The following is a 144,179-nucleotide window of genomic DNA, read 5'->3' as shown; positions in this document are numbered from 1 at the left end:
TCATGCCCGGCCTCGTAAGATCAACGCGCCGCAGCCCCACCCAAGCACAACAGAGAGGTCAGCACGCCGGTCTAACTCTATGCGCGCAGGGGTCTGGGCCCATCGCCCTATGCACACCTGCATGTTGCGTACGCGGCCGGAAGCAGACCTAGCCTAGTGGCGTTCCAGTCCAATCCGGCGCGCGCCACTCAGTCGCTGACGTCACGAAGGCTTCGGCTGATACCACGACGCCGGGATACCCATAACTACTCCCGCGTAGATGGTTAGTGCGTATAGACCAAATGGCCAGACTCATATCAAATACCAAGAACTCGTTAAGCGTGTTAAGTATCTGCGAACACCGACCAGGGCCAGGCCTACCTCTCACCTAGGCGGTCTCAACCTGCCCTGTCGCTCCGCCACCAAGATCCACTTGCGGGTACTCCTACGAGCCGACCCGACTTTAGTCACCACATGTGTCATGTATATAGTGTATAAGTATATACCCGTGATCACCGCCCAGGTGATCATGGCCCGATAGTATAGCATAGCATACGGACAAGAATGTAGGGCCACTGATGGAAAACTAGCATCCTATACTAAGCATGTAGGATTGCAGGTAAAGGTAACAACAGTAGTAGCAAGGATAGGCTATGCATCAGGATAGGATATCGGAAAGCAGTAACATGCTACACTACTCTAATGCAAGCAGTATAGAGAAGAATAGGCAATATCTGGTGATCAAGGGGGGGGCTTGCCTTGTTGCTCTGGCAAGTAGGAGGGGTCGTCAACTCCGTAGTCGAACTGGGCAGCAGCAGTGTCGGTCTCGTAGTCTACCGGAGAGAAGAGGGGGGAAGAAACAGTGAATACAATGCAAACATAAGCATGACGATGCGTGACATGACAATGAGCGGTGCTAGGTGTGTCCTAACGCGACAGTAGGTGGTACCGGCGAAGGGGGGGAACATCCGGGAAGTATTCCCGATGTTTCGCGTTTTCGGACAGACGGACCGAAGGGGGAAAGTTGCTAGTTCGATAGGTTAGGGAGGTGTGGTGGACGAGCAGACTGCGTATTCGGATTCGTCTCGTCGTTCTGAGCAACTTTCATGTAGAAAACATTTTCATCCGAGTTACGGTTTAAAAGATATGAATTTTCAAAGATTATTTGAATTTCTAGAATTATTTGAATTTCGCAAAAATGAATTATGACGTCAGCATGAGGTAATGCTGATGTCAGCAGGTCAACAGGTCGGCTGACCAGTCAAACCAGACAGGTGGGTCCAGTGGGCCCCACATGTCATTGACAGGGCACTAACAGAGTTTTATAATTAACTTAAACAAGGTTATTAGCAGGTAGGCCCCACCTGTCAGTGCCTATTTAGATTAATTAATTAGTTTTATTTATAAAAACATTTTTTTTGTAAATTATGCGGCGGGGCCCGCATGATAGTGACACTGGGCTGCCCAGTCAGCAGTTGACTGGGGTCAACCCAGTCAACTGGGCCACCAGGACCCACTGGCAGCGACCCAGGGGGTGGCCCTAGGTGTGCCAGCTCAGCGCGGCCGGCGGCTCAACGCCGGCGACGCCAAACGCGGCGGCGCGGCTCGGATCTCGCCGGATTTCGCCTACGGGGCTCGGGGAGGAGCGGGGCTAGTCTCATTCGAACGAGCTCGCAGCGCCGCATCCAGTGGTGGTCGTAGCATCGCCGGACTTGGCCGGAATCGGCGCCGGCAAGCGGCGGAGGTGGCGGCGTGCACGGGTGCTCGACGAAAACGGAGCTACGGCGTGCTATCGAGCAAACGGAGAGGCTGGGGAGTATCTACGCGTTGTGGGGAGTGCAACGGGCTTGAGCCCGTGACCAAAAGGTCACCGGAGCCTTGCCGGCGGCGAGCTCCGCGGCGATGCGTTCAGACGCAAGCAGAGCGGCGGCTACGAGAGCTCAAGAGGCCAGGAGAGCGAGGGGAGAGGATGAGGGGCTCACCGCGCGGCGCAAGAAAGCCCCGTGGGAGGCTTAGTAGCAGCAGCAGTCGCCGGAGACGAAGAAGACGGCGGCGACCCGAGGAAGAAGGCGACGGCGTTGGGGGTGATGTAGGGGGTCCCGGCTCGAGCAGGTGGTCGGGGAGGACGGGCTCGACGCGGCGCAGCTCGTGGACACGTCGGGGAGGAGAACGGGGCTCGGTGGCCGCGGCTATGGCGCAGCCATAGCGACGGCGGCGTTCGGGCGAGGTGGGGAAAGGGATCAGAGATGGAGGAGAAGTGGATCTGGGAGGGGGGCGTCGAGGGGGGAGTGGGGGCATGGGGCCAGGGGGTGCAGGGCGTCGCCCTTATCCCTTCGCCGACGGGGACGGCGAGAGGGTTCGGCGGCGACCGGCGAGCGCGGTCGCTGGGTCGGGTGAAAAGGGAGGAGGGAGGCGACCGGGGGAGGTTGGGTGGCCGGCTGGCGTGGGGGTCGGCCCAGTTGGGCCAGGGTCCAGTGGGGGAAAGGGGGGGGTTCCTTTTCTTGTTTGTTTTCTTTTTCTTTTTGTTCTGTTTTCTCTTTTGTATTTTCTTTTCTTTTTATTTATTTTCTTTTCTGTTTTACATCATTTTAGAATAGTTAGGCATTTTCTAAAAATATATTTTCTCCACAATAATTATCAGTGCAATATCTGGCACCCACCGAACATTTTTGTTTAAATTTTTGAAAACTTTTATTATTGACATTAACTAGGATTTAAATTTGAAACGGTTTTGATTTAACCCGAGATCAATTACAGTGACAGAGGTGACATGCCATCATTAGCGAGAGATTACTGTAGCATGATTATCCGGGCGTTACAAGCATGGCATGCATAATAGACCCTATGGCCGGGGCATAGGGGGTGACACTACACTTTTCTCTATCTTATGCCGTGGTCGGGCATTGAGCTGTGCTCAATCTCACACCTTGCAATACAGGCAAGAACCCCTTCTTGGACTGATCCATATTGAACTTCTTCAATATCTTATCAAGGTATGTGCTTTGTGAAAGACCTATGAGGCATCTCGATCTATCTCTATAGATCTTGATGCCTAATATGTAAGCAGCTTCTCCAAGGTCCTTCATTGAAAAACACTTATTCAAGTAGGCCTTTATGCTTTCCAAGAATTCTATATCATTTCCCATCAATACTATGTCATCCACATGTAATATGAGAAATGCTACAGAGCTCCCACTCACTTTCTTGTAAACACAGGCTTCTCCATAAGTCTGTGTAAACCCAAACGCTTTGGTCATCTCATCAAAGTGAATGTTCCAACTCCGAGATGCCTGCACCAGCCCATAGATTGAGCGCTGGAGTTTGCATACCTTGCCAGCATTCTTAGGATCAACAAAACCTTCCGGTTGCATCATATACAATTCTTCCTTAAGGAAGCCGTGAAGGAATGCCGTTTTGACGTCCATTTGCCATAGTTCATAATCGTAGAATGCGGCAATTGCTAATATGATTCGGACGGACTTCAGCTTCGCTACGGGTGGGAAGGTCTCATCGTAGTCAACTCCTTGAACTTGTCGATAACCCTTAGCGACAAGTCGAGCTTTATAGATGGTAACATTTCCATCCGCGTCCGTCTTCTTCTTAAAGATCCATTTATTTTCTATCGCTCGCCGATCATCGGGCAAGTCTGTCAAAGTCCATACTTTGTTTTCATACATGGATCCTATCTCGGATTGCATGGCTTCAAGCCATTTGTTGGAATCTGGGCCCGTCATTGCTTCTTCATAGTTCGAAGGTTCACCGTTGTCCAACAACATGATTTCCATGATAGGGTTGCCGTACCACTCTGGTGCGGAACGTGTCCTTGTGGACCTACGAAGTTCAGTGGTAACTTGATCATGATCGTCATCATTAACTTCCTCTCTAGTCAGTGCAGGCACCACAGAAACATTTTCTTGTGCCGCGCTACTTTGTAGTTCGAGAGGGGTCATCTCATCAAGTTCCACTTTCCTCCCACTTACTTCTTTCGAGAGAAACTCTTTCTCCAGAAAGGACCCGTTCTTGGCAACGAAGATCTTGCCTTTGGATCTGAGGTAGAAGGTATAACCAATGGTTTCCTTAGGATATCCTATGAAGACGCATTTTTCCGACTTGGGTTCGAGCTTTTTAGGTTGAAATTTCTTGACATAAGCATCGCTTCCCCAAACTTTCAGAAACGACAGCTTAGGTTTCTTTCCAAACCATAATTCATACGGTGTCGTCTCAACGGATTTCGACGGAGCCCTATTTAAAGTGAATGTGGCAGTCTCTAAAGCATAACCCCAGAATGATAGCGGTAGATCGGTAAGAGACATCATAGATCGCACCATATCCAATAGAGTGCGATTACGACGTTCGGAAACACCATTACGCTGAGGTATTCCAGGCGGCGTGAGTTGTGAAACAATTCCACATTTCCTTAAGTGTGTGCCAAATTCGTGACTCAAATATTCCCCTCCACGATCTAATCGTAAGAACTTTATTTTCCTGTCACGTTGATTCTCAACCTCACTCTGAAATTCCTTGAACTTTTCAAAGGTCTCAGACTTGTGTTTCATTAGTAGACATACCCATATCTACTTAAGTCATCAGTGAGGTGAGAACATAACGATAGCCACCGCGAGCCTCAACGCTCATTGGACCGCACACATCAGTATGTATGATTTCCAATAAGTTGGTTGCTCGCTCCATTGTTCCGGAGAACGGAGTCTTGGTCATTTTGCCCATGAGGCATGGTTCGCACGTGTCAAATGATTCATAATCAAGAGACTTCAAAAGTCCATCTGCATGGAGTTTCTTCATGCGTTTGACACCAATGTGACCAAGGCGGCAGTGCCACAAGTATGTGGGACTATCATTATCAACCTTACATTTCTTGGCGTTCACACTATGAATATGCGTAACATCACGTTCAAGATTCATTAAGAATAAACCATTGACCAGCGGGGCATGACCATAAAACATATCTCTCATATAAATAGAACAACCATTATTCTCGGATTTGAATGAGTAGCCATCTCGCATCAAAGGAGATCCAGATACAATGTTCATGCTCAAAGCTGGCACTAAATAACAATTATTGAGGTTTAAAACTAATCCCGTAGGTAAATGTAGAGGTAGCGTGTCGACGGCGATCACATCGACCTTGGAACCATTCCCGACGTGCATCGTCACCTCGTCATTCGCCAGTCTTTGCTTATTCCGCAGCTCCTGCTTTGAGTTACAAATATGAGCAACCGCACCGGTATCAAATACCCAGGAGCTACTACGAGCGCTGGTTAGGTACACATCAATAACAGGTATATCACATATACCTTTGGTATTGCCGGCCTTCTTATCCGCTAAGTACTTGGGGCAGTTCCGCTTCCAGTGACCGTTTCCCTTGCAATAAAAGCACTCAGTCTCAGGCTTGGGTCCATTCTTTGTCTTCTTCCCGGCAGCTTGCTTACCGGGCGCGACAACTCCCTTGCCGTCTTTCTTGAAGTTCTTCTTACCCTTACCTTTCTTGAACTTAGTGGTTTTATTCACCATCAACACTTGATGTTCCTTTTTGATCTCCACCTCCGCTGATTTCAGCATTGAATATACCTCAGGAATGGTCTTTTCCATCCCCTGCATATTGAAGTTCATCAGAAAGCTCTTGTAGCTAGGTGGAAGCGACTGAAGGATTCTGTCAACGACCGCGTCATCCGGGAGATTAACTCCTAGCTGAGACAAGCGGTTGTGCAACCCAGACATTTTGAGTATGTGTTCGCTGACGGAACTGTTCTCCTCCATCTTACAACTGTAGAACTTGTCGGAGACTTCATATCTCTCGACCCGGGCATGAGCTTGGAAAACCATTTTCAGCTCTTGGAACATCTCATATGCTCCGTGCTGCTCAAAACGCTTTTGGAGCCCCGGTTCTAAGCTGTAAAGCATGCCGCACTGATCCAGGGAGTAATCATCAACACATGTTTGCTAGGCATTCATAACGTCTTGGTTTGCTAGGACGGGTGCTTCACCTAGCAGTGCTTCAAGGACATATGCTTTCTTGGCAGCTATGAGGATAATCCTCAAGTTCCGGACCCAGTCCGTATAGTTGCTACCATCGTCTTTCAGCTTGGTTTTCTCTAGGAACGCGTTGAAGTTGAGGTTGACATTAGCGTGGGCCATTTGATCTACAAGACATATTGTAAAGATTTTAGACTAAGTTCATGATAATTAAGTTCATCTAATCAAATTATTAATGAACTCCCACTCAGACAGACGTCCCTCTAGTCATCTAAGTGATACATGATCCGAGTCAACTAGGCCGTGTCCGATCATCAGATGAGACGGACTAGTCATCATCGGTGAACATCTTCATATTGATCGTATCTGCTATACGACTCATGTTCGACCTTTCGGTCTCTTGTGTTCCGAGGCCATGTCTGTACATGCTAGGCTTGTCAAGTCAACCTAAGTGTATTGCGTGTGTAAATCTGGCTTTCACCCGTTGTATGCGAACGTTAGAACCTATCACACCCGATCATCACGTGGTGCTTCGGAACAACGAACCTTCGCAATGGTGCACAGTTAGGGGGAACACTTTCTTGAAATTTTAGCGAGGGATCATCTTATTTATGCTACCGTCGTTCTAAGCAAATAAGATGTAAAACATGATAAACATCACATGCAATCAAATAGTGACATGATATGGCCAATATCATTTTGCTCCTTTTGATCTCCATCTTCGGGGCGCCATGTTCATCATTGTCACCGGCATGACACCATGATCTCCATCATCGTGTCTTCATGAAGTTGTCTCGCCAACTATTAATTCTACTACTATGGCTAACGGTTAGCAATAAAGTAAAGTAATTACATGACGTTTCAGTTGACACGCAGGTCATAAATAAATTAAGACAACTCCTATGGCTCCTGCCGGTTGTCATACTCATCGACATGCAAGTCGTGATTCCTATTACAAGAACATGATCAATCTCATACATCACATATATCATTCATCACATTCTTCTGGCCATATCACATCACATGACACATGCTGCAAAAACAAGTTAGATGTCCTCTAATTGTTGTTGCAAACTTTTACGTGGCTGCTATAGGTTTCTAGCAAGAACGTTTCTTACCTACGCCAAAACCACAACGTGATATGCCAATTTCTATTTACCCTTCATAAGGACCCTTTTCATCGAATTTGATCCGACTAAAGTGGGAGAGACAGACACCCGCTAGCCACCTTATGCAACTAGTGCATGTCAGTCGGTGGAACCTGTCTCACGTAAGCGTACGTGTAAGGTCGGTCCGGGCCGCATCATCCCACGATGCCGCCGAATCTAGATAAGACTAGTAACGGCAAGTAAATTGACAAAATCGATGCCCACAACAACTTGTGTTCTACTCGTGCATAGAAACTACGCATAGACCTAGCTCATGATGCCACTGTTGGGGATTGTAACAGAAATTTAAAATTTTCTACGCATCACCAAGATCAATCTATGGAGTCATCTAGCAACGAGAGAGAGAGGAGTGCATCTACATATCCTTGTAGATCGCGAGCGGAAGCGTTCAAGAGAACGGGGTTGATGGAGTCGTACTTGTCGTGATCCAAATCACCGATGATCCTAGCGCCGATCGGACGGCACCTCCGCGTTCAACACATGTACGGAGCGGAGACGTCTCCTCCTTCTTGATCCAGCAAGGGGAAAGGAGAAGTTGATGGAGATCCAGCAGCACGACGGCGTGGTGGTGGAAGCAGCGGGATTCCAGCAGGGCTTCGCCAAGCGCTACTGGAGGAGGAAGAGGTGTCACAGGTGGGAGAGGGAGGCGCCAGGGCTTAGGGTGCGGCTGCCCTCCCTCCCCTGCACTATATATAGGGGCTAGGGGGGCGCATGCCCCCCTTGGAGATCCCATCTAGAGGGGGCGGCGGCGGCCCCTCGGGGGGCAACGACCCCCTTAGGGTTTCCAACCAAGGGGGCGCATGCCCCCTCGGGGGGCAACGGCCCCCTAGGGTTTCCAACCCTAGGCGCCTTGGGCCCTTGGGTGGAGCGCACCAGCCCACCAGGGGCTGGTTCCCACGCCACTTCAGCCCATGGGGCCCTCCGGGATAGGTTGCCTCACCCGGTGGACCCCCGGGACCCTTCCGGTGGTCCCGGTACAATATCGGTGACCCCCGAAACTCTCCCGGTGGCCGAAACTGGACTTCCTATATATAAATCTTTACCTCAGGGCCATTCCAGAACACCTCGTGACATCCGGGATCTCATCCGAGACTCCGAACAACTTTCGGTTAACCGCATACTAATATCTCTACAACTCTAGCGTCACCGAACCTTAAGTGTGTAGACCCTACGGGTTCGGGAATCATGCAGACATGACCGAGACACCTCTCTAGCCAATAACCAACATCGGGATCTGGATACCCATGTTGGCTCCCACATGTTCCACGATGATCTCATCGGATGAACCACGATGTCGAGGATTCAAGCAATCCCGTACACAATTCCCTTTGTCAATCGGTACATCACTTGCCCGAGATTCGATTGTCGTGATGGGGAACGTAGCAGAAATTCGAAATTTTCTACGCATCACCAAGATCAATCTATGGAGTAATCTAGCAACGAAGGGAAGGGGAGTGCATCTACATACCATTGTAGATCGCGATGCGGAAGCGTTGCAAGAACGCGGATGAAGGAGTCGTACTCGTAGCGATTCAGATCGCGGTTGATTCCGATCTAAGCACCGAAGAACGGTGCCTCCGCGTTCAACACACGTGCAGCTTGGTGACATCTCCCACGCCTTGATCCAGCAAGGAGAGAGGGAGAGGTTGGGGAAGACTCCGTCCAGCAGCAGCACAATGGCATGGTGGTGATGGAGGAGCGTGGCAATCCAGCAGGGCTTCGCCAAGCACCGCGGGAGAGGAGGAGGAGGGAGAGGGGTAGGGCTGCACCGAAAGAGAGACGTTCTCATGTCTTGGGCAGCCCCAAAACCCCAATATATATAGGGGAGGGGGAGGCCTGCGCCCCCATCTAGGGTTCCCCCCCAAAGGGGTGCGGCCAGCCCTAGATGGGGCTTGGGGGGGCGGCCAAGGGGGGGAGAGAGGGGGGCGCCCCACTAGATGGGCCTTAGGCCCATCTGAGCCTAGGGTTTCCCCCTTCCCCCTTTTCCTGCGCCCTGGGCCTCTTGTGGGGGGGGCGCACCAGCCCACCTGGGGCTGGTCCCCCCCCCCCCACACTTGGCCCATGCAGCCCTCTGGGGCCGGTGGCCCCACCTGGTGGACCCCCGGGACCCTCCCGGTGGTCCCGGTACATTACCGATAGCACCCGGAACTTTTCCGGTGACCAAAACAGGACTTCCCATATATAAATCTTTACCTCCGGACCATTCCGGAACTCCTCGTGACGTCCGGGATCTCATCCGGGACTCCGAACAACATTCGGTAACCACGTACATCTATTCCCTATAACCCTAGCGTCATTGAACCTTAAGCGTGTAGACCCTACGGGTTCGGGAACCATGCAGACATGACCGAGACGTTCTCCGGTCAATAACCAACAACGGGATCTGGATACCCATGTTGGCTCCGACATGTTCCACGATGATCTCATCAGATGAACCACGATGTCGGGGATTCAATCAATCCCGTATACAATTCCCTTTGTCTATCGGTATGCTACTTGCCCGAGATTCGATCGTCGGTATCCCTATACCTTGTTCAATCTCGTTACCGGCAAGTCTCTTTACTCGTTCCGTAACTCACATCATCCCGTGATCAACTCCTTGGTCACATTGTGCACATTATGATGATGTCCTACCGAGTGGGCCTAGAGATACCTCTCCGTTTACACGGAGTGACAAATCCCAGTCTCGATTCGTGCCAACCCAACAGACACTTCCGGAGATACTTGTAGTGCACCTTTATAGCCACCCAGTTACGTTGTGATGTTTGGTACACCCAAAGCATTCCTACGGTATCCGGGAGTTGCACAATCTCATGGTCTAAGGAAATGATACTTGACATTAGAAAAGCTCTGAGCAAACGAACTACACGATCTTGTGCTAGGCTTAGGATTGGGTCTCGTCCATCACATCATTCTCCTAATGATGTGATCCCGTTATCAACGACATCCAATGTCCATGGTCAGGAAACCAGAACCATCCATTGATCAACGAGCTAGTCAACTAGAGGCTTACTGGGGACATGGTGTTGTCTATGTATCCACACATGTATCTGAGTTTCCTATCAATACAATTCTAGCATGGATAATAAACGATTATCGTGAACAAGGAAATATAATAATAACCAATTTATTATTGCCTCTAGGGCATATTTCCAACAGTCTCCCACTTGCACTAGAGTCAATAATCTAGCCCACATCACCATGTGATTAACACTCACAGGTCACATCACCATGTGACCAACATCCAAAGAGTTTACTAGAGTCAACAATCTAGTTCACATCTCTATGTGATTAACACTCAATGAGTTCTGGTTTGATCATGTTATGCTTGTGAGAGAGGTTATTTAGTCAACGGGTCTGAACCTTTCAGATTCGTGTGTGCTTTACGAATATCTATGTCATCTTGTGGATGCTACCACGCGCTACTTGGAGCCATTTCAAATAACTACTCTACTATATGAATCCGGTTTACTATTCAGAGCCATCCGGATTAGTGTCAAAGTTCGCATCGACGTAACCCTTTACGACGAACTCCTTTTCACCTCCATAATCGAGAAAATTCCTTAGTCCACTAGATACTAAGGATAAGTTCGACCGCTGTCATGTGATCCATTCCCGGATCACTATTGTACCCCTTGACCAACTCATGGCAAGGCACACTACATGTGCGGTACACAGCATAGCATACTATAGAGCCTACGTCTAAAGCATAGGGGATGACCTTCGTCCTTTCTCTCTCTTCTGCTGTGGTCAGGTCTTGAGTCTTAATCAATACTCACACCTTGTAACACAGCCAAGAACTCCTTTGCTGATCTATTTTGAACTCTTTCAGAATCATGTCAAGGTGTGCGTTCTTTGAAAGTATCATCAGGCGTCTTGATCTATCTCTATAGATCTTGATGCCCAATATGTAAGTAGCTTTATCCAGGTCTTCCTTTGAAAAAACTCCTTTCAAACAACCCTTTATGCTTTCCAGAACTTTTACATCATTTCGGATCAACAATATGTCATTCACATATACTTATCAGAAATGTTGTAGCGCTCCCACTCACTTTATTGTAAATACAAGTTTCTTACAAACTTTGTATAAACCCAAAAACTTTGATCACTCCATCAAAGCGTATATTTTGACTCCGAGATGCTTGCTCTAATCCATGGAAGGATCGCTGGAGCTAGCATACCTTTTAGCATCCTTAGGTTCGACAAAGCCTTTCTGATTGTATCACATACAACCTTTCCTTACGAAAACTGGTAAGGAAACTTGTTTTGACATCCATCTACCAGATTTCATAAATGCAGCTAATGCTAACATGATTCCGACGGACTTAAGCATCGCTACGGATGAGAAAATCTCATCGTAGTCAACTCCTTGAACTTGTGGAAATACTCTTTGCCACAAGTCGAGCTTCATAGACGGTAACATTACCATCCACGTCCGTCTTCTTCTCAAAGATCCATTTATCTCGGATTTCATGGCTTCTAACCATTTGTCGGAATATGGGCCCACCATCGCTTCTCCATAGCTCGTAGGTTCAGTATTGTCCAACAACATGATATCTCAGACAGGATCACGTACCACTCTGAAGTAGCACGCATCCTCGTCGTCCTACGAGGTTTGGTGGTGACTTGATCCGAAGTTTCATGATCACTATCGTAAGCTTCCACTTCAATTGGTATAGGTGCCACAGGAACAACTTCCTGTGCCCTGCTACACACTAGTTGAAATGACGGTTCAATAACCTTATCAAGTCTCCACCATCCTCCCACTCAATTCTTTCGAGAGAAACTTTTCCTCGAGAAAGGACTCGTTTCTAGAAGCAATTACTTTTGCTTCCAGATCTGAAATAGGAGGTATACCCAACTATTTTGGGTATTCTTATGAAGATGTATTTATCCGCTTTGGGTTCGAGCTTATCAGCCTGAAACTTTTTTACATAAGCTTCTCAGCACCAAACTTTTAAGAAACGACAACTTAGGTTTCTCTAAACGGTGTCGTCTCAACGGAATTGCGTGGTGCCCCTTTTAAAGTGAATGCGGTTATCTCTAATGCCTAACCCATAAACGATAGTGGTAATTCGATAAGAGACATCATGGTATGCACCATATCCAATAGGGTGCAGCTATGATGTTCGGACACACCATCACACTATGGTGTTCCAGGCGGTATCAATTGTGAAACACTTTCCACAATGTCTTAATTGTGTGCCAAACTCGTAACTCAGATACTCATCTCTATGATCATATCACAGACATTTTATCCTCTTGTCACGACGATCTTCAACTTCACTCTGAAATTACTTGAACCTTTCAATAATTTAGACTTGTGTTTCATCAAGTAAATACACTCAGTATCTACTCAAATCATCTGTGAAGTAAGAACATAACGATATCCACTGCATGCCTCAGCACTCATTGGACTGCATACATCAAAATATATTACTTCCAACAAGTTGCTCTCTTGTTCCATCTTACTGAAAACGAGGCTTTTCAGTCATCTTGCCCATGTGGTATAATTTGCATGTCTCAAGTGATTCAAAATCAAGTGAGTCCAAATGATCCATCTGCATGGAGTTTCTTCATGCACATATACCAATAGACATGGTTCGCATGTCTCAATCTTTTCAAAAATGAGTGAGTCCAAAGATCCATCTACATGGAGCTTCTTTATGCGTTTTATCCCAATATGACTCAAATAGCAGTGCCACAAGTATGTGGTACTATCATTACTTTTGGCATGAACATGTGTATCACTACGATCGAGATTCATTTTAGGTGTAAGACCATTGAAGGTGTTATTCAAATAAACAGAGTAACCATTATTCTCCTTAAATGAAGAACCGTATTGCGATAAACATAATCCAATCATGCTCAACGCAAACACCAAATCTCGATGGTAGAGGGAGCATGCGATGCTTGATCACATCAACCTTGGAAACTCTTCCAACACATATCGTCATCTCACCTTTAGCTAGTCTCCGTTTATTCCGCAGCTTTTATTTCGAGTTACTAACACTTAGCAACCGAACCGGTATCTCATACCCTAGTGCTGCTAGGAGTACCAGTAAAGTACACATTCATATAATGTATATCCAATATACTTCTGTCGACCTTGCCCGCCTTCTCATCTACCAAGTGTCTAGGGTAGTTCCGCTTCAGTGACCGTTCCCCTCATTACAGAAGCACTTAGTCTCGGGTTTGGGTTCAACCTTGGGATTCTTCACTAGAGCAGCAACTGATTTGCCATTTCATGAAGTATCCCTTCTTGCCCTTGCCCTTCTAGAAACTAGTGGTTTTACTAACCATCAACAATTGATGCTCCTTCTTGATTTCTACCTTCGCGGTGTCAAACATCGCGAGTTGCTCAAGGATCATCATCTATCCTTGATATTTATAGTTCATCACGAAGCTCTAATAGCTTGGTGGCAGTGACTATTGAGAACCATCACTATCTCATCTGGAAGATTAACTCCCACTCGATTCAAGCGATTGTGGCACTCAGACAATCTGAGTACATGCTCAACGATTGAGCTTTTCTCCCTTAGTTTGCAGGCTTAAGAAACTTGTCAGAGGTCTCATACCTCTTGACGTGGGCACTAGTCTGAAATCCCAATTTCAGTCTTCGGAACATCTCATATGTTCTGCGACGTTTCAAAACCGTCTTTGGTGCCACAATTCTAAACCGTTAGCAATACGCACTGAACTATCACGTAGTCATCAAAACGTGTATGCCAGATGTTTCGTAACATCTACAGACGACGTTGAGGTTCAGCACACCGAGCGGTGCATTAAGGACATAAGCCTTCTGTGCAGCAATGAGGACAATCCTCAGTTTACGGACCCAGTCCGCATAATTGCTACTACCAACTTTCAACTAAATTTTCTCTAGGAACGTATCTTAAATAGTAGAACTAAAGCGCAAGCTATGACATAATTTGCAAAGACCTTTTGACTATGTTCATGATAATGAAGTTCATCTGATTATTTAATGAACTCCCACTCAGATAGACATCCCTCTAGTCATCTAAGTGATACATGATCCGAGTCAAACTAGGCCGTGTCCGATCATCACGTGAGACGGACTAGTCATCATCGGTGAACATCTCCATGTTGATCGTATCTGCTATACGACTCATGTTCGACCTTTCGGTCTCTTGTGTTCCGAGGCCATGTCTGTACATGCTAGGCTCGTCAAGTCAACCTAAGTGTTTCGCATGTGTTCCGAGGCCATGTATGTACATGCTAGGCTCGTCAACACCCGTTGTATTCGAACGTTAGAATCTATCACACCCGATCATCACGTGGTGCTTCGAAACAACGAACCTTCGCAACGGTGCACAGTTAGGGGGAACACGTCTCTTGAAATTTTAGCGAGGGATCATCTTATTTATGCTACCGTCGTTCTAAGCAAATAAGATGCATAACATGATAAACATCACATGCAATCAAAATAGTGACATGATATGGCCAATATCATTTTGCTCCATTGGTCTCCATCTTCGGGGCACCATGATCATCTTTGTCACCGGCATGACACCATGATCTCCATCATCATGATCTCCATCATCATGATCTCCATCATTGTGTCTTCACGAAGTTGTCACGCCAACGATTACTTCTACTTCTATGGCTAACGCGCTTAGCAATAAAGTAAAGTAATTTACATGGCGTTATTCAATGACACGCAGGTCATACAAAAAATAAAGACAACTCCTATGGCTCCTGCCGGTTGTCATACTCATCGACATGCAAGTCGTGATTCCTATTACAAGAATATGATCAATCTCATACATCACATATATCATTCATCACATCTTCTGGCCATATCACATCACATAGCACATGCTGCAAAAACAAGTTAGACGTCCTCTAATTGTTGTTGCAAGTTTTACGTGGCTTGTATAGGTTTCTAGCAAGAACGTTTCTTACCTACGTAAAACCACAACGTGATATGCCAATTTCTATTTACCCTTCATAAGGACCCTTTTCATCGAATCCGTTCCGACTAAAGTGGGAGAGACAGACACCCGCTAGCCACCTTATGCAACTAGTGCATGTCAGTCGGTGGAACCTGTCTCACGTAAGCGTACGTGTAAGGTCGGTCCGGGCCGCTTCATCCCACAATGCCGCCGAAACAAGATAAGACTAGTTGCGGCAAGAAGAATTGACAAAATCGACGCCCACAACTACTTTGTGTTCTACTCGTGCATAGAAACTACGCATAGACCTAGCTCATGATGCCACTGATGGGGAACGTAGCAGAAATTCGAAATTTTCTACGCATCACCAAGATCAATCTATGGAGTAATCTAGCAACGAAGGGAAGGGGAGTGCATCTACATACCATTGTAGATCGCGATGTGGAAGTGTTGCAAGAACGCGGATGAAGGAGTCGTACTCATAGCGATTCAGATCGCGGTTGATTCCGATCTAAGCACCGAAGAACGGTGCCTCCGCGTTCAACACACGTGCAGCCCGGTGACGTCTCCCACGCCTTGATCCAGCAAGGAGAGAGGGAGAGGTTGGGGAAGACTCCGTCCAGCAGCAGCACAACGGCATGGTGGTGATGGAGGAGCGTGGCAATCCTGCAGGGCTTCGCCAAGCACCGCGGGAGAGGAGGAGGAGGGAGAGGGGTAGGGCTGCACCGAAAGAGAGACGTTCTCATGTCTTGGGCAGCCCCAAAACCCCAATATATATAGGGGAGGGGGAGGGCTGCGCCCCCATCTAGGGTTCCCCCCCAAAGGGGTGCGGCCAGCCCTAGATGGGGCTTGGGGGGCGGCCAAGGGGGGGAGAGAGGGGGGCGCCCCACTAGATGGGCCTTAGGCCCATCTGAGCCTAGGGTTTCCCCCTTCCCCCCTTTCCTGCGCCCTAGGCCTCTTGTGGGGGGGGCGCACCAGCCCACCTGGGGCTGGTCCCCCCCACCCACACTTGGCCCATGCAGCCCTCTGGGGCCGGTGGCCCCACTTGGTGGACCCCCGGGACCCTCCCGGTGGTCCCGGTACATTACCGATAGCACCCGGAACTTTTCCGGTGACCAAAACAGGACTTCCCATATATAAATCTTTACCTCCGGACCATTCCGGAACTCCTCGTGACGTCCGGGATCTCATCCGGGACTCCGAACAACATTTGGTAACCACGTACATCTATTCCCTATAACCTAGCGTCATCGAACCTTAAGCGTGTAGACCCTACGGGTTCGGGAACCATGCAGACATGACCGAGACGTTCTCCGGTCAATAACCAACAGCGGGATCTGGATACCCATGTTGGCTCCCACATGTTCCACGATGATATCATCGGATGAACCACGATGTCGGGGATTCAGTCAATCCCGTATACAATTCCCTTTGTCTATCGGTATGCTACTTGCCCGAGATTCGATCGTCGGTATCCCTATACCTTGTTCAATCTCGTTATCGGCAAGTCTCTTGACTCGTTCCGTAACTCACATCATCCCGTGATCAACTCCTTGGTGACATTGTGCACATTATGATGATGTCCTACCGAGTGGGCCCAGAGATACCTCTCCGTTTACACGGAGTGACAAATCCCAGTCTCGATTCGTGCCAACCCAACAGACACTTTCGGAGATACCTGTAGTGCACCTTTATAGCCACCCAGTTACGTTGTGACGTTTGGTACACCCAAAGCATTCCTACGGTATCCGGGAGTTGCACAATCTCATGGTCGAAGGAAATGATACTTGACATTAGAAAAGCTCTGAGCAAACGAACTACACGATCTTGTGCTAGGCTTAGGATTGGCTCTCGTCCATCACATCATTCTCCTAATGATGTGATCCCGTTATCAACGACATCCAATGTCCATGGTCAGGAAACCGTAACCATCCATTGATCAACGACCTAGTCAACTAGAGGCTTACTAGGGACATGGTGTTGTCTATGTATCCACACATGTATCTGAGTTTCTTATCAATACAATTCTAGCATGGATAATAAATGATTATCGTGAACAAGGAAATATAATAATAACCAATTTATTACTGCCTCTAGGGCATATTTCCAACACGTCGGTATCCCAACACCTCGTTCAATCTCGTTACCGGCAAGTCACTTTACTCGTTCCGTAATGCATGATCCCGTGACTAACTACTTAGTCACACTGAGCTCATTATGATGATGCATTACCGAGTGGGCCCAGAGATACCTCTCCGTCATACGGAGTGACAAATCCCAGTCTCGATCCGTGCCAACCCAACAGACATTTTCGGAGATACCTGTAGTGCACCTTTATAGCCACGCAGTTACGTTGTGACGTTTGGTACACCCAAAGCATTCCTACGGTATCCGGGAGTTGCACGATCTCATGGTCTAAGGAAATGATACTTGACATTAGAAAAGCTTTAGCAAACGAACTACACGATCTAGTGCTATGCTTAGGATTGGGTCTTGTCCATCACATCATTCTCCTAATGATGTGATCCCGTTATCAATGACATCCAATGTCCATGGTCAGGAAACCGTAACCATCTATTGATCAACAAGCTAGTCAACTAGAGGCTCACTAGGGACATGTTATGGTCTATGTGTTCACACATGTATTACGATTTCTGGATAACACAATTATAGCATGAACGATAGACAATTATCATGAACAAGGAAATATAATAATAACCATTTTATTATTGCCTCTAGGGCATATTTCCAACATACAAGGCAAGCAGCTCCAACACCCAAGAACAAGAGGCAATCATCAAGTGCTGCCAGGACAAGCACATCTACACCCACTACAAGAGCTGCTGGTAGGGCACCTTATGCTGCTCCAAGAGCTGCTGCAAGTCATGCTGCTGCTGGTCCTTCACATGGACAGAAGAGGAAGAGGAAGCCTACCAGGTGGGATGATTATTTCACAGCAAGTGGAAATCACTGGAATGGGTTTGCTGTGTTGCTGTTAGATCATTAGTGTTGGATCATGAGTGATGTGTTGCACTTTGAACCAGTTGATTGTTTTGCTGTTAGATCATGTGTGATGTGTGGCACATTGAACTACTTGAACTGTTAGATCATGAGCACTTGGAACTATTTGAACTGGTTCATTATGAATTAGTGCTTTGTTGCTTACTCTTTATTGTTTTCTGTTGAACTTGCTGGATATTGCTGGATCATCCTGACAAAGTTTCAAATTGTTGGTATTTTATGCTGCATCAACATCTTGATGGATATGCCAGCAACCATGATTTGTGTTAATTGTTGGTAATTGAAGATTGGCATCAACCTATATTTGGGTGCCGACGACAACATGACACGACAAAATAGGCTCAACCCTATATTTGGGTGCCGTCGACAACACGCCACGACAAGGTAGGCATCAACCCTGTATTTGGGTGCCATCGACAACATGACACGACAAGATAGGCTCAACCCTATATTTGGGGGCCATCGACAACACGACACGACAAGGTAGGCATCAACCCTCTATTTGGGTGCCGTCGACAACATGACACGACAAGATAGGCTCAACCCTATATTTGGGGGCCATCGACAACACGACACGACAAGGTAGGCTCAACCCTCTATTTGGGTGCCGTCGACAACATGACACGACAAGATAGGCTCAACCCTATATTTGGGGGCCATCGACAACACGACACGACAAGGTAGGCTCAACCCTCTATTTGGGTGCCGTCGACAACACGACACGACAAGGTAGGCATCAACCCTGTAATTGGGGGCCATCGACAACATGACACGACAAGATAGGCTCAACCCTATATCATACTTCAACATCTAGCATCACAAACAACAAGCCATCATAGTTCAACATCTAGCATCACAAACAACAAGCCAAACTAGTTCAGCATAGCCTCAAACAACATGACACCATAGTCTGAAACATACATAATAAATTAAGCACTACATCATCATCTTCACTCCTCCAAGATTGCCTTCATCATCTTCAACTTCCTCTTGTTCTCCTCTCCAACCTTCCAAAGGTCATGTAAGCTATATTCAAGTTTTTTCTTCTCCTTTTTGAGCTCAGCAGCAACCTCTTCAGCCATTTCAACCTCCTTCTTTAGATCAAAGTTCTCTTTCTCTAACTTGATCATCTTGTCAGCTGCATCTAGAGGTGTCTTCTCCTCATCCACATCCATCATTATTTTCCTATAATTCTCCTTGTGCACAGACTTCTGAACAGATTCACAAAAGTCCTTGGTAAGCTGAATGTGATGGTTGTACTTTTCCTCTACTATCTTCACTTCTGCTTCTAACTTAGAGATCTTCTCCTCATTAGCTAAATTATCTCTAATTCTGCCTGCCTTGGCCTCCTTATACAAAGCCCAGAGTTTTGTCAATGAATTCTTTAGTGCATAAGGCCATTCATTGTCCACCCATTCCACAACACCACAATTGTTACCCTCCTGCAACCATTTTTTCCCTTTTAGTTAACAATACAATAAACAGAGAAGTGAATTATAAAGAAGTGCAGATTTTTTTTGGTTAATTCAGTACAAAAAACAGATCATTGAATTGCATTACCTATATGTAAATCATTTATACATATTTCAATACAATAAAAAGAGCATCTCTCAGTTCTATAAAGTTAATATCTACATCATTCCTAAAACAGAGCCATTACATTACCTATATCTAAATCAATTAATTCTAATCTAAAAACAATAGCTATGTCTAAGAATTCCAACAAAATAACAGAGCTATATTTATCTCTAAATCTTATTTGCTACTAACCTTCTCGGCGCAACCATAAAATCTACGGCCAGTGTTCAGCCCATCGAACACAACAAGCCTCTCAGGAGCATTCCCATGCTTGCAAAGGTGCTTTCCAGTGGCATCAATGCCTGACCAATCCCTGTCCTCTATTGTTGCTGGGCGCTAAGCAGAGCAAAGGGGAGAAAATCAAAACAAATGCAATCTCTCATTTGAAAATCGAAAATAGCAAACCCTAACCCTAGGCAGAGAGGTAATGATACTCACATATGGTTCCATATCGACCTCGTGTGGCAGCAGCGACACCGAATCCGAGCTCGTCTCGCCGTCATTCCACGACACCATGGCTGCGGTGGCTGCCGGCAACTGATTTCAGCTGGCAACGGCGGTGGCATCGTCAGGGAAGATGAACTAGGTCACGAGGGAGAGGAAGAGGGGGGGGGGGAAGAGAGGAAGAGGCGGGCACGAGCTGGTCCGGTCGAACCAGGTCAAGAGAGCGCCGCTAACGGTCGTCGGGCGCGCGCCGTCTGCCCCATGCCACGTGGCCTGACGGCTGGGCCCGACCCGTCAGGTTTTCTGTCAAAACGCGGTCAATCGACCAGTTAGTGCTTTGTGCAACAAAATTACTGAAAAACGGTGGTTTCTGCAAACTTTTATGAAAACGGTGGTTTTTCGCAACAAGCGACGCAATTGTGGTGGTTTTTTGCAATTTACTCGGGTTGACATGACAGACAAGAATAACGCCCCATGACCATGATCATGTCCAGCTTCTCACTACGTACATGCATTGTTATATGGTTTGGGAACAGTACTAGTAGTACTGGACTATCCCGAGGGTTGTTAGGCTCTCTTGCTGGTCTTGGAGACTTTGATTGTGTAGATGCAAGTATTCTCTAGTTGATTAACAGTCAAAGTCTCCCCTGGCCATGGGTCAACAATGCGCACATTGGGAAGTCCAGCTTGACGGCAACGAATAGTGGCAAAGTAGTCATGTAAATTAGTGGCATCTTGGCCACGACGAGAACAACTTGCCGACCTCCATCCAAACCTTCAGTTCGCCATCATTACCACTCTGTTATTTTTCTGCCTCGGCCAAGTCGGACAGCCGGCGCGTCATCTTAGGGTTCTTCCTCAGTCCATGGCCGACGACAACAGGTATCTGAGACATGAGGAAAGACAGTTTAATTTTTTTAGATCAACAGGGAGTAGCTCCCCGGCTCCATTACTCAGAAAGAAGCCCGATAAAGACAATTTAATGGAAGGAGGATAGTTGCAAAATGGTTTTCACAACAACCTAGAAGCATGAGTTGCTCACAGGGATAGAGTGTGTGTGCGTGTGTTCATATATGTATGACCCTTACTTTTTACGTCTGTATTGTGTTAGAAAAATATAGCCTCACGCTCACATGTTGTCTTAATGATTGACCAGTATATGCGCCCAGTTAACAGCAACCATGATAGAATGGTGGCGGGCGCACAATTTGGCAATTTGCAGGGTTTAATAGGTACGTGACCAATCTACACATTCAGCATAGCTTTATAGACGACGACTAATTTGTGTTCTTCCTGGACTAATTTACACTCAATAGAATCGTCGATTGAGACATAGCAAAACCGAACAAACAAACATATCCATGCGATACAACTAGTACCAGTGTCGCCTCAAAAAGAAAAAGAACTAGTACCACTGGGATAAGTCAAACGGACTGAAGTAAACCTTGAAATGTCTACAGCGGCCTGCTGTGCAACGCGGAAGCACGGCAAGCATACATTACATATGGCTGGCAGCAGGAGGTACGTCCGCTGTGGCTGCCGGAGGAGTAGGAGGAAGCGGGGGCGACGGTGGTGGGTTGTCGCTGCAGTCAGGGCAGTGCTCCTTGGGAGCCACATGCCCTACCGGAGCCGGAGGTCTCGGCACTGGCCTTCCACCTGCACACAAATAGGAATATCGGTCGGCACATCGATCGATCACAACAGAGTTCAGTGAAGATATGGAGATCATCTGGTGGTTAATTTTTTTGCGGGGTTAATTACCTCCATGGACAAGCTCAACGTTGGCCGCACACATGATCAGTGCAGCGGCGATGACAGCCCAGCACAGGACCGACGAGGAAGATGATGCCGCCGGCTTCAACATCTTTGGTGTTAACTTGGATCGTTCTGGGAACGACTGCATGTGGATGCATGCTTGTATATGTGTGTATATATAGACGTATAGTTTAATTTCCAGCAACTAGTGTGTATAACCACTGATGTATGTATGAACGCATGCTCCGGCATGGAGCTCGCCAACGGCGACTGCACGCCGTCAACGAGATGGACTTTTCCACATCTGTAAGACTTATTAAGAAACCGCGTGACAGCTAACACATAATATAACTTAAAAAATGATTTTATATTGTGAGACGGAGGAAGTAGGTACATGTTACCAGCTGCAGCATAGCTTTGGAATGATCACTCTCTCGTGGTACAATTGCGCATATTACAATCCAGCAACAACAAGTAGTAATCCCGGCAATAAGAGAGTGGGAATCCAAATTCGTTGTATCACCGCTGGCTTTTGAAAAAACAACAGGCTGCCGTTAACAAAGAGCGAGTGGTTCACCAGCTGAGCCGGCAAGGCTAGCATGCACGAAAATCCCTCTCCTACCAACGAAAACAAGCATGCAGAGATTTGATCTCCGTGGCTGATAACGGAACGGAAGCTTTGAACACCCCAAGCTTGCCACCATTGAAAACAGCCAGGAAAGATGAAGAGACTATTAAACCCACTAAGGGTCACGTGAAAGGCAGTCAACCAGATATGCCATGTGGCGCGAACTGATTGGCCATGGTGAAAAAGCTTTTGGGATATTATTTTTAGATGGAGTTGAGGAATTTTTTTAAAATATTTTTTTCTTTTTAGATGAAGGTGATGAACCTACATATTTTTTTACATGAAGGGCTACGCAAAGTGACGCTCGCTGGTAGGTTGCATTGATAATTTTTTTTCTTTTCTTTTTCACTTCTTTTTCTATATGAAGGTGAGGATTTTTTTAATATTTTTCTAGATGGAGGCGAGGGCTTCATCTATCTTTTTTTAATAAAAACGTGTGCACATCTTCCTCGCAAGCGGCGCCAGAAGATGACGCCCCAACCAGTGGTACTCATAATAGTTGGACCCTAGTGAGCATAGAATCTCAATTTGATCATCATTACCTCCAAATACCGTGGCAGATGCCGCAGCCGTCATCCTTGCCGCCTAGAGAACGGCAGCGGTTGTAGCAAGGTGACACCCATGGCCATATTCAAGTGCTCTCCTTTCTAGTCGGGGGTCCGGGTGCACCATGGATCGAGCCGGCACGCCGTTTGGCAGTGTCCTACGCGGGTGGCTAGCTAGCTGGCACCACCCTCATCGACACGACATCGGCTGGACGGCGGTAGTCAGGCGGCTATGGTCGATGCACGGTGGTGGTCGTGTCCCTCTTGGGGATCGTAGCAGAAATTTAAAATTTTCTACGCATCACCAAGATCAATCTATGGAGTCATCTAGCAACGAGAGAGAGGAGTGCATCTACATACCCTTGTAGATCGCGAGCGGAAGCGTTCAAGAGAACGGGGTTGATGGAGTCGTACTCGTCGTGATCCAAATCACCGATGATCCTAGCGCCGAACGGACGGCACCTCCGCGTTCAACAAACGTACGGTTGGGGAAGACGTCTCCTCCTTCTTGATCCAGCAAGGGGGAAGGAGAGGTTGATGGAGATCCAGCAGCACGACGGCGTGGTGGTGGAAGTAGCGGGGATCTCGGCAGGGCTTCGCCAAGCTCAGCGAGAGGGAGAGGGAGGCGCCAGGGACTTGGGGTGCCGCTGCCCTCCCTCCCCCCCCCTCTTTATATAGGGGTCCAGGGGGGCGCCGGCCCCCTGAGATCCCATCACCAGGGGGGCGGCGGCCAAGGGGGGGACTTGCCCCCCAAGTCAAGTGGGGCGCCCCCCACCCCTAGGGTTTCCAACCCTCGGCGCAGGGGAGGCCCAAGGGGGGCGCCACAGCCCACCAGGGGCTGGTTCCCTTCCCCACTTCAGCCCATGGGGCCCTCCGGGATAGGTGGCTCCACCCGGTGGACCCCCGGGACCCTTCCGGTGGTCCCGGTACAATACCGGTGACCCCGGAAACTTTCCCGGTGGCCGAAAGTGGACTTCCCATATATAATTCTTCACCTCCGGACCATTCCGGAACTCCTCGTGACGTCCGGGATCTCATCCGGGACTCCGAACAACTTTCGGGTTACCGCATACTAGTATTTCTACAACCCTAGCGTCACCGAACCTTAAGTGTGTATACCCTACGGGTGCGGGAGACATGCAGACATGACCGAGACGACTCTCCGGTCAATAACCAACAGCAGGATCTGGATACCCATGTTGGCTCCCACATGTTCCACGATGATCTCATCGGATGAACCACGATGTCGAGGATTCAATCAATCCCGTATACAATTCCCTTTGTCAATCGGTACGTTACTTGCCTGAGATTCGATCGTCGGTATCCCAATACCTTGTTCAATCTCGTTACCGGCATGTCACTTTACTCGTACCGTAATGCATGATCCCGTGACCAAACACTTGGTCACATTGAGCTCATTACGATGATGCATTACCGAGTGGGCCCCAGAGATACCTCTCCGTCATACGGAGTGACAAATCCCAGTCTCGATTCATGCCAACCCAACAGACACTTTCGGAGATGCCCGTAGTGCACCTTTATAGCCACCCAGTTACGTTGTGACGTTTGGCACACCCAAAGCACTCCTATGGTATCCGGGAGTTGCACAATCTCATGGTCTAAGGAAATGATACTTGACATTTGGAAAAGCTCTAGCAAACGAACTACACGATCTTGTGCTATGCTTAGGATTGGGTCTTGTCCATCACATCATTCTCCTAATGATGTGATCCCGTTATCAATGACATCCAATGTCCATAGTCAGGAAACCATGACTATCTGTTGATCAACGAGCTAGTCAACTAGAGGCTCACTAGGGACATGTTGTGGTCTATGTATTCACACATGTATTATGATTTCCGGATAACACAATTATAGCATGAACAATAGACAATTATCATGAACAAGGAAATATAATAATAACCATTTTATTATTGCCTCTAGGGCATATTTCCAACAGTCTCCCACTTGCACTAGAGTCAATAATCTAGTTACATTGTGATGAATCGAACACCCATAGAGTTCTGGTGTTGATCATGTTTTGCTCTAGGGAGAGGTTTAGTCAACGGATCTACTACATTCAGGTCCGTATGTACTTTACAAATATCTATGTCTCCATTTTGAACACTTTCATGAATGGAGTTGAAGCGACGCTTGATATGCCTGGTCTTCCTGTGAAACCTGGGCTCCTTGGCAAGGGCAATAGCTCCAGTGTTGTCACAGAAGAGAGTCGTCGGGCCCGATGTATTGGGAATAACTCCTAGGTCGGTAATGAACTCCTTCACCAAGATTGCTTCTTGTGCTGCCTCTGAGGCCGCCATGTATTCCGCTTCACATGTAGATCCCGCCACAACGCTTTGCTTGCAAATGCACCAGCTTACTGCCCCACCATTCAAAATATACACGTATCCGGTTTGTGACTTAGAGTCATCCAGATCTGTGTCGAAGCTAGCATCGACGTAACCCTTTACGACGAGCTCTTCGTCACCTCAATAAACGAGAAACATATCCTTAGTCCTCTTCAGGTACTTCAGGATATTCTTGACCGATGTCCAGTGTTCCATGCCAGGATTACTTTGGTACCTTCCTACCAAACTTACGGCAAGGTTTACATCAGGTCTGGTACACAGCATGGCATACATAATAGACCCTATGGCCGAGGCATAGGGGATGACACTCATCTTTTTTCTATCTTCTGCCGTGGTCGGGCATTGAGCCGTACTCAATTGCACACCTTGCAATACAGGCAAGAACCCCTTCTTGGACTGATCCATATTGAACTTCTTCAATATCTTGTCAAGGTACGTACTTTGTGAAAGACCAATGAGGCGTCTGGATCTATCTCTATAGATCTTGATGCCTAATATATAAGCAGCTTCTCCAAGGTCCTTCATTGAAAAACACTTATTCAAGTAGGCCTTTATACTTTCCAAGAATTCTATATCATTTCCCATCAATAGTATGTCATCCACATATAATATGAGAAATGCTACAGAGCTCCCACTCACTTTCTTATAAACACAGGCTTCTCCATAAGTCCGTGTAAACCCAAACGCTTTGATCATCTCATCAAATCGAATGTTCCAACTCCGAGATGCTTGCACCAGCCCATAGATGGAGCGCTGGAGCTTGCATACCTTGTTAGCATTCTTAGGATCGACAAAACCTTCCGGCTGCATCATATACAATTCTTCCTTAAGAAAGCCGTTAAGGAATGCCGTTTTGACGTCCATTTGCCATATCTCATAATCATAGAATGCGGCAATTACTAACATGGTTCGGACGGACTTTAGTTTCGCTACGGGTGAGAAAGTCTCATCGTAGTCAACCCCTTGAACTTGTCGATAACCCTTAGCGACAAGTCGAGCCTTATAGATGGTCACATTACCATCCGCGTCCGTCTTCTTTTTAAAGATCCATTTATTTTCTATGGCTCGCCGATCATCGGGCAAGTCAGTCAAAGTCCATACTTCGTTTTCATGCATGGATCCTATCTCGGATTTCATGGCTTCTAGCCATTTGTCGGAATCTGGGCCCGCCATTGCTTCTTCATAGTTCGAAGGTTCACCGTTGTCTAACAACATGATTTCCAAGACAGGGTTGCCGTACCACTCTGGCGCGGAACGTGTCCTTGTGGACCTACGAAGTTCAGTAGGAGCTTGATACGAAGTACCTTGATCATCATCATCATTAACTTCCTCTCTAGTCGGTGCAGGCACCATAGGAACATCTTCCTGAGCTGCGCTACTTTCCGGTTCAAGAGGTAGTACTTCATCAAGTTCCACTTTCCTCCCACTTACTTCTTTCGAGAGAAACTCTTTCTCCAGAAAGGACCCGTTCTTGGCAACAAAGATCTTGCCTTCGGATCTGAGGTAGAAGGTATACCCAATGGTTTCCTTAGGGTATCTTATGAAGACGCATTTTTCCGACTTGGATTCGAGCTTTTCAGGTTGAAGTTTATTGACATAAGCATCGCATCCCCAAACTTTTAGAAACGACAGCTTAGGTTTCTTCCCAAACCATAATTCATACGGTGTCGTCTCAACGAATTTCGACAGAGCCCTATTTAAAGTGAATGCGGTAGTCTCTAAAGCATAGCCCCAAAATGAGAGCGGTAGATCAGTAAGAGACATCATAGATCGCACCATATCCAATAGAGTGCGATTACGACGTTCGGACACACCATTTCGCTGAGGTGTTCCAGGCGGCGTGAGTTGTGAAACTATTTCACATTTCCTAAAGTGTGTGCCAAATTCGTGACTCAAATATTCCCCTCCACGATCTGATCGTAAGAACTTTATTTTCCTGTCACGTTGATTCTCAACCTCACTCTGAAATTCCTTGAACTTTTCAAAGGTCTCAGACTTTTGTTTCATTAGGTAGACATAGCCATATCTACTCAAGTCATCAGTGAGAGTGAGAACATAACGATAGCCACCGCGAGCCTCAACACTCATTGGACCGCCCACATCAGTAAGTATGATTTCCAATAAGTTGGTTGCTCGCTCCATTGTTCCGGAGAACGGAGTCTTGGTCATCTTACCCAAGAGGCATGGTTCGCACGTGTCAAATGATTCGTAATCAAGAGACTCCAAAAGTCCATCTGCATGGAGCTTCTTCATGCGTTTGACACAAATGTGACCAAGACGGCAGTGCCACAAGTATGTGGGACTATCATTATCAACCTTACATCTTTTGGTATTCACACTATGAATATGTGTAACACTACGTTCGAGATTCATTAAGAATAAACCATTAACCAGCGGGGCATGACCATAAAACATATCTCTCATATAAATAGAACAACCATTATTCTCGGATTTAAATGAGTAGCCATCTCGAATTAAACGAGATCCTGATACAATGTTCATGCTCAAAGCTGGCACTAAATAACAATTATTGAGGTATAAAACTAATCCCGTAGGTAAATGTAGAGGAAGCGTGCCGACGGCGATCACATCGACCTTGGAACCATTCCCGACGCGCATCGTCACCTCGTCCTTTGCCAGTCTCCGTTTATTCCGCAGCTCCTGCTTTCAGTTACAAATATGAGCAACCGCACTTGTATCAAATACCCAGGAGCTACTACGAGTGCTGGTAAGGTACACATCAACAACATGTATATCACATATACCTTTGGTGTTGCCGGCCTTCTTGTCCGCTAAGTACTTGGGGCAGTTCCGCTTCCAGTGACCACTTCCCTTGTAATAAAAGCACTCAGTCTCAGGCTTGGGTCCATTCTTTGGCTTCTTCCCGGCAACTGGCTTACCGGGCGCGGCAACTCCCTTGACGTCCTTCTTGAAGTTCTTCTTACCCTTGCCTTTCTTGAACTTAGTGGTTTTATTCACCATCAACACTTGATGTTCCTTTTTGATCTCCACCTCCGCTGATTTCAGCATTGAATATACCTCGAGAATGGTCTTTTCCATCCCCTGCATATTGAAGTTCATCACAAAGCTCTTGTAGCTCGGTGGAAGCGACTGAAGGATTCTGTCAATGACCGCGTCATCCGGGAGATTAACTCCCAGCTGAGTCAAACGGTTGTGTAACCCAGACATTTTGAGTATGTGTTCACTGACAAAACTATTTTCCTCCATCTTACAACTGAAGAACTTGTCGGAGACTTCATATCCCTCGACCCGGGCATGAGCTTGGAAAACCATTTTCAGCTCTTCGAACATCTCATATGCTCCGTGTTGCTCAAAACGCTTTTGGAGCCCCGGTTCTAAGCTGTAAAGCATGCCGCACTGAACGAGGGAGTAATCATCAGCACGCTGCTGCCAAGCGTTCATAACGTCTTGGTTCTCTGGAATGGGTGCATCACCTAGCGGTGCTTCTAAGACATAATCTTTCTTGGCAGCTATGAGGATGATCCTCAGGTTCCGGACCCAGTCCTTATAGTTGCTGCCATCATCTTTCAGCTTGGTTTTCTCTAGGAACGCGTTGAAGTTGAGGGCAACATTAGCATGGGCCATTTGATCTACAAGACATGTTGTAAAGATTTTAGACTAAGTTCATGATAATTAAGTTCATTTAATCAAATTATTCAATGAACTCCCACTCAGATAGACATCCCTCTAGTCATCTAAGTGAAGCATGATCCGAGTCAACTAGGCCGTGTCCGATCATCACGTGAGACGGACTAGTCAACATCGGTGAACATCTTCATGTTGATCGTATTGTCTATACGACTCATGCTCGACCTTTCGGTCTTCCGTGTTCCGAGGCCATGTCTGTACATGCTGGGCTCGTCAAGTCAACCTAAGTGTATTGCGTGTGTAAATCTGGCTTACACCCGTTGTATTCGAACGTTAGAATCTATCACACCCGATCATCACGTGGTGCTTCAAAACAACGAACCTTCGCAACAGTGCACAGTTAGGGGGAACACTTTCTTGAAATTATTGCGAGGGATCATCTTATTTAAGCTACCGTCGTACTAAGCAAATAAGATGTAAAACATGATAAACATCACATGCAATCAAATAGTGACAAGATATGGCCAATATCATTTTGCTCCTTTTGTTCTCCATCTTCGGGGCGCCATGATCATCTTCGTCACCGGCATGACACCATGATCTCCATCATCATGATCTCCATCATCGTGTCTTCATGAAGTTGTCACAACAATGATTACTTCTACTTCTATGGCTAACGTGTTTAGCAATAAAGTAAAGTAATTTACATGGTGTTGTTCAATGACACGCAGGTCATACAAAAATAAAGACAACTCCTATGGCTCCTGCCGGTTGTCATACTCATCGACATGCAAGTCGTGATTCCTATTCCAAGAACATGATCAATCTCATACATCACATATATTTCATTCATCACATCCTTTTGGCCATATCACATCACAAGGCATATGCTGCAAAAACAAGTTAGACGTCCTCTAATTGTTGTTGCAAGTTTTTACGTGGCTGCTATAGGTTTCTTAGCAAGAACGTTTCTTACCTACGCCAAAACCACAACATGATATGCCAATTTCTATTTACCCTTCATACGGACCCTTTTCATCGAATCCGTCCCGACTAAAGTGGGAGAGACAGACACCCGCTAGCCACCTTATGCAACTAGTGCATGTCAGTCGGTGGAACCTGTCTCACGTAAGCGTACGTGTAAGGTCGGTCCGGGCTGCTTCATCCCACGATGCCGCCGAAACAAGATAAGACTAGTAGTGGCAAGAAAATTGACAACATCTACGCTCACAACAAGTTTGTGTTCTACTCGTGCATAGAAACTATGCATAGACCTAGCTCATGATGCCACTGTTGGGGATCGTAGCAGAAATTTAAAATTTTCTACGCATCACCAAGATCAATCTATGGAGTCATCTAGCAACGAGAGAGAGGAGTGCATCTACATACCCTTGTAGATCGCGAGCCGAAGCGTTCAAGAGAACGGTCTTGATGGAGTCGTACTCGTCGTGATCCAAATCACCGATGATCCTAGCGCCGAACGGACGGCACCTCCGCGTTCAACACACATACGGTTGGGGAAGACGTCTCCTCCTTCTTGATCCATCAAGGGGGAAGGAGAGGTTGATGGAGATCCAGTAGCACGACGGCGTGGTGGTGGAAGTAGCGGGGATCTCGGCAGGGCTTCGCCAAGCTCAGCGAGAGGGAGAGGTGTCACGGCAGGGAGAGGGAGGCGCCAGGGACTTCCGTGCTGCTGCCCTCCATCCCCCCTCTTTATATAGGGGTCCAGGGGGGCGCCGGCCCCCTGAGATCCCGTCTCAAGGGGGGCGGCGGCCAAGGGGGGGAACTTGCCCCCCAAGTCAAGTGGGGCGCCCCCCACCCCTAGCGTTTCCAACCCTAGGCGCAGGGGAGGCCCAAGGGGGGCGCACCAGCCCACCAGGGGCTGGTTCCCTTCCCCACTTCAGCCCATGGGGCCCTCCGGGATAGGTGCCCCCACCCGGTGGACCCCCGGGACCCTTCCAGTGGTCCCGGTACAATACCGGTGACCCCCGAAACTTTCCTGGTGGCCGAAACTGGACTTCCTATATATAATTCTTCACCTCTGGACCATTCCGGAACTCCTCGTGACGTCCGGGATCTCATCCGGGACTCCAAAAACTTTCGGGTTACCGCATACTAGTATCTCTACAACCCTAGCGTCACCGAACCTTAAGTGTGTAGACCCTACGGGTTCGGGAGACATGCAGACATGACCGAGACGACTCTCCGGTCAATAACCAACAACGGGATCTGGATACCCATGTTGGCTCCCACATGTTCCACGATGATCTCATCGGATGAACCACGATGTCGAGGATTCAATCAATCCCGTATACAATTCCCTTTGTCAATCGGTACACTACTTGCCCGAGATTCGATCGTCGGTATCCCAATACCTTGTTCAATCTCGTTACCGGCAAGTCACTTTACTCGTACCGTAATGCATGATCCCGTGGCCAAACACTTGGTCACATTGAGCTCATTATGATGATGCATTATCGAGTGGGCCCAGAGATACATCTCCGTCATACGGAGTGACAAATCCCAGTCTCGATTCGTGCCAACCCAACAGACACTTTCGGAGATACCCGTAGTGCACCTTTATAGCCACCCAGTTACGTTGTGACGTTTGGCACACCCAAAGCACTCCTATGGTATCCGGGAGTTGCACAATCTCATGGTCTAAGGAAATGATACTTGACATTTGGAAAAGCTCTAGCAAACGAACTACACGATCTTGTGCTATGCTTAGGATTGGGTCTTGTCCATCACATCATTCTCCTAATGATGTGATCCCGTTATCAATGACATCCAATGTCCGTAGTCAGGAAACCATGACTATCTGTTGATCAACGAGCTAGTCAACTAGAGGCTCACTAGGGACATGTTGTGGTCTATGTATTCACACATGTATTACGATTTCCGGATAACACAATTATAGCATGAACAATAGACAATTATCATGAACAAGGAAATATAATAATAACCATTTTATTATTGCCTCTAGGGCATATTTCCAACAGTCCCCCCTTGGGATGATCAACTGCCTGAGGCAAGGACGGCGGAGCTAGTGGTGATGCGTGGTGGTGCGGTCTGATGCAAATCAACCATCGGCTACCAGTTTTGGAGATGCTCAAGATCTCTCTCTCTCTCGTCAAAGATTTTGCCGTGTGTGCGACGATGAGCTTCCGTAGTTCAATGTCTTTTTTGTGCCATCTAGGACCGTCCGTCCAAGCTGCTATTGGGATCATGGCAAGTGGAGGAGAAAACATAGAATTACTTTGATTGGTTGGTGCATCTCGAGCACCTTGTCTTGAGCTCCGTGGTGAAACCCTTAGATCTGACCCTACTTGGTTATACCTAACAATGACGGTGTTTTTGCATCGTTGCCTTGTTGACGGCATTGCTCGGGGTTTTCTCAGACTTCATCTTCAGGGTGAAAACCCACGATCTAGCCTTCAATGGTTGGATCTGGCAATGTCGGCGTGTGTGCGTCGTTTTCTTCCTCAAGACATTGCTTTTGAAGAGGCTTTCACGTAGTCCTTGTGTTGTCAAGGGATAATTGGTCCTGATGGTCGTCATTGCATATTGTCAATCGTTGTTTCGATCACTTCGGTTTTTTTTTCTTTTTTTCTTTCACTGCCTAGGCATAGCTTTGGTCTTCTATGACCTTGCTCCTTGTCAAGGTGGTCTTTTGTGCGTGTGTGTTCACATTGGCAGTGCGCATCATTGTGTGTTTGTATTCCCTTTATGCTTCACTATGAGTTAATAAAATACACTCTTTATAAAAAAACGACCCCGTCAAAAGATTTCAGCTACCGCAGGTTGATGAACTGAGGATTGAGTACAATCCATATCACCTACCTTGGGTTACCAGCTTGCTGCTTATGCACAATAGGCACCTTAGATCACCAACTTTGTGTTTCTCATTGAAAGAGTGACCAAGCGAGTGGGTCCACGGCGTAGGGACGCATCAATTGCGGTAAACCAAATTTGATGAATGCTTGCTTATCTAGTATGTTGATGGATGCGATGGATCAAGTTTTCATCGTGTCTTAAGTGCACGATGGTTATGTTTTACCCCCTTTTTGTGCTTCATAAAATGTGAGTGTCGGTGTCCTGGCCAAGGGGGTCCTTGACATGTTGGTTTCCAACCTAGGATGTTTCTCTGGGCCACTTTGGGTGGCCCATGGCGGATTACATGAAGATTCCGAAAGACTTGGAGTACAATCCGAGCCGTGGAGGACTCTGCCTCCACCGACATAGCCGACCTAGTTACGTAAACCCTAGGACTCCCGGTATGTTATATAAGCCGGGTCAGTTTCGTCGTAGATCACATACAATATCTCGGTACTTTACCTATACTGTATACACACTCCAACGCAGTAAACACAAGCAAGGCGTAGGGTATATATTATCTCCTACGGAGAGCTCAAACCTAGGTAAACCCTTGCTCAAGTTGCCATCCTGCCAAGTCGCCTAGTTCGGATACCCTACCGACGGCTTTATTAGCTCTGACGGTGAGCACTCATATGCTGTAATAATATTGGTGGTGATTAACCGGCCAGGAATGAAGGTTGGTTGTTCCCCAGAAGTTATCACAAGCACGATTCACTTAAAAAGGTTATCTTTAACTTTGGAAGCAATGTTATAGAGCACATTGAAATGGCTAATGGGGAGAAACTAAGTGAGAAGAGTTGGACTGAGCACCTTCGCCCTTCGGGATCGGGACTAACGTTGTATGGTTGATTAACTTCCCACTTTTAGCTGACAGGCAGCAACCTTAGTGGGCTGGCTAGTTAGGCCTTTTCTTTTTTCCCTTCTAAATCTAGATCAATCCCTCTATCTCCTAATAGCTCATGATATAGGTGCCCCAAAATTTTTGAGGTTATGTGCCATCCTCATCGACAAGCCTGCATTCACACCAAGCATTGGCCATCCTTTTGTATCTGAACTTTTTGTGAGGTTAATATAGGCACCAATAAGCTACACTCATTTTTACTGAGGTTAGTATAGGCACCAATAAGCTATATTCCTTTTTACCGGGGGCACTGGAAGAATCACCCTTGTGGCCCATTGCATGTTGCTATGTTCTAGGATGCGCAAAACCAATTGTTTTTTCGATTGAAGCTCCCAATGTTCTTACAAACGGAAGAATGCGCCATGAGCTTGGCAATGTTTGAAATTCCGGCAACTGTGAGCATGACAACTACAAAACTTACCATACATACACACAAATATCGAGAAACCTAGATAATAGATTGGACAGCAAGACAATGCCTTCAATAACGATGCAACACTGATTCGACATTGTTGTCGGAACTCGCCAGTGAAAGCCAGAACACAAGTTACCTTGATAGTGCCCACCTATGGAACTCCACGACAACACCCCTCATAAAAATATGAAATGATGCGCAAGTACTGTCATTACAGATGAACTGTCGGCCGATCGACGCTAGCTAACTCTGGCCGCCAACACGTTGCTCATCTGCCACTGCTTCTGCCTGTGGAGTAGAAAGAAGCGGCCGCGAAGACGGTGGGTTGTTCTTGCAGTTAGGGCACCCCTCGTGGGGACGCTGGTTCTCTGTGGTGGGAGCCGGAGGTGACCGTGGTTGCCTTCCACCTGCACACAACGTAGTTCTACCCCTGATGTCCATTGATCACAGCAGAGCTTAGTGAGGATATGGACACGCTGATGCTTAATTACCTCCCTGGACAAGCTCAACGTTGGTTGCACACAGGATCAGCACTGCAACGACCATCGCCCAGCACCGGGCGGACGATGTGGAAGATGATGCTGCTGGCTTCAACATCTTTGATTAATAATTGACACTACTGTACCTTGTAGATCTATCTGTCTCGACTGTATGTGGATGTATGCTTGTCTATGAATATATAAGCATGTACTCTTAGTATGTAACCAACTTGTGCATGTATGAACGCATGCTCCGGCCAGACCCCAAAGGAGGCGATGCGTTTGGGGAGGAGAGGCAACAACGACTACTGCACCTCAACTGCACGTGCGTTTCCACGTCTGTAAGGCCTTGTACAATGCTGGGTGATTAGGAACGTGCTTAGAAAAATAAACAGGATTTTTCTGAAGCACGAGTGTCTATTTCTAAAGGAGAGACGTCTAATTAAGTGTCTATCCTATACAAATAAGCACTGGTGCTTGAAAAAAACCTGATTTATTTCTTTAAACACCTCCCCTAAGCACCTTGCATTGTACAAGGCCTAAGATTGTTTATTAAGAAAACCGCATGGCAACTCTCTCACGGCGCCAAGTCCAAACTGAAGCTGGCCATGGCCAGCTTGTACGCGTCCACAACAAGTATGCACCAACTTTAGAAGGATACGGCTGCCTAACCTTTGCAAATTATTCCAGCAACAAGTTGTAATCCCGGTCAGTACAGTTATTCTCCTGTGCAAACTGCAGTTAAAGGATAATTTCTTCTCAACACCATCATGCAGTGGTCACCAATCTACGCGGAAATGAACAAGTCCGTGCCACATGTAAGACTTATTTGAACTCATCATTAATTATCGCTCTCCTTGACTACATATTTGAACTTAAAAACGAATTTCACCACTGCCTTTAGTCATTTTGAGTCAAAATACGCAGCTATCTCACCGTTTTTCTAGATAGTCTTATACATTTTCCCTCTATTATTGCACTCGGCCTGCTTCTGCATATCCCATCCATATTTTGTCTTGTTTTTTTTCTTTTGAAAAGGAGGATGACCCCCGACCTCTTCATCTGGACGATGCATGCAGCCATTTTATTAATGGGAAACCCTTCCTATCAGACGAAAACACCAGACCAATTGTGCGTTGTCGATTTGTGTTCCATCCCACCGTCCTCATCTCCACAGAAACCCCATTCCAACCGCTCGTAATCGACGCATCCACCTGCCCCGTATCTGTCACCCTGTTCCTCCTCCCCCAAATCTCTCCTTGTTTCCAAACCCTCTTCGCCTCCGAGCTCACGAGCCACCACGCCACCATGTTCTCTCCGCCAGCGCCACCCAAAATTGACTAGACTTATTTGTTCACGAAAAATCAGGAGATATTAAATCAGCCAGTAGTTAATAGCAATCCCACTTGATTAGCGCCCAGTTCTGGTAACAGCTCACGAGAGATGCATGGGGCCTTCGTACTTATCAACGACTGCAACGCTTCTAATCTTGCGGACAGGAAATGGTCTTATAGGAACCTAGGACGAGTAGTATGATCCCTAGCGGTTCACCGGGAAATAAACTGATAGTATTTTATATCTATTTCAGGAAAAGGGGCACTCTGTTGGGAAAATAATGCGGCCCGCGCTGTCTAGCCACATCCTTATAGTATTAGTTTTCGTTGCACGAGCAGCGCGTGTGTTGCTACAGCCAACCATTTTAGCAACATTATATAAGTTGGAGCAGGTAAAAGATGCTCCCTTTATGCAAAAGTATATATAATTGTCAATAATGCTAGTTATCTACCATCTGCTGCAACCACTATCTGAATGATGTGCAATTATTCGTCACAGTGGAGGTGGGTGGAGCACTGCTCGTCCCGGCCTGCCGGACTCCAACATGGTTACTTAAAGGACGTGAATATGCCACACAAAATTCACACCTCCCCCGCCGTGACTTCTTGCCGATCAACATGGATACGGCCTGCGGCAGCAAGCCCCCGCAGTCGAAGAAGGTGTGCGTCATCGGAGCCGGCATGGCCGGGCTGGCCGCGGCGCTCGAGCTGCGCCGGGAGGGCCACGACGTGACGGTGCTGGAGCAGAGCGGCGACATCGGCGGGCAGTGGCTGTACGACCCGAGGACCGACGCCGACGACGCGCTCGGCGTGGCGGCGCCGGTGAAGGTGCACAGCAGCATATACGCCTCGCTCCGGCTCATCAGCCCCCGGCAGACCACGGGCTTCACCGACTTCCCATTCTGCCCCAAGAGCGGCCGCGATGACCGCCGCTTCCCGGGCCACCGCGAGGTGCACCTGTACCTCAAGGACTTCTGCGACGCGTTCGGGCTCATGGAGGCCGTGAGGCTCAACACCAGGGTCCTGCGCGCCGCCATGACGCCGGCGCGTAAGTGGGCGGTGAGATCCATGGACCTCGGGCTCGGGGAGCGCGATGGTGCCAACGGGAAGGGGTTGGACGCGTATGTCGACGAGGTGTTCGACGCCGTCGTCGTGGCCACCGGCCACTACTCGCAGCCAAGATTGCCAATCATCAAAGGTAAGTAAAGCAATGCAAGCTCCACCCATGCATGTTCCCATAATCGTTTACTGTAAAGAAGAAGATGTACGTACAGGCATGGAGGCGTGGAGGGGGAGGCAGATGCACAGCCACTCTTATAGAGTGCCCGAGCCGTTCTGCGGCGAGGTTGTGGTGGTCGTCGGGTGCGGGGATAGCGGCAGAGACATCGCCATGGAGATCCGCGGCGTGGCCAAGGAGGTGTACATGGTCGCCGGGTCCATGGAGGCGGTCACCCCAGGCTTGTCCAAGGTGCTGGCCAAGCATAGCGCCAACCTCCATCTCCGACTTGAGGTACGTACACTACACTACACAAGCGGTCCCTCTCCACACACACGTAGAAGAGAACCAATAGTACATATAATAGTTTTGCTAAGTCTTTGTTACGTCTCAGTCTATGCTATATATCTTTCTTTGATTTTGCACACGGTCTTTCTTTGATTTTGCATGAAGATTCATAAAAAGAAAATATTTTTAGTTTTTATTTTTCTTCTTACATACTGTATCATTTTTAAGTCTCGGTCGAATGAGATCTAGCTTATAATGCACCGTTCATCCTGGCCGGCCCGTAGGTGGAGCGTCTCTGTGAGGACGGGCGGGTGGCATTCAAGGACGGCGGTGGCTCCAGCTCCAGCATCGCCGCCGACACCGTCATCTACTGCACAGGGTATAACTACTCGTTCCCGTTCCTGGACACGGGCGGAGCGGTGGCCGTGGACGACAACCGCGTGGGACCGCTGTTCGAGCACGTGTTCCCGCCGTCCCTGGCTCCGTCACTCTCCTTCGTCGGCCTACTCAGGAAGGTATTCGCGCCTCGGTCCTTCGAGGCCCAGGCTCGCTGGGTGGCCCAGGTGCTGTCCGGCAGGAGGAAGCTGCCGACGGAGGAGGAGATGCTTCGGTCCGTGGAGGAGTTGTACCGCGCCAGGGAGATCGCCGGCGTGCCCAGCAAGTACACCCACGAGGTCCGCTCGCTCAAGTGCTCGGTATGTGTTACACTTTTATTAACAGTTTTGCTAAAGCACATCTAGATGTGCCATAAGTATTGCACTTCTAAGTCATAGGTTGCATGCATCGATTGACCCAAAGGCCAGGGGTTTTCCTCCTTTTCAAAAACTATGACCACGCCGCCAAACTGCTGGTGCTGGATGGATTCGCTAACCATCGCTTCTTTGATTGGCATGCAGTACGTGGATGATTTCGGGGAGAAGTACTGCGACTTCCCTCGTCAGGAGAGGTGGCAGTACGAGCTGCTGAGGTCGACCGTGCACGACATGATGGACAAGTTCGAGACCTTCAGGGACGATTACCAGGACAGCAACTCCATCGGCAAGGCTGTGCAGGAGTGGCATCTCTCTTGTCTGCACAGCTCGTCCATGGCCGGTTCTGAGGTTTCGGGGGCCGGGGCGAAACGAGAACCTGGTGCCTCTAAATACGAACATCAAAATGATATTTTTCAATGTGTAGACACATCAGTTTCAGCGGCAACAAATATGGATCAAAAAGAGTAGTGGGAATCACTAATGTTTTGTGTAAGAAAATTATTTAGACACTATCTTCAATGATCCGTAAATCCATCTGCACTCGTTTACAACAGTATCCTCTTCTTTTCTTGTCATTACTGTGCTAGTAGCGATGCACAAGAGGAAGAAGATGAAGCAGTGCAGTTCCGTGTTTGGCCATGAGTATATCCGGAGAGAACGGATTGAGGGGCATGATAGATTGGTGCGCAACTTTTCTAGTACTCCCACTGCTGGGGAAGCAACAGCGCGGGTTAAAGGCCTAGCAGTAGCGTGGCCCATCATGCTACTGCTACGGCACTACAACTAACTTTTACCAGTAGCGGGGGTTATGTGCCCGCGCTACTACAACTCAAACGTAGCAGTAGTGCGGGTCTCATCGGCGCTACTGTTACTGCTACACACTGCTCCCTACTGCTAATATTTTCTGTATTTTTTTCTGCTATGTAATTACTGCATGATTGCCTATGGTATTCCGGCTGACTACATTAATGATAATTTGGCGATGGCAGAAAGCACTTCTATCTTTTATGTCATACAATTTGCAAAGACTATGTCAGGAGTGTTTGGTCCAGAGTACTTGAGAGCACCCAATGCTCAGGACAATCAAAGGCTTTCGAAGATGAACAAAGCCCGTGGGTTTCCAGGTATGCTTGGGTCTATCGATGCATGTACTGAAAGTGGAATAATTGTCCGACAACATGGCATGGACAGTTTAGAGGACGCTCCAAGGATGCCACTATCACTCTTGATGTCGTTGCCGATAAGGAAACATGGATTTGGCATGCCTATTTTGAGATGTCGGGATCTTGTAATGACATCAATGTGCTCAACTAATCACCTCTTTTTGCCAAGTTAGCCAAGAAGAAGTGCCACCAGTGACCTTCGAAGCAAATGGCCTCACCTACAACTATGGGTTCTATCTCGTGGATGAGATCTATCCAAAGTGAAGTAGTTTTGTGAAGCCAATCCAAACCCCCAAGGTAAGAAAGAATCTTATTTTCACAATGCTCAAGCGAGGGCTAGGAAAGATGTTGAGAGGCCATTTGGGATTTTGGAATCCCAATTTGCTAATTTTTTTAGAGTGAATTCCGGTTTTTACCCCCTATTTTAGCATTTTTGACATTAGTTACCCCATTTAACAAATTTTCATCCAGATTACCCCATTTAATAACAATCTTGTCTGTATTTACCCCTTTTAATTTTTAAGAGCCTTCTAGATCGTGTTTTACTCGAGAGAGACTAAGGGCCCAAACATACATTTCTATTATAACAAAAAAAATTACATACTACTATGTTAATAACTGGTAGTACTAATTTTCAATGGACACACATCATTGGAGCCCATCTAAAAAACACATGTTCGACAATAGCACTGCAGACCTGTAAAATAGAACGTGATGTTTTAGTTTGATGATCTCCCAAAGCGTAAAATAAATGCGTCCTCCAATGTTTTGCATCAAGGAAGAGAACTAAAATATCATCACATTAAACCTATGAACCACAACACAATGCAAAATTGAACGTACTTGATCACTCAAGATAACTGTTCCTCTTTCCCGCGATGTGGTGCACACATACACCTGACAACAAGGAGAGAAAAAACGGGTGCGGCTAAACCAAGTGACCGGTTCGGGCATTGGAAAAAAATGCCAAGAGGAATCTGATGGCAGGGAGTTAGCTGGCAGATCGCTCTTAGAAAATTACTGGGGTAATAACTGGCAAGACCTTTGCTAAATGGGGTAATCTGGATGAAAATTTGTTAAATGGGGTAATTAGTGTCAAAAATGTTAAAGTAAGGGGTAAAAATCGGAATTCACTCATTTTTTTACCATGAATTTCAATTTGCTATTGTGCGAGGACCGGCCAGAATCCAAGATCAAAAAACCTTAGGCACATCATGACTGCTTGCGTGACCATGGATACCATAATCACTGAGAATGACCGTCTGCATGATTTGAATTACACCTTCGATTATCTAATGGGTGTGTGCGTTCGCCCGATTAGAAGAGAGGACCGAATCCAACGTTTCATGGAGCTGTACAATGACATTAAGGAGGCTGATACTCACAATGATCTAATGGGCAGGTGCTTTGTACTTCCGATGAATCTTTATAATAGATCTGATATTTTCATAAAAAAACAAAAAGAAGGAGAAATAAGAACCTACACGATCCTTCCTCCTTCCCGTCACTTTCTCACACCTTCTTATGTGTGTTCTCTTTGTCCATGCGTTGTTTTATACGGAACCGTAGTATTACGACCACAATGAGGATTCCTATCTAAGGGCATCTATAGCCGGGCCTTTCATACTCGTCTCAAACGTGTGGACAGGCCGTCCGGTCACTGACAGGTAAAAAAATTGACCCAACCGGATCTCTCAAACTGCAGACAAACGCTCGGGATGATCGGCACCCATCATATCCAGCCCTAATATAGGGAGGATATGGGGCAGCTCAGGCACGCCCGGGCACGTCCGCTTGACAGGCCCGGCCCACCATCGACCCCACAGCTTTCCGACAAAATACCCCAATCCGGACGCCTCGCTCCAAACCCTAGCTCACTCTCTCCCTCTCTCTCGCTCCATCCACTCCTCTCCCTCTCCGATTCCTATCGCATCCACTAGGATGAGAAGCTCCGGCTCTGAGCTCGACTACGAGGAGGAGATGGCCCTCCGTATTGCGCTGGAGCAGTCCAAGGTGGAGACCGGCGGTAGCTCCGGATTTGGAGTGTCGCCGAAGCTCCCGCGCCAGTGCAGCACGGACGCCAGAGCTAGAACCTACCGGCCCGCGCGCAACGGCACCAAGACAGCGCTGTCCGCACCGGCCCAACGCCGTCTCCTTCACGTGGCCAGCGGTGGGTGCTTGTGCCCGCGCCGCTGGCCGGCATGCACACTCCAGAGTCAGAGGCGTTCGCCACACGTTGCGAGATGCAGCGTGCATAGGAGAGGGACGCGTCGGAGCAGTCCGTGCCGCCGCCGCGAGACGGAGGCGGATCCCGACGAGGACGCGCGTCTCCTCGCATGGGTCTCCCGCCGCTCCCTCACGACGACGGAGACAGACGTTCACCGCCTCCGACGGAAGAACGCCAAGGCGCTCCGGCTTGGTATTGAGAAGTCGGAGCGCGAGGTGAACGAGGCAGTGGCGGAGAAGGCTCAGGTCGCCAATTTGAAGCGAGAGCAGCATCGGGCGGTCCGTCGAATGAACTGGCTCATCGTCCTCTCCGACTCCGACTCCGATGACAGTGACAGCTGCACCTCCTCGTCGGACGACCAAGACCCTGCACACCGGTGACCGGAAGGGCAAAGGCCCGACAAGGAAGTGGTGTTCCCGCTCCCCACCCCCCCCCCCCCCCACCCCCACTCGTCAATGTTTATATCGTTTCTAGTTGTACAAGTTTAAGAACTTGTCCGGTGATGAACGATGATCTTTTGGATGTGGCGAAGTTTGTTAATGTTTGTTTTGAGCCGATCTTGTGTTCCTTTGCAGCCGATTTTCGTTATCCGTCGTTTGTTCACGTAGAGTAGATGAACGTTGCATGTGTAGTTTGGATCTGAAGCGCCGGATATGAGATACACGGATGCAGAGTGGCAAATATGAGGCATGCCCAGTTAGTGCCCGCGGACGTGCCCACGCCTCTGGGCGCGTTTGAGGGGCCAGATTTGGTCATCGCGGCTGTAGATGTTCTAATTAAGTCCTATGATAATTCCTTATCTTGGAGACGCGTTCAAATTTAACGGTCAAAGTCTATCATTGGGTTAACAGCAAAAAGGACACCCTTTTTCGTCTTGTACATGTACGATCAACACGAGTCAACAATATCTCAATCATGCAGTTGGGCAGCGAATAAACACTATAATTCCCCGGGTTTGCTAGTTTACAAGACATATTTTTTTGAGTGAACTTCCTCAGCAAAAGTTTGTCATCGCCACGTATATTAGTGTGGTTGCAAAATATTTATTACACAGCTATTTTTCTTTGTGTAGCATGCATGCATCCGGCGTCAACTTCCACTGAATCGTGGCGTCAACCACATCAATCAGCTCGATGGTTGCCACATAAAATAATTCTAGAACTCGTAATCATATCGCAACGTCGCCATCGCTGCATATAACGGTGATTCATGTGTTCGCCACAACTTGCATGGTCTTGCGGCGTGGAGTCGGCGGGGATGTCGCCGGTGGAGGTGGTTCAGGAACCGTTCTGCAGCCATATAACTGCTTGCACGGCCGTCCCGTGTAGGGTTGCCCATGCGCATGCGGCGAATAATTGGGACGCGGCGCCGGAGGGGAATAACTATGGAGTCCGTCGGGAACAACTACACACACACACACACACACACACACACACACACATAGATGATGAATCAAACATCATTCGGGCCATCGAGTTGCCGAGATTAATTACTGGGGAGTTGTATATACCTCGGATTGCCGTCGCTGAGCGTGGCATGAAACAGCAGACGATTGCCAGCACCGCCACCGCGAGAGCGAGGGAGGAAGAACGCGCCATGATCGTCATGTAGCCAGCTTCCCACTGCATACGCTGTCCTCTTCTCTTTGTGCAGGCGTTATTATAGGGCTTCCTTTCGGTCCATGGTCAAAGTCTTCCGTTCGTCAATGAATAGACAAGGCATCTTTGAAAATTCTGCTTCTCCTTTATAGACCTGTCATGCAGCAGCCGTCGACACACATTTTGGCAGCACTGTGAATATTCCAAGATGTGCATGTCCTTCTCCGAGAATTTCCATTTAGTGCGGATTCAACCTCCTGCAGCAGTCTCTACTGATTCGAGTGTGATTGCCAACACAATACAGTCCAGTCATGTCATATGAAGAAGCTGCGTGGAATTTCCAGTAAGCTGCCACTGCATTGCACCTCCGAAGAAAATATCGACCATTACCAACTTGTCAAGGATAGAAGAATGATGTTTGATTCATCGCATCTATATTTGTGTGTGTGTGTGTGTGTGTGTGTGTGCGTGTGTCTTTAGCACCATACCTGGCCATCCCTCGGGCTGGGCCGGGCTTTGGGTCGGGCCTGACCAAACCCGATGCAGAAATCCCAGGCCCGGCCCGGCCCGGGCGTCGGGCCTAGAAATCAGCCCCTAGCCCGGCCTGGCAACGTAAAAACCCGTCGGGCCTCAGGCCGGGCCTATTCGTTAACTCGCAAATATTATGGGCCCGGGCCCGGCCCAAACCGGCCTTCGGGCTCAATATCTAGGCCCAGGCCTGGCCCGTGAGGAGCGTCGGGCCAGGTCGGGTCGGGCCGACGAGGCCGGGCTGCCCATGGCCACGTATAAGCCCAACCTAGTCCAAGAAGAAAATATCATTCATAAGGAGAGTGATGAAAGGCATGGTTAATATATTTTCAAGGGGTAGTTACGCTTGAATTTTAAAAAGTAAGCTCCGGTTATTTAATTTGGGTTGGATTAGTTAATTACATACTTTAGATGAGTAGAAATGAACCCTAGGTAACTCCCTCATGTGATCCAGATCCAACGGATCTCTGGGTCCGCATGCAAAGGGGCACTCGTTGGGCAGCTAGACGGGCTAGCCCAGCCCATGACTACCTCATTGACGTGTGAGTGCCTACTTCCACTATGGCATACGACCAGCTCGCCTTTAGCAAGAGGTTTGTGTGATCATATAAAGTCTATTATTCGGAAGTTTTGGTGGGGCTGTAAACCGGCCAAAGGAAGCCGGCTTGGGTATCGTGGGACATGATGATGCGGCCTAAACACTTGGGAGGATTGGGGTTCAGAGATTTAGAGCTGTTTAATCTAGCTCTTTTGGCCCGTCAAGCCTGGAGACTTTTTAATGAACCTTCTACTTTGAGTGCTAGAATACTCAAAGCTAGCTACTTCCCTGAGACTACTTTGTTAGAAGCTCAACTTGGAGCTCGCCCCTCTCAGATTTGGCGAGCAATAATTGAGGGAAGAGATGTGATGAAGCAAGGAACCATTAGCAGGATTAGTACGGTCAGACCACAGATATTTGGATGGTCAATTGGATACCAAAAGAACACACACCAAGGCCCATTACGTCCCTTGTGCAAAACCCGCCGACGAAAGTGGAGGAGCTGCTACAGCCATCCATCGGAGGGTGGAATGAGGACTTGCTAAGGTCTGTGTTCATTCGTTTTGATGCTGATGCTATTTTGAGAATCCCAGTTTGTACACGCAACGTCGAGGATTTTTGGGCATGGTATCCTGATAAAAAAGGAAGGTTCTCTGTCAGTTTGGCTTACAAATTTTTGGTAAGCACAAAACTACAGCGCGAGGAATGGCTAGAGGGCAGATCAGGATCTTCTTCAGGCCAGGAGGAGGGCAAAGCCTGGTCAGCATTATGGAAGATATCTATACCCTCGAAGATCAAATATTTATTTGGCGTTTGGCACGGCATTCGCTGCCTACCACGGATGTGTTACACCACAGAAATATGGCAACCCAGGACACATGCCCTTTGTGCGGATGCCAGGACTCATGGCACCATGCTTTGATCTCCTGTACGATGTCGAGGTGTGTGTGGGCACTATCAGATGCAGATGTGGTGCTAGCAATGTCAGAACTAGAAGAACCAAGTGTAAAGAGATGGCTTTTTGAATTATACAGCAGGATGGACCACTCAAAGTTTACAACAATTGCTGTCACACTTTGGGCTATTTGGTATGCACGTCGAAAAGTTGTGTATGAGGCAATCTTTCAAGTGCCGCACCAAACTATTTCTTTTGTGAACAACTTCCTCGCTGACTTGCAAGAAATCCCTAGGGCGAACAAGGTGGCTAGCATGACAGCACGGGTGGTCAGGAATCAACAATGGCTCTCTCCGGGTACCGGCCGGATCTGTCAAAGTTAATGTTGATGGAGCAGTAGCGCGAAGTAGAAGGGGCGGAGCTGTGGCTGCATTATGTCGAGATGAGAAGGGCAACTACCTGGGGTCCTCGGCAGTGGTCTATGGAGGTATCACTGATCCCACGGTCTTGGAAACCTTTGCTTGCAGAGAGGGACTAGCTTTGGCTGAAGATCTAAATGTTCATGAGGTGGTTCTGGCTTCAGATTGTGAAGGAGTTGTCAATGACATCAATGGTGGAACAAGTGGACCGAATGCAGCAATCATACATGAAATATCAGCTCGTAGTTCTGGTTTTGCTTTCTGCAAGTTTATTTTTAAGCGTAGAAACTTTAATTTTGAGGCTCATAATCTCGCAAAGTATGCATTTAATTTAGGCATAGGTACCTATGAACATCTCTCTGAATCAATAAAGCTTGCGAGATCTCTCAAAAAAAAGCTCGTCTTTAGCACCATGGCCGACGATGTTGTTGCGCCAGACTTTTCGGTGACCTAAGATGAACTCTCTCTCTCTCTCTCTCTGTAGCGCCAGATTTTTCAGTGACCTAAGATGAATTCTCTCTCTCTCTCTCTCTCTCTCTCTCTCTCTCTCTCTCTCTCTTCTTAACCAAAAATGAAAGATCCAAAAACCTTATTTGTTTAGCCAATTTTTGTTGACCAGCTTTGCTGCTGCTATGTAACCGAGCACATTTATGGCTGCTCACTTCAAGAGGTGGCAGACCAAAACCATCATGTGGCTCACCGCTTTGAACATGCACTGGGTTTCAGCTGCCACTTCGAGGAGCGGGGGGAGTGGGGGCTTCCACCTGAACATGACAAAATGTTCTCGGAGGGCACTATAATATTTGTGTCTGTCTTCATGTTCAAGGGAAAGAACAAAGTCTCCAAGACAACATCAAGAAGAAGAAGGACCGAAAGTGGCAAAACAAGAACAAGGAGGATCCTTGTTGGGTTTGTGTTGCGAATGTTCATTGGTCTTCCGATTGTCCGAGCCGCTATGGCCTAGAAAAGGGTCCTATACGGATTTAAAATTTGTCAACATGAACGTTGGCAATATTCAAAGGGAGCATCCAGATATGGTAATATACCTAATTACCTATTGCTCTTTTAGTATGTCAATCAATCGACTAATGGGTTGACACTCCTAATATTCATGTATGTGTTGACAAATCTTTCTTTACTTCTTATCACAAACATCAGGATTCCACAGTCCACTACAAAATATGCTCTATTCATTAACAAAGATCATAGTGACAGACCAAAAAACGTCAAGTAGGATTATATTTTGTGACGATGACCCTCACTAACACAGTTCCTCCCGGGCCATCCCACTCGCCAACTTTGTGGATGTTATGGCCTCATTTTAGGCGACGATATTATCCGTCGCTATGCGGGTATATTTTCTGGGACGGATATTATTGTCACAGAAATTATTGGAATGGCGTCGTCATGAGTTATTTCAGGAGATTAACAAGAGAAGACCACGTGTCATTGTCTGTGCAGGCTCCATGCATGCGGACTTGTGGCGTGTATGCAGGCGGCCTGGAGGCGTGTCTGTGTCCGGCATTGAGGCGTGCGAGCAGGCCGCGTCAGAGTTTGTGATTAGCAGACGTCGCCCCCTGTGGTACTCTGTGCTTATTGAAGGCGTGAGATCAGGTGCCGCAGCCTTTGACTGCCCCTCCGGCCGCCTATCCTTCTGCTTATGTGCTTTTTGGTGGGGTGCACGGTTCCGATGGTTCAGGTCATTTGGTGTGGTGAATGCGGTCGAGATTTCTATAGAACTGTCGTCGGGTTACTCTGGCCGGTCAACAAAGCGATAATTGTTCTCGCCGCCAGACAGTACGGTACCCGTCCAATCACACGCCCATTGGGCGAGTAAGCTACCCAGATGGTTGGAGTTACTGGGTACACCCACACGCAGTGTTAAACAGTGCAGAGTAGGCAACGGCTACCGAGGACGGTTAAGCCGTCAAAACATTTGAAAGCACGTTTTTTGGTTGGATCATACTGCAGCCAAAAACTGGGTAGGCATGTAGACGCGTTTTTCACACAGTGCGACTAACGACAAGAAGGGATCATAGGTCACTAATCCGAACAAATAGGTCGCCATTTAGTGAAGAGGCGAGCAGATAACAAGATCTGTTTCATGTGGCCGGTACGCTGTTTTTTGCCGCTTTCAAGGCTCAGCTACGTGACGTCTTCTTGTACAAAGAATCACATCACCGCAAGCCTCATAAGGTAACACAAAACAAGACAATTCGAGCAATACAACCCTCACTTGAGCAGACCGAGAGTAAGCCTCCCCAATGACCTCGTAACCAGGCCAAATGGCTCACCTATTTTTGGGCTCTTGTCGAAGCGACAAATCACAAAATTATTGGTTTTGGCGAAATATAACAACGTTGAGGAGAAATATAACTAAAATTGAAAAAAATTCTAGTTCGTGATGAGTCCTAATATGCACAGCCACAAAGTTCGTTGAATCAGGCAGCCCCTCCGCTCCAAGCCGTTTCTTTTTTGTTGCCGTGCAGAATCTTTAGTGTCGCCCCGGGTGCAGGTTCTTACGGTGTGGCGCCGCAAGGGCCATGCCCGATGGTGATGGCAGAGCGTACGCTTGGCCACAGCCCGGGCAGTCCAGTTGTTTCATGTGCCCCGGCTGCGGTGAGTTCAACCTATTCCTCCTTCTCGTAACCCTCTCGGAAAATTAAAGCTTGCACCTGCATGTGCACCAGCATCGCATGGAAATATAACACAACTAGCGCTAGATGTAGCATGAACAACAACTACAAAAAAACAACAAAACAAAAGGGCGGGTGGTTACCTTTGGCCGCGGCGGTAGTGCATGGTAGGAGCAAGCACCACACGATAATAGCTAGGAGGGCCACGGCGCGCGAGAGCGAGGATGAAGAAGAAGATCGCTCCATTATCGATGTAGAGCTTCTCATTAGCCTTGTGTCTCTGGACAGTTCCCAACGGCTTCTATTATAGTTGTAGTATACTACTACAAATAGCAGCGACATTAACCAATCAGCCGGTGACTCCAGGTCAAAGTCGTCTCCCGCTACGGACGTCCCCGATTTATCCATCCTATGTGCAGTCCTTTGCCAAACTGCCAGCCCATCGTCTCAGCGCGATCATTGCTAGTTGCACTCTTGGACATGTCAAGCAGGAGTGTAAAATACAGAGTAAATTCCACTTTCGACGGAAGTACATATTATCCTCACACACAAAAGAAGAAAAAAAAAACTCAAGTAGATATTTTGTGACAAAATGGCGGGTTGAACTACATATCCATTTATTTTTTTTAGCAATAGCGTCCGGTGCACTCCTTGCCACCAAGCGGTCGGCTCGGTAAGCTACCAATAAAAATTGCAATAGTGCAATAGTGCACTCCTAGTGAAACCAGCAATGGGAACATACGACGGCAAAATCCATGAAATCAAAACATCAATTTCTGTCACAGATTTTTTCCGTGGGAATTTCGATCGCAGTTGCATACAAATGAAAGAATTTATGCAACATACGTGTGGAAATAAGGGCCCCGGTCAGAAAGTAGGGTGAGGAAACACGCTCAAGATTTCTTTTTGGTGATTGACGGTGCAGGATCTGGCAGTGGTGATCCTGTGGGACGAATGAGGGTTATGACCATAGTGGGAGTAACTTCAGGAGTAACATGGAGTCTAACTTAGCAAATTTGGCTATGTGATAATGACTTAATGAGGAGAGATGTAGTTTGAATAACTTAGCTAGTTACTGTAACATCATATATCCCAATAGAATATGCTAATAAATCAAGCTTTGCATGACACCACACTTGATTGGCCATAGTGAGAGTAACTTCAAGAGTAACATCAGGTCCAACTCAGCAAATTTGCCTATATGACAGTTAATTAATGGGAAGAGATAAATTGAGCAACTTAACTAGTTACCGTAACATCACATATTCCAAGATAATATGAGTCTATAACCTAATAAATAAAACTTTGCATGACATCACATATATGTTCACTGTAAACATAGTAATATAGTCTACGAATATGTGTATATTACTAGTATATGGTACTCTACACTATGGCTAGTCTTCTAGTCAAGTATTGGAAGCAACCTCGACTTTTAGTACCTTCTAGAGCTGTGTGGCCTTCGGGGGAAGGGTGAGTCCAAATCATTGAGCGGATGGTGTGTATGGAAAAGAACCAGCAACCACATTACTGCTCGACGAAAATCAAGTCGTGGTAGACTACAGACTTATCGCTCAGCCACATTATTTCTGTCACAGTAATTCTTGTTTGCCTCGAATTTCTATCACAGTTACATACAAAATGGAAGAAACTACTTATCATGAAATACTGCAATAGCCTTGTGCATTTACAGGTCATCAGGCATACACTAGTAGAAAAAGGGGCTTTTGGCCCGGTTGGTAAGGCCCTTTAGTCCCGGTTTTTGAACCGGGATTAAAGGCCGCGGCCACGTGGAAATTTTATGATTTTTTTTAATTTTTTCTTGATTTTTTTATTTTTTTATTTTTGAATTATTTTAACCTCTAATCTTTAATCATCACCCCTCATCACTGCTCAATTTATCCTCTAATCTCTAATCACCCCTCATCATTCCAAATCATCTAACTTCCCGAACGGTCACCCATCCTCCCACTCCCCAGCCTGAGCACGCTTAATTTCCGGGTTCTATTCTCCCTCGTTTCCAAGTCTACACTTGTTGTTTTTCTGACAATAGTAAGATGTCAATCCTATTAACCCTCAGCAATTTTGCTTGAGTATGAAGTGACACATTTCACTGTTTGAGTTTGAAACTATTGTTTTAAAAAACAATAATTATTTAGTAACACTAATATTTCTTGAATAATTAGTTTGACCATTGCTTGACCACGGTTTGACCAGATTTGACCAAAATTCAAAATAACTGAAATAATTATTTAGTAACACTAATATTCTAGAATAATTAGTTTGACCATTGTTTGACCATATTTGACCACATTTTTTCCAAAAAAAAATTTGAAACTATATTTTTTTCTGGTGCGCCACTAGTAAGTTTGATTTTTTTTTGATTTTTTCCACTCTAGATCTTAAAAGCCCCGTAACTTTTTTTCTGTTAAGTTTTTGAGGATTTTGAAAATGTTTAACGGGGTTCCCCAAGTTAAATTCGGATGTAACTTTTTGAGTATATGATTTTTCATATAAAAAACTTTTTCATCCGAGTTCGTATGTAAAAGTTATGCCCATTTTACAAATTTCAGAGAGATTTTGCAAATAAAGTCGAAATTCATATTTGTAAATTTTCCCAACAACTAGACCACATATCACATGGGAAACTTATTTTTTTTGACATTTCCATCATTTTGTTTTGTTTTTTCTGAAACTGAAAAGGCGGTCCAGGGGGGGGGGGGGGGGGGGTAGAGTTTGAAAATGAGACCTTTAGTACCGGTTCGTGCCATGAACCGGTACTAATGCCTCAAAGCCCATTAGTACCGGTTGGTGGCACCAACCGGGACTAAAGGTCACCAAGCGGGACTAATGGGCATCGCACCCTTTAGTCCCGGTTCGTGGCACCAACCGGGACTAAAGGGCCCAGGTGAACCAGGACTAATGCCTTACCCACACGAACCGGGACGAATGCTCACATTAGTCCCGGTTCGTGACTGAACGTCACGAACCGGGACTAATGTGAATACTGCCCTGTGACCAAAGCCCTGTTTTCTACTAGTGATACACGCCGCCAGACGGGTCCGGCCACGGCGTTGCGCGCATGAAAGCGCACCATATCTCACTCGCGAGCGTGCTCGAAGCCGCCCGTCGTGGACGTTCCAGTCGGGTTTCTCGGGTGCGAGCTGTTCGGGCAGATCAGATGACTCACGTCACCCCCAAGAGGCTCCTGCCGCAAGCCACCTGACAATGGACGGCCAAGAGATCTGTTCGCCCTCGCGCGGCCCAAGAAGGAGGGTACTCCATCATCCTTCGAAGTATAATAATATTCTATGGACACTGTTACAATTATACATTATCAAATAGAATAAGCCATGTATTTTAATTTTGGGTCTTATGTTATCAATCCAAATTATTATTAATCAATTCTGGCAGCGACGTGCGTGCATCGTTTAATTTACATAGTGCACATGACCTTTTGGTAAATTATGTATGTGTGTATATAGTTACAGTAGTGCATGTTGTTCACGGGAGTCGAAGATTGAGCAAATCATGCGCACAGAGAGATCGAATATTTGAAAGAATAGTCACCGTGTAGAACGTATCAGTTTTGTCCTGCGGAAATGTGTGTCGACGGATGCTCCAAGTAGCATGACTGGCTGATTGCGGCACTCGACTTGTCTGGTCTATAAAAGATCGGAAAAGGAAGATTCTTCCATGATTAGAGGCCAATCACGTTGTTCTCTCGCTGAATTTTCCAAGGTGTGATGCTGACTGAGGGGAGAGTACTTTGACCATGAGAGCATGCATATCTACACGGTCGAGTCTCCAAGACCAACAAGAGAGCCCTATAATAACGTATGCACAAAGAGGAGAGAACAACGTACGTAGCGGGAAGCTACTGACTACTCCGACATGATAATGGCGCATTCTTCTTCCCTCGCACGGGCCTGCTGGCTATCATCTGCTGTTCCCTGCCACGCTCGACGGCAATCCTACGTACGTAGGAGTAGTACTTGCAGTTATCCCAGCTGGCCGGAATGACGTTTGACCACATGTATACATGCGCATAGGTGTTTCGGACTTTCGTTTGTGTGTTTGAATTTTCACATATACCCTACATATTTGAGAGGGAATTGTTTCAAATCAGCCGACCTGCCAAGGGTGGCGCTGGTCGCTAGCTCGCCGTGCGTACCTGTGGCCCCACATGCCATCCTTATCTCCTTGAACCATTCTCCTCAATGGATCCCCTCATTCAACCTCGTACCTTCCGGCCAGATGAACCACGGCCGTGAAGTCCAATCAGGTGGGTTGTGCAACGAGGGTCACTGCTTGTCGCCAATGCTGCTGCAAGGTCTGGCGGGGCGATACGTGGGGGGTGCCACAAGCACGTTTGCCACTGGCTGCTTGCAACTTCTGGGGATGCCATGGTGGGACATCCCGGCTGGAAAAGCTGCAACCTGTGTCCGCAGAAGCTACGATCAGTGCCCATAAAAGCTGCAACTGGCGAGGCAACGACTGCGACCGTTGACTGAGAAAGCTGCAACCGGCAATGGGAAAAGATTCGACCGATGCCTGCTAAAGCTACGACCAGCAGGAGGCAACACTGGAACCGGTGGCACGGCGTGCTGCAACCATGGTCTCATATGGGACGAGATAATAGACGGTGTGGTCGGTGGGTGCTCTTGCTGCGAGCGGTTTCACAAGAGGTGCCGCAACGGGATAGTCGCCGCTACACCGCTGTGGAAGCCGTCGGCCGATTTCTTCCTCCTTAGAGCCGGGAGATGGATTATTTTTTGTTGCAAGCCACAATGTGTGTGGTGATGAGACACAATGGGGAGGAGGAGGGATTAGCTTCGGCGAGCTGCTGAAAATTGGGCCGGTACGCCAGCGTCTTGCGTTGCTCGATTTCAAAGTAACACACTATGTTTTCATAAGACCTAAATATATACTCCACTAACTACCTAATTTAGGATCATTCTTCCAATCTTTGAATTTTTATAAATATACTTACAATTCTAATCTGCATAAATAAAAATCATAAAATAAAGTGTCTAAATATGACAAATAATGAAACTTGTAGTGTAAAACATTTTAATATAATACCATATCATAAAAAATAACACACTCAATTCTAACATAATCCGGAAGACCATAATACCTAAATATATAAGCAGTGGCGGGCAACCCTAAATGCCTGCCACTAGTATGGCTTGCCGCACAGCTGTCGTGGGACTGATAGGTCACCATATAACAAGTGTCATGCGTTTAGAATGGCCTGCCACTATTGTTGTAACTACCAGTGGTGGTGGACGCTTGTGAGGTACCTGCCATAGATATTTTGGCCCACATCTAAACTGGGCCAAGATTAGCAGTGGTGCTAAGTGCCATGTTTTGCAGGTATTAGGCCAGATTACCGGTAGCAGGTTTCTCAGCCTGCCCACCACTTACTCAAAAAAACCCTATAAATTTCCTAGTGTGAGGGGACAGGGAGTAGGTGTCCGAGGGACAAGCCTGAAGCGAAAGGACATGAACGAGCGGAATCAATGCGTTCCAATTTCTGGCCTTGCACCGATCATCCAATGAACCATGGACTAAACGGCCACTGTGGGAGTAGTTGCCGTCCACCAGTGAAGCACCGGATCTGAGCAGCCGCCACTGTCGATGAACAATAGGGAATGGGAGAGTGATATATGGGGACTTTGAAGGTGTACCCAAAGAAAATTAGCGGGAAGCAAAGGGACATTTTTGCACAAAATTTTGTAGTTATCAGTACAGAACCCTCCACTCTAATCTTTGTCACACACCCCTAATCCAACGGCCCAGGATCATATTTCTATTTTTGCACCTGAAGTCCAGATTCTATATACTGGTCTTCCCCAGGTCAATTTGATCCGCACTAATTAACTCTTGCCCCAGGAGGATGAACTACGCCTGATGATGCTGCAGCGGGAGGAGACAGTGGGGATGTTGACGATGGGGGTGGGTCGTTGGCAGGGTGGAGAAGGAGACGTCGGCGACAGCAGTGCGATCGACCAGCAGCCCCTCTGGGAGCAGGAGGTTCCTGCCCCCTTTCACCTGCACACACATACATAAATAAATATCCGCCGGTTGGCACATCGATGGATCGTAACATAGTTAGTGAAAATACTGGAGATTGTGTCGCATGCTCAATTACCTCCTTGGACAAGCTGCACGTGCGCCGCACACACGATCAGTGCAGCGGCAACGATCACCCACCACCGGGCGGACGAGGAGGACGATGCAGCAGCTGGCTTCAACATCTTTTGATATTAACTTGTCGATCTATCTGTCTCGACTGCATGTGGACGCATATGCTTGTATGTGTATATATAGGCATGTAGTCTCCGTCTCCTACATGCTCCGGCGAGACCAGAAGGGCAGGCTGCGTGGGAACGACGGCCCAGAGGTCAATGAAAATGAGGGCTAATACGTACCACGTACGTGTACCAGCTGTAGCATAGCTTTGGAATGATAAGGATGCCTAATCTCTCACGCCACAGAACAGTTACAACAGATGCAATTTCCACGAGATTAATCCAATCTGCCACAACAAGTACCTTATCGCGTCCATCAACGAGTACGAATCCAGCAGAGTTACTCTAAGGTCCAAACTTCATGCTCTAGTTAATGGTCAAATTCTCCCCTTGGTCACACGAAGCACCTTGGGAAATTCAGCTTGAGAACAACGTGAGTACGTCTTTTATGTAGAAACAACGGAAGTCAAAGTATCCCAGTCTTGCAGCGTGCAGCAGCCGTCATGATGCGGTTTTGGCTTTGGCAGCATGAAACTGACGGCAAATCAGATGTAGGAAATACACACGGCATTACTATGGACCACACGTGTGGTGAGAAGAAGTTTGGACCGAACGCTCATACTATTATAGATCGCGTCACGTCACCGCACGCATGCACAACTAACAAAACAGATGATGTCAACGAAAATCATTATGATTTTTCAGTTTTTGAAATGTTTTATCTCTTAAATGAACAATCCTATTGACAAACCGTTTTCATCATTAAATCCGTCGCGATGAGATCTTTAAAACTAGATCTCATATCGATATGTATCGATTGCCATGTCTATTACACATAAATTGCCATGTGTTTACACTGAAGTTACCATGATAAGTTTCAACTACTTTTTCTTCCATGTTTATAGTAAATTTTGACATGTTATAAAAAGAGAATTCACAAACTAAAACTTGCCATGGTAGATTACTAAAATTTACCATAATTCATGAAATAATTTTTACACGGTTCATTACTAAAAAGAAATTCATCGTAAATTACTTTAAAAATGCATGGTCAATGACTTAAATTTGGCATGAACTATAAACTAAAATTGCCATGGTGAATTACATAAATTTGCCATGATCCATGCACTAAATTTGCCATGGTTCATAAAAATAATAATTACCATGGTCAAAAAACTAAAATTGCCATGGTCAAAATACTAAAATTGCCATTATCTATACACTAAAATTGCCATATCCTATAAACTAAATTTGCCATGATGAATTAATAAACATTGCCATGATCCACAAAGTAAATTTGCCGTGGTTAATTACTAAAAATTTCCATGGTCAATTAATAAAATTTGCCATGATGAATTAGTAAAAATTTCCGTGATCCATCAAGTAAATTTTCCATTGTTTAAGAAATAAACTCTAGAACTTGGCGTGGCAACACATGTTTATTTGCTATGGCAAAGAACATATCTTAAATTGCTATGAAAAAATATATTAGATTTGTCATGGTCACAAAAAGGAAAGAATTTTCCATGAGTAGATAGAATTTTTTTTGCCATTATATGCATAGTAGATCTGCCATGGACACAAAAAAAAAGTCGCCACTAGCGCAACACCACACTGCCAACAATCGCTCCACACGACCCATAACCCCTTCCCCGGCCGCCGCACATCAAGGTGCGCCGAATAATCGTCTCGATGCATCCGTGTCCTAGGAGCGCTCCATGCCATGTATCAATCCCCATGTCCTATATCTGCTTGGGGTCCATGGGCCGTCACCGCAGCTCTCCTAGGCCCTCACCGATGAGTGAAAATAGTTGGAATTTAATGGTAGCTTTGAATCTAGAAGAAAAAAATAGATGAAACATATCATGACAACTTTAGTGTAAACACTATTGCAACTTGAGTGTAACATCATGGTAACTTTTGGCTCAAAAACAAAAAGGTCGTCGAAACATATCAATATGGGATCTTATCTTGAAGATCTCGTCGAGACAGATTTAATGGTGAAAACGAATTTTTAATCGGTTTTTATTTAAGAGACAAAGAAAATAAAGTTTGAAAAAACCAAAAAATCCATTGATGTCATCTGTTTCTTGTGTATGCTTGCATACGATGATGTGACAAGATGAGTAATGATGATGGAGGCGTTTGGCCCAAGTTGCTTCGTGCCACACATGTGACACTTATCATTTGGGTTAATAAGCTACAGGGCCATAATTTTTTTTTAATTTTCATCACGAGGGAGGACCCTAGCCCGACTTTTTTTTCTGAGCTGGAATAATTCATTTCATTACTAAATCCGCACAGACTCATGGGCGATCACATCTGAAACAAAGTTCGGAGCCTGCTCCGTCCATGACAAGGAACCTTTCAGTGGGAGGAAATAGCTCCCCACCTAAGTACTGGTACAAATATGTAGTGCAAGAACCAGGGACGCGCCTATAGAAACAATAATCCCGATGCACAACTACAACTCACGTACAAAATGTACACACAAATGTTACAAATGGTTCGACACAAGAAAACAACATTCAATATTTCACATAAACCTTCTGAGCTCCTTTCTTATGTCAGAAAGGTACAATTGTTGTTCTGACATGTACCTTAGAGAAAATATTTTTATTCGTTATGTTCAATTGCAATTTTTTTACAAAAGTCTTAGAAATATTTTCTGGTGTAAATTTTGATTACACAAAGAAGATGTCTCAAAAAGATTTCAATATAATTCTTAGTTGTTCCAGTTCCTTTGTTTTTGTTTAGATCATGGATCCAAAACAATGTACGTGTAATCTGTAATAGTTGTGTGTATGAATAAAACTAGATAATACCCCACGATTTGCTACGAGAATCGGCTGCAATACATTTCAATGAGATTTGATTGTGTGGAATATAAATATTTAGATCAATAACACGTGAATCGAAGTTTAAAATACATATGACTTCTTATATTTGATTATGTATAGTTATAAAATATTTATTAAAAATAGAATGGAAAATATTTGTAATGCATTGATGCATGTGGTGATAGGTTTTTTTATGCATGGTTGCAAGCTGACGCACACCATCTCTCCATAATTATATGATGATGTGGGATATGCTTAAATCTTGAAATAAATAAGTTAGTTGCGATCACTCTGCTAGTTTGGTTGATTTTTTCAAAAAGAAAATCTAGTTATCGTTATCGCCTTCTTATATAAATTATGAATTATTTTAAACATATGTACTTGTAGATAATTTAATTTTATGAAAATGTTAGCCATGTATTAAAGATATCCAATCACGTAATTAAATGTAGATCTTATATTAAAAATATTTAACATGTATTATATTTTTTATTATTTATTATAAAATTCGTCACATATTTAAATTATTCAGCATATTTAAAAAATTATTCATCACCTATATCAAATATGTTAATTTTGTGCTAAAATTATCCACTGTGTATTTTAAAAATGTTCATCATTTTTTTAAAACTGTTTCAAACATGCTAATTGTGTGTTAAAAAGTATTCATCATGTATTTAAGAAATGATCATCATTTATTAAAAACTTTTTCTTGCATAATTTGCAAAATCTTCTTCTTATTTTTAGAAAAATGGTCTTATGCATTTTTTCATATATTAACTATAATTTTGGTTATCACTTGAATAATTTTTATCTTGTATTCCGAGAATTTTTTTCAATTGAATATATTCATGTAATTATCTAAAAGTGTCCGTGTATTTTGAAAGAGTGTTCACACATTAAAAAAATTCCTCGTATTATTCAAAATACAAAAAGAAGAAAACAAAAAAGATAAATAGGATAAAAATCTAAATAACAGAAAATAAAAAGAAAGTAACGAGAAAAAGGGGAAATTAGACAACAAACATGAGAAAAACCTGACAGAAAGAAAACCCACAAAGTGGTTTTCAGACTGAAAATCCATTAAGCAAACCGGCCCATGGGGTAAACGACCTCCTGATATGTCTCCAACATATCTATAATTCTTTATTGTTCCATGCTGTTTTATTATCAATCTTGGATGTTTTATAATCAGTTTATAGTCATTTTATATCATTTTTTGGTACTAACTATTGATATAGTGCCTAGTGCCAGTTGCTGTTTTCTGCATGTTTTTTTACATCGCAAGAAATCAATATCAGACGGAGTCCAAATGCCACGAAACTTTACGATGATTTTTTATGGACCAAAAGGAAGAAGTTGGGCCCTGGTTGCACCTGGGGGGAGTCCCGAGGAGGGGACAACCCACTAGGGCGCGCCAGGAGGCCCAGTCATGCCCTAGTGGGTTGTGCCCACCTCGGGTACCCCGCGGACCGCCTCTTTGCTCTATAAATACCCCAATATTCCAGAAACCCTAGGAGAGTCGATGAAATATTCATCCAGCCACCGCAGAGTCCAGAACCACCAGATCCAATCTAGACACCATCTCGGATGGGGTTCACCACCTCCATTGGTGCCTCTCCGATGATGCGTGAGTAGTTCTTTGTAGACCTTCGGGACCGTAGTTAGTAGCTAGATGGCTTTCTCTCTCTCGCTGAATTCTCAATACAATGGTCTCTTGGAGATCCATATGATGTAACTCTTTTTGTTGTGTGTTTGTTGGGATCTGATGAGCTTTCAGTTTATGATCAGTTATATCTTTTTATATCCATGAAAGTTATTTGAGTTTCTTTGATCACTTATATGCATGATCTCTTATAGCCTCGTATTTCTTCTCGGATATTTGAGTTTTGTTTAGTCAACTTGATCTATTTATCTTGCAATGGGAAGAGGTGCCCGGTAGTGGGTTCGATCTTACGGTGCTTGATCCCAGTGTCAGAAAGGCAACCGACACATATGTATCGTTGCTACTAAGGATAAAAAGATGGGATCTATATCTACGCAATAGATAAACGGATCTTGTCTACATCATGTCATCGTTCTTATTGCATTACTCCGTTTTTCCATGAAGTTAATACACTAGATGCATGCTAGGTAGCGGTCGATGTGTGGAGTAATATTAGTAGATGCAGGCAGGAGTCGGTCTACTAATCTTGGACGTGATGCCTATGTAATGATCATTGCCTGGATATCGTCATAATTATTTGAGGTTCTATCAATTGCCCAACAGTAATTTGTTTACCCACCGTTTGCTATCTTTCTCGAGAGAAGCCACTAGTGAAACCTCCGGCCCCCGGGTCTTCTTCCTCATATATTTGCCTTTGCGATCTATTTTTCCTTTGCATTTTTATTCAGATGTATTAAACCAAAAATACAAAAATACCTTGCTGCAATTTATTTATATTTATTTTGTTTGGCGTTCGATCTATCAATCTACTATAATTTCCTCACGTTCGTTTTGCCTATCTTGAGGCGCCGTACCCGAAAGGGATTGACAACCCCTTTAACACGTCGGGTTGCGAGGTGTTGTTATTTGTGTGCAGGTGTTGTTTATGTTGTGTTGCTTGGTTCTCCTACTGGTTCGATAACCTTGGTATCTTCACTGAGGGAAATACCTACCGTCGCTGTGCTGCATCATCCCTTCCTCTTTGGGGAAATACTGACGTAGTCCTAGCAGACAGGAGCTTTTTCTGCACTATGTCAGAGAGCGATCACCTCCTAAGGCTTTAAACCATCCAGGGCTCACACACGGAGCAGCTTGTGGAGCATCAACTCTTGCCAAAACCAGCATCATCGATCAATTCAGGCTGGTTCACCACAGGCACCTAGGCTGGCTCTTGGAGTAGCGGTCCGTTAATGATGGGAGAACGCTATAGTGGCATGGTAAAAAGAACCTAGCGATTCTCGGAGGGAATGATGAGATCATCGGAACGTTTAGCAAGCACTTCAGACGATCCAGGTGTCAAATTATTTGGGGACTCCAAGCTAGTTTAGTTTAACTGCTTTTTTTAATAACCATAACATCCCTTATTTTATCCATAATAAGGAATAACTAGGATTTCTAAAAAATATAAAGGAAAAAAGAAAGGGTCCACTCATAGGAAACCCATCCATTCCCCGCATTCGGCACTAATCTATTTTTGACGTTGAATTACAGCGGGGAATCATTCCAGTTAGGAAGTTAAGCTCGTTTCTTTTTATTTTACCAGAATTGGAGCCAGTCTATCCATTTATTCACTAGACCCCGAAAATCATAATTTTGGATTCCATTTAGAAAATATTGATTTTATTATGGCATGCTATTTTTTCCGTTCATTACCTTTGATGATCATTCATGCTCTTCTAGACTCTTGGTCATTGATGACATAGCTAACTAATATATGAATCGGCTATTGGATTGATTATACATGATGTTACAACTATATATAGCCGGTTGTTGGGACGTACCGTTAACCTTGCACTAGAGAGGATTTCTTCGCAAAGCAAAAAACAAAGCTAATAAGTTGTGTGATTATACGTGTTCTCTACAAAATGAAACTTTAAAATATAAAATCTAGCCAAAATAATGTGCTTAACCCCTACTTCTTTTCGTCTATAGATCTCTTCATGTCTCTCCTATCTTCGCATAACCTACTAGACCACACTGGAGAACTCCCTAAATCCCACCGTTTTGTTCTCACTTACACACGAGCAAACTGAATGACTAGTGCCTACTTGTGGAGTCTCAAGTTAACTAATATTTGCGTGGTGAGTGATCTAATACTAGCAACTTAAGTTTCGTTCATTGTCATTGAGAAGCAAGAGTGGTTGCACTAAATGTGATTGATACCTCAATCATAACAAAAATGTTGATCCTGAATTTGTCAACACACGGTGGATGATGATGGATGTCAAGACCTGATTCTTTTTGAAAAAAGCTAACAAGGACCCGATTGCTATTTTTTAAGTTATAGGGACCTAATTGCTTTTAAAAAGTTACAGGGACCTAATTGCTTTATATTTTTGTAAGGAACCCGATTGGCTTTAAAAAGGAATGTGGGCCCCATTTGTCATAACGCAATGATCGACCTATCGGTCAAAGCTAGCGGTCAACCTGACGAGTGGACCCGAGCTGTCATAATCACGAATAAAACTTCACGGTTCAGCCACTTAGGTTTTTTGGAACAGCAAACTAATTTTGTGGTAGCTTTTTGGAAAATTAAGAAAATAAGTAGTTTTTGTAACCCTATCCCGTAATATGGTAGTTTTTGTTATTTCCTCGCAAGAATAGCAATTGGTAATACAGATTCAATAGTCGTCAGGTATATATAACGAAAATCCTACGCACCTCTTTTTTGAAGAAAAAAACATAGCTCATTTTTCCATCCTGTTGCGCAATGGTCGTTGCAGTACAATTCCTTGTTTTCCTCGTTCAGTAACGTACCCGTGCCTATTGTCGGAAAAAAAAATACATGTGACAGAGCCACATGTTGCCGGTTGCAGTTTCAGGTATTTGATCACTTGTTTCAATCCTCATTGGCACAGGCACACAACAACAAATAGCTACACACACAATATATATATAAGTCGAACAAAATATGTAAGTACAGTGCTGATCCTTTATTCAAATCTCTGGCGACTATGGATCGTGTGTGCGTGCGTGTATATATATACACATGGATATACACGGAGCGAGGCGGTTCATGCGTAAGGGTCGACGTTCGCAGTGGCCTCCAGCGTCCTGCGGTGTGGCGCAAGGGCAAACGTCCCCGGCGGCGGCAGCAGAGACGAAGCGGTGACCTTGCCGTAGCTGCAGCCGGGGCAGGTTGTCGACTTGTTGACTGAGGCCGTGGGCGACGGAGGGCATCGTCCGTGATGACTTCCGTCCAGAGCAACTGCATGGGAATGTTACTGCATGATTTCGTGTTTCTGGGTATGATATGAAGAGAGTAGGAAGCAACAAGAGATGAATAGTCGTTTACCACGGCCCGCCGCCGCCAAGCATGCCAAGGAGAAAAACATGATAGCCAGCACGGCTATGGGGCGCGCGAGGGAAGAAGAAGGCCGCTCCATGAATGATCCTGACCCAAGCTTTCTCACTCGTTCTCCTTGTGCGTCGTTTTATATATAAGCAAAATGGTAGATAGCTAGTTGTACTAGTGGAGCACCAGTGTACTACCCCACTAACTTCTAATCTGAGGACTTTGGTATACCTAGGATCTGTTCTTAATTGGCCACTCGCGTAGAAGAAGCATACTGTAATCACATGGTCAAAGTCTCTCGTCTATCGACAGAGGACGTCTGTAAATGAGTGAAAAATCGAGTAGGTATTTGTCGCTGTTATCTAATACACAATTCATGCTTTCCTCGGTAGGATTTGACCATATTGTAATTTTCAATGGAAAGTCTTCACGCCTTCACAATTTTCGGATATACAATGCCCGTATGCCATTCTACCAAACGGGCATATACTGAGTAAATGTACTTGTCTTACACCGACAATCCATTTAAGTGCGGGTTCAACGTAGTATGGTCTTCTAGCGTGATCCGAGCATGATTTGAGTATGACTGTGGACCTTCTTGTTGCAGTCCAATTCCACCACGTGGAGAAGTTGCATGGAATTTCTGGTAAGTTGCCATTATCAATTGACATGTCGAGAGAAATATAGTCAATAGGAAACTAGCAGGGGGAAAGTTAAAGCTCCAACTTTTTGCGGAATTTTCAGTAGGAGTTTGATCATGCTGACCATACTTAGAGTGGTTATTTGGAATATTTGGCTGACCAGAAAAATGATTAGTTTTTTACAGATAAATTATGCTCTAATATATTCTAGGTGATACCCAAGTTTGTCTTAGATGCAACAGTGATGAACCATGGTACAAGGATAGTGGTGCCAAAAAATAATGAGACCAGTGGGTTGAACAGGGAAGGTCTGCAGCCTCGGTGGAAAGCTCTCGTCCTTCTCGATCGCCTATCTCAACATCCAGGTAAGCGACACCTATGAAGGATTTAACTCGCTAGTAGAGCAGCTTAAATCCAAGAGACCAAGACGGAGCCCTAGTGGGGCCAGTTCGTCTCTAATGGGAGCAAAATGGTCCTAGTAAACAAATGCCTTTCCAGCCTCACTGTGTTCATGATGAGGCTTTATCTTCTCCCCAAAGGTATCCAAGCGACGTTGGATAAATAAAATTTTGGCTTCTTTTGACAGGAGCCCGGTGAGAAGCAGAAATATGAGATGGTGAAACGGGCTAACATTTGCAAACCGAGGGATCAAGATGGCAAGGGTATCTTGGCGTCTCGTGGGATGAATGTTTTCCTTCTCCCTCAAGTGGGTTTGGAAGGTTCTCTGGGAGATGAAGGCAGTCTTTGGTCTAGTTGAATAAATTAAAGTATACTTTCAACATCAACATCTATTCTCTTGCTCTCTCATTGGGAGGGGTCCCGATTCCGGTGCACTATCCAGCTTCTTAAACCATGGGTCCATGGGGAGCCGGTTCTCTATGGGGGATGGTGCCACCACCCTGTACTGGTTTGACATTGCCATGGTCCTAGATCACACAAAGATGAATTCCCCTCTCTGTTTACCATTTTCTTGGACCCATAACACTATGTTGCCTCCGTTATCCGTAATCATGGTCTTAAGTAGCGGTCTATGTCGAATAGCGACAATTATCCAAATCAGCTATAGTGACGTTATAGCGGGGCTATAGCTCGCTATTCGGCAACTTTATTGGATAATTATACATGAATTTTATTTAGCAACACCATGCTCAAAGCGCTATAGAGGGGCTATAGTGAGGTTATAGTCGGCTATTGACAACCACTATTGTTTGAAACACTCTCCATAATAGACTCTCGACATTTCGTTTTGAAGGATGTTCGCAACAGAGGAAATGAGAGGGCATCTTTGAGGGCCTTGGCTATGCCGAACTTATCACTTCATCCAGGTAAGATCTATTGGACCTTTGAGCCAATGGGTGTCTACTCGTCGCGCTCAACCTATTGGAAGATTACAACCTGGTGAAAATAAAAATCTTCCCCTGGCAGTTGATTAGGTGTCATCTTTCATCGAAAAATGGAGGTCTCTAAATGGAAACGCCCTAGGATTGGTTTGTCCCCATGATGTCATGGATGAGGAAAACAACCACATCTTCCTCCTCTGTGTATCTGATCAGTTCATTTGGAATTGTGCCATGGAAGTTGCGGGTTGCTCCTAATTCCAGGCTTATTTTGGTGATCTATTCACTATCCATGCGAATTTCGCCAGTATGCGGAGGCGCCTCTTCTAGCTTGGCTTTGCTGCAATTGCTTGGACCTTTTGGACCACTCACAACAAATAAACTTCTTAGTGGACAAGCTAATTTGTGCCAGGCTAGGGACTTTGTGTTAAAAATGATTGCCTTTATGCAACAGCGGAAGGCACATAATAAGGAGGTTGCAGGAGAGGGATATGGTAGACCTGATTGTTGTCGGCCTACAGGAGGTGCCCTGACATTTTGCCTTGCCTGCCCGATGCATATGGTGCATTTACATATCTCTTTGAACATTTGGCTTTCTTGTGTTGTGGCCCAAACAGATGTGAATAAAGCGAGGCAAACAACTAGTTTCTGAAGTCTGGTGCTTCTGTGTGCAGAAGAGGGAAACATCTAAGGATTGTTTGGATTTTTTGCTAGCTTTTATTTTGTTTGGAGCTTGTACCATATAAATGAAATTTATTCACTCAGCTTGCTATCTATGTTCCCGAGTACATGTGTGTGTATATAGTGTCGTTGGCATTTCTTTCTTCTTTGTTCTTTCTTTTCCTTTTGGGCTTGTTGTGCTTCTCGCCCGAGCATTGCTATGTGATCGATGTTGGTGCTTTGTAATACAAAGCGGGGGGAAACCCTTTTTCGGTATATATAGTGTCGTAAGTGCTATGAATGGATTTTTTTGGGGGTCCATATTGTACTATCTCTATGTCCACTTTGCATTGCCTCATTGCTTTTATTATTACGACATTTTTGTCACAAGCATAGTATGTTCTGAACACCTGGGGGAGGTCATTTTACAATAGTTAGCTAGATCTCCCACCGTGTTCTTAATCCTATGTTTGTTGCTCAAATATGATAGTGAAAGGTCAATTTTATTTTGATTGGGAATGTGACCTCTTGCTAACATTTAGTTACACAGAAAACATAACACATACGACAAAAAAAAGATAGAATCATAATTAATAGAACTAGCATAAATATACGGATGCATCACAAACCAATTGCCAGTCCATATACATAAACACAATATTCAAAGTATCAAGGGCTTCTTTACTTTAATGGGAAAACATGGGGTCCATTTGTCCTTGTCCCCTAAAATAAAACATGTAAAAGCAAGTTGCTTAGGCCGTTTGCGCCTGTTTGTCATTCTAACTATCAAGAAAAGGAAAAAAGGCCCGGGCGTAGCCAGGCCGCAAAACTTTGCCTCCTAGGCACATTGGTACAATACATATTCGTAACTCCCTTGATGTGTCGACGACCAAGATCGCATTTCGTCGACTGATTAGAGGGCTGCCAACCAACTTCTTCCTTCAGATAAGATAATAGGGTTTCTTTTGACTATTTTCGACCATATAGCACAATCTTAAGAAAGTTGGGACCCACAAAGTTGCCTCATAGCCTGTCAAGTCCCTTCCTCGCTCGATTTTGACCTCAAGCAAGATATTGGGGATGTCACCTCGGCTTAGAAAAGAGTGACCTTCACTAAGGAGACTCACATCTCGGTCCCTAGCCACGATGGCAAGAGGGGTTGTGGTTGTGGTGCCGCATGTCCAGCGATTGCACTGATGCACACCAGCAGCTTGTGTTATCCTAAACAACATGTTCATCGACAGTGAGCGAGAAACAAGTTCAAGACTTTGACGATGACCAAGAGGATGGCGATGTGGTAAGGATAGAGGCCATGATTCTCTTCTACTGCAGGAGTTTCTAGTGATATATTAGTAGACTGAAAATAGAAAGTCACTTGAGCAATTCCGAGATGAACTTATTGAGCACTTCTGGACGCTTCATGGGGCTACCTAGTGCTGGTATTGAATTTGTATTTTCGGTGTTTCAAGTTATGGATTTGAATATCATTGAATTTTATGCATTAGACATATTTATATTTGAATTATTGTGATGTCAAACATAGAGTAAAGCATAAAGTATACGTGCAAATAAAAAAAGTATAGGGCAAGATTGGGGGTTTCTGCTAGGAAGCATTATTGTGGGGCTCGCTAAGTGGGGGAGTTCCCGTTTGAACTGTAGGGCTCTTATTTAGGGGCTACTCATGGACATGATGTGAGAGTCACATGTCCAAAAGGAAAATATGTTCCGTCAACCTACTACTATGCATGCTAGGTTAGGATGTCAGCTTGGAGGTGGACTGTAACAATGGCTTCTATAGGAAGCTGCTCAGCAGAAGAATGCTTTATCATTCAATCAAAAGTTGAGAGATAAAGAGGGATGCCTAAATTCGATGGAGTTGTTTGAGCACAGATAGAGATACTCTTTCTCGCAAGGCGGTGAGGGGTGACGATTTCCATTGAGCTTGCTTTAAGAGGGTTCCGGGTGTTTGAAGTGCTATTATCGGAACTTTGGAATCAACCGCCCCCATGAGTGACCACAAATTATCGCCCACTTCGTAATATTGTGCCCTCGGTTAAGAGGGGCATCCTGGAAACATCCTAGTGTTTGAACAATATAGTGGCAAGTGCTCTTGAAGAACTAGTCGGTATACTTGTAAAAGCATTGATAAGTAGCACGACAAAAAGATCATTCATGTGACATAATAACTTATAGCATATACTTGTATTATTTAAAGCTCATAATTATGAAAACATTCATAAGTACAAGCTCAAACAGATAATTCATGCAACATAATATAACATTAAAGTCTGTAATTATGTTTCATGAAAACATTCATAAGTATGTTCAATATGCAAGAGCCTATTTCTGCAGGGTCTTGCGGTGCGGAGCAAGTTCCGCTTTTGGCATAGTTGAGGAGATGGGCGCTGAAGGGAACATGGCGCCGGAGGACTATGCCCATCTCGGTCTCCATCCAGATGGACTGAATATATATGCACATCTTTAATTGATAGAGTACCCAATATTTTCAAAGCTAGTGGTACGTTATTAATCTAATAATTACTTACCTCGTGTGGCCTGCATGCATGGCAGGGAGCGGCATATGAATATGATTGCCAGAATAAACACAACTGGTATGGTGGAATATGTAAAAGATGATCGCGCCATGATCCTTTTCGGACTTATCTCTCTTTGCATGGTGATTACACGTACCGTACGAGAAACAACTGGTGTAACTATGTAGCTACTTTGCCTTGACTTATTGGAATAACCTCAGTGGTTTCTATTTATGCACAGAGCACATTTGCGTTAATCGCCGTAGAAGAAATAACTTCATACACCGCCTCAAGCACAACAATGGATGGGTCACTGACCATGACAACAAGAAAGATATATTTTCCAGGACCATTTCACTAAAGCTACAGGAAGGGGAGTGCCTAGAAGCAAGGACTTCAATTGGAATAATATTTCCATTTCGGATGGCGATCTCACCAACCTCGGGGACATTTTCACAGAGGAGGAGGTTAAGCGTGCGGTCTCGGACTTACCCTCTGACAAAGTTCCCGGCCTAGATGGCTTCACGGGTGCCTTTTTCAAGGCATGCTGGGAAGTTATTAAACCAGATAGCATGCTTGTTGTGAACAACTTCTCCAACCTCCATGTGGCAAACTTTCACTGGCAAAACTCGGCAAACATCGTGCTCATTTCAAAAAAAGATGGGCCGGAAGACATCTCAGATTTTCGGCCCATAAGTCTTATCCATGCCATTGCAAAAATGATGGCCACCCGCCTTGCCCCGCACATGCCAAATCTTGTCTCCAACGCCCAAAGCGCCTTCATCATGAAACAAAGCATCCAGGAGAAATTCATGTATGTGCGCAGCTTGGCGAGGCGCTTCTAGCGGAATAAGTCTCCAATGCTGCTTCTCAAGCTTGACATCAAGAAGGCGTTCAACTCAGTGAGATGGGATTTTCTGATGGATCTTTTGAGGCACCTTGGCTTTTCGAGCCGATTTCGAGGTTGGGTGTCGGCCCTTCTAGCATCAACATCATCGAGAGTTTTGATCAACGATGTCATCGAACACCCTATCAAGCATGGTAAGGGTTTGACACATGGAGACCCCTATCCTCACTTCTCTTCGTCCTTGCTATCGACCCACTTCGTCACCACATCCTTGCTAAGGTGACGAGCCAAGGCCAGCTGCACCCTATTCTATCTAGAACTGAGACCCTCTGTGCGTCTCTCTATGCAGATGCTGCTGCCATCTTTGTCAAGCCAATAAAAGAAGACATTGAATTCTTGGCATCCACCCTTGCTAATTTCAGAGAGGCGGCAGATCTGGTGACTAACTGCGCCAAGAGTCATGTGGCAGCTATTTGCTGCGATGGCATTGATCTCGATGATATCCTCATGTCCTTCCCAGCCATCCAAACTTCCTTCCCTATGAGATATCTCGGGCTGCCCCTTTTGGTCCGGAGACTTCATAGGGTTCACTACCATCACTCGGAAGACAAGGTGGCCGGAAAGCTCACCCCTTGGCTTGGCAGACACGTTAAGTCACTAGGAGGCATTGTTCTTGTCAAGGCGGTCCTCACTGCTATCACGATCTACCACCTCACTTCTCTGGATCTGCCAGTTGAGGTCATCAAGGCAATTGACAATATTAGACGTGCGTATCTTTGGGTGGGATGTGATAAGGTCACTGGTGGGAAATGCAAAATTAATTGGGAGATGGTTTGCAAGCCCAAGTTATATGGTGGATTGGGCGTCCTCAACCTGCAAAAGTTTGCGACCACTCTCCGTCTACTATGGCTTTGGTTTGAGTGGGCTGATCCCACTAAACCTTGGATTGGCATGGGCACTCCATGCAATGATGATGATAGAAATGTCTTTGCGCCTGCAACTCGGGTTACCATTGGCGATGGTCATCGTGCCACTTTCTGGGAATCACCTTGGCTTGACGGTTTTCGTCCCAAGGATTTTGCTCCGAAGATCTTTGACCTATCCAGGAAGAAAAGAAGGTCTGTCTGCTTGGCTCTCATCATCAATGCTCGGGTCTGCAACATTATTACCTCTCAGGGCCTCATTTTTGAGCATATTGAGCAATTCACCACCCTTTGGGAGAAGCTCTCTAATGTCATACTCACCCCTAGAGTCGACGATACAATTATTTGGAAGTTTACTGAAGAACCGAAGATGGTGTTTACTCTGTGTCTTCTGCGTACAATGCTCAGTTTGAGGGTCTCGTCGCCTCGACCACGATCTCAAACATTTGGAATGCTTGTCCCCCCCACACAAGTGCAACTTTTTGTTTGGTTGATAATCCAGAATAGGGTCAGACTGCCGATAGGTTGCGACGTCGGGGATGGCCGAATTGCAACCTTTACCCTCTTTGCAAGCAGGTTCAAGAGATGGCGCCCGACCTCCTCTTCTAGTGCCGGTTCACAGTGAGAGTGTGGACGGAGATTAAGACTTGGCTTACACTAGTGAACTCAACTTCAATGTGTAAGATCTCTTACAATACCCTAACATATGAACTCAACTTCCACATGCATGGTGGTATTCTCCGGCTTTATTGATGACGAGGTCAAGAAAGAATCCAGCCAATTCCTCTTGAATTGCTCGCATGTGATCTTGTGGTAGGAGTTCATTCCGCATCTCCCACTTCTAATTTGAATAAGGGGGTCAATACATATATATGAATGAAACTCAACATAAATGATGGTAATAAAATAAAATTGTGAATATTTTTTCTTACGCACTTCATATTGTCTTTTAGAGTAGCCCCGCCTATTCTTGGCCGCCGCGTTGTAGATGAACTCGCAGACATAGTATCCACAGTAATTATTCCCAGGTTCCTGCCACAAGCACTTTATGAGAAATAAAGGTCAATCAAACTGATAATGAAGCATTATAAATGGCATTGATGAAAGTAGCTAGAATCAACGGGAGATGCGAGGAACTAGCTAGCTAGTAGTACTTACTTTTGGGTATTTCCATCGCAGATCCCGCGGCAGTCCCGAAACTTGTGCGGTGAATACTTTCCAAACCCTGCGAGACAAAGAAAACAATTACTTGATATCATGAAATGAACAAAGTTGCCGATATGGTGCGATAATGATCGATTCAACTTACTTCTCGAGCATTTTAGACATGTCCGCATAGTCCTCGGGATCTTTTCGTCTTGAGTCTAAGACGTTTACTAGTCCCTGCTCAAGCTTAATCTCTAGGAGAATATTGTGGAAACTGCGCACGCATGCATAACTCATCAATTACATTAATTACTATGCACAAGACAGTAACACTCACTTGAAGTTGTAAGGAAAGAGTATTGTATCTTTGTTTTGATTTATTACCAACGATAGTAGCAAGTTGTCCTCGGTTTCTTTGGCATGAAATTTAACTGTAAATTCATCTATGAGATTTGTGTTAATGAACCCAATATCATACATTTCAGCTTTTCGGCATTCGACGATCTTCAATCTGCATAATATAGTGAGGATAATTATATATACATGCAATGAAAGAGCTGAGCTATATATAGAGACTTAATAACAGAAGTAGTACTTACAGACAGTAGCAAGTGACCGTTAATTTATCGAGGGCCTTTAGATTGAAAAACTGGAAGAACTCCTCAAATGGAACAGACAACTCCTCAATTCCAACGAGGTCATGTTCATTGCTACCTCTTGAGCACTGCGTTAGATTTCCCTTGAAGAGAAAAGGGTGATGCAGTAAAGTAGCGTAAGTATTTCCCTCAGTTTTTGAGAACCAAGGTATCAATCCAGTAGGAGGCTCCTCAAAAATCCAACGCACCTACACAAACAAACAAGAACCTCGCAACCAACGCAATAAAGGGGTTGTCAATCCCTTCACGACCACTTGCGAAAGTGAGATCTGATAGAGATAATATGTTAAGATAAATATTTTTGGTATTTTTATGATATAGATTGGAAAATAAAAGATGCAAATAAAAGTAGATGGAAAACTTATATGATAAAAGATAGACCCGGGGGCCATAGGTTTCACTAGTGGCTTCTCTCAAGATAGCATAAGTATTACGGTGGGTGAACAAATTACTGTCGAGCAATTGATAGAAAAGCGCATAGTTATGAGATTATCTAGGCATGATCATGTATATAGGCATCACGTCCGTGACAAGTAGACCGAAACGATTCTGCATCTACTACTATTACTCCACACATCGACCGCCTCCTGCCTGCCTAGAGTATTAAGTTCATGAAGAACAGAGTAACGCATTAAGAAAGATGACATGATATAGAGGGATAAACTCATGCAATATGATATAAACCCCATCTTTTTATCCTCGATGGCAACAATACAATACGTGCCTTGCTGCCCCTGCTGTCACTGGGAAAGGACACCGCAAGATTGAACCCAAAGCTAAGCACTTCTCCCATTGCAAGAAAGATCAATCTAGTAGGCCAAACCAAACTGATAATTCGAAGAGACTTGCAAAGATAACTTAATCACACATAAAAGAATTCAGAGGAGATTCAAATATGTCTCATAGATAAACTTGATCATAAACCCACAATTCATCGGATCTCGACAAACACACCGCAAAAAGAGTTACATCGAATAGATCTTCAAGAAGATCGAGGAGAACTTTGTATTGAGATTCAAAGAGAGAGAAGAAGCCATCTAGCTAATAACTATGGACCCGAAGGTCTGAGGTAAACTACTCACACTTCATCGGAGAGGCTATGGTGTTGATGTAGAAGCCCTCCGTGATGGATGCCCCCTTCGGCGGAGCTCCGGAACAGGCCCCAAGATGGGATCTCATGGGTACAGAAGGTTGCGGCAGTGGGATTAGGTTTTTGGCTCCGTATCTGATCGTTTGGGCGTAGGTATATAGGAGGAAGGAGTACGTCGGTGGAGCAACGTGGGGCCCACGAGGGTGGAGGGCGCGCCTAGGGGGGTAGGCGCGCCCCCCTACCTCGTGGCTTCCTACTTTGTTTCTTGATGTAGGGTCCAAGTCCTCTGGATCATGTTCGTTCCGAAAATCACGTTCCCGAAGGTTTCATTCCGTTTGGACTCCGTTTGATATTCTTTTTCTGCGAAACTCTGAAATAGGCAAAAAACAACAATTCTGGGCTGGGCCTCCGGTTAATAGGTTAGTCCCAAAAATAATATAAAAGTGAATAGTAAAGCCCAAGAATGTCCAAAACAGAAGATAATATAGCATGGAGCAATCAAAAATTATAGGTACGTTGGAGACGTATCAAGCATCCCGAAGCTTAATTCATGCTCGTCCTCGAGTAGGTAAATGATAAAAACAGAATTTTTGATATGGAATGCAACTTGGCATAATTTCAATGTAATTCTTCTTAATTGTGGTATGAATATTCAGATCCGAAAGATTCAAGATAAAAGTTCATATTGACATAAAAATAATAATACTTCAAGCATACTAACTAAGCAATTATGTCCTCTCAAAATAACATGGCCAAAGAAAGTTCATCCCTACAAAATCATATAGTTTAGTCATGCTCCATTTTCGTCACACAAGAATGCTCTCATCATGCACAACCCCGATGAAAAGCCAAGCAATTCACTAGTGGCTTCTCTCAAGAGCATAAGTACTTTACGGTGGGTGAACAAATTACTGTTGAGCAATTGACAGAATTGAGCATAGTTATGATAATATCTAGGTATGATCATGTATATAGGCATCACGTCCGTGACAAGTAGATCGAAACGATTCTACATCTACTACTATTACTCCACACATCGACCGACTCCTGCCTGCATCTAGAGTATTAAGTTCATAAGAACAGAGTACCGCATTAAGAAAGATGACATGATGTAGAGGGATAAACTCAAGCAATATGATATAAACCCCATCTTTTTATCCTCGATGGCAACAATACAATAAGTGCCTTGCTGACCCTGCTGTCACTGGGAAAAGACACCGCAAGATTGAACCCAAAGCTAAGCACTTCTCCTATTGCAAGAAAGATCAATCTAGTAGGCCAAACCAAATTGATAATTCGAAGAGACTTGCAAAGAGTAACCAATCACACATAAAAGAATTCAGAGGAGATTCAAATATTTCTCATAGATAAACTTGATCATAAACCCACAATTCATGGGATCTCGACAAACACACCGCAAAAAGAGTTACATCGAATAGATCTCCAAGAAGATCGAGGAGAACTTTGTATTGAGATTCAAAGAGAGAGAAGAAGCCATCTAGCTAATAACTATGGACCCAAAGGTCTGTGGTAAACTACTCACAACTCATCGGACAGGCCTTGGAGATGATGTAGAGGCCCTCCATGGTCGATTCCCCTTCCGGCGGAGCGCCGGTGAAGGCTCCAAGATGGGATCTCGCGGATACAGAAGGTTGCGGCGGTGGAAATAGTTTTTCGTGTTGCTCCTGGATGTTTTCAGGGTACGTGGATATATATAGGAGGAAGAATTAGGTCGGTTGACGCTCGAGGGGCCCACGAGGGTGGGGGCGCGCCGGGCACCCTCGTGGCCGCCTCATTTGTTGCTTGACGTCCACTACAAGTCCCCTGGATTTCGTTTGTTCCAAAAAGATCGCTCCCGAAGGTTTCATTCCGTTTGGACTCTGTTTGATATTCCTTTTCTTCGAAACACTGAAATAGGCAAAAAAACAGCAATTCGGGCTGGGCCTCCGGTTAGTAGTTTAGTCCCAAAAATGATATAAAAGTGTAAAGTAAAGCCCATAAACATCCAAAATGGGTAATATAATATCATGGAACAGTAAAAAATTATAGATACATTGGAGACGTATCAAGCATCCCCAAGCTTAATTCCTGCTCGTCCTCGAGTAGGTAATGATAAAAATAGAATTTTTGATGTGGAATGCTACCTAGCATATTTCTCAATGTAATTTTCTTTATTGTGGCATGAATGTTCAGATCCAAATGATTCAAAATGAAAGTTCATATTGAAATAAGAAATAGTAATACTTCAAGCATACTAACTAAGCAATCATGTCTTCTCAAAATAATATGGCATTAGAAGGTTCATCCCTACAAAATCATATAGTTAGGCTATGTTTCATTGTCATCACACAAAATACTCCCATCAAGAACAACCCCGGTTTCAGCCAAGCAATTGGTTCATACTTTTTAACGCGCTTCAGTTTTTTCAACTCTCATGCAATACATGAGCGTGAGCCATGGATATAGCACTATGGCTGGAATAGAATATGATGATGGAGGTTGTGTGGAGAAGACAAAAAAGGAGAAAGTCTCACATTGACGAGGCTAATCAACGGGCTATGGAGATGCCCATCAATTGATGTCAACATGAGGAGTAGGGATTGCCATGCAACGGATGCACTAGAGCTATAAATGTATGAAAGCTCAACAAAAGAAACTAAGTGGGTGTGCATCCAACTTGCTTGCTCATGAAGACCTAGAGCATTTTGAGGAAGCCTATCGTAGGAATATACAAGCCAAGTTCTATAATGAAAAATTCCCACTAGTATATGAAAGTGACAACATAAGAGACTTTCTATATGAAGAACATGGTGCTACTTTGAAGCACAAGTGTGGAAAAGGATAGTAACATTGCCCCCTTTTTATTTTCTTTTTTTGGCCTTTCTTTTTTTCTTTGGCCTTTTTTTGGCCTTTTTTTGGGGACAATGCTCTAATAATGATGATCGTCACACTTCTATTTATTTACAACTCATGAATTACAACTCAAAACTAGGACAAGATATGAGTCTATATGAATGCCTCCGGCGGTGTACAGGGATGGGCAATGAATCAAGAGTGAAATGTATGAAAAATTATGCATGGTGGCTTTGCCACAAATACGATGTCAACTACATGATCATGCAAGGCAATATGACAATGATGATGCGTGTCATGATAAACGGAACGGTGGAAAGTTGCATGGCAATATATCTCGGAATGGCTATGGAAATGCCATAATAGGTAGGTATGGTGGCTGTTTTGAGGAAAATATAAGGAGGTTTATGTGTGATAGAGCGTATCGTATCACGGGGTTTGGATGCACCGGCGAAGTTTGCACCGACTCTCAAGGTGAGAAAGGGCAATGCACGGTACCGAAGAGGCTAGCAATGATGGAAAGGTAAAAGTGTGTATAATCCATGGACTCACATTAGTCATAAAGAACTCATATACTTATTGCAAAAGTTCTATTAGCCCTCGAAGCAAAGTACTATTACGCATGCTCCTAGGGGGGGAAGTTGGTAGGAGTTAACCATCGCGCGCCCCCGACCTCCACACAAGGGAAGGCAATCAAAAGAGCACCCCATGCAATAAATATGTTACACAACTTTTTGTTGGAAATATGCCCTAGAGGCAATAATAAAATGGTTATTATTGTATTTCCTTGTTCATGATAATTGTCTGTTGTTCATGCTATAATTGTATTAACTGGAAACCGTAATACATGTGTGAATACATAGACCGCAACATGTCCCTAGTAAGCCTCTAGTTGACTAGCTCGTTGATCAATAGATGGTTATAGTTTCCTGACCATGGACATTGGATGTCATTGATAACGGGATCACATCATTAGGACTATGACGTGATGGACAAGACCCAATCCTAAGCATAGCACAAGATCGTGTAGTTCGTTTGCTAGAGCTTTTCTAATGTCAAGTATCATTTCCTTAGACCATGAGATTGTGCAACTCCCGGATACCGTAGGAATGCTTTGGGTGTACCAAACGTCACAACGTAACTGGGTGGCTATAAAGGTGCACTACAAGTATCTCCAAAAGTGTCTGTTGGGTTGGCACGAATCGAGACTGGGATTTGTCACTCCGTATGACGGAGAGGTATCTCTGGGCCCACTCGGTAATGCATCATAATAATGAGCTCAATGTGACCAAGTGTTTGGTCACGGGATCATGAATTATGGTACGAGTAAAGTGACTTGCCGGTAACGAGATTGAACAAGGTATTGGGATACCGACGATCGAATCTCGGGCAAGTAACGTACCGATTGACAAAGGGAATTGTATACATGATTGATTGAATCCTCGACATCGTGGTTCATCCAATGAGATCATCGTGGAACAAGTGGGAGCCAACATGGGTATCCAGATCCCGCTGTTGGTTATTGACCGGAGAGTCGTCTCGGTCATGTCTGCATGTCTCCCGAACCCGTAGGGTCTACACATTTAAGGTTCGGTGACGCTAGGGTTGTAGAGATATTAGTATGCGGAAATCCGAAAGTCTTTCGGAGTCCCGGATGAGATCCCAGACGTCACGAGGAGTTCCGGAATGGTCCGGAGGTAAAGATTTATATATGGGAAGTCCTATTTTGGCCACCGGAAAATGTTCGGGATTTTTCGGTATTGTACCGGGAAGGTTCTAGATGGTTCCGAAGTGGGGGCCACCTGCATCGGGGGACCCACATGAACGTGGGTAGTGGGGGCAAGGCCCCACACCCCTGGTCAAGGCGCACCAAGATCCCACCTTAGAAGGAATAAGATCATATCCCGAAGGGATAAGATCAAGATCCCTCAAAAAGGGGGATAACAATCGGTGAGGAAGGGAAATGATGGGATTTCTTTCCCCCACCTTTGCCAACGCCCCAATGGACTTGGAGGGCAAGAAACCAGCCCCATCGACCCCTATATATAGTGGGGAGGCGCATGGGAGCAGCACCCAAGCCCTGGCGCCTCCCTCCCTCCCGTGACACCTCTTCCTCCCCGCTTGCGCTTGGCGAAGCCCTGCCGGGATCCCTCTACTTCCACCACCACGCCGTCGTGCTGCTGGATCTCCATCAACTTCTCCTGCCCCCTTGCTGGATTAAGAAGGAGGAGACGTCCCCGCTCCGTACGTGTGTTGAACACGGAGGTGCCGTCCGTTCGGTGCTAGGATCATCGGTGATTTGGATCACGACGAGTACGACTCCATCAACCCCGTTCTCTTGAACGCTTCCGCTCGCGATCTACAAGGGTATGTAGATGCACTCCTCCCCTCTCGTTGCTAGCATCTCCTAGATTGATCTTGGTGACACGTAGGAAAATTTTGAATTTCTGCTACGTTCCCCAACACTTTTACCATACGTGCATGCTACGGGACTTGCCAACTTCAACACAAGTATTCTTTAAATTCACAATTACCCAACTAGCATGACTCTAATATCACCACCTCTATATCTCAAAATAATTATCAAGCATCAAATTGATCATAGCATCCAATTCACTTCCTATGATAGTTTTTATTATACCCAACTTGGATGCCCATCATTCTAGGACCAATTTTATAACCATAGCAAATACCATGTTGTTCTAAAAGACTCTCAAAATAATATAAGTGAAGCATGATAGATCAACAATTTCTACAAAATCAAGCCACCGCCGTGCTCTAAAAAGTATAAGTGAAGCACTAGAGCAAAAACTGTCTAGCTCAAAAGATATAAGTGAAGCACATAGAGTATTCTAATAAATTCCAAATCATGTGGGTTTCTCCCAAAAGGTGTGTACAGCAAGGATGATTGTGGTAAACTAAAAAGCAAAGACTAATATCATACAAGACGCTCCAAGCAAAACACATATCATGTGGTGAATAAAAATATAGCTCCAAGTAAAGTTACCGATAAACGAAGACGAAAGAGGGGATGCCTTCCGGGGCATCCCCAAGCTTAGGATTTTGGTTGTCCTTGGGTATCTTGGGGTGCCATGGGCATCCCCAACCTTAGGCTCTTGCCACTCCTTATTCCATAGTCCATCAAATCTTTACCCAAAACTTGAAAACTTCACAACACAAAACTCAACAGGAAATCTCATAAGCTCCGTTAGTGCAAGAAAGGAAAACCACCACATAAGGTATTGTAATGAACTCATTATTTATTTATATTGGTGTTAAACCTACTGTATTCCAACTTCTCTATGGTTCATACCCCCCCCCCCCCCCGATACTAGCCATATATGCATCAAAATAAGCAAACAACACACGAAAAATAGAATCTGTCAAAAACAGAACAGTCTGTAGCAATCTGTAACGTTTGAATACTTCTGGAACTCTAAAACTCCTACCAAAATAGGAAGGCCTGGGAAATTTGTCTATTGATCTACAGCCAAACGAATCAACACAAAAGCACACGTTTGTGTGATTTACTAAAATTATTCTCGTGCGTGCAAAAGTTTCTGTTTTTCAGCAGAATCAAATTAACTATCACCGTAGGTTATCCTATAGGTTCTACTTGGCACAAACACTAATTAAAACATAAAACCACATCTAAACAGAAGCTAGATGAAATATTTATTACTAAACAGAAGCAAAAAGTAAGAAACAAAAATAAAATTGGGTTGCCTCCCAACAAGCGCTATCGTTTAACGCCCCTAGCTAGGCATAAAAGCGAGAATAGATCTAAGTAGTGCCATCTTTAATTTTCAGTTTTTTAGCGGGGTCATGCTCGAATCCTGGAGGTTCTTTACGTTTCCCTTCATACTCGGAAATTTTTAGATCTAAAGAATCCAACCACTTATTGCAAAAAGTAATCAACATATTCATGCGGTGAAGATTTCCGCTAACAATCTTAAGAGGTTCAAGAGACTTTTGTAAGATTTTCGTTACTTCGCAAATCTTTTCAAACACTTGTGTTTCTTCTTGGGTAGGATGTGGCCCCCCTTTTTGAGGTAGTGTTCCCACTATTGCCTCTATAATTTCATGCGCAATACTGGGATCAATTTCAATAAAAATTTCCTTTGGCAATGCAATCCAAGAGTTGTCTATGGGACATATTTAGCCCAACATAAAAATTGCGAAGTAAAATTCTAAAATTCACCTCTAGGGTGCAATTACGATAAGATTCCATCATCATATACCAAGCATCTTTTTAAGTTTTCTCCTTGCCTTTGCTTGAAGTGAAGAACTTCAAACTCGGGAGACATAGGAGCGGATAAGGGACTAGCCATGACGACAAGATAAACGATCTAACACACGAGCACACAAAAGGCAAGCGAGAGAGAGAAGATTGGGAAAGAGAGGGCGAATAAAACGGCAAAGGTGAAGTGGGGGAGAGGAAAAACGACAGGCAAATGGCAAATAATGTAATGCGAGGGAGATGAGTTTGTGATGGGTACTTGATATGTCTTGACTTGAGCGAAGACCTCCCCGGCAACGGCGCTCGAAATCCTTCTTGCTACCTCTTGAGCACTGCGTTGGTTTTCCCTTGAAGAGGAAAGGGTGATGCAGTAAAGTAGCGTAAGTATTTCCCTCAGTTTTTGAGAACCAAGGTATCAATCCAGTAGGAGGCTCCTCAAAAGTCCCATGCACCTACACAACAAACAAGAACCTCGCAACCAACGCAATAAAGGGCTTGTCAATCCCTTCACGGTAACTTGCGAAACTGAGATCTGATAGAGATAATAAGATAAGATAAATATTTTTGGTATTTTTATGATATAGATTGGAAAATAAAAGATGCAAATAAAAGTAGATGGAAAACTTATATGATAAAATATAGACCCGGGGGCCATAGGTTTCACTAGTGGCTTCTCTGAAGATAGCATAAGTATTACGGTGGGTGAACAAATTACTGTCGAGCAATTGATAGAAAAGCGCATAGTTATGAGATTATCTAGGCATGATCATGTATATAGGCATCACGTCCGTGACAAGTAGATCGAAACGATTCTGCATCTACTACTATTACTGCACACATCGACCGACTCCTACCTGCATCTAGAGTATTAAGTTCATAAGAACAGAGTACCGCATTAAGAAAGATGACATGATGTAGAGGGATAAACTCAAGCAATATGATATAAACCCCATCTTTTTATCCTCGATGGCAACAATACAATAAGTGCCTTGCTGACCCTACTGTCACTGGGAAAGGACACCGCAAGATTGAACCCAAAGCTAAGCACTTCTCCTATTGCAAGAAAGATCAATCTAGTAGGCCAAACCAAACTGATAATTCGAAAAGACTTGCAAAGATAACCAATCACACATAAAAGAATTCAGAGGAGATTCAAATATTTCTCATAGATAAATTTGATCATAAACCCACAATTCATCGGATCTCAACAAACACACTGCAAAAAGAGCTACATCGAATAGATCTCCAAGAAGATCGAGGAGAACTTTGTATTGAGATTCAAAGAGAGAGAAGAAGCCATCTAGCTAATAACTATGGACCCGAAGGTCTGTGGTAAACTACTCACAAATCATCGAAGAGGCCTTGGAGATGATGTAGAGGCCCTCCGTGGTCGATTCCCCCTCCGGCGGAGCGCCAGCGAAGGCTCCAAGATGGGATCTCGCGGATACAGAAGGTTGCGGCAGTGGAAATAGTTTTTCGTGGTGCTACTGGATGTTTTTGGGGTACGTGGATATATATAGGAGGAAGAAGTAGGTCGGTTGACGCTCGAGGGGCCCACGAGGGTGGGGGTGCGCCCACCCCCAGGGGGCGCGCCGCGCACCCTTGTGGCCACCTTGTTTGTTGCTTGACGTCTACTCCAAGTCCCCTGGATTGCGTTTGTTCCAAAAAGATCGCTCCCGAAGGTTTCATTCCGTTTGTACTCCGTTTGATATTCCTTTTCTTCGAAACACTGAAATAGGCAAAAAAACAGCAATTCGGGCTGGGCCTGCGGTTAGTAGGTTAGTCCCAAAAATGATATAAAAGTGTAAAGTAAAGCCCATAAACATCCAAAACGGGTAATATAATAGCATGGAACAATCAAAAATTATAGATACGTTGGAGACGTATCATTGATCCTCTTTAACTTTTAGCGTCAAAGTATAGATTTTCTTCCCAGCTGACAACTTTCTGCAGGTTTCCATGTACCAATCATGGAATCTTCGCATCATTGTTGTTAGAGTTGTTCCATCTTTGATGAGAGGCTTCTCGTACTCGTATTTGAATTCGTCCACCTCCATTATATCAAAATGTGCATCGTCGTAATCTCCAGGATTGGTACCGGGCAAGATCCCCGGAAGATTAGCGACGATATCGCTAGACACCTTGAGCAGGGGGCACAATTGGTTTGCTTGTTCACCGAGCTGGGGAATTTTTTCCCAGTTCTTCGTTCTAGTAACCTTTTGTCATTGCAAGTACTTCCCGACTGCTTCGCTTCCTTATATGTCTTTTCAGTAATGCGCTCATAGTTGGTTTGCGGCGGATACGGTGGTGGTCGCTGCAGGGCATCCAAAGTGCGCTTCGCTTTCACCGGATCTATCTTCTCCTCCGGAGGTGGATGTCTCTTAGCTCTTTGCGTTGCGAAGTAGTCCTTCACTTGGGCTTGACAGATCTCCTCGTTTTCCTGTTCGGTCATCTCGTATGGTAACTTCTCTGGAGTCTTGAGAGATGGACCAAATCTGTATTGCCTCCCGCCTGTACTGCTAGACGCCGGAGCAGGCCGAGCGGTTGCGGCTTTCTTCTTTAGTTGCTTATCAGGCGGAGGAGAAGGACTGCGACGCGCCGGATCAGCCGGAGCGGCGGCGGGTCTCTTCCGCCCTTGCTGACGAGGCGAAGAAGGAGAAGGCTGGCTTGTCGGGCACGCCGACGCAGGCAGAGAAGGAGGCGTAGTGCTGCCACGCGCCGGAGAAGGAGGCGGAGTGCCCTGATCACTCGCCGGAGGAGCAAGCGGAGGAGGAGGCGGAGTGCCTTGACTCGCCGGAGGAGGAGGAGGCGGAGGTGTCCAGTTCGGAAGGTTGATGAGCTCCTTCCGCCATAGGCATGGAGTCTTCAAAGCAGAACCTAGCCGAGTCTCCCCTTCACCGGTAGGGTGGTCAAGCACGAGCTCCTCAAATCCCTCTGTTATTTCTTCCACCGTCACCCTAGCATATCATTTTGGAATTGGACGGCAGTGAAAAGTTGCACCAGGTTCAGGAGGTTGAACAGAGCCGACAGCCGCCTTGACTTGTGGTTCTGCCATTGCGTCATAAGGTGGCAATGTTGAGACTCCGTGATAGCATCCACGGGGTAGCTAGCAGCAGCCGTGAAGATAGGCTCCAGCTGAAGCAGCTCGGTGGAAGCCACGCTGCTTCTCCGCTGATATGGCGGGGTAGCTTCGGGGGTAGCTTCGGTAGGTCGCTTGCTTCGAACTGCATCTTGTTCCTCTAGCTTCTGTACCCTTGCATGCAGCTCCTACAGTTTGCTCTGCTCCACTTTCCACCTCCTCTCTTGGCATTTGTAACCGCCTGCATCCGGAAACCCAGCCTTCCACGGAACGGAGCCTGGCGTGCCTCGTGTCCGTCCAGGGTGCTCAGGATTCCCGAGGGCCATTGTGAGCTCGTCCTTCTCTATGTCTGGAACGAACGTCCCTTCTTGCGCTGTGTTAATATAGTGCTGAAGCTTTGTGAGGGGTATTCACAGTTGCTCCCTCGTCCAAACGCACTTCCCTGTTATAGGGTCCAAGGTTCCGCCAACCCTGAAGAACCAAGTCCGGCAATGGTCTGGCCAGTTCAGTGTCTCTGGTTCAACCCCTTTATCAAGCAGGTCGTTCTCAGCCTTGGCCCACAACGGTCGGGCTTTGAGGTAGCCACCTGACCCCGTGCGATGGTGATGCTCCTTCTTCGTAGCATTTATCTTGTTTATCGCTGACATCTTCTTACTCCTCTCCAATGTCTTGTTGGCCACAAATGCGTCCCATTGATCTCTGAGCTTCTCAAATCGGCCGACGAATTCTGGTGTCTTTTTTTGTCGACAAACTTTGCTTTCAGCTCATTCTTCCACCTCCTGAATAGTTCTGGCATCTTCTTGAACGCAAAGGACTTGATCATTGGCTCCATAACTGGATTCTCCGGATCCTCCTCTTCTGGTAGGGTGAAATTTACCTTCAGCACTTTCCAAAGATCCTCTTTCTGTCTATCTTCGACAAAAGAAACTTGAAGCTCTTCATCCTTAGGCTGATTCCATAGCTCGATGCTGATCGGGATCATGTCCCTAACAAGAACCCCACACTGAGCAGTAAATGCGTCCTTGGTCCGGAGGGGTTCAATTGGTTGGCCATCGCGCGCGATTGCTATGAGCGTGAACCTTTCATCTGAGTGCAACTTTCTGCTCGGGCCTCGTCTCTTTACCGAAGTTGTCCTCGATCCGGAGGGCTAGAAATAAGAAGAAAGACGAGAGTTAATATGTGTAGATACCAAAACAATGATGTAAGGGAACGCAGCAGAAAACAAAAATTTTCCGACCTACGCACCAGCCCAGGACCACTATGGAGACTGCATACATGGTTTGATCTTTTTCGTTACCGACTCGTAGTGCAGCGGGAAGTAGAGTCGATGACGATCGGCGGTGCAGATCCCCGCAGCTAGGATTTACAACCTCCCAACCGCGAGGATGTATACCCTCATCTGCTCCTCAGACAGCCCTCTAGGAGGCGGTCGAACAGCCCCCCGGACGGTGTCGCGGACAGCCCTTCGGGAGGACCTTCGAAACTCGAACGGTCACTCGGACAGCCCTTCGGGAGGACCTTCGAAACTCGGACGGTCACACGGACAGCCCTTCGGGAGGCACTCACGAACTAAGACCGAAACTACAATCTCTCTACAGAGTTGCACACATACGGTGTCATCTATCCGGCAGGGCTTCGCGGTCCAGAACTAGTTCCTGCCGGAACCCAGACATCCTTACGGCTCTACGAAACTCTTTTCGTGGGAGGGAGAGAAGAAGCCAGATAATGCATGGCATGTGTATGAGAGCAAGGGATGAGTGTGGAGGGCTGCCCCTCCACCTCTATTTATAGGAAATCCCAAGGGGGTAGGGTAGTTTCACAAAAAACCCAAAATGCACATGAATGAAGTCCTTCCACAAGGACCTAGGAGTGAAACCAAGGAACAAGAGGGTCCCCAAGGGGGGATACCCCATGTGGCCGGCCACACCCTCATGAGGGGCCCAAAAATGGCTCCTATCCATCCATGTCATCCCCAAGATCTTTTGGAGCAAAGCCCCAAAAGGTGGCTTTCCATAAAGTAACCATAAAGCTGATTTTCACTATTCACGACGACATTTTTCAGCGTCTGATCGAACTGAAAATATTTATGTGGGCTAAGAACATTTCCAGTACCCACTAAAATGATTTTCAACGCGTTCCGAAACAATTCCGGTTTTAGTGATTTTCATCTGCGAAACGCATCTGAAGTGGCTCCGGCAGCTCCAGAACATTTCCGGTTTTTATCTCAGAAAATTCCAAAAAGCTTCCAGAATGATTCTGGCATCCTCCAAGAATTATCAGGCATGTGCCGAAACCAATTTGACTTAATGGTGTATCCCGAAACAACTTTTCGGTATCATCGAAACTTATCCGATGACCTCTCTCTGCGGTACGATTCCGCTGTCTGAAACTTTTCGGTGTCCGAAACTTTTTCGGTGATTTTCTCTCAGACTCCCTGTCTAGTATTCAGCAGATAGATGACCCTTAAGTGTGTGACCCTATAGGTTCGGTGAAGTATAGACATGACCCGGAACCCCTTCCGATCAATGATCAACATCGGAGCCGTGGACACCCATATTGACCCCTATACCCACACGAATAAATATTCGAGTGAACCTCCAGTTGCCGTGTGCTATTCCTGTTGCTTCGCGATATGTTACAAATACCCGAGGTGAGACATGTTGGCATTCCCGTGGATCAACAACTTGTCCACTATGCTAGTTACCTCGTTACCGGTATTGTTCTCTTTTCTCGTTATCGTGTTCCGGCATCCCCGTGATCAAATCACAAAGCGTCTGGCCAGACGATGATGGATACCGTAACACCGAGAGGGCCCAGAGATATCTCTCCATCGTCGGAGGAGCAAATCCCAATCTTGAGCTATCAGGTTACTTGACACACTTTTCCATGAACCCGTAAGCCGCCGTAATAGCCACCCAATTACGGATGACGTTTAACAAACCCCAAAGTTCATGAAGCAAGCATGAAGAAACTCGATACTCTCATGGTCTAAGGAATCATGCAAACGTTAACCATCTCTGTGTTATGTACCAATAAACTTGTGACGAATGAATCTCATAGCATAACATCATGCCGGGTCGATTCAACACAAATGTTCTCTTAACATTATGCCCTCAAGGTTGCTGACATAGACATGCCCATGATCAGGAAAACATAATCATCATGCAACACTTGAGCTAGTCTTAGAGGCCAGACTAGGAATACATTTTACCGTTTATTATTCCACACGTGCATATGAGTCTTCCTCCGAGCCTCGTGGTTATTGCAGACTCGAGAACCATAGCAGTTATAGCATGGAACATAAACATAATTATGAACTCGGAGATAAATAATATCATTTATTATTGCCTCTAGGGCATATCTCCTACAGACTCCCACTTGCACTAGAGTCAATAATCTAGTTAATGCTAATGCACTTTACACCTGTGGCACACCGGTGTAAATATGCTTCGCTTGTGGTATAGCCTGATGTCCAACGGATCTGACGACTTCAGTTCCTTGTGTATCTTTGCATGTCCTCGCGTTTTCACGTTTTCACAAAAATTCATATTTTGTGTGGACTTGGCTTTGTATGTATGTGAATCACAGGTCGAACCTGGATTCCTCAGACTGAGTTATGGAGCAACTACCTGCAGTAGTGTCCCATTGTCAAAAGCCATCTTGGAACTATACTAAGTTCATGAATGAACTATATGATTCAACATCTTCTTTGTCGCTTCTAAAGCGTCTAACATACTTAGCCCTTGTTATAGAATTCGCCACAGTAACTAGTTTGAACAAGTTCCAACTAACTGTGCCACCACATTGTGTGTTACACAAAACCCTTAACTTAAATGGAAAATCGCACGGTGAAAAGATGAAGACTATCGATGTAACATTTTACAACGAACTCTTCATGATCTCCGCTTGCAAGAAAACATATCATCAGTACTTACTCTAGTACTCAATGACATCTTTCACTGTTGTCCCACGATCAGTACTTTGATCACTTTAGTATCCATACTCGCAACACCTTGGGAGTATCGGACATATCTGGTTGTTCTACATACCATGGAATACATGATTAATCCAACCACAAAAGTGTGTGGAATCTGCATCATGTATTTTACTCATCAGTGTTTTGGGACACCGAGTCTTGCAAAAACTCCTTCCATGTGACTTTGGCAAGAATCACTCCTTGGCGTTTTAAATGCTAAAAGGTTTTAGCATCTTGTCAATATGTATTCATTGCTTAGCCCCATTAGGTAAATCTATCTCCATAGATCATCATGCCTAATATTGAGGCTATTTAGCCTAAGCACTTCATCGAAAAACTATTTTCAAATGAAGTCCTAATTCGTGTCAAGAAATTTATTTCCAATTACCAATGTGCCAAGCACATAAGGTTTTTAGAAATATTATTACGCTCCCACTTACTTTCTTGAATTACAAGCATCTTCGTTACCCATTGATGAAGTCAAAACCCCTTTGACCATTTCATCAAAACACGAAGATTCCAACTCCATTTTGCTCTCTTCTGTCCATTGCTGGAACTCTGAAGTTTGCATACCTACTAGCATCCTCTGGATCGACAAGTTACTTTGGACTGTATCATATACAAGTCCTAGCTTTCATTTCCATCAGATGGAAATCCTTTTATCATCCATGTTTCATATCTCATGATTGAAATATGTATTAATTGCTAGTTCAACCCGAACCGACTTTAAGCATCGCTACGATGAAAACAACCTCATCGTAGTCAACTCTTGAACTTGTTATTTCAACAAGTCGAGCTTTATGGATAAAACATTTTTATCCATATCAGTTTTAAGTTCCATAAATATTCGTTAGACTCTAAGTCTTCCGAAAGGTGTATCAAGGTTTTAATCTTGAATCACTTATATGGAAACCAACTTGGGTTGTATTGGCATTTAGCCAATTCCGGAGTCAGGGCCCATCAACGCTTCCTTGTGTATCGTAGGTATAATGTTGTCTAACAACAATATCTCGTTTGCGCACCTGAGAGGTTTGCACGAGCCTTGCCTACGTGGTTCAGCTGCAAGTTCGACCGAAGTTCATACATTTTATTGTAGAGACTTCCGTATCAGTCGCAGTAGGAAACTCTGGAATTACTTCCAAGGTCTCTTTCCTTTGATCTGATGACTTAGATACTGTTTATCTCGTCGAGTTGCACTATTCTCCCACTCACCTTTTTGAAAGAACCATTCTCTTTAAAAGCACACCGTTTCGCGGCAAAACTATTTGCCTCGGTATAGTGAGGGAGGAATACCCAACATTTTGGTATAACCTACAAAGTAGCACTTGTCTGATTTGGAATAGGTTTGTAACCTTTTACACAAGCCCCATATTCCAAATGTTAAGAAAAGATATAACATGGTTGGGCGTACCATACCATGGCTTCATTTCAACAGACCCGATGTAACTCTTTTCAGTGTAAAAGCCGCAGTCTCTAAAGCATCACTTTAAAAGGGATAATGGCAAATTTATTTATGTCATCTTTGACCTTACCATGTCATAAATGGTTTGATTACATCTCCACGGACTTTCCACTTGCAGTGGTGTTCCGGGAGGTGCAAGTTATGAAACCCCTTTCACAACTCATCAGACATTCGCTAAACATGTAACTCAAATATTCCTTTGTGCAATCAAATTGCAGAAACATAATTTTCTTGTTACAATAACTTCTACTTCATTTTTGAGAACCTTTCGAATGATTTCAAAAGATCCAGACTTACGTCTCATCAAGTAAATATCCATATATCTACTTGAGTCATTTCTGAAGATAAATAAATCCACCACTAACAACACTTATCGGACTACACACATCAAATGTATGATCACTAATAAGTTTGTTGTTCGTTCCTTATGGCCTGTGAACGGTATTTTAGTCACTTCACTTTTCGGAGGAAAGTTGCAAGTGTCAGATGATTCAAAATCAAAAAGACTTCAAAATCCATCATAATGGAATTTTCCATGCGGGTTTCTCCAATGTGACCAAATGTAGTGCCACACTTGTGTGGTATTCTTTTAGTCTTGCGACATTTAGCGTCAGTGTTATGGATGTATCATATTACCCTCAATATTCATAACATACGTCCCATCGATGATGGAAGTATGGCCCTTATGTTATTCATAATACTTAACAACAATTGTTGTTTTTATGAACAACTCTTTTGCAACAAACATTGTGCAATGGGCTAGAGTGTATGAAACTCTAAAATGAATTATGAAAAGTAAACCCAGAGGTATTGTATTATTATCAATATTCATAACATACATCTCATTCATAATGAAAGTATGGCCCTTGTGTTATTCATAACATCGAACATAAAAAGTTCTCTTATGAACAACCTTCTTGCAAGATGCCTTATGCAATGGGATAGAGTTTGTAAAACTCTAAATGAATTATGAAAATAAATACAGACGGCAATACACCGATGGAAGGTATAGTAACATTTACTATGTTCCATGTGTATACCTTAACCTCATTTCTAGCTAGTCTTTCATGCCATAGTAGTTCTTACATCGAGTTGCAACAGACTGCAATCGAGCGGGCATTTTTGTGATGAACTCACAATACCCAAGAATTAGTGATTAACATGTTTAACCATAATTCGCAAGAACTATATCTTTGACCAGCCTTCTATACATCAAAAACTTGTATGACATTCATACATGAGCTAGATATTCCAGTCTTCTTTCCTTTTGCCTTTATACTTCTAGCAGTTTAACTTTTAGTATTTCTCCTACTCTCAGAAGAAGCACCCAACTTAAGAGTGGCATTAGCCCCGGACTTCCTAGGCGTGTAAGTCATACTAACACCCTTTGGACACTTCCTTTATCTTTAAGTTGTTGTTTTATTCACCTTTCATTATATGACAGGCGTTCTTCTGGATCCCTTTCCCAACAGTCAAATGCATAGTAAACACTTTTACTAATACTTGCAAACAAACATTACTTAGTTTGTATCTGAAAATAATTTTCAGTTCCATGAATATCATATAACTATCCCAACTTTCGAAGTTTGGGTTTCATGGAAGCAAACATATTGCACTTGACTGAAACGGAATTATAGCTTTTGGATCAAAGGACGAGAGTCACATGATCCATAGCTTTTGCGGGAGGATACGGAAAGCATGCGATAGGACAAAGTCCTTCTCGGCACTTTTGAGGACAATCCTCATATTACGTTACCAATCGTAAAGTTTTAACCAGATATTTAACAGTTATTCAATTTTAATAGGGAAGGTGGAAACGCGAACCATTATTCTACAACTATTTTGCAAGAAACACTTAGACAGTGTTCATAATTAATTGCACTGAGAATTAAACATGTTAATTCAACAGTGCGCTCCCACTCAAATCAATATCTCTCACAATTAATTTTGAGTGATACAAGATCCAGACTTCAATTCATCGCCATAGAATCATCATCTCATAACGGGAATTTTAATCGGTAGGCCAACTTGCCGATCACATCTCTATGTGACTCTTGCTCATCTTTCGATGCATGTGTTCCGAGCTCAGGACGATCCTACCATGAACGTCAAGACAACCAAGTGATCTTGCTGCGAGGTCTGACCTCACCCGCCTCACACTTCTCTAGTCGTTCGTACCCATGCATCCATGGCGCACCCCGAAAAGATAGGTGCCGTGACGGTGCTACACTTGGGAGAACACTAACTACTTGATATTTTAAGTGAGAGATCACCCTAATAAAAGCGACTACCGCGCAATCAAGAAGGGTGCATCATAAGGGATAAACATCTCAGGCAATTCATAATAGCATGATATGGTATAGCCCTTTCTGACGGAGAAGTATTTCATTTCTTCGTCTTCGGCATTCGCGTTGGTGTTCACCTTCGCGAAGATTGCCACCACCTTGTTGATGCACCAGATAATATTGCTATCTCTATAGCTAACAAAATAATGCATTACAACAAGGTTGACACGCTGGTCATTAAAGTGCAATCATATGGCTCCAGCCATCATGCCGAATCATGACACGCAGGTCATGTTAATCAAATTACATCATATAGTCATCTCATACATAATCGAATTAGTATGAGCACTGCTATACCACATCACATGCACATCCTGCAAAACCAAGTTAGACGCCTCTAATAGGTTTATGCAAAATTTTATTTTACGTGGCTTCTAAGGTTTTGACTTAAACCGCAGCTACCAACGTTTTATCATCAAGTATGATTATTCAAGTTGCTACATTAACATCTCGGGGTGTATGAAACACGAGATAATTAAATCTCGAGCCCCATACTAAACTTCGTCATACGCATGACCCCCATGCAGATAATATCTGCAATGCCCTTTCATCTGCGAATTTCATCTTTCTTTTGACTACGGCAGAACCCAAAGAACTGATAGCACTTCCATGATCAATCAGGATCACGGATTGCCAGAACTTTGTCAAATTCCACCATGCTGTCTCGAGATTGAGCAAACGCAAATTCTAGGGAAGCAACAAGAACCTCGGGTAACAGATTTCATCTGTCACCCGCATAAATAATTTTCAGCAATAGATCTCATCTACTACCTAATTATATTATGCAATACGCATACATCTCCATGTATTCTAGATCGAAACCTGCATCTACGCATAGCACGGCTCTTGATGCCACTGTAAGGGAACGCAGCAGAAAACAAAAATTTTCCGACCTACGCACCAGCCCAGGACCACTATGGAGACTGCATACATGGTTTGATCTTTTTCGTTACCGACTCGTAGTGCAGCGGGAAGTAGAGTCGATGACGATCGGCGGTGCAGATCCCCGCAGCTAGGATTTACAACCTCCCAACCGCGAGGATGTATACCCTCATCTGCTCCTCAGACAGCCCTCCAGGAGGCGGTCGAACAGCCCCCCGGACGGTGTCGCGGACAGCCCTTCGGGAGGACCTTCGAAACTCGAACGGTCACTCGGACAGCCCTTCGGGAGGACCTTCGAAACTCGGACGGTCACACGGACAGCCCTTCGGGAGGCACTCACGAACTAAGACCGAAACTACAATCTCTCTACAGAGTTGCACACATACGGTGTCATCTATCCGGCAGGGCTTCGCGGTCCAGAACTAGTTCCTGCCGGAACCCAGACATCCTTACGGCTCTACGAAACTCTTTTCGTGGGAGGGAGAGAAGAAGCCAGATAATGCATGGCATGTGTATGAGAGCAAGGGATGAGTGTGGAGGGCTGCCCCTCCACCTCTATTTATAGGAAATCCCAAGGGGGTAGGGTAGTTTCACAAAAAACCCAAAATGCACATGAATGAAGTCCTTCCACAAGGACCTAGGAGTGAAACCAAGGAACAAGAGGGTCCCCAAGGGGGATACCCCATGTGGCCGGCCACACCCTCATGAGGGGCCCAAAAAATGGCTCCTATCCATCCATGTCATCCCCAAGATCTTTTGGAGCAAAGCCCCAAAAGGTGGCTTTCCATAAAGTAACCATAAAGCTGATTTTCACTATTCACGACGACATTTTTCAGCGTCTGATCGAACTGAAAATATTTATGTGGGCTAAGAACATTTCCAGTACCCACTAAAATGATTTTCAACGCGTTCCGAAACAATTCCGGTTTTAGTGATTTTCATCTGCGAAACGCATCTGAAGTGGCTCCGGCAGCTCCAGAACATTTCCGGTTTTTATCTCAGAAAATTCCAAAAAGCTTCCAGAATGATTCTGGCATCCTCCAAGAATTATCAGGCATGTGCCGAAACCAATTTGACTTAATGGTGTATCCCGAAACAACTTTTCGGTATCATCGAAACTTATCCGATGACCTCTCTCTGCGGTACGATTCCGCTGTCCGAAACTTTTCGGTGTCCGAAACTTTTTCGGTGATTTTCTCTCAGACTCCCTGTCTAGTATTCAGCAGATAGATGACCCTTAAGTGTGTGACCCTATAGGTTCGGTGAAGTATAGACATGACCCGGAACCCCTTCCGATCAATGATCAACATCGGAGCCGTGGACACCCATATTGACCCCTATACCCACACGAATAAATATTCGAGTGAACCTCCAGTTGCCGTGTGCTATTCCTGTTGCTTCGCGATATGTTACAAATACCCGAGGTGAGACATGTTGGCATTCCCGTGGATCAACAACTTGTCCACTATGCTAGTTACCTCGTTACCGGTATTGTTCTCTTTTCTCGTTATCGTGTTCCGGCATCCCCGTGATCAAATCACAAAGTGTCTGGCCAGACGATGATGGATACCGTAACACCGAGAGGGCCCAGAGATATCTCTCCATCGTCGGAGGAGCAAATCCCAATCTTGAGCTATCAGGTTACTTGACACACTTTTCCATGAACCCGTAAGCCGCCGTAATAGCCACCCAATTACGGATGACGTTTAACAAACCCCAAAGTTCATGAAGCAAGCATGAAGAAACTCGATACTCTCATGGTCTAAGGAATCATGCAAACGTTAACCATCTCTGTGTTATGTACCAATAAACTTGTGACGAATGAATCTCATAGCATAACATCATGCCGGGTCGATTCAACACAAATGTTCTCTTAACATTATGCCCTCAAGGTTGCTGACATAGACATGCCCATGATCAGGAAAACATAATCATCATGCAACACTTGAGCTAGTCTTAGAGGCCAGACTAGGAATACATTTTACCGTTTATTATTCCACACGTGCATATGAGTCTTCCTCCGAGCCTCGTGGTTATTGCAGACTCGAGAACCATAGCAGTTATAGCATGGAACATAAACATAATTATGAACTCGGAGATAAATAATATCATTTATTATTGCCTCTAGGGCATATCTCCTACAAATGAATGCATCAATTAGCTAGTCAGCACAGGCTTAATTAATATATATACCTGGCCGGACTCTGTTCGGTCACCGGAGCTGTCATCACGGTCTCCTTCTTGCACCAGCATTCGGTCACCGGAGCCATCATAATCATGTCCTTCCTCCTCCGTTGTTCGATAACCGTAGCCTGCTTCTTCACCCTCTCCTTCCAGACCATCGGTTTCGTTGAGATACGACATGACATCAGCTCCGGCTGCGATTATGGCCTCCAACAGCCGTTCTGCTTCCTCGTCTCGACCGTGCTCCATAGTTTCTGCAAATATTACAACATGGCAATTATTATACAAACATGACAGATGGATATATTAGTGGCAAACGTAGACCTGGCTATAGCTATTCACAACAAGGAATTATATTAATTAATGGCCTCGACGCTTCTCTAGGGCTTGGGGTGGCCTCGGCAACGCTTAAATGGTTCGGGGTGGCCTCGACGACAACGCTCTTTTAACTTGGTAAAGGAGGGGGTATAACGACAACGACGACATACATACATGAAAAAAAAGGTTATCAGGGAGGGGGTATATCGACCCCCCCCCCTCATGTAGAAGTTATCGGGGAGGGGGTATCGACCCCCCCCCCCCTCATGTTGAATATATGTTCAATTCCCGAGAGAGTTAGGAACCGGAGGGGGACTCCTCCCCCCTCATGTCTGATGAGTTTTTACTCCCTCTCTCCCATGAAACATTCATCGAACAAACTTAATACGAGTTTCAACAGAAAACATTCATCGAACAAAATTACAACAGAAAAAATTGACCAAGTTTTCATATATCATCATCATCTACTACAAAAAAAATTGACATATTCTCTGCATATGCACATACAAACATTTGCATATTCGACAATAATATCACCAAAAAAATTCTATGAAGTTAACATTAAAAATTCTAACTTCTGCATATTCCTCGAACCCTCGAACCCTCGACCCTCGAACCCTCGAACCCTCGACCCTCGAACCCTCGAACCCTCGACCCTCGAACCCTCGACCCTCGACCCTCGAACCCTCGAACCCTCGACCCTCGAACCCTCGAACCCTCGAACCATCGACCCCCTCCCCCCTCCTCATGTCGAAGTTATCGGGGAGGGGGTATATCGACCCCCCCCCCCCTCATGTCGAAGTTATCGGGAAGGTGGTATATCGACAACGACATACCCGATAAAAAATAAGAAGAGGAAGAAAAAAAAAGAGGAGAAGATCGAAGAAAAAAAAAGAAGAAAAAAAGAGGAGAAGAAGAAAGGAATAGAGGTGAACAAGAAAAAATAGAAATTACTCTATTTTTTTCTTCTTCTCTTCTATTCCTTTCTTCTGCTCCTCTTTTTTTGCTTTTTTTCTCTTCTTATTTATTTCTCCTCTTCTTCCTCTCCTTTTCTTCTCCTTTCTTCCTCTCCTTCTTCCTCTTCTTATTATTTTCCTTTTTCTTCTCCTTCTTTTTCTTCTTCTTCCATCTTCCTTCTTCCTAGCTAGATATTTTTTTTTCTAAAAATGTAACTTTTGCATATATAAAACTTTTTCTTCTTCTTCCTTCTTCCTTCTCTTCCTTCTCTTCCTTCTTCCTAAATATATAAAAAAATTCTAAAAATGAAACTAACCTAAAATGCACTAAATCAGAGAACATACATAGATAAAACTTTTCTAAAAATCTAACTTTTGCATATATGAACATATATACACAGAGAACATACATACATATAAATAAAAAAATTAATACATATATGAAAAAAAACATCATATGAAAAAAACATCATATGGACAAAAAAACATCATATGATCATATGAACAAAAAACATCATATGAACAAAAAAACACCAAAGAAAGGGCGCCGGACCGTAGCGCGGGGCGGCGCGGTGACGGCGTCGATCGGGGCGGTGACGGCGTCGGGGCGGCGACGGCGTCGGGGCGGCGCGGGGCGGTGAGACAGCGCGGGGTGGCGTGTGGCGACAGCGTTGGGGTGGCGCCGGGCGGCGACGGCGATGGCGTCGGGCAGCCTGGCGGCGTCGGTGAGTTCGACGTTGTCGGCGGGGGAAATGGTCGATGAAACTGAAAATTTTCACAAGTCCTGCTTATATACACGAAGCATTGGTCCCGGTTCATGGCACCAACCGGGACCAATGCCACATTTTAGTCCCGGTTGGTGGTGCCACCAACTGGGACCAAAGGTCTCTTTTCAGCAGCCCAAAGGGCGGGAAGCAAAGGCCTTTGGTCCCGGTTGCTGGTACCAACCGGGACTAAAGGTGGGGCATTGGTACCGGTTCGTGGCACCAACCGGGACCAATGCCACCCTTTAGTCCCGGTTGATGCCACCAACCGGGACCAAAGGACCTGTGCTGCCCGCGTCACGGCCAAAGTTTAGTCCCACCTCGCTAGTTGAGAGAGCTCGAGAGTGGTTTATAAGCGATGCTGCGCCAACCCTCTCGAGCTCCTCTCAACTGCAGGCTTTCGGGCCTAATCTGTCACTATGTGCATGTGGGCCTACTGGGCCTACTGCGGGCCTGAATCCTGGCCCATTGTTGGGTTTCTAGTCGTATTCATGCCATGGTGGCCCTTTAGTGGCACTTTTTTTTATTTTTTTGTTTTCTTTTTTGCTTTGTTTATTTTATTTTGTTTCTACTTACAGCAAAATACTTACTAGGTTTTCAGTGATTCTTTTTGCTTTTAGGTAATAAAAATTATAAACTTTCTGTTAGTGCAATTTGTTTTCTAATTTGTACAGTTGAAATTTGAATTTTTGGAAATTTGTGTGAATGACTAGTTTTTGAATAGCTTTACTATAAAAATAGATTTTTGAGTGATTCTTTTTCCTGGTATTTAATATTACTGTGTTTTATCATTATATTCAAAAACATATTTTGTTATTTTAGTTTCGAACAAAACATTCTTTATGATAAATTTTTTGCTATTAAAGTTTCTAACAAAAATTTCTTTATGAAAATTCTTTTTTCTTTTAATGTTTTGAACAGAAAATACTTTGATAATTTTAGTTGCATAAATTCTATATAATTTTCGTTTCAATAATACTACATGTTTTACTAAAGTTTTTTCTGTTTCTACTTATTTATTTTATTTTGTTTCTACTTATTTATTTTCTTTTCTATTTTTCTTTTTTATTTATATTATGAAAATTCCTTTTGCTTTTAATGTTTTACACACAAAAGCCCTCTCCCCTGGTTGGTTCATTGGTCCCGGTTCGTGGCATGACCCGGTGCTAAAGACACCCTTTGGTCCCGGCTCAGGCCACCAACCGGGACCAATGGTGGTGGGCCAGGAGCGAGGCCCATTGGTCCCGGTTTGTCCCACCAACCGGGACCAAAGGGGCCAGACGAACCGGGACCAATGCCCCCACGAGGCCCGCCAGGCCCCCTGGCCTCACGAACCGGGACCAATGGGCCCATGGGTCCCGGTTCGTGACTGAACCGGGACTAATGGGCTTACCTGGCCCGAACGAAAGCCCTGTTTTCTACTAGTGTTAGTTTTCACGACATCAACCCGACGGATTGGAGACTTGTGCCCTCGGTGAGAGTTTGGTGGAACGAGGTTTGTCACGAAAGGGTGACTTGCGCAAGGCTCGTAACACCTTGATGATGCTTGTTGCGTGGGAAATCTGGAACAAGCGCAACGTGAGGAACTTCCGCAACATAGCCGCCCCTACTACCGTCGCCATCGCCAAGATCAAGGATGAAGCCTCTCTTTGGGCTCGTGTGCGTGCGAAGTATTTGAGTAATATAATGCCGCGAGAGTAATTTGTAATGGTCCGCTTGGTTGAACCATGTCTACTCCTCTTCTTAATTAATGAAAATGGCAAATCTTTTGCCTTGTTTCAAAAAAAAAGAGCACGTTCTTAAGTCAAGAGTTCAGACTAGCTACTAGTCCTGCTCTGCAGATTCGCTGTGATGGAGGCCCTCCATCTCATGGTGATCGATTCACAGCGACTCCATTGGTCAAAGTCGTCACACGCACTAACAGATTTCCACCACAAACCATGGTAATCAACATGTTCCATACAAATGCACAATGCACGCAATAGCTTACACTTATATAATAATAATAATAATAATAATAATAATAATAATAATAATAATAATAATAATAATAATAATAATAAGGTACTCCCTCCGTCCCAAACGTAAGCTATGCACAGGTTGCCGAAATAGGATGCTGCTATGCGACGCTCGCCGCAAACAGCATCACATGCTCGCCCACATCTATGTAAGGTAGGTCGCCCCATCGGATTATGATAGCGTGCTTTCTGCGTATTAGTTATGCTACACAATATATGTTGGTTTCTTCCTTATTTATTAATTTTCTATTTCACATTTATTTTTTCATTGCAGTTGTTTAAAACGAAAAAGAGGAAGTTTCGTTCATCTGTGTACCAAAATGATCCTGCATATCTAAAAAAATAAACAAAAATATTCCAAATGAATATTTCAAAAATATTTTGGTTAAAACGTTGATAGCTAATTAAAAAATGTTTCATATTATTTAGAGAAATCTCTGTCACATATTAAAATAAAATCAACATTTCAATGTATATTAAAATATATTCAATTTACTTATAAATGTTTCTCATTTAATAAAAAATTCAATGTGTATTCTAAAATGTTCAACTTGTATTCATAAAACATTCATGTAGAAAATACTTAATAATACAGAAAACATCATTTATTCTCCCAAATATGAATACATGTACTTAATGTAAAACGAGAATATATGGGAAACTAAAAATAGAATGGGCATTAAAAAAACTAAATAGAAAATAAGAACAGGAAGAATACAAAAAAAAAAAAAAAAATCTGAAATGCGAAAGAAAAAGAGAAAAAGAGGAAAGAGAAAGGAAAGTAAATAAAATTGAAGTCTCCAAATAAAAACAAGAAGTGAAATATAGAGGTAAATTAGGGGGAAAAAACTACCCACCCTAGAAAACCGGACAAGGAGAATCGTCAGAAAAAGTCACCCCGCTCTCACTATTGTGCCGGTCGAGATCATAGCGCACGTGGGCAAGCACTATGTATTGCGCCAGAAATCAGCTACCTTGGCAAGAAATTCTACCACCCAAATAAACGCGGAATCAATTTTGAAAATGTATGTAGTTTTTGTTAAAAGATATGCCAACACCTCAATAGCCTCGGAACAACTAGCGGAGTAGTACTCGTTCTAGGGCTTCCGCCATTGTCACTTTTGGTGGGCTGAGATTGTGCCACTTGCGCGCTCTCAGCCACCGCCATGTGTCGCATAATGGATGCTTCATCAGGATTTTTTTTTGTATACACGGCTTCGGGTTTTAGATGATTTTTTTGGATTTTTGGTTTTTGCCCAATTTTTCTAGGTTTTTGGACAAAATATTTCCAGGGAAAAACGCATTTTTCCTTACACGGGAGGCATGGATTTACTTCTCTTTGGTAAACAAATTTTCTCCCGCGAGAGGCGCTGTTATGCCTCTCAAAAACGGGCAAAACACGTTTTCTTTTTTTCCTTGCGCGAGGCACATATTTACTTGTCGCGGGGGCACAAATTTGCTTCCGCAAGAAGCACACTCGCTAAAGAACAAATGCATTATTTTTTGCTTCCGCGAGAGATATAGTTTTGGTACACGTGCAAACACGGATTTGCTAACGTGAGAAGCACAGCTCTGCCTCGTGGAAAAGAAAAGAAATGTATTTTCTTTTCTTTCTTCCACAGAGGCATAGATTTACTGCTCATATAGGCACAGATTTTCTTCCATGAGTTGTGCCTCTCCGAAAAAGAAAAACAACCTGTTTTCCTTTTTTCTCTTCTGCAAGAGGCACAGATTTACTTCTCGTGTAGCCACAGATTTTCTTCCGCGAGAGACCCAGTTATGCCTCTTGATTTTTTTTTCATCTTTTAGAGGCACAAATTTGATTCTCTTGTGTGCATAGCTTTGTTTCGCGAGAGCACAGTTGTGCCACTTTGGTTCGTGTTTTTTAGTCCTTTTTTGTGAAAATAAAACATGCTTTCAGTTCGGGTTTTTTAGTCCTTTCTTGTGAAAAAAAATCGGTGAAACATATCAACATGAGATATAGTTTCAAAGGTCTCGGCGCAAGGAATCCAATGGAAAAAATGGATCGATATTTAGACGCACGGGTTAAAAGATAAAATATTTTGAATAAACAAATCTATGAAAAAAGTACTAACTCCCAAGTGTCAACAAGTGGCGCACATGCAGTGCGCCACTGGTCGCAACCTAGGAGATGGGAGTGACCATTGCAAAGAGTACTCCTTAATTAGTGATTCCACAATGGACTTGGCCTAAAATCTCAACGTGAGGCCATCATCCCTTTTCTCGCCTCCTATGCTCGTGCGTGGCCCACTTAACCAGCCCATTCTTAGTTCAACGAATCACTAATTAAGGTAAGAGGTACCTTTGCAAAGGTCACCTCATTTCCCTAGTTTGTGACGAGTGACACACTACATGTGTGCCAGTTGTCGCAATCTTGGAGCTTTCCTTTTTTTTAGATTCGTTTATTCAAAATATTTTATCCCTAAAATCATGTGTCCAAATAGCGAACCATTTTCACTGTTGGATTTTTTGCATCGGGATCCCTTGTTAATAGGTTTTGATGGACCTTTCTTCTGGAAACAATAAACAAAAAAATGAAATGAGAAGCACGATTTTCCTCCAAATTTTTTCCCTTTCCGATGCCTCTCACTGAAGAAAACATGTGCTTCCAAAAGGAGCAAATATGTGACTCTCACAAAAAAACACGTTTTTTCAAAATAAAAAGAGGGGAAAATGCGAACCGGAAGCACGATATTTTCTTCATTTTTTTTGCCTTTCCATGAGGCACAGGTGTGCCTCTCACGGAAGAAAACATGTGTTTCCACAAGGAGTAAATTTGTGCCTCTCGTGGAAGAAAAAACACATCTTTGTTATTTTCGAGAGGCAAATTTGTGCTTCTCGTGGAAGCAAACCTATGCCTCCATGAGTAGCAAATCTGTGCATCTCACAGAAGAAAAGAATGCGTTTTTTTTCTCTTTTCCTTGTCACGTGCAAACATGTGCCTTCACGAGAAGCAAATATGTGCCTCTCGCAGAAGAGAAAAACATGTTTTTTTTTCCTTAGCGAGAGGCATAGCCGTGCCTCTCGTAAAAGCAGACCTATACCTCCATAAGAAGAAAATCTATGCAACTCGCGGAAGAAGAAAAATGTTTTCTTGTCTCTTTTCCGAGAGGCACAGAACAAACCTGTGCCTCCACATGAAGCAAATATGTGCCTTTCGCAGAAGAGAAAAAAGTGTTTTTTCCTTTCCCAGAGGCAGAGTCATGCCTCTCGTGGAAGTAAACTTGTGCCTTCACGAGAAGCAAATCTTTGATAAAACATGTTTTTCACGATTCTTGTAATTTATTTTCCAAAACCTAACCGGGCAAAAATTAATTAGCCGGAAAACCTGAAAAAAGAACATTTCAAACCTAAAAATTTGTACAGAAAAATAAAAAAGATACAATTCTACGGGAGACCCGGCACGCGACACATGGTGGCAACTGAGCGCGCCAAGTGATGTGCTGCCAACCCACCGAAAATGAGCCTGAGGGCTTCTGCAAAGGGTACCCCTGAGTTAGTTGCTCGTTTGGTTCAGATCATCCACCTTGCAGCTTCTGGGGAAGGGATCCGTCTAAATCACAGACCGGATGCTCGTCTCTCTCGCGCATGTTGGATCGACCCACTACAACTTCATCGTTGGTTGAGTTGGCTACAATCAGTTGCTAAAAAACATCCTAGGTATGATTTATATTCTATATATTCCCAACTAATATAAGGTTTTGTATTTCTTGAGGGAAATATAAGTTTTTGTATTACTGAAAAGAAAATTGTACAACTTTGTAATTTTGTTTAATTTTTACTTTTATATATTATAACTATTCCAACAATATATATTTGTACAAGTAATTTTATTTTACTTATTTTTTTATAAAAAAGTTCACCGTGTATTATAAAATGATCATTGCTTATTAGAAACAACACATATTATTAAAAAATTGTTTATTGTGTCTTTCAAAACTTGTTCATAGGCTACATCATGTGTTAAAAATTTGTTCATGTGTATTCCAAAAGAGTTCCTTTGCATGTATTCAAAATGTGTGCCGTGTCGTTCAAATGTTAATCTACTTAACAAAAAAACTTTGTGCCATTCAAAAACATGATATTTAGAAAATATTCACACATTTAAAAAATTCACGAAATTTGAAATAATGTTTATGACTTCAGTGAAATGTGTAATGAAAGTTCAAAATAATGTAATTTATAGAAGAAAAAAAAGAGCATGCCGTACAAAACATGTTCACTCTATTTTTCAAAAATCACTAAATATGGGAAATTAATAGAATTAGGACACAAAAAAATCTTTTGTGCAAAACTGATTCAGATCTATTGTCAAAGTTCACTGGAAGTACAAAGCACCTCAATCATAATAAAAATTGCAAGACCACCGAACGAAAACTACCGCCGCCTAAACTACTTGTCGTAGAAATGAATAGCATATACTTATTTCCACGTGGCACTCTGGGTAAGTAATCCAAACAAGATCCAAAAAAATAACACATACTTATTATTTGGAGTTTATATAAACAATAAATTTATATAAAGTCATCTATAGCTCAAAGTTGTCCCGATTCAAGCTCGGAGCATACATAAGCACGCCAAAGACGGTCAGTTGTGGCCAGGGCCCCGTCCCTGCTCGGACGTTGGCGACGGAGGACCCGCTCCTTCTCGGTCTCCTTCCGTATGAACAAGGGACGTTTGCAAAAGCCTGCCGGTGATCTTCCCCTGCGGCGCCAGCGGGTGCCACGGAGGCCGAGGTGTCACTCCCGATCGGTCTCCATCCATATCAACTGCATAGATGCACATGGATCATATATTAATAGAGTACATACCCACAACATGCATATGGAGCCGGCAGCGCCTCGAACAGTTTGCTGCTCGTAGATAGTTCTTATCCTCCCTAAAAAGAAAGTAATCCAATACTGACTTACCTCGCCCGGTTCAAAATAAATAAATACTGATTTACCTTGGATTGCCACCGAGGATGGCAGGGAGCAGCATATGATTGCCAGGATGGCCATGGTGCCTAAGAGGGATGAAGAAGAAGCAGAGGAAGATCGCTCCATGATCTCCTCTTCTCAGTTAGAATCTGTGTGAGCTGTTTCTACGTATGTAATTAATTGTGGAAAATGTGTTAAACTACTTCTGCTGGCCTTCCCTTAGAATAACCTCTCTTCTTTTTATATACACATAGAGAACGCTGTGAAATTGTGACTAGTCCTGTACAACGACTTCCACGGTCAAAGTCGTCACACATATCACTAGCAGCAGGTCGCACTCATAATTGGAGGTTCCGTTTGCACTCATCGCGATGACAGTTCCATCTACCTCACATAACATGAGGTATGCACTCTCAAACAGCTAATCTTGTAGCCTCATGGGGTAAAACATCCAAATAGTACGCGGAACTTTGCTGCAGTCTTCAACTGGGACGCTGCCGGAAAATTTTCGCAACCACAGTCTGTGAGAAACAGATCATTTCCTTCCCTGCCAAAAAAAAAAGAAAAGAAGAAGAAACAGTTCATTTCCAGTAGCACGTGTCAGTGTTAATTGAAGTATTTTCATATTCATAGTGTTTCGGCGATGTCGAAAGATGATGACAAAGAGGAAAAATATGGTAGTTTCTTGTAGAAAATTATCACGTGCGCAAAGCAGACCGGTCAGATTGCAGGAGAAGTGCCACACCTTGTTGATTGTGGCCTCTCTATACTGTAATATGCCAATGATACGATTCTTTTTATGGTACATGACGTGGATAAGGCTCGCAACTTGATACAATTCTCTTATTATAATATAATAACATCATTTTATTTCCCCAGAAATGTTTATATTTGATTTAAAATAAAAATAATGTAGAAAACGAAAATAAAAAGGGAAGATAAAATAAAATCAAAACGCTTAAAATAAGAATAATAAAGAATACATTAAAATAAAACCGGATGGAAAAATAGGAAATGAAAGAAAGTGAAAAGAAGGAAAATAAAGAAAATATAAAGAAAAAGAAAAAAAGTAAAGTCCGGTAAATAAGGTAAAATAGAAGAAAAAGTAAAAATGACATAACAAAATAGAAATATATAAATCAAAATGAAATTGCCAAACACCTAAAATATAGATAAGGAAAGCACCCCCACTCTAGAAAACTCTGACAGGGAAAATTGTCATGCTCATGAACTTCCACCGTTGGGCTGGCCCATCTCACAGCACCTATGGGCGAGGGATACTTATCGCTCACACTGGGATTTTATGAGTTAGCCAGATTGGTGAAATTTCATGACCCGAACAAATACGGAAGAAATTTTGAGAATTTGAGTTTTGTTCTTTTAGTGGAGTATGTAGAGTTATTTTTTACAATAACATACTTTATTCCTCAAATGATAGCTAGGTGGTTTACAAGAAATGGAGAAATAAAGTCAGGGAAGTAAGAATCCCAAAAAGTTGAATATCTACTACTAGAAGCATGTTTAGCTAAACCATTAACTACCTCATTAGCCTCTCCAAACCATTGGACAACAGTCGTACTTGTGAAATCAGCTGCCAACTGCCCGCACTCCACAATGATCGAAAGATCAGAACCCAAATATGCATCAGCTTGGTTAACACCTTGAACCGCAAAGGTGCTATCAGATTCAATAATCAGCCGGTTGCACCCCCTATTCGTAGCTAGCATAAATCCATTTCGAATTGCATTGATCTCTGGCGAATCCACAGTGCTTATATGAGCTAAATACCAAGTTGCTGCTGCTATAAACTCCCCATGATCATTAGGCACTACCGCTCCTGTGGCCCCCGACAGTGTTTCAGCATGGAATGACTCATCTACATTGATTTTAACAACACCTGTCGTCGGCTTCTTCCACATTTGACGATTTGTGGTTTTTTTTACAAGATAAGCCTACAACCCAGTATCCTTGGGCTAAAACCTCCGGGTAAGGCTATCCTTCCTGATTCGGCCTCCAGTGCCCATGGCCCGCTAAACCAGCCCACCACATAGCCCATGCAAATGTACCCACTTCACTTTAAAAGAATAAGGCTTGTAACTTCCAGTAAGAAATACTAAGGCACTAAAGTTTGAACTTTCACTAGAGAAAACTGAAGTTTGAAACCCGTCCTAGAAAAATAATATGTCGGGGGCCTAAGTACTACAGCCTGTGCACCCTCAGCGTCTAATGGTGTGGTCCAATCTGCAGATATTTCCTACCAGCTCATGGCGATACGGTCAGCACCGTCATCGTCAACACTCTCCTTCCCGCAAAACACACACACAACTCTCCAAGGTACGGACCATGTTTGCTAGTCTAACATTTTGGAAGCCATCACATTGCTTTCTTAGAAAATTGACTCTCACTACCGGGATCATGTCTGCCCATGTTATGGGGATTGACAGCACTAAAAGGAGTATGCTTTCTCAACTGGATTTTTCATTCTCAAGTAAACTTTATTTTGACAGTTTATTCTTACTTTAAATTCAAGAGAACGGGCTCTGGCCACCCCACCCTTCTTGTCCTACTCCATAATTCATACATCCATCGGAACAACGGTTTCTAGCTAGACTCTAGCTAGCTGGGACCTTTAACACTGTAAGACAGAGTAAAGTAAAATGATAAAATCACCGTGGCTCTAACACTGACACTGACAGAGTAAAGTCCGAGAGAGTTTTCCTTCCCTTATTATCCTTAAAAAGGAAATTGTACATGCTTCTAAGGAGAGGTGGTCATCGTATCGGTGGTGCGCCATGCGCAAGGGGGGCGTTCTCAAAAGCTTGCAGGGTCTTGCGGTGCGGTGGCGGCAATTTCTTCCATGGTGACCCGGGTTTTGGTGATGGAGGACCCACTCCCTCACGGTCTCCGTTCGGATGAACTGCATACATACGTACATACACACATATCACGAACCACAAATCATCCTCGGTAACTCTGTGCAAATAGGCAGAGCTTACAAGAAGTTTGCTCCTGATAATTGCTTGTCGTTAAATGAAAAGCCTAAGCTTACCTTGGATGGCCACCGAGCATGGCAGGAAGCAGCAAAGGAATGTGAGGGCCATGATTGCCATAGCTAGTGCCATGGAAGAAGAAGAAGAAGAGCGCTTCATAATCTTCTTCCCAATCATCTTCACCTGGTGCTGCTACTTGATGACTGTAATTAATCGTGTATAATTGTGTTAAATGTGTAAGAGGCCAGATTGTCCTGCATTGGGAAGAGCTCATTAGTGCATATATATACTCTTAGAGAGATCAAAAGTTAACTGTGTAGGGGGTTCTACACTCATGGGGATGGGACTTGAATATGGTCAAAGTCTACACCCGCCTAATAGGGACATACTTGGAACCTTATGACCGTGTAATGTTAGACAAATAGAACATCCAATATTATAAGAATTGTATAGCCTATCGATCAACTGGAAGCTTGTGCCACCCGGCTTATTTTTATTGTGAAGTCTAGGTCAAGTTATCAGCACGGTACCAACCCATTATACTTCTAATGGTAACAATCCACCTAACAATAGTTATCTCAATGCTCCATGACTATAGTCTTCTGTAGACGCTATGTGAGTTCATATATGTGGTGGTTGTGTTAGGTCTATTACTATTTTTTTAAACACCACAAGAAATCAAGACAACCATATATAAGTGCAATGAGTGAATGAATTCTAACCTCAATATATAACTCCAAACTAGCTCACAAGATATGAGTGGGATTGCTGCTACCTGGGCTAAGCCCTAAACTACCACACTAGTGATGGACTTTCCACATCAGCACAAAAAAATCCCCTAATAGAAAAAGGAATGATTATCATGGAAAATGAACAAGTTAACCAAAATCAGATGGCAGTTGCTCATAATTGCCAGTGTTAATCCAAAAAAATCATATTATATATACTACGACGAATGGTACTTCTATGTGGTGACTACAAGTCTACAACCTAGTATAACATTTCTTCATAGGTTTAACCCCGATTCCCTGTCATATTGTCTAAGAATTTTTTTAGTACTTGTGCATCAGGCTCGTATTGTCTTGACTTAGTATTGACATTATTAGTTCTATACAGTCAAAGTTAACCCCGAGTCAGTAGGGATATATTCGAAACTTTATGTATGTCCATTTTAGGTGGAGCAAATAGAGCCTTCAATATTTTGGGAACAAGGTATGCAAGATGGCGCCCCTAACTCTAAAGAACAAGAGCATCACCAGCATGGTACATCCTAGATAATTTCGGTTTTCGTAATTCTTAATTGTCTAAGAATTTTTTAGTGCCCACTTGATGTGGAGAACCAATGGTTTGATTGTGAGGAATTTTAACAGGGTCCCTCTTACCTCCTCATTTCACATGGGAGCTACGAAGGTAAGAGTTAGTTAACGGATGAATAGGAATCATTGTCATCAAAGAAAAAAAATGAGACTAGAGAACTGACATCTCTTCTTCGATGCAAAGACCTGAACAATTTTTATTCCTTTATAGATGATCGGTAACAACTACTAATTACACGTCACAGTACATAGCACGGTCATCCATCACACACAAGCAGGAGGCATAGGCTAGGTAGGACAAAGCATCGATGGCTGGTTTTCAAAATGAAAGGCCTCCAGGATCTCACTTTGAACATCTTGCATGGCAAAATTCAGGAAAGGGTTTGCTGACGGCTCCCGCCCACAGATTTGATGACATGCGTACGTGACTGTGCAAGACGCATCTGTGATTTTACGGAGTGTTTGGTGTACCAACCAGTCGGGTCTTGCGGTGCGGTGGCGGCGGAGTTCTGGAGTGGTCGCACCCAGGGCACTTGTGGCGCCCGGACCCGGGGATCGGTGGCGGGGGAACCACTCCTGGACGGCCTCCTTCTGGAAGATCTGCAATAATATATACACATGTATTACTAACTACTCATCATTTAACTCTAACTCCATGCAGATACCCAGAGCTTGCATGAAGGCCAACATTACGTTCTTCTCCTAATGCTTACCTATTGTCAAGTGAAAAATCTGATGCTTACCTTGGACGGCCGCCGAGCAAGGAAGGCTGAAGTATATGAACATGATAGCCAGGATTGCCACGGCTACTGCCATGGAAGAAGAAGATGAGGAGCGCTTCATAATCTTCTTGTGTTTCTACTCTTAGTGTCTGTAATTAAACATGTAATTTTGTGGACTATGCAAGTGGCCAGATTGCCTTACCTTGGGAATGAGCTCGTTAGTCCATATATAGAGACGAGACGTTAAGAGTGTTAGTTCTACATTCGAGATTTGTCATTGAGGCTCTCGTTCTCAGGGACTCTGATATGGTCAAAGTCTACTCCCGGTCAATAGGGACATACCTGGAACCTTATGACCATGTTAGGTGGAGAAGATAGAGCCTTCAATATTTTGAGAGCCCGCAACATATGACCGTGTGGAAGCTTGTGCCATCACGTGGCATATTTTGTTGTAATGTCTTGGTCAAGATATCAACACGGTCAAGCCTATTATCCTTTTGCTGATACACAATGTCGTGTAAATTGTGACTTTGTAATCCTTTGATGCTCTTTGACTAATGTAGACGCTATGACATACTGTGTTGAGGTCTGTTACGGGAGGTTTGTTGAAAACAATACGAGAAGGCTGCTTTCTGAACGCAAGACAATCATAAGGGGCAATGATCAAACTAATACTAACCTCAGTGATGCAAAACTTATTCGCTGGATCTGTGAGAGGTTGTTGCCTGCATGGGCTAAGCATGGTAGTATGACACCAGCGATATACTCATTCCTGTACAATCACAAATTATTTCCCCTAAGAGAGCAAAATTAAACCTTTCCACATGACAATCATAAAAAAACAGTTGCTCTAAAAGCTGTAACATGTGCCGATGGCCAGATTGTGTTGCATTGGGAATTACTCTCCTCGTCTACCTTTCTTAGCCCCTCCCGAACTTGAGCCTAAATTTCACAAACAAAACATAAGTTATATGGCACAAAAAGTATATCCTTTGATTCATATTACAAATCAAGTTTTCAATGATTTACTTTCCGTGGGATATAACTTATGGTTTAATAGTTAAATTTTAGGTCAAAATTAGGCTCCAATTTGAGGGGCATTATTAACTCGAACGGAGGGAGTAGATAAAATGTCAACAATGTTAGTTGGTTCTATATTCATGGAGGCTCTTAGCTGGAGGATCTCCGATATGGTCAAAGCCTACCGGTCAACAGATATACTTTGAAGTTGGAACCTTATGATCAAGATAGGTGAGGCAAATAGAACATCCAATATTTTAAGGAGCTCACATCATCGTAGCCTCTGAAGCATGTGGAAGCTTGTGCCATCCTGCAACTTATTTTGTTGTCAAGTACTCCCTCTGTTTTTATTTACTCCGCATATTAGCTTTGGTCAAAGTCAAGCATTGTAAACTTTGACAAAGTTTATAGACAAAAATATTAACATATCCAATAACAAATTAATACCATTACATTCATTATTGAATGTACTTCCACATCATATAGATTTGTTATGGTAAATATTTATATTCTTTTCTACAAACTTGGTCAAACTTTAGAAAGTTTGCATTCAGTCAACTCTAATATGCGGAGTAAATAAAAATAGAGGGAATATAAATTGGATTATCAACACGGTCAAACCCATTATCCTTTTAATGAAAGTTAATGTACCTTACTTGTCAATTTGTGTAAAATGTAATTATTAATCCTCGGTTAACTTGAACGTATGCATCTATTAATAAGCATTGCTTTCTCAAAAGATGTTTTAATTCATAGCAAAAAGCCAACCTATAGTTGGGTGGTGGTTGCACCCCCTGCACACCAAGAATCAAACGAAACATGCACCTTAATCTTAGAAGTGCATGCAAAGACAGGGGCCACCATTCAGGGAGACAAGCAAACATATTACTCTCTTCGATCCATTTTACTCTATGCATAACATTGGACTCGTATACCAATGAAAGGATGCATTCGGTTTTTTCAGACTAATTTGCACAATTGCATGTAAGGGAACTTGGGTTGTTGTTAACCTGCATGCAGCGATTGGTTCTCCATGACCATCGCTGATCTCCTCAATTCATGTTTCGGTTTCTCTCTCCTGTAATGCATGGCGTGCAGAACAAAGGCTATTATTAGTTTGGTTGGTTGCAAGCAAGCAGAATACTAGGGGGCATAGGAAAGAATCGGTGAAATAGGCAACACACGAAGTAAATCAGAAAAAGGGGGGAAAGTTATTCGCAGAGTAAAATAGATCGGAGGGAGTATAATGCACTTCACACAAGAACGCAAAAAGATGTTGGATTTTGTTTTAGTGCTAACTCTAATAGCTAATTTTTTTTTGTGGTTGAGCTCTAGCAGCTAATATTTACATGCTTATAAACTTATGAGGTGAATAAAATTAAAATAAAAGAATATGTATCTATCAGATGACATATTGTACAATGGACACAATTGTCTTATCTTCTGTTCAAGATATCATCACTTTACAACAAGAAAACAACACATTTTGTTTCCGTTTCTCTTTCTTCTAGATCAACAATCATCCTATGTGGTACTAGCAAGATAGCTCTATTGTAGATAACCTAATACCCTTAAACTAACTCATCTTCCCAATGGTAGGTCCATCATGGTGTGGCTCGGTATGACAGTGTGGACCGATGAACTGGCATCTTTGTCTGCGCCAAAACACAACCAAGCAGGATTGGTTTGGCTGGTATTCATGGCTCATGCTAGATTTTTATTTCTTGTGTCTCTATGTGGGGATCAGATTTGGACATGAAATTTATAAAAGGTCCAAAATATAAATACTTCATTAGAAAAATCCCAAAAAGTGAATCATTGTGCGTGTATGAAACTGTATGGTGAGCCCCAATATGAAGATCTTTTTTTCGAAAAGGAGGATTACCCCGGCCTCTGCAATGAAGATTTCATAGAATCCCTGTTATATCAGCATACTTAGCCATGGTGTAGATAATCGTGTATTTTCTGCATTGGGAGGTAACGAGTTTGAGTCCCCTCTTTGCACGTTCTTTTTATTTATCAGGATACGCAAGACACAAAACTAGTTCAAGCCTTATCTATAACTACTCCCTCTGTTTCTAAATATAAGCCGCTCTACATATTTCAATATGGACTACATACGGATGTATATAGACATACTCTAGAGTGCAGATTCACTCATTTTGCTTCGTATATAGACCATATTGGAATCTTTAAAATGTCCTATATTTAGGAACGAAGGGAGTAGTTTAGAAGAATTAGAATTCAAAATTATTATAAAAAAATCCAAAATTTGTGGTATTTCTTGGTTACCATAAAAAACGGTGAGTTCCGAATCTAAATGTTAGCAATCTTCCCTATTATCGTCGTGGGCTGGACCATGGGCTTCCCCTACTGGGCTTGGGCTTCTCAAAAGTCACAGAACGCAACAACTACATATATACAAGGGAATTGACTATAGACAAGTCGGTTGATTAGGATGGCTTAGGCCTCCTCGCTCTTGTTTCCTCTTCCTGGTGTTCCTCAGCTCCTCTGAATCAATGGCTTGTAGTTCAAATCAGTGAGCAATTGATCTATGTACTAGTGTGCTGCTAACACTAGAAACTTGGTCTCATGTAGATCCTTCTGTTTAACTTTTTTCAAAACGGAGTCCATGGCCCAGCCTTGGCCCTTCTATTTTCTGATGAGCATGTATGAATGGACCATGCACAAGGCACGACTCACTTTTATGAATGGAGTATATAGTTTCACTATAGTTTTTTCATGCACCGTAATAACATGCTATCTAGATATTGTTTATACAATTGTAAGAATGATTCAACCATATTCGTTCATTATTTGTTTTCCAGAGTCTAACTTATATCCCAGTCGCACAAACACCCTTTCAGACAGTGTGATTCGAAGACGACAAGGAAAATCTTGAAATAACCGAGAGATCGACATGGCGCAGCAAGAAAAAGAGACCCTGTCCTCATGGCATCGGTGGTGCTTCGTACATTAGGGGCACGTTGGCAGCTGCTCCCTGCAGGATCTTGCGGTGCGGTGCTAGTGTCGCTGGTGGCGTAGTGTCAAGGTGGTCATCCATGGATGCAGCTAATGGATGGCCGGGGCCGCGGCGATGGAGGACCCATTCCTGGGCGGAAACCGTCTGGATGAACTGCATACATGAAGCCATGGGTAGATTGTTGGGACTGCTCATAATACTACTGCCAAACAAAAAAAACTTAATATTTACCTCGGGTTGCCGTCGAGCATGGCAGGAAGTTGCATAGTAATAAAATAGCCACGATTGCCATAGTTTGTGCAATGGTGGAAGAGCCCTTCATGATGTTCTATTGAATTATCTCCCTTGGGAATGAGCTCATCAGTCCACATATATACACATGGATGAAACGCGGTATGCTCAATAATAGTCTTCACGGAGGCTCTCGTAGCGATGGACATGGACTCCAATACGGTCAAAGTCTACGGTCGACAGGGACATATTTGGAGCCTTATGTCCATATTATTAGGTGGGACAGATAGAACCTCCAATCCAATATTCTGAGGAGCAAACAAGCAAGTCACGTGCCACCAACTCTAAAGAGTAAGAGCATCATAAGTAAGGTACATGTGAGGTATGTTTTGTTAACTCTCCGTCGACCGACAATTTCTCAGCGCTTACTAGATGTTGAGAAGCATTGATGCTGAGATCTGTTAAGTATTCCACATTTTTTTAACTCTGAGACCAAATATTATAAACTCTTATATCGGATGAGCCTTGGATGGCCAAGTTTTTTTTTAAACTGAGTGAACAATTTTGTAAAGTTGAATGAAATTTAAGATTTCCAGTCGACTAAGATGATAGTAATTTTGCACTAATTAAACATATTATTGACACACGCTGAACACTCTTTTAGAACTACATGAACACATTAGTAATCTTAACTGAGAAATAAGATGTCCGCCGAGACGGCTAGACGTGGACATCTCTAGTAGACTGGTAGTAGTTGCTTTCATCACAAAGAAAAAAACGGCAGCTCAAGCAGGCGAAATGATTAAAAAAAAAGTGTGTGCAAAGACTTGGCAAGCCACCATAGAGGGAGATGAGAACCATTATTATCTAAAAGAGGACAAGAACATCATCGTCACCCAGTTAGTGCATTGCATCTGAAACAAGATTCTGTTCCATTTTCAGATGATCTGAAACCGGTGTTATTTCCACACGGTCATACATTATACACACGCAAGAGGCAGAGCCATCGATCACAACTTGGACACCATGCGAACGCGACCGCGTGAGATGGACCGGCGATTTTACGGTGTAGTGTTTGGTGTACCAACCAGCAGCAGAGTCTTCCGGTGCGGCGCATGCGACGGTGTCTTCGCCGGTGACATGCTGGCCGGGCGGTCGCAGTCCGGGCACATGTGGTAAGTAAAGGGCTAATACCTAGTGCGTGCGTGTGCATACCTTGAACCGCCGCCGAGCACACCGCGGAAAGGCACATGGCGGCGATGATGGCCACGGCGGAGAAGCGCATCGTTATTTTCCCTGCGCTAGTAGGCTTGCCGGTGCAACAACGGAGTCGGGGATGGTGATCATCAATTAGTACTGTGCCTTTGGAACTACGTACGTCACTGCCAAGCATGTCTATATAAACCTTAGCTAGGCTGGTCATGAAGTATGGTCAAAGTCAAGGGTAGCTTACCCGCAAAATAAAAAAGTCAAAGGTAGCTAGCTAGGATATGCCCAGATGCAGAGGCCGGGGGTCTATCCTCCTTTTCAAAAAAAAAACAGCTACGATATGTCATATGTGTATAGAAGCGTTAGGCTGAACACGTGTACAGCATGCACGTATGCTCACTTCAGTTTTCATGGTCAATGTTTAACCATATATTTTTCCTCATGGATATGGTATGTTACGGTTTTTTCTATTCTTTACAAAACACAATACATAGCAAATGCTATCTTGCGGATCAGATCTGGGCCCGAGGCAGGCGTGACTCTCACCCCGTGCAGTTAAGGTTGGGTGCGGTCCGGGTGGTGCCCGCAGGCATTGAGGTCCCTCTTCTCGTGGGAGTGAAAGTAGATGCCTTTTACTCCTACTGTAGATGCTCACGGGCGCGCTATGTGTCACTTGCAGTGGCAAGGCTCCGATATAGATTTGGATATCTCGATTCATCGCGCTTGTTCTGGAAGCCTTGCGGTGGAATGGAGAGTTGCTGAGCGAAAAGTCCACTTTTTGTCGCCGACGACAGCGGCGCTCACCGGCGCCGCTCTCTTCTTGAAGACGTCGTGGTGGTTCACCTCTCCTTGTCTGGGTTCGGGTGAAAATATTTGTCCGACTGTGGACTCAGCAGTGGCAATGCCTAGCGTCGTTCTCCCTCCTGGGGGTGTTGTCGTGGAGCTTAGGTGTTATAGGGGGTAGCATGAAGTTGTACTTAGTTTTTCTTATGCTCTCTTTTGATAATGTAGTCGTGTACATCCCGCGTGACCCGGTTCTCATTGGATCGACATTGTATGAGGGCTACCTCATCAAGTTGTATCGTTCGGCCGTGTACTTTGTTCGGTGTTGCTTTGTATATAAAGCGGGGCAAAAGCTTGTTTCAAGATAATTAATTGCTTATATGAAAAGTAAGAATTTCGTATAAAAACGGCAAAAAATAGGGAAGGAGGGGGAGGGGACAAAATATAAGAAGGCCTTGCAAATTGGAGCACTACTGCACTAGTAAGAAACCCTGCCTTGAATCGGTTAATGTTCGCTCTCGAACACCTGCTATATGGCAACACCCCACTAGCAAGAGACACAAATGTTTAAACAAAACGTCGTGGATCACATCGCACATTACAACCAAAAAGCAGCACTTGCTCTAAACATGGAAGGATCATCCCAAACCACCAGCGGGAAGACTAGCTGAAATTTCGGTAACCGCTTGCGGTGCCAGGTGAACACCATGGCAGGAGCCGTCACACCACCTGTGGTTCCACGGCGTCTTACCCTGTGGCGCCGGAGGGGCCCGTCCTACTTGGTTTCCTCCTCCTCTCCCCAGACCACCCCCCGGATAAACAACATTCCCTGATGCCATCGCAACAACTTATATATCAAAACAAACGGAGAGCACATCTAGAGCTACCAGGGTCATCCACTTGAAATATATAGACACAAAGACAGATGCATGGTGACATTCCTTTGCAAACGGCAGAGCATGCATGGGAATGGCAGCAGGGAGCTGCAGCACACGATGAACAGGAGAATTGCCACGGCGCGTGCGAGCAAGGACGGAGAAGAGGAAGACCGCTTCATGGTCGATCGGATGATCTTGTCTGCCCAGCTTCAGTTCTCAAGCACTGATTAGATCTCTCTTTGTGGACGGGTCTCTCCATCTAGTTAAGTACTCTAACAGCGACGGCAAGTTCTCTGCACATCTTGATTGATTAACATAATGTAATCACGATCATCGATGCCGCCATTGAACAAGTCGTGCTAATAGCTGCTCGGAGGCCCCGAGTCAAGTACTCATAGTCGTCCGTGTCGACACTCACAATCTTTGCATCTCAATCACAGTTGCTGGTAAGTGTAAGTAACATGGAATTCGTTCATCGCATCCGCTACAAGCTGCCAGTTCTAGATGCTGTACTACTTCAGCCTTGTAAACTGGCCACTACAACCTTGTAAACTGAAACCTATATTTAAGTAAGACATCGCAAAATAATAAACAAGATGGGACCTATATTTAAGTAATCACGATCTTTGAAGGACCCAAGTGCCGCAGCGGAAGCGTGGTGGGCCCATAACCCACAGGTCCAGGATTGAAACCTGGCCCAAATAAAAAAATTATTTGGGCTTTTAATTTCTTCTCTTCGGCCCATTTACTTTCAGACAGGGCTTCAGTTTGTCTGTTAGATCCATTCTTATTTCCATCCAATACTGCGACTGATTCTAAACAAAAACAAATCCAATTTTGTGACTGCTTTAGTTCCGATCATAAGGTTGACTTTGTTTCTCTACAAAAAAATCAGGTTGACTTTGCAAGTTTCAAACTGAGTAGATTTTCTGTAAGGCTCATTCTTATTTCCATCCATTTTTGCCGCTGCTTTAGTTTGGATCATCAGGTTGACTTTGTAAGTTTCAAACTGAGCTTCAGTTTTTTCTGTTACGCCCATCCTTATTTCCATCCAATTTTGCCGCTGCTTTAGCCTTGAATTATCAGGTTGACTGTAGATTTTTTTTGTAGGTAACATCCAAGTGTATTAAAAACAGGGCTCAACCCAGATTACATTCAGTTTCACACAGAGAGGTAATTGCTCAGGCACACTCGCCGGTGGAAGGAAATCTCCCTGCACTCTAGCATAGGAAGCAAGTTCGTTGGTGGCCCTGTCGCATTGTCTACTTATCTTTCCGACATCGCATGCGGAAAATCTCTTGACAGCAGCTTAGCCTCCTAATCGATGCTCCACCACTTTGTTCTTCTGACATCACCAGAGTTGATGACACTAATATAACGACTGCGGATTCAATAATGAGTGGCCCCTTGTGGAACTGGCCTGTCATCTCGGCAGCGATCATCGGCACATGACACTCGTGCACCCAGCATTATTCCAAAATTGATGATTGTTAGTGGAGATTACTTGCTATATAGGATTCAAAGAATATCTTCTCCTACTAAATACCAATACATTAACTCGGTGTCCCGGGCAGAGCAGTGACAAATCGGCTAATGGGTACTACTAAACCCCTAGAAATGGACCAGGAGCTCCGAATGGTTTCCTTTAGAAAAACAGCCTCCGGGAAGACCAGCAGCAATCGGCTTCCAGTAATCGCTAGTGGCGCCATATTTAGGCCATACATTGCAGGACCCGTCACATCACCTGTGGTTCTGCGGTGTCTTACCCCGTGGCGCCGGAGGCGTCCGTCCTACTTGGTTTCCTCCTGCTGCCACACCATTCGGACCAACGTAGGGTTGGTCTCCTCCCCGTGGCACTCCCTGCCCACCCAACTGATGAACTACATTTTCTCCTCCCCTTGGCCCGGTCCCAGCCCCCTGACCAAAGTTGCCAAATGCACGCCCTGATGCCATCGCAACAAATTATGTGTCAAAATGGGCATCCACTTCCAAAATATAAGAACTAGAACTCACGCGTGGTTGCGTACCTTTGCAAACGGCAGAGCATGGGCATGGTAGCAGGGACCAGCAGCAGACGATCACCAGGGTGATTGACATGGCGCGTGCGAGGGAGGACGGAGAAGAAGAAGACCGCTTCATTGTCGATAGGGCGATCCAGCCTTCCTAGCTTCAGCTCTGCAGAAATGATTTGATCTCTCTTTGTGGCCGGGTTACTCCTCCTAGTGAACTAGTGCTCTAACAGTAGCGACAAGTGTGTCAAGTCAACAGATTGTCTGCACATATAGATTAACCAAATGTAATCACGATCAAGTGTAGGTAAATAGCTGCTCCGAGGCCCCAAGTCAAGTCAATTGCTCAAAGTCGTCCAGGCAGACACTTAATCTTTGTTGTCAGTGCATCTTAATCATGGTTGCAGGCTTGAAACAGTCAAGCAAAGCTGCTGGCAACTGTAACATACAATTCGTACAAGCTGCTACTGCCAGCTGAGCAATTGTACTAATTGTCTATTGGAGATGCTCACTGCATCCGCAACCCTCAAGGCCTCAACTCAGTGGCACGTTTCGATCTGGCATGAATCGGACTCATGGGACCAGAATGCAAGTATACTCCAAGTTTGCGTTGCACTAAGCAGAGCAATGTGGCAGTTCACCGATAAGCAAAATGGACATCGCAATTTCAATAAGAAACATCAGAGTGCCGCAGCGGAAAGCGTAGAAGGCCCATAATGCATAGGTCCAAACCAGGCTCTGGTAATATTTTCCCCATTGGGCTGAATTGTTTTTGCTGTGCTGCGATATTTCATGCGTTGTTCGACCAATTTTCCAATGTGATGAGTTTTGAACTGGACTTCAGTTTTTCGTGTGGTCCATTTCGATTTTGTAGGATTGTTTGGCCCGTTTCTTCTATCCATGCATGTTTAGAACTGATTCTTGACTTGAAAAAAAGGCCTTGGATCAATCCGTTTGACTTTCTTTCTTTTTTCGGGTATTTTAGTTCTTTTTACGGTGACATTGTAGAAATTTTCAAGCCATGCATTTGTCCCTTGGTCCACGAATAAATATACATCTATCACATGGTACAACAAATTGCTATTCTTACCCCCCCCCCCCCCCCCCCCCTCGCAAGGCAATTAGGGAAAGCCTTTCTCCCCTCGATTTTCGCCGACAAGCTCGTGGATCCACCTCCACTCTGCCTCCGCTCTGATTGCCAGTGGCGGGAAGAGGACCATGTCCCTCGGCTCCGGCTAGCTGATAGGTAGGATTTTGGTCCTTTTTTCAATGCATCCACTTAATTTCAATCATGTCAAAATAAAAAAATTGAAGACAATTATTGACCACAGAATCAATGGAAGGAAAGAAAAATAATATAAGAATAGAATATACTAAAAAGTAATAGGAAAAAACCTGCAAATCTTTCATACTTAAATATCCCACGAGGTGCTTCAGAAGAGCATAAAATCATTCTAAGAACAAGAAAAAGGGTATAAAACAAATGGAGATATGTGATATGCCGTGAGTAGTGCCGTGGCGATGTAAGATAGAATGGGGAGTTAGGCCTTCGGTTTCCTCTATAGCCATTTGCCGGCATGCGGACTCACTTCTCTGTTCGGACAGATGGCGGCGCTTCTTCTTTGATATAGTCTTCGAGACTCCGATCCTTCTCAAGTTCGTCCATTTGGACAGATTAGATAGATCTCCTATGTAGATTCCTGCCAACTCCTCGGCGCGGCAGGCTTAGGTTTTTTGTCATCCGTACACAATGGTGTGATTTGGTGCAGGTTATTCAGATCGATTCAAGGATTCAATGCCAAGGACAGCGGCTCTGGGGTGCTGGTCCTTAGGGGAACATGCACGAAGACTTCACGACTATCATCGATAAGATCAGGTCGACTTCAGTATGAGAGCGGTGATAGTGGCGCATCGGCGGCTCGTTCTGACAGCGGCAAAGGTCGTTCTGTGGTCCATAGACCTCGATCTGTTTTTTTTTATTATGTTTGTGCTGCTTTGTGCTTCCGGTGAATCTTTATTTTATTGTAAACCTTTTTCGCATAGAAATCATATGTCATACAATAAAATTATAAAATTACATTTAATTTGCATGTTGACATGCAAAAGAAGAAGGCCCATTATACTGTGAACACAATTCAACTTCAAATTTTGCCGAGCTGGCTGGCTGTTTTTTCTTTTATTTTTTGAGGCAACTACAGCGGGCAAAAGCCAACCTGAACATATTTTTATCTTTTGAAAACAAAAAGCAGGATAAGATACCATTGGATCAGTAGAAAGGAGATTGGTCGCCAAGATATACAGAAGAAGTCATTGGCTTGCCGAGTCACCCATTTGCATTAAGGCGAGAAAAACAAAAATATTGAAGAGACTTGCGAGTTGGAGCACCAATAAGAAACCAATTGTGAACGTCCGCTCTCGAACAACAACTACGAGAAGGAATAAAATTACTAGCAAGAGATACAAATGTTTTAAAAAGTTGGGGACAGCAGCACAAATTACAACTGGATGGCAGCACCTGCGCCAAAGGTAAGCATCATCCCAAACCACCCCTAGGAAGAGCAGCAGCCATCAGCTTCCAATAACCGCCGGGGGGGCCAGATGAACGCCGTGGCAGGAGGGAGTCGTCACATCACCTGTGGTTCCTCGGTGTCTTACCCCGCGGCGCCGGAGGCGTCCGTCCTACTTGGTTTCCTCCTCCCATCCCACCCCCCTGATAAACGTGGTTTCCTCCTCCCCACGGCCCTGCTTCCCCACCCCCCTGATCAAATTGGTTTCCTCCCATCCCAGGCCCTCCCTCCCGACCCCCCTGCTCAAATTGATTTCCTCCAACCCCTGGCGCCCCCCGTGCCCCCTCACCAAAGTCACCAAATGCATGCCCTGATCCTGATGCCATCACAACATATGTCAAAACGGGCATCCACTTACAAATTATATGAACTAGAAGTCTAGAACTGACGTGTGGTTGCGTACCTTTGCAAATGGCAGAGCATGGGAATGGCAACAGGGAGCAGCAGCACACGATCACCAGAAGGATTGCCACGGCGCGTGCGAGCGAGGACGGAGAAGAAGAAGAGCGCTTCATGGTCGATCAGACTACCTTTGTGGTTGTGGCTGGGTCACTCCACTCCTCCTAGTTAAGTACTCTTAACTGTAACGACAAGTGTGTCAAGTCAACAGATTCTCTCAACGTCTTGATTAACGTAATTAACTTAATCAGGATCGTCGATGCCGCCGTTGAAGAAGTGAATCTAATAGCTGCTCGGAGACCCCAAGTCAAGAGCTCAAACTCGTCTCTGCCGACACTCAATCTTAGGTGTCAGTGCATCTCAATGGCAGTTGCAGGCTTGACCAACCAGTCAAGCAAAACTGCTGGCAAGTGCAAGTAAAATAGAATTCGAGGCATGCATTGTCATCGATCCACTTGACTTTTTATTGTAGATTATTTTACGGGTACATTGTAGAAATTTACAAGTTGTGCATGTGCCATTGTTAGTGGATTGGTGATTGTGACTTTGTGGGTGGCCATCGAGACAATGTAGCACAGGACACACACACACACACACACACACACACTCAAAACCCTACCAGTGGTCGAACCGGTAAGGCCTTCGGTTCAGGCTTTTACTGGTCAGACCACCGGTTCACCGGTTCGATTGCTGGTTTTACAAACAATAATGTATTTAGAGTAATAATATATGCTAATATAGAATTGCAAATAGGGTCAAATAGCAATGATTTCCTCTATTGGAAAACAAAGAAACGCAGCTGAGGTGATTATCAACCTAAGGATATAGGTCAATGCCCATGACCTAAGATCGAATCCCTTGAATCCATCTACTTGCAACACTAGTTCGACAACTCGGTTTATTAGCCAGTTTCATGTGGGGAAAAACAGTCTTATCGGTTCTCATCGGTCCAGTTTCATATCGGTCCTTTGTGCTTAAAAAACCTTTGGGATTGTTGGTTCTGGTTTTTTCTGCACAGCGTGCCGACACTCAATCTTTGGTGTCAGTGCATCTCAATGGCAGTTGTAGGCTTGAACCAACCAGTCAAGCCAAACTGCTGGCAAGTGCAAGTAAAATAGAATTCGAGGCATGCATGGCCACCAAAACGTACGTGGTACAGTGAATGAAAATATTTACTGCCACTACTGCTACCACTCCGCCTCCACTACAAGCTTTTTTTTTGTGCGCGAATACGCTAAGCTTGCGTCATTCATTGATAGATGGAAAATAGCTTGCGTACATAAGAGGGTACAAGACATTTCACGAACGCATACAGATGCGTGAACATGGTGCCCAACATAGAGAGACATGAGAAACTCGACCCAAGCAAAGAAAAAGACAGCTAAACTCGCCGACCAGAGAAACAATCCGACTAACAACAAGACAACCGACATCTCCGAAGTTAGCACCAAGGATGCCGTGAGCAAACAAGACAACGCCTTCACGAAGGAGAACGACACCAAGACGCTGTCGCCTCTGTCCGATCCGGAAAACTGGAACTAGGGTTTCCCCTGATGCTCGAAGAGGGGTACAGATCATGGCCATGACAGCGCCTTCAAGAAGGGAACGACACTCACAAGTATTGCCGCTGCCAGCACAGAATGCAGGACTTCGCCCTGGCCAAATTCTGAGCAATCCCAAGCCATTGGAGCACGAGTCGGGGAAGAGGAAGTCAAGTATAGGCCGGAATTGCGACTGTAGGAAGGGGAGCCATGCCCGACGCCCAAGGAGGCACCGGGCGCCGCCGGACGTGCGAGCTCTGAAGGAGGGTAAGGTTGTGTGGCTGAGCGGAGTGAATGGCGGCAGGTTGCGTGGCCTCCTCTACAAGCTGCTAGTGCACGAACTGCAGTCGGCTGATAGGTGATCCTGAAGCCACAACCCTGAAGTCGGCCGCACATTTAGTAAGTCTGCGTTGCACGCGCGGCAGTTGGCTGATAAGTAAAGGTGGAAATCGCAACAATAACAATGTTATCAGAGTGGCGCAGCGGTAGAGTGGTCGGCCCATAACCCACGGGTCCCAAGATCGGAACCTGGCTCTAGGCTTCAGTTTCTCACCTGATCCACATTTTGCCTTGTAGGATTATTTTCACTGATTCTTAACTTGAAGAGGGAAGCAGAGTCTTGGATCAATCCACTTGACTTTGTATTGTAGATTATTTTACGGGTACATTGTAGAAACTTACAAGTTGTGCATGTACCATTGTTAGTGGATTGGTGATTGTGACTTTGTGAGTGGCCATCGAGACAATGTAGCACAGGACACACACACACACACACACACACACACACACTCAAAACCCTACCAGTGGTCGAACCGGTAAGGCCTTCGGTTCAGGCTTTTACTGGTCGGACCGCCGGTTCACCGGTTCGATTGCTGGTTTTACAAACAATAATATATTTAGAGTAATAATATATGCTAATATAGAATTGCAAATAGGGTTAAATAGCAATGATTTCCTCTATTGGAAAACAAAGAAACGCAGCTGAGGTGATTATTAGCCCAAGGATAGGTCAATGCCCATGACCTAAGATCGAATCCCTTGAATCCATCTACTTGCAACACAAGTTCGACAACTCGGTTTATTAGCCAGTTTCATGGGGAAAAAACAGTCTTATCGGTTCTCATCGGTCAAGTTTCATATCGGTCCTTTGTGCTTAAAAAACGTTGGGATTGTTGGTTCTGGTTTTTTCTAGTTCGACTCACAGTCCGGTCCGGTTTCTTAAACTAAGACACACGCTGGAGATGATCGATGACAGAAGTAGCACCAAACAGAATAATGGAACACACACGTGTGCGCACATGCACAGAGAGAGAGGGGGGGGACCAGAAACGAGTTGCGACAAGCAGCCATCAGCAAGAACATAACAATCATCAACACTAGATCAGACTGTGAAGACCAGGGGCTACCTTTGTTGGACCAATCGAAAGTAGATCCTACATCAAGAAGACATAGAGAAGAAGTCATCATCTTGCCTTGCAATCAGTCTGCACTTTGTAGAGCAAGGAGCGTCGTAACCACTATAGATTGGTCTCCTACCGCCTAGCCACATCGTGACAAGGACAACCGAAAACTGTGTCGTAGGGCAACACATTTTGCCGAGACAACCCTTGCACCTGAGCCTCACCGCAAACCACCATCACTAAAAGAGAGCACCTGAGCACTATGCAAGGTAACAAACCCTCAAATGCCGTAAAGGGCACTGAACACCAAGACCTCATCATCCCACAAGCACCCATGCGAGTAGGTCGACCAACAGAACCAAGACCATGGTATCGGCGGTTGCCACAGAGCACTTCCACCGCCACCACCAGATGCCTCCAAGGAGAGCCAACAAACCAAACGCGGCCCAAAAGAGATGCCAAACGACTGACAAGGATCAATGAGTCCACAACAACTCCCCAAGGGGGCAATGACAATGAAGACATCATCGTTGTCCGATCCAATATGGAGATGAGGCTTTTCCACAAAAAAAGCAGATTTGGATGTGGTTTTATTTTAGTGCAATACAGATATCGTGCTTTCCAGTCCGTACAAAACTTCGCTGCATATTTATGTGTTGTTCCAATTTCACTACACTGCACATGTGCATTGTTGCTATTGCTCTTTCTTGACTGTCTAATGGAAAATAATTGTAAAAATACAAACGAAAAATCACGAAACTATTGCTTTGCTGAAATATGACAATGTCTATGAGAAAAAAAATGAAATTAAAGAAAACTAGTTCGTGATGAGTCCAAAGATACAAGGCCACTAATAATAGCACAAAGCTTGCTGAATCGGGAAATCCCTCATCTCCCAGTAGTAGTGGTGTGGCCGCGGGTGTAGGTTCCTGGGACATTGTTCAATACCTCGTGCCGGGAAGTTTCTTACGCTGTGGCGCCGCAAGTGCTACAACGTAGGCATGGTCACACCCCGGGCAGTGATGTGGCCTGGGGGCCGCTCGTGTTGTACCTGCGGGTGGTGCCTGAGCGTCTGCATAGCCACACCCCGGGCAGTTCAGTTGGTTCGGCAGCCGGGGCGCTGACACTGCTGTACCGGACGACGGTGGTGGCGGAGCGTAGGCATTGCTACAACCCGGGCAGTTCTGTTGCTTCGGTGGCCCTGGCGCCACAAGTGCCGTACCAGCCGGCGGTGGTGCTGCATATTCATGGCCAGAACCCGGGTGGCTCATTCCCCTCGGCGGGCCCGGTATCGGTAAATTCCGCCATATTCTTCCTCGACGCACTCCCCTCAGAAAATTAAAGGTTGCACCTGCATGAACACCACCATCGCATACAACTCACACAATTAGCGTCAGTTGCCGCATGCATGCATGGACATCAAACCCAAAGACAACAAAACACCTGCAGGGCGGGAGGTTATCTTTGGCCCTGGCGGCAGAGCATGGACGTAGGAAGCAGCATACGATAATAGCTCGGAGGACCAAATCGTAGGATGAAGAAGATCGCTTCATTATCGATGTCAAACTACCTTCTTGTTGGCCTTGGTGTCTATAGACAGTTGCCAACGGCTTCTTTTATAGGATTATTAGTACTACTATACTCCCAAATCATAGTGACATTAATCAAATGAATTAGTAGCAGGTGACTTTAGGTCAAAGTCGTCTCTCAGTACGCATGTACGCGATACTCACCCTGGGTTAGATTCTTTGCCAGAATAGTCAGCCCGATGTCTTGGGATTGCAAGTCATAGTTCTATCTTCCCTACGCTCAATTTATCTAAACTATCGATGGCCTTATTTTTAGTGCGACTAACATGAGTAATATAAGATTCACGAAGACACATGAGGTGCCTAATCTCCTTAACGAGCGAGGAGTAGACCGATCTTTCCAGTTCCCGAAAATGAATCAACTTGACTGTAATAATAGAATACATCTCAACCATGATTGGCAAGTCAATCCTCTGGATGGTAATCGACAAGCCTTCCATGCAAGCACATAATTCAGCTTCAATAGCTTCACAGGAAGAAGAGCTCCTTGTAAGAAGAGAAGATAATGCTTCCCTTAATTTGCCCTATATATTACCCTCTCCGTTCCTAAATATAAGACATTTTAGATATTCTACTATAGACTACATACGGAGCAAATGAGTGAATCTACACTCTAAAGCAGGGAGAGACTTGCATGAGATCTGGGCCTAGTATGAGATCCTGCGATCTAGCATCATGAGTCGTTAAATGTGTATCAAGCGGTACAGATAGGCTGAGGCGGATTTCAGACCACTCAACGGTGCAATTCGCAATTACATCCTTGGGAAAGACCCACTTAGCAAAACAAACCTCCAGATAGATCTCGTCCCAGCAGTTGATTCCGTCCTCTCGTCCAAATCATTGCCCACTGATGGTGGCGGCGCAAAACTCACATCATTCTCTAATTCAGTCCCGGCGGCGACGGTCGCCACCTTGCCCCAGCCAGATTTTCCTTGCCCTTTGACGGTAATTTGCTAGCTCTTCCTCTTCCCTAACTCTGGACCACGAAATCCCTCCTATCGACCGCGGAAGCCTTCTTCCATCCAACTCTTCAATCTCATCTAACCCTAGACCACGAAATATTTTCCACACATCATGTCTCCATCGTATGCCGATGATTACCAGGGCATATGGAATCGGTCCATGCTTGTTCTGGTGGTGATATTGGAGACAATTAGTTGTAAGTACAGTTTAATTGCAAGGGAAAGTGGTATTTTTTTTATGTTCTAACCCGCCCGCATTGCATCGTGCCAGTACTAGTTTGTTTTAAGTTGAGTGTCCCATTTTGGTGACTGCTACCATGCACGGTAATCAAGAAATTTTATCTGATTGGGGTGCTTCTGATAAGCATACATTATTTTTTAATATGCATTTGGACCAAATATTCTTAGTCCTGAACCAAATTTTATACTCTTGATTTTGAATTTTGCACTGAAAAGTTCTAGAGAGATTACCTGAATCTGTTGAGATGCTGTAGAGGTGATCGAATATCATGAATCTATTGTTGTGGGACTTGGGTTATCAATGAGAGAGTACATCTAGTTAGTCCACACTTCTCATCCCGTTTTCTGACGACTTAGTAGCAGTTTTCTGTGCACTATGCTAATAGTAATTTTGTTAAGTAAACTAGGTAGCAATACAAGCTAATCAGCATGAGTCCATGTAATGGAAAGATTATTTGATGTGGTAAATATGCGTGGATAATGGACATACTGATTCCGTGAGCAGCGGCGAGGATATATGACAGTTCTAAGAAAAACTATTCATGTCTACAATGCGGGCAGACGCGGAGATGTCCTTAATATGGGATGTGCAGATTAAATCGTTATGCTTGCTGTTTGAACATACGTTTGATTCTTCAGTCTTGTTTCAGTTTGCGAAGCACTAATTTTAGTCCAGTAAACTACACTTCCTTGAGGCTGGATCCAGTTAGTGATTTGTGCCACATTTTGACTTTTTTTAGGGAAGCATACAAGAGGAGGCAATCAGATTTTAGTTTCTTGCTGATGGTAGTGAAACTGACTACAACATTATTCTTCTAAATGGAGGAAACTAGCGCCACCTCTTCCTCGCGATTCTTGGCATGCACGACAAACCTGCATAGTGTACCAGTCCTCTCAGGTGAATTCTTGGCATTGAGATTGCTAATTATTTTGCTTCTTTATGGCAATATGTCTACTTAAGCTTTTTATTTTGTTTTTGCAAAATCGGTCAGTGGCCTTGAATTATGTGATGCCAACTCTTTTTTCAGAGATTAATTCCACTATGCTTCAGTTTGGTGAATTCTCTACACCTAAGAAGAGACAATGATTTTCTCTAGACGTAAGTACAATGCGGATCTCTTTTATTTGTGTTTACCTCTGACAAGATGTTCAAGTTTTTTTCTCTTCGTAATTATACCAATTATATTCGGGCTACCTCAGGTTCAAAATGGTTTGGAATGCAGGTTATCATCAAATTTAGGATGCTTGCCTTATTTTCGGTGTGTTTACCTCTGACATGAGAACCTAATATCTTGTCAAAAAAATTATGGAAGTGGAGAAACATGTTACGCAGTACCTGAAAACCATGAATGTTTCGTAGAACATTAGGCGTGTGAAATACAAAAAAAGTCACTACAACAAAAATGCCATGTAGAGACGCTAAATGTAGGTGTTAAAGACGCACTAAATCATCTCTAGCTGATTTTACAGTCGCTCATTAAAGCATCCTAGGAGCGTCTCCTCACGCACCGTCTCAAAGACCATTGAGACGCGGAGGAAGCGTGTCTACACGGAAATGAGACGTTTAAGAGCGTCCTTACAAAGCGTGTCAACATGGATATGACACGTTTTAAGAGCATCCTAAAAAAGCGCGTCAACATGGATACGAGGTGTTTTGAGAGAATCTTTATGCCCCTAGGGATGCTTTGATAAATTCATGCTAGATGCAACTGCATATATCCTCTTTCTATTGTGTAATTTTTTTAATCAATTGGGCTTAATAGAATTACTTGCTCCTATGAAATAATTGGATTCTCATTTACATATCAGAAAATATTCGAAAATTGTATGGCATGGCACAAAATAATAACATTGTATTACTGAGAGTAGTAGTAGCTTACAAACTTAATTGTACACATCACCTATGAACAATTACATGTCACAAAGTAGGTGAAACATATCTATATGATTTTTAGTTTCTACATGCTGATAATGGAACAATGGCTCCTTGCTTTCTCTGCTTCTCTAGTTCATCCTTGTGGCAACTGCCTTCAAAATCCGCACATAGAAGTTTTTCTGCCAAGAAAGCCCAATGAGATATACATAAATTTACTGGAACTTCTATCAGTAAGTTTTCGTTTGCTGAACATACAGCCATAAGAATAGAGAAGAACGGTATTACATATACCACATGAGTAAACATGCACTTCAGAAGTTCAATCTAGCCGTGTAGATTTCATGTGCCCATATGAAATATAGATACATACTGTATTAAGAAGAAAAATGATTATGTCACCGATAGATTGGCCAAGGTGAGAATGCTTGAAGTGTATTTGTTAGAAAAATAACAATTAACTAAGTATTACCATACGAAGCATATATATGTAAAGAAATAACAGCAGCTTAACATACAGGGACTGAATTCTAATGGTTGTTGACACTGATAATCTCTAAGCCTTAATACTAGCTCTACTTATTAAGGGGGCGGGTTACCATAAAAAATACTGAATTCTCATGATAGTTCATATTAATTATCTCCAGTCTAACACAATATATATGTATTTAAGCGAGCATTATACCATTTAGCTGCTCTAGACATAGTGCAACACATATGATTAAATCTTACCAAACATGATAATATATCCATCCACGGTGCTCTTTATCAGACAACATGAGAAAAGTTTCTGCAGGTGAGAAACTGCATGTATGAGTTGATCTCTCCGTTTAGAGTAGAAGCCATGTTAATTCTAAGAAATGTTAGAACGTGGGTGCAAAGCTCTTAATTTTAGTTATGGGAGGGGAGGAGGGTGAAGGTGATTTGATAGTTGATACACGAGCATTATTAACTGCATGAAAAAGAAAAATGTGTTAAGAACACTGACCATCTTATTCTATCAGGATATTCTCAGAGGCTTTTTATCAAGAACCTGCATACATGAGTGCCAATAATTTGGGAGCAAACAACGAAGAAAGCTATGTGTAAGATCTACTTTAAATTGTAGTAGTCTAAATGTTTAATCAGTAAACAGATGAGAGTTCAGAAAAAAAACCCCGGCAAAGCAGCGTTGTCCTATCTTAATAGGATAATCTAAATTACAATGTCAAGATTCTCCTCCACACTTAAGTACGCATCATGGGAGCGGCTCCAATTCTTACTTGGAACGAATTGATAGAAAAACTAAAATAAAAAAGTAGATCGACTCACCTATAAATGAACTTGCCGCCTTGCTGCTGGTCGACAGTGGAAACGAGCTTCACATGGCGGAGGACACTTGGAGGATTTTTTGGTCGCAAGACGTCGGGTTCTTAGAGACAGAGGATGCCGGCGAGCAAATGGAGGGCCGGGTGGGAGTCGTCACAGGGGCATATATCCCCCCTGTCTCTAATAACATTGATGCAGTGGGCGACCAATAAAACAGCAACATACAGAAAGGTGGATCTCAATCTTAGTATGAACGAGAAGGACAGCAAACATACAAATAAAAGAGCGCCTAACTGATCAATACCTTTTGTCCTCCTCGTCGATCTTGTTCATCTTCTACCATTGTTTCCTATCGGGTCGTATGTCACTACGATCTCAGTAGGAGAAGGTGCGATGTCCAGTTCGGATCTGTTGCCCACTCCGCCACCCGTCATCTTCCCTTTCAGCCGGAGTGCACTGTGTGCCGGAGCTGCAGGTCGAGGCGGCCGGAGTGGGGCTAGGCCGCCGCCTGGAGGCCAGCGTCCCCGGGCCTGCTGTTGGATGCTGACGGACGAGGGGGGTGGACCTGCTACAGCGAGTCTGAGGTGAGGAGGAGCAGGATCTTGGCAGAGGCGGCGGTGTGGCATGGCGGTGCTAGGTTTAGGCTAGAGATCGCACCCTTTTTACATGGTAGTTACTACTTTCTTGGGACATCTCGCACGATGGGGGATTATGGTGATGGTGGTGGAGCAAGATATTCTGAACCACCGGGATCTTTTTTTATTGGAATCAAGGGACGATGTCCTTTGCGCCTCATAAATCGTCCCTATGCACAAAGTGATTTTGAATAATGAGACATTCATAAAAGCGTCAACACGAAAACATCCCTACATGCCTATTTTGTTGTAGTGAGTACATGTGTAAAATGTGATCGATCTTTCCAAACTATGAAGACTGCGTTTATTTAATGACAGTGTTGTGTTTATTTGCAGTGTTCATTGTACAAACCTCTTTGTGATGAGGCACTCAAACCAACAGTAGGCATGACATTTGATGATATTGCTGCCGTGGAGGCATTTTATAAGAAATATGCACAACATGTGGGATTTGGTGTCCGTCTTGGAGCACAAAGGCTTGTGAACAATGTAATTTAGTGGAAGTGTTTCTTATGCTCAAGGGAGGGATACCGGTCCATGAAAGGTACTTATGTTGTTAACTGCTTGAACACAAATACTTCAAGTAAAAGACGCAAGGCGAAACTAACTAGGTGTGGATGCGACGCTCACATTGAGGTCAGTCGGGGTGACAATTGGAAATATAAGATACTCCCTCCGTCCAGAAATACTTGTCAAAGAAATGGGTGTATCTAGACGTATTTTGGTTCTAGATACATCTACTTTTATCCATTTCGACGAAAAGTAATTCTGGACGGAAGAAGTAGCTTCAATGGTTGAACATTACAATCACGAACTAGTGTCTCCTAGCAAGCAACACTTGATTAGATCAAACAGGAAAGTAAGTGAGAAGGTGAAGTCAGCACTATTTGATTGCCACAAAGCTAGCATCGGCCCAGCCCAAGCATATAGGCTACTCCAAGTTGGTGAAGGGGAGTTTGTAGATGTGGGATGCATGAAGAAAGATGTACAGAATTACTATTCCAGGTTCAAAAATAAAATCAAGAATTGTGATGCTCAAATGCCAGTGGACTAATTTGGTAGATTGAAGGAACTAAACCCTAGTTTTTTCTTTCATTATGAAGTCGGCAAAGTTGGTACATTGTTGCATTTGTTTTGGGCAGATGCAACAAGCAGGAAAAACTGCAAGCATTTCCATGATGTGATGTCCTTTGATTCCACATATAACACTAATCAGTATGACTACATTTTTGTGCCCTTCATGGGTATCAACCATCCTATGCAAAGTGTCTTCCTAGGGGGTGGGTTCTTACTCAATGAGACAACGAGGACTACATATGGTTGTTTAACATATTCCTTGAATGCAAGAGTGGGGTTTCGCCTAGTGTTATTATAACAGATGATTTTGGTAGCATGAGGAACGATATCAAGGCACTCCTAACCCATACCACACATCGGTTGTGCATGTGGCACATTATGAAGAAGGTTCCTGAGATGGTCTCTCTTGAGTTGCGAAGTGATGAATTTTTCTGCAAGAGGTTGGACTCTTGTGTGTGGAATTCTAAAACACCTACAGAATTTGAAGAAAGTTGGAAGTCTCTAATATCATATTTTGGCTTGCAAGACAATGAGTGGTTTGCAAGATGTTACCTGATTTGTGGGTCATGGGTGCCAGCATACTTCATCAACATTCCCCTAGCTGGTATTCTCAGAACCACCTCTAGGTCAGAGAGTGAAAACTCATTTTTCAAGAATTTCATCCGTCGGAAGCTCGCATTTGTTGAGTTTTGGCTTTGGTTCAACACAGCCTTGAAATGTCGAAGGCAAAAGGAATTAATTGCTAAACACAAAAGCCTACATACAACACCTAGATTGCTGACATGTTGGGAAGTTGAAAGACAGGGCGGCATACTATTCACTCATGAGTGCCTTGTTTCTGTCAGAGGTACTTGCTGCTAGAGAGAATTGTGATGTCCAGGACACTATGACCGTGGGGGGGGGGCTAAAGATCGTTTCGACTAGTGATCAAAGTCATCGGAAAAACAAGGTAAGAAATGTGGACTTAGAAACAACAACCATGATTGCTAAATGTTCTTGCAAGCTCTTTGAGTCCAAGGGCATTGTGTGCCGCCATGTCATACGCGTCTTGAGGGGTGCAAAGATAAATGAGATTCCAACCTTTTATGTACTCAAAAGATGGGAGAAAATGTGCAAAAGGTAATTCTTTTCCATAGTTATAGCAAAATTTGTAAGTGTTAACTCTACCCACAATGTTATCTTTTTCCTGTAGGGATATTGTATTTGACAATGAAGGAAATCCACTTGAAGATAATCCGATTGACTGCATTGACATGGATACGAGAAGAAAGATCTTGATGGCACGGAACAAATTAGAAGATATCATCCGATGTGCTAAAAAATCAAGCGTAGCACTTGACTCACTCAATACGGGTTTGTGCAAACTTGAGTCTGTTGTCTTGCAATCAGCCTTTGTTGTTCCTCAAACTATACAAGAAGAAGAAGAATCATTTGTTAGTAGCACCATGCCTGCCCAAGTTGATATCCTAATGCCGACCACTGTCAATGCGAGGGATACATGATCGCGAATTAAGGGCCATAGAGACAAGGAAAAGAAGGCAAGGCCAAATAAGAAGAAATTAGGGGTTACTCTACGGGTGCCACACACTTGTAGAACATGCAAGGAAGTTGTGTTACATTGACAGCTGTATCTGTTCTGATGAAAAAATGAAAATGGTTGTTTAAAATCATTGTATCAACCCTACTACAAGATGGTTGTTCTTGTTAAATTCTTAATGGCTGGCATGTCCTAAGTAATGAGTTGAAATATTGGTTCAATGGACTATGTATATTCGCCATTGCATCCTGTAAGACTCTGATTTGTGCTTATGTTCTAAATATAATTATTCTACTTTCCTGTTGACTTCATTTCTAGATGAACGAGAGCTTGTACAACTTTTAGTGCACGATCTCATAACTTGGGCATGGAAAAAAGATTTGCCAAGTTATGTTTATCAGGTCAGTCACTTTATATTTTTGAATGCATTAGTGGTCTAGTACAGAAACCCACCTGAACCTGAGCCTGTCTGTACGAATTTTACAGAACCTATCTAGAGGGGGTTTCTGCTAAAAAGGCCTTTCCCGAGGGTGTAAACATGAACTGTACCTTGACCTGTTCAGAAACCCACCTGAGCATTCGACCGATACACATCCAGCGGCCTATAATGCTGGATCGTATGATCTCATACTAGGCCCAGATCTCACCGCTACATCCGCTGGAGAAGAAAACTCAACAAAGGAGATTCCTATCCTTTCTCTAGTTGAAGACTAATCTGGATATTCACAAGTCTCTCCCCTCTAAAGTATGTGTATATACATTCATATGTAGTCCGTAGTGAAATCTCTAAAAGGTCTTATATTTAGGAACGGGGAGAGTAATATTGATAAGTTTTCCAATAGATATACATTCATTTTATAATTCTGCTAAGCACCCTCCGCTTGAAGATGTGTAACAAGTTTTCCAATAACTTGCAAAGGCTTCTCTGACCAAGTTATTGAAGATACGTAGCAAGTCAAGTGGCCGAAGTCGTCCCTCTGCTTGTCAGTGCTGCTCTCTCTCCATCCCAGCGCATGGCTTGACCGGTCAAGCAAACCTACTGGTAAATAGTAATAAGTGTAACATAGAGCTCATACGTACTCTAAAAGATGTCTATATACATTCGAATGTAGTCTTTATAGTGGAATCTTTAAAAAGAATGAACTTATAAGTCTTTTAAAAGATTTCACTATAGACTACATACGAAGCAAAAGTAGACGCTAATCCTGACCGATCCACGGATGCATGCACGGCCAGCAAAAGTGCATGGTAGAGTAATTGTGCCACGCACACTATTAAATCTCAAATAGAATGTTACAGGTATGGTGACTGGATCATAAGGTAGATCAAGCCAAATGTGACGACCAACACCTAACGACATAGTGTGCTTTGCAAGTATGAGCCTCAAATTTACAATTCCTACTTTCGTACATGAAATAACAACTGGAAAATGAAGATTGCATAGCCTGAATTTCCTGAATGATTACACATAATGGGCATTCGAGCCCATCTACATTTCTTTGACCAGTCCCTAGCAATATGTGGCCATATGAACTCTTGCACGATTCAGATCTTCAGCAAGGGAGAGACCTTCCCAACAAGCAAATGCCTCCATGCAAGTCGGATCCGACGTTGCATGTCATAGGCCAGTGATGGCGCCACGGAAAAACTCTATGGGTTCATTTGTAAGCCATCGGGTCAATTTGCTCTAGTTGCTAGGAGTGATAAAAAAATTCAAAAAACAAAGGGGTGTTGTAGAGAAGTTGTGGGGTCAGTTGAACCCGTAGCGTACACATAGCTTCGCCACTGCCGTAGGGTGTCCACTACGAGTGCACCTATAGGGCGCCGTCAGCGACGGCTAGAAGGACTAGCGCCCACGCGTCCGCGAACTGGGCCGGCTCAGGTCGCCTTGTTCGCTCGATCATAGTTGACTGGTCGATAGTTGACCGGTCAACCATTGAATTTTAAAAAATCCAATAAAATAAAAAAAATCAGAAAAATAAAAAAATGTGAATTAAAAATGATCACAAATTTTAAAGAAAGTTCACAAAATTTTAAAAAGTTCATCAATTTGAGAAAAAAAATCATCAATTTTGAAAAAATGTTCATCGAGTTATGAAAAGATTTTGAAAAAAATAATTCAGTGATTTTGAAAAGAAATTCACAAATTTGAAAAAAGTTCATCAGCTTTGATAAAAAAGTTCAAAATTTTGAAAGAAAATTTCATCAATTTTTTCTAAAAAGATATCACATATTTTTGAAAAAGTTCACACACTTAGCAAAAAATAAAACTAAAACTGGAAAAAACCGTTGAAGAAAAAAAAGAAGGAAATGAAAAACCAAACACAACTATTTCGATGAAAAAAGTGAAAAGAAAAAAGAAAATAATGAAAAAGCTCCAAGTAAAATCAAACAGGTGAGGTGGCCAGGTGGTTAGGGTAGCAAGTATATAGAAGCAAGATTGCCGGTTCGAACCACGCACTCGCATGCAGTTTTCCCTATTTCAAAAACAGGAAGAAAATGAAGATGGGCCGGCCCAACGCGGAGGAGACGGTGCGCGCACGATTGCGTAAACACCTAAAATGGGCGCAAAGGAGACGTGAACTCTTTTTTTTTTCTTTTGCGAAATGAGGAGACGTGAAACTCACTCCCATGTTTTAGTGGCCGAATGCAAACCACGCAAGGCTTTAACCGCTTTTGGTGCCATTTTATTTCTCATTAGGCTTCGCCCTTTTTGTTAGGCCCATTTCTTTTTTTTCTGTCCACTTTTGACCCCGTTTTTGTCTTGGATTATAAGGTAACTTTACAGAAATTTTGAAGCCGTGCATTTATAAGAATTTCTTTGTATGACTGATGATTGTTAGTGGACATTGAGGAAATTATCCCTTTTTTTTCATTCAGCTCCTTCCTCTTCCTAGAGCCTGATGCGTACAACTAAGAACGTGTTGAAGTAGTGTGGTTTCAAGTTCTAGTATCTCATGTGAGTTTGTGTTTGAGAAAACCTCTTGTAAGTTCTGAAGACAGTTAGCTGCAAAAAAATAATCTATGCATATTTTTTCTATTTTCATTTATTTATTTTTGGGAAGTTGGTATTTTTTTCATCGACTACTATGACAATATAAAACATGTCCAAACCAAAAGAAAAGATTAATGTATAAAACAACTAAAAATTTCTTTCAAATGTCGGTTGAGTAGAACACCTTGTGTCATGAGACAGAGTATCTACTAGTAATATCGTTGTTTGTAAGTGCTACAGCGATACCAAAACAAGATTAATGTATAAAAATATCAAAACTTACAAATATAGGGCTCTATCATGCAACAAAATAAGACATTTAAATTTAATTTTCACATTGAGAACAAAAAAACTGTTGTGTGGATAAAAAATACAATTCAAATTTTGTTGTTCTGAGTAACTACTAGAAATAGTATGTCTTCTTTGTTGATTGGATATAGTGCAAATTTGATGTGATTTATTTTGGTAGGATACACACACCTCTTGATATCCAGTCCCTACAAGACTTGTATATTTATCATTTTGATGTTCACTACACTAAATATGTGCATTGTTGCTATTTCTCTTCTTTCTTTTTATGCGAATGTGCTTTTCTAAGGCGAACGGACTAGCCGCTAGAAATAGCTACTCCCAACGCACATGCATCGAGACTCGTGGTGCGTGTGAGAAGACCGATGTACTATTAGTGTTCGAGACAGGGCATGTTGTCAGGAACCGGCTCCTCTACCGTGGTGAAGGCACAGTAGGGTGCTACAGTAACTTGTGCAATGGAAATACGTAAGGCACGACAGGGTACACTGTAGCAGTGTTTTACTGTCTGAACCCTGTAGCAAGATGTACTTTTTCCGCACTGTAGCATGTACACTGTTTATGTTCTGTAGCAACAAATCTGAGCCGTTCATACTAGCAATTAAAAAAATTGTGTCTTTAAGTCTACTCTCATTATGTTTTTTATTCTGACAGTGTGATATATCATGCACAATCTCCCTGCAGATTTTATCTGTCGAGCGACCCTGTCTTGTACCCTTGTAAATCGTGCATAAATCAGTGTGCCATACTTATGCCATCATTGGGAATGGCTCGTCGGTTCAATCGATAGTTTCATTTTGTTTTTTGCCAAGATAAACACTTCCCATTAAATGATTAACAAAATTAAACATTTAAGTCAATAAAAGTGAATACATGAAGAGGGTTGGGAGTTGGGGCACGGTAAGAAACACACTGTGAATATCCGCCCTAGAACGGCCACTACGGAGCAAAAAGCAACTAGCATGCATGAGATACAAAAACTAAACAAGCTCAGAATCACATTGCAAGTTACAACCAGAACCAGAACTATCTGAAAAGATATAAGCATCCTCCTAAACCACCTCCCGGAATACAAGCAACAATAAGGTTCCACTAACCATCCTAGCGGCACACCCCAAAATCACCACTGGAAGGAGAGTTCCATTTACATGCATAATCAGCTAATTAATGGGGGCAAGCGGCCTTCAGTTCCTGCTGACCTGCAGGTCCTTGCGGTGTGCTGCCATGGAAGGAGCCGGCGCCAGAGCAACACCACCATGCCCGTACGGTGGGTAGATCGCGCCGTAACCGCCATTATGCAAGGGGGACGGTGGCCCCGATCCTTCACGGGTCCCTAACCCTTCATGCCCGTATGGCGGGTAGCTCGTGTCGTAACCGACATTATGCCACGGGGACGGTGGTCCCCGTCCTTCATGGTTACCGGACCCTTCTCCACCGCCAGACTCCTGACCAACTGCATGCATTGATCATTGATGCCATCCCAAATTATATACCAAAACAAACAGCGCTAGCTAGGTAGCACGGGCATGGACATGAAAGAGATAAGAACTAGGAAGGACGCGTGGTTACGTACATTTGTCGTTGGCAGAGCATGGGCATGGCAACAGGGAGCAGCAGCATACGATCACCAGGAGGATTGCCGCGGCGCGTGCGAGGGGCGAGGACGACGAAGAAGAAGAAGAAGAAGACCGCTTCATGGTCGACGATCCTGCGTGACCAGCTAGCTTCTGAAGAAATGATTCGGTCTCTCTTTTTTTTTTTGAACCGGGCATTAACCCCTTTCCATTGCAATGAACGGAAATACAACAGTTCCAGACTCAAGTTCAAAAGGGAGGGAAAGGGGAAAAGCGAGTTCAAGCACTGCCAGAAAACCCACCACATTCGACCGACATCGTGACGAATGACATGGGGCGAAAACCTGAACAGCACCAATTTAAAGAGTTCTAACTGGCTATAAGAGAAACGCCACTCGGGGGCCAAACTGAGACCTATTCGGTCTCTCTTTGTGGCTGGGTTGCTCATAGTAAGTGCGTACTTGCGCTTACCCTCCTTGTGCCATCGTGTAGCACGCTCTTCGATCGACACTGCCATTTATGGAAGATGTATAGCCAAGTCAATTGCTGAAAGTCGTCCCTCTGTGCGACGACACTCGATCTCTGCTTGTCAGTGTTGGCCCCCTCCATCCCAGCGCGTGTGCTTGAACTGGTCAAGCAGACCTGCAGCTGGCAAATGGTACTGGTACTACTACTACTTAATATATGTAAGATAGAATTTGTATGTGGACGTGCATCTCCATGGATTGATGTAGCACAAAATGGATTGTACTTGTACGTACCATGCATGCACCCTACGTACCACTCCGTCTCCACTAAGCTACTCCCTCCGTTCCTAAATATTTGTCTTTCTAAAGATTTTAACAAGCGACTACATACGAAGCAAAATGAATGAATCAACACTCTAAAATATGTCTATATACATCTGTACGTGATAGTCCATTTGAAATCTCTAAAAAAGACAAATATTTAGGAATCGGAGGGAGTATTAGCTAAGCAGCTGCATGTGCATGTCGTAGGGTCTCCACTACTTGGATGCATGTCGACGAGATGGAGTCGGCCGTATTCGTGTGAACCAGTAGTACACCAACTCCCCGCGGAACTTGATTGCAAATCGACAGTGGCTTTCTTGACAGGCCCTTCCATGGGTCACTTCGAGGCCTGGGGTACAAGCCCTGGACTCGAAGCCCCTGGCGGAGCAGGGTATTCAAGCTATATTCGTTGCCGGGTTTGGCTACGAAGAATGGGATCGCAACAGAGCATGCGCTAACCGACGGTGATTTTGGAGTACTAGCACGACGTTCAACGTCCGCGACTTTCCTCCTGGCCTTTGGTTGGTCAATGGTTCCATCAGAGCTTATCGACGACAGGCTCCCTCGATGAGAACCGCTGCCTTTTTTTTTGGAAAAGGGGTGATACCCCGGCCTCTGCATCAGGAGGATGCATACGGCCACTTTGATAAATAAAATAGGTTCCACAATGTCAAGAAAGTCGTAAAAGAAAACTACGTCGAGCTCACATAGACCTCGTCAGGAAGATACACCATAAAAAGGCCATAAAGCCACAACCGGCTGGCAGAAAATTAGGAATGGAAACTAATTGCCAATCCTATTACATGACCGCCATCCAAACCGGTTGAATATATCCCGCGCTACCATCTCCCACCGGACAGATCCAGTAACCAAACGCTCCCTGGCCTCCGTCGGAGTGAGTAGGGACCACATACGGATCAACGCCGTAGCTCGGAATACAACCTGCAAAAAATGAATAGTAGTTATTCTGTTAAAAGCCAGATCATTTCTGCAGTTCCAAATTGCCCATAACAACGCACAAACTCCTACACGAATATGTCTAGCTGTACCGGACTCTATCCCATCCAGCCACGTTCCAAATAACGACCTGACCGAACTCGGAGGAGTAATGTTAAAAGCAATTTGCACGGAGCGCCACAAATTTTTTGCCAACGGGCACTCAAAGAATAGATGCTTAATGGTTTCATCCCGATCACAGAAACTACACCTAGTAGATCCTGTCCAATTGCGCTTAACCAAGTTATCCTTTGTTAAAATGACCTGTTTATGTACAAACCACATAAACACTTTGATTTTCAAAGGAACTTTAACTTTCCAAACATGTTTGGAGTTAGGAATGACACTCGAGTTAATAACATCGATGTACATCGATTTAACGGTAAAATGTCCAGACCTAGTAAGCTTCCAACACAACTGATCGGGCTGATTTTGTAGCTGAACCTCCATCAGTCTACGCACCAGATGAAGCCAAGCTTCCCATCTATTACCAACAAGCACCCTTCTAAACTGAATATTAAGGGGTGTGGCTTGCATACTCGTTGCCACAAGCGCATCACGGCGATGCACAATACGATATAGAGTTGGGTACTGTAACGCCAACGGAGTCTCACCAAGCCAGGTGTCCTCCCAGAAGCGAGTATCATTACCATCGCCGACTATAAACTTTGTTCTATTAAAGAAGGCTGTCTTAACTCTCATAAGCCCCTTCCAAAATGGCGAATCAGTTGGTCGCATTGTCACCTGTGACAACGTTTTGGATTGCAAATACTTGTTACGAAGTATCTGTGCCCAAGTCGCATCAGTCCCATCTGATAACTTATATAGCCACTTACTAAGCAGGCATCTGTTCTTTACCTCAAGATTCTCAATACCCAACCCCCCCTGATCCTTGGGACGACAAATAATATCCCACTTGGCGAGTCTATACTTTCTTTTTAGATCATCACTCTGCCAAAAAAATCGTGACCGATAAAAGTCTAGTCGTTTCCTAACCCCAACTAGAACCTCAAAGAAAGATAGTAGGAACATCGGCAAACTTGTGAGCACCGAATTAATAAGAATCAACCGGCCTCCATAAGACAGAAGTTTGCCCTTCCAACAACTAAGTTTCTTTTCGAAACGATCTTCGATACATTTCCATTCTCTGTTCGTGAGCTTACGATGATGAATGGGTATACCTAGGTAAGTAAAAGGTAAAGCCCCTAATTCACACCCGAACAATTGCCTATAAGCCTCTTGTTCCTCCTTGGCTCGACCAAAGCAGAACAACTCGCTTTTATGAAAGTTAATCTTTAAACCGGACAACTGTTCAAATAAACACAACACGAGCTTCATGTTTCTCGCTTTTGCCAAGTCATGCTCCATGAAGATGATTGTATCATCAGCGTATTGCAAAATGGAGACACCCCCATCAACTAGGTTAGGCACCAAGCCACCTACCTGACCGGCGTCCTTTGCCCTACCTATAAGAATGGCCAACATATCAACTACAATGTTGAACAATATAGCGGACATTGGATCTCCTTGTCTCAGGCCTTTGTGTGTCTGGAAATAATGACCTATATCCTCATTGACTTTAATTCCAACACTGCCTTTTTGCGTAAAGGATTCTACCTGGCGTCGCCAGGCCTCATCAAAACCCTTCGTGCGTAAATCCTGTTGAAGGAAAGGCCATTTGACTTTGTCATACGCTTTTTCGAAATCCACTTTGAAAACAACCCCATCCAGCTTTTTCGTGTGGATTTCATGGAGTGTTTCATGTAGGACCACAACACCCTCAAGAATGTTCCTGTCCGGCATGAAGGCCGTTTGAGTAGGCTGCACAACGGCATGCGCGATCTGTGAGAGCCTATTGGTCCGGACCTTGGTGAAAATTTTGAAGCTAACATTAAGAAGACAGATTGGCCTGAATTGCTCAATTCTCACTGCCTCTGCTTTCTTAGGAAGAAGGGTAATCGTTCCAAAATTTAGCTGAAAAAGATGAAGCTGCCCAGCAAACAGATCATGGAACAAAGGCAACAAATCTCCTTTAATAATAAACCAGCATTTCTTATAAAACTCCGCTGGAAATCCATCTGGGCCAGGCGCTTTGTTAGTTTCCATTTGGGAGACGGCATCAAATACCTCTTTCTCGGTAAAAGGAGCCGTCAAAACATCATTCTCCACAACTGTGAGCTGAGGAACATCCTCAACCCTGGACTCATCCAGAGACACACAGTTATTGTCTGGAGGACCAAACAACTGCTTATAGAATTCAGTAATGTACAATTTTAGGTTCTCCTGTCCTACAATTGTACCCTCATCTTGCTCAAGCTGAAAGATCCTCTTCTTTCGATGCTTACCATTAGCAATCATATGAAAAAATTCAGTATTCGCATCCCCCTGGACTACTCTCCGAACCTTGGCCCGCAACGCCCACTTCAACTCTTCTTCCCTAAGAAGTTCCTTCAGCCTCAATTCCGCATCCCTCTTGGCTTGAAGCTCCGCTACTGGCAGCAGCGTGGTTTCTGCTTTTACATCTAGGGACTGAATAAGGGAAAGGAGCCTTTCCTTTTCAACCTTATAGATCCCGCTAAGATGCTTAGCCCATCCACGCAGGACACTCCGCAAGTGCCTAATCTTATTCTGCCATCGCTGGAGCGCAGTCTTGCCTCCTGAATCCTTAGCCCACTCTCTAGCCACAAGATCAAAGAAACCTTCACGTTCAAACCAAGCCATCTCAAAGGAGAATACATTCTTATTCCCCAAGTGGGAGGGCTGACCAGAATCCACAAAAAGTGGCGTGTGGTCGGAAATACCACGGATAAGGCCTGGACTGTTACTAGAGCCTATCGCGGACCTTTCTTCATGAGTTTCACAATGGGATTCCATCGCGACACTCATGTATATGCTTGTCTTGGATTGTGTAATCACTGCCCTTGAACGTTTTGCCCTTGTCCACCCATTGCAGGCAGATAAGCTCGTTCTATCGAATGATTATCTCGGGCTTCTTGGAAAGAGTGGAGGGGCAGCGATCTTCTGTTCGTACTGAAAATCTGGCGTCCTCCAATCTTAGTCCCGGGGTTCAACGATACGTTCGATCGAAATGAGAAGTTGTTCATTCCTAAGATCGGACGGGGGTAAACACCTCAGGTACATAAAAACAAAAGGGAAGAAAAAACAGAAGAAACAAGAAAGAGTGTTGTGAGTTGGGGCATCACTAGTAAAAACCAGGTCTTAAGTTTCGGTCTCGAACACCATTATGGGGCAAAAACCTACTAGCCCAAGATATACGAAAACTAAACAAGCTTGGGATCAACACTGTCTCAAAAGATAGAGTCATCAATCTAAACCACCTCCAGGAAGACAAGCTCCAATGTAAGTTCAACTAACCATCATCCTTTATCACTCCAGAACCGGAAGCAGAGTTTCACTTCACTATCTTGAAATAGGCTTTGGTCCCGCTTTATAAATAAAGCAACCAGCACATCCATATAATAAGTTTAAGTGCAGCAAAGTAATAAGATATTATGTTGGGGCATCAACATAAACACGCCCAAATAAAGCATAAAAGAAATAGGAAGGGGTTTCACTTGATGAACAAGCTTAGTCGGCATAGGCGGCGTTCAGTTCCTGCTGACCTCCTACGTAGGACCCCGCGGCGGCGGCGGCCTTTCTCCCCCATGAGGGTGTGAATTACCCCATGGCGGGGGAGGCGTCCTTCCTCCATGGGTTCCTCCAATTTCTGCCCACCCAGGCACTTCCTGATCAACTGCTTTTACTGATGCCATGGCAAATTATATGGTAAGTACCAAAACAAACAAAAAAAGTACGCATCTAGTGTTAGCTATCACGGGCATGGACTTGAAAGATATAAGGAGTAGGAAGAACGCGTGCTTACGTTTGTGGTTGGCAGAGGATGGCAGCAGCAGAGGGCAGAAGCATATGATGAGCAGAAGGATTGCCACGGTGCGTGCAAATGAGGACCATGAAGAAGAAGACCGCTTCATGGTCGATCCTGCCCAGCTAGCTTGTGAAGATGTAATTCACTCTCGCTTTGTGGCTCGGTTACTCACTCTAACCAAGTACAGTAGTAGGAGTACTAACAACAGGCTTAGTACTTGCCAAGATTAATTAGCCTGCTGCTTGTGTCTCTGACCAGATCGATGGCACTGGCGTTAGTCTAATCTAACCACGCGCTACCATCCATACTGCCATCTACTGAAGATATCTTTGGTTGTTAGTGTTGTTCCCTCCAGCCAGCAGCGCATGGCTTGAACAGGTCAAGGAAGCAGACGGGAAAGTTGTTTCCCCCAATCTAGAGAGAAATAGAGTTCATCTACAACAAAAATGTTAATTCAAGTTCATTCTCAATAACACAAAAAATTCAATTAGATACAGAAAAATAATATCCAAAAGTTGTATTAGAGAAAAATGATCATACGTAGTTCTTCATCTCCGTGGATAAACTCCCCCCCCCCCCCCCCCCCCCCCCGCGTCGTCTCCTCCGAGGCGACTCGGGGGCCAACCCTAGCTGCCAAACTTTAGCCCCCTCCGCTCCCTTCCCCCCCTCCGCCGCCGCCAGAGGAGCACCTCGGCGAGCCCGCGCGGCTCTGATGAAGGTGGCGGCGGGGATCTCGGCGGCTTCACCCTGTATGGAGGGCCTCGGCTTCCGGGGCGGCGGCCCCGGACGGCGGCGCGCGACGTGGCCTGTGCGGCGGGTGGCGTCGGCGGGTGCAGGTGGGCCGCCTCCCTGGCCGTGAGGGCGGCGCGGAGGCGGCGGGCGACGGCTGCTGCGGCGACTCCTCGCCAGTCGTTTGCGCCCTGGAGAAGTGGCGTCTTCAACCTCGATCTACTCCGATCCGCGCTGATCTCGGCCTCTGGCGGCTCTGGTCGCTGGATCTCGGCGTCGGGTGCGCGGATCTGGTGCTTGGGGCGGATCCAGGGGAAACCCCTGGCCGTCGTGGCGGCCACACCGAAGGCGACGCCTTTGTGCGTCGTTTACCTTGTTGGAGGCTTCGGTGGGACTCCTCCTCCTCCCACCTCGTCCAAGAGCTCAGGTGAAAGCCTCAGGTCCCCTTTTCCTGGCGACAACGGCATTTTGGTGGCGTGTTCCTTCCTGAGGGTGTCGTCCGGGGATGGCTCGAGTGGTGGTGGAGTTGGGTGTGGTTCGAGGGCGGCATGTGGTGGCCTGATTTCATCAACGGCATCCTTCTCTGGTCCAGGTGCGGAGGGTTCCAGCCGCTGGTTCGAGGGGATTGGGGTCCCTGTCTCCATGCCGGCGGTAGGCCTTCGGCGTGGCAATTCCTATCCTTGACCAGGGGGCATGGTGTCGCATCCTTTTGGCCTTCTCTGAGGTTTCAGCGTCTGCGTCCGATAACTCTCGTTCGGTGTTTTGCCTTGCTGCTGCCGACGACGGTGTTTTGGTGGCCGGTTCTTCGTTTCATGTGGGTCTGTCCCTTGTGCCTCTCCTTTGGCAGCCGGGGCACTCTTGATTTGGATTCTAGGGTGAATCACTCCGTCGGCCGCCGGTGCGGCACCCGTCGAACCCGGGTGGTAGGGTAGGGGCCCTTTGCGGCAGCGGAGTCAGATCATGTTTGCCCTGTTTGATCCCTTTGGTGGCAGCCAGCGACACAAATCATGAATGGTGGTGCCCTCCTCCTGGCGCTTTCGTAGGTTAGCTAGTTTTGGCTTTGCGTCGTTCGATGGCAAGAGTGTGTACTCTTTGCCTTCGAGTTGTTCTGTTGAGCACATTGTATCTTTTTCTTTCCGCTTTCCTCTCTCTTGTTGTTCGTTGCAGTCTTGTACGCCTGGCCGGTTGATGGCTTTGTTAATTCAAAGCCGGGCTCTTCTTGAGCCTTCGTTCTAAAAAAACAGCAACACACGTGGCATATTTCAGTTTTAGGGCCCACATTTTTGCATTTTGCACGGAGGCCACAAATTTCTAGAGACGGCGCTAAACACCAGTGCCAGACAAATCCGTGTCTAGAGGCTTCTCTGGCAAAGGTGGCACTGTCATTAGTCTAATCTTACCACGCTCTTC

The 144,179-nt window shown here is 44.5% G+C and overlaps 2 protein-coding genes and 5 long non-coding RNA genes across 7 annotated transcripts; 2 read left to right on the top strand and 5 right to left on the bottom strand.

The window, feature by feature from the left end:
- Nucleotides 1-21,400: 21,400 nt before the first annotated feature.
- On the bottom strand, nucleotides 21,401-22,022 carry LOC120976332 (uncharacterized). The gene is made up of 2 exons (XR_005771586.2): nucleotides 21,860-22,022; nucleotides 21,401-21,754 (listed from the first exon to the last, which is right to left on the bottom strand). It is a non-coding gene; the product is annotated as an uncharacterized lncRNA (long non-coding RNA).
- Nucleotides 22,023-34,144: 12,122 nt separating this feature from the next.
- On the bottom strand, nucleotides 34,145-43,254 carry LOC141042210 (uncharacterized). Its single transcript, XR_012204011.1, has 3 exons — nucleotides 43,169-43,254; nucleotides 34,691-34,780; nucleotides 34,145-34,606 (listed from the first exon to the last, which is right to left on the bottom strand). It is a non-coding gene; the product is annotated as an uncharacterized lncRNA (long non-coding RNA).
- Nucleotides 36,513-38,819, top strand: LOC109748769 (flavin-containing monooxygenase FMO GS-OX-like 8). The gene is made up of 4 exons (XM_020307792.4): nucleotides 36,513-37,210; nucleotides 37,287-37,522; nucleotides 37,801-38,211; nucleotides 38,413-38,819. The coding sequence occupies exons 1-4, from the start codon at nucleotides 36,631-36,633 to the stop codon at nucleotides 38,734-38,736; spliced, it is 1,551 nt and encodes a 516-aa protein (XP_020163381.1). The 5' UTR covers nucleotides 36,513-36,630; the 3' UTR covers nucleotides 38,737-38,819.
- A 4,542-nt stretch (nucleotides 43,255-47,796) lies between the features above and the next one.
- LOC141020882 (uncharacterized) lies at nucleotides 47,797-48,568 on the bottom strand. Its single transcript, XR_012180884.1, has 2 exons — nucleotides 48,416-48,568; nucleotides 47,797-48,311 (listed from the first exon to the last, which is right to left on the bottom strand). It is a non-coding gene; the product is annotated as an uncharacterized lncRNA (long non-coding RNA).
- A 5,407-nt stretch (nucleotides 48,569-53,975) lies between these two features.
- On the bottom strand, nucleotides 53,976-54,576 carry LOC141020881 (uncharacterized). The gene is made up of 2 exons (XR_012180883.1): nucleotides 54,430-54,576; nucleotides 53,976-54,329 (listed from the first exon to the last, which is right to left on the bottom strand). It is a non-coding gene; the product is annotated as an uncharacterized lncRNA (long non-coding RNA).
- A 13,825-nt stretch (nucleotides 54,577-68,401) lies between these two features.
- LOC109748768 (uncharacterized) lies at nucleotides 68,402-82,002 on the top strand. The gene is made up of 3 exons (XM_020307791.1): nucleotides 68,402-68,582; nucleotides 68,738-69,219; nucleotides 81,820-82,002. The coding sequence occupies exons 1-3, from the start codon at nucleotides 68,402-68,404 to the stop codon at nucleotides 82,000-82,002; spliced, it is 846 nt and encodes a 281-aa protein (XP_020163380.1).
- A 19,594-nt stretch (nucleotides 82,003-101,596) lies between these two features.
- On the bottom strand, nucleotides 101,597-105,503 carry LOC109748931 (uncharacterized). Its single transcript, XR_002229464.4, has 3 exons — nucleotides 105,270-105,503; nucleotides 102,247-105,137; nucleotides 101,597-102,070 (listed from the first exon to the last, which is right to left on the bottom strand). It is a non-coding gene; the product is annotated as an uncharacterized lncRNA (long non-coding RNA).
- Nucleotides 105,504-144,179: the final 38,676 nt, after the last annotated feature.

This window comes from Aegilops tauschii, chromosome 3, assembly GCF_002575655.3.
Source record: "Aegilops tauschii subsp. strangulata cultivar AL8/78 chromosome 3, Aet v6.0, whole genome shotgun sequence".
Lineage (NCBI taxonomy): Eukaryota > Viridiplantae > Streptophyta > Magnoliopsida > Poales > Poaceae > Aegilops > Aegilops tauschii.
The sequence above is the reverse complement of the archived record's forward strand: the minus strand, read 5'-3'. Positions and strand labels throughout refer to the sequence as shown.

Bases quoted from the DNA above. Each gene is read 5' to 3' on its own strand.
- LOC109748768 (XM_020307791.1), top strand. From the start codon at position 68,402: ATGCTGCTTCTCAAGCTTGACATCAAGAAGGCGTTCAACTCAGTGAGA. The intron at 68,583-68,737 runs GTAAGGGTTTGA...CTCTCTATGCAG, and splicing joins CGAACACCCTATCAAGCATG to ATGCTGCTGCCATCTTTGTC. The intron at 69,220-81,819 runs GTTTGCAAGCCC...CTGTACTGCTAG, and splicing joins GCAAAATTAATTGGGAGATG to ACGCCGGAGCAGGCCGAGCG.
- LOC109748769 (XM_020307792.4), top strand. From the start codon at position 36,631: ATGGATACGGCCTGCGGCAGCAAGCCCCCGCAGTCGAAGAAGGTGTGC. The intron at 37,211-37,286 runs GTAAGTAAAGCA...ATGTACGTACAG, and splicing joins AAGATTGCCAATCATCAAAG to GCATGGAGGCGTGGAGGGGG. The intron at 37,523-37,800 runs GTACGTACACTA...GCCGGCCCGTAG, and splicing joins ACCTCCATCTCCGACTTGAG to GTGGAGCGTCTCTGTGAGGA.